General features: G+C 39.9%; 2 protein-coding genes across 3 annotated transcripts; both read right to left on the bottom strand.

Annotated features, from left to right (window-relative positions):
- Nucleotides 1–1210: 1210 nt before the first annotated feature.
- Nucleotides 1211–2908, bottom strand: LOC310953795 (dickkopf-related protein 1-like). Its single transcript, XM_083922995.1, has 4 exons — nucleotides 2570–2908; nucleotides 2301–2445; nucleotides 1967–2101; nucleotides 1211–1850 (listed from the first exon to the last, which is right to left on the bottom strand). The coding sequence occupies exons 1-4, from the start codon at nucleotides 2783–2785 to the stop codon at nucleotides 1585–1587; spliced, it is 762 nt and encodes a 253-aa protein (XP_083779121.1). The 5' UTR covers nucleotides 2786–2908; the 3' UTR covers nucleotides 1211–1584.
- Nucleotides 2909–7813: 4905 nt separating this feature from the next.
- On the bottom strand, nucleotides 7814–85249 carry LOC310953793 (cGMP-dependent protein kinase 1; the record flags this gene model as incomplete). 2 transcript variants are annotated; one of them, XM_083922993.1, is made up of 18 exons in its annotated part: nucleotides 7814–8199; nucleotides 8333–8399; nucleotides 8514–8576; nucleotides 8676–8798; nucleotides 8954–9117; nucleotides 9486–9627; nucleotides 9786–9875; nucleotides 10685–10824; nucleotides 10935–11031; nucleotides 15076–15150; nucleotides 17435–17500; nucleotides 24819–24913; nucleotides 26817–26894; nucleotides 31041–31104; nucleotides 34528–34633; nucleotides 56125–56238; nucleotides 75675–75841; nucleotides 84993–85249. In XM_083922993.1, the coding sequence occupies 18 exons, from the start codon at nucleotides 85247–85249 to the stop codon at nucleotides 8101–8103; spliced, it is 2007 nt and encodes a 668-aa protein (XP_083779119.1). In that variant the 3' UTR covers nucleotides 7814–8100. The 2 variants fall into 2 exon arrangements, with proteins under 2 accessions (XP_083779119.1, XP_083779118.1); XM_083922992.1 differs by lacking the exon at nucleotides 84993–85249 and adding an exon at nucleotides 80942–81385.
- Nucleotides 85250–102596: the final 17347 nt, after the last annotated feature.

The following is a 102596-nucleotide window of genomic DNA, read 5'->3' on the forward strand; positions in this document are numbered from 1 at the left end:
ATCAGATCAGTCATTGTATTCCTCTAAAATGAAGTACAGGTATAATGGGAAATACTCAAGTGAAGTAGAAGAATACTTAAGCACTTGAGTAAATGACATAAGTTACTTTATAACACTGTTCCACAATGACACTTAAAGTTAACCTCACCTTTACTTCCTCTGACAGATGTCTAAATGCCATATGGAAGTAAACAGATGAGGAGCTTATCTGGCTCGGTCAAATATCAAGAGTGTCTTATGCTCCTTTTGATCTGACATGAGAATCAAGCATAAAGTATAGTAATTTCCTTGCCATCTTCTAATCTAAACAAGTCTAATTACAGGCACCAAGGTGTATTTGGGAGAACTCATCGCCTACACATCCATTGCACAACAGCCAGGAACTGGCCTGTGCTGTTGAATTGGACAGGTTGCATCACAAAAACTGCAGTGCACCTCATTTCATGTGTAGATTGAGTAAGATGAAGTAATTAGAGGCTTTAGTTTGGATAGCTATCTATCTGCTCTGCTGCACATGAAGGCAGGGAAGTTATAATTAGAAACTAGCCAGCAACACCAAAGGGTTAGGTGGCAAACACTCGCCAGGACACACATGCTTTGTTATTACCCTTTTGCAGTTATCATTTGATATGGCAGCATCCTGTCCTGTTTTTCGTGGCCGTCGTCTGCTTCCATAGCAGGATGTGGCCTGTTGAGGCTCCAGTAATGACTCATCAAACTTTGTTTGTTGTAAGTATGTTTTCAGTGAGTGTGTGTTTGCACATATTCCAGCAATTGTATTTAATGAGTCTGAGAAGCATAACTGAGCCAAACATCTAAACCATCCATTCAGCCTCAACCAATGATTTGTGAATACTGGGTTATGAGTTAAACACCACCAAGTGATTGTTCAAATAACTCTCGCTTTCCAGAAGGGGATGCTTGTTATTTTTGCAAGAACATTTCCCACTTGTACCAACTGTTAAGTGAATATTTGGACTACATTATTTAGACCCTAACTGCTGCAGGAGAATTTATATTCAAGACATTTCTAGTGAAACCTCACTGGAACAATTTCCCAAAAGACAATTATTTTTGTCAGAAAAACTATTGCCAAAAATGATGAGCAGAAAGAAGAGGTAAGGTTATGTGTTGTTTAATAAAACAAATATATTCATTTTTTTCCCATATATACAATTTTCTTATAAAACAATATATATCACAGATTTACAAGGCATGCAGAACCACATCTTTACAAACCTGGTGTTTACAGAATTCCATAGCTCAATTAAGTGCCACTTTATTATGGTAATATTTACAAAACAGTAATGTACTGCAATACTAGTTTCATAAAAGAGAAACAAAACAGCTCTGCCATTACCAACGACATCAATCGATCTTCCCAAGACTTCTGAAATGTCACTTCCTAACTCCTGACTCCTCATCTGTTGATGGGGAATTCGATCAGTCCGTCTTGCACTGTAGCATCCCTCTGGGTGTATCACTTTTCCAGGAATCATGTCTATCCTTCCGGATGCTGTTTGTGTCAGCAACTTTGGCAGGAAAGAATGTCTTAGGTTTTGGGTATCTATGTGTGTGTGAGAGTCAGCGTCTCTGACAGGTGTGTAGGTTCCGGGCTGCAGTCCTGCTGACACTGTGGTCTCGCTCTCCCTTCTCTGGTCGGCAGGCCAGACCGTCGCCACAGTCGCAGCGCTGGAACAGCTCCAAACCATGGGTGCCTTTCCTGCGGTGGCGCGTACACACCTGGCCCTCTGTCAGCACAGGCTTACAGATGCGAGACCAGAAGTGTCTGGCACAGCACAGACCCTCAGAACAGTCTGCAGATCTCAGGCAAGTATCCCCCTCCTGGCCTGGAGATAGAGAGGAGAGAGAGATGAATATATGTTACACTGGACTTCAGACTTCACTGGAAACAGCTTGTGTAGTAACTTGAACCTAATGGAGATTGATGATTCAAAACACTCACCTTTTGAAGCTTGGGGCTGATTGCTGTGGAGAGTAGGAGGCTTCTTGGCATGATGCTCCATGGTGTTGTTGTGTTTGTGCCAGCTAGTGATGATGGATGCATCTGTGCCATCTATGTCATTTGCCTGGCAAACACCTAGAAAGATAAAAAAGAAATGCATCAAGGGTCTGTATTTACACTAGCACAAATAAGATTCACATCAGTACACATGTAGACAGAAAGAAAGTATGACAATATGACTTCAAGCAAACTATTCCCAGCTATCAGAATATCATCGACAACTTGGCAAATCATAAATGTCAGTATTTGTTTCACACGGGATGCCTCTGCTTACCATTGCTGCAGCGGTTTCCTGCACAACACATGGAGTCCCGTGCGCAACGCTTCCGGCTCTTACGGCAGGGCAGGCAGGCGCCTCGGGCGTCGTTGCAGAATTCATCACCTCCACAGTCTTCATCATCCGTGCAAACACTTGGCTGCTGTAGATTGATAAAAAAACAAACGCAGCGTGCCATTGAAGTATTGAGATAGTACACATAAACACAAACGCAACTTTTGTCGTTGCGCATAGAATTGACTTTTACGCACGGGAAAGTTCATTACCTGCAAGGTGTCAACGGGTAATTTGTGTCCCACGCTACCGGAGGGAGATGTGCGAGGACTCGGACTGACAGTGTCGGCGCCTTTGCCACCCGAAGCACCGGGCAAGTTTTTGATGGCATTGGAGTTCACCAGGACTGTTCCCGTGTAAACGTCCCCAAGGTATCCAAACAGCGTGAGATACACAGCCAAGAAGCGATGCGCTGGCGGTATCTGCATGATTCTCCCGGTAAATTCGGATGTGTTGCACACACACGGAGAAGAAGAAAACAATCCACTGTCTTGCTGAAAAGTGGCTGAGTGACTAAGTCCAAAGTGGCCTTGAATCGTGAATCACAAAGTTTCCAGAGAGTTTCGGCACGATGCTTTCGAAGCCTCCTGCCTCACAGCCCTGGGATGATCTCTTTATACATGTGGACCTGTTTGTCTTCCCGCCCCTCGCTGTGCACAACAAAGGCGTAGGGGTGGAATTTCAAAGAGAGCCCCACTGTACGGAAATGGCCATCCATTCTCCACACACAGGGCTGCGTTCCTCAATGTTTGTGTAATAATGCCCCGAAAAGTCAAAATGCCCATTACATAGTAACGCATACTGGAAATAAAGTTCATCTACAGGATATTAAGTATATAACAGGTAAATTAATGACAGGCTTTTTGTTTGTTTTTTTGTATTTTTAAAACATGAATCTTTTTTGTCAAGGTCCACCAGTGACTTATTCTGCTGTTTTTTACACTGAATTGAGCATTTGTGGGGAAATGTGATACTGATATCACCACATATATCACCACATTGATACAACTCTTAGTTATATGATGGTATCTTGTTCATTAAGAGACAAAAATGTTTTTTTTTATTATAAGATCAGTCGGTTGCATTTGTTTTCCCCAAAACATTGATGTCCACAGTTAACCATTTATTTAAATATTTTTATGTAATGACTTTCAAACTATTATAGGCGATGTAAATCCAAAATACCAAATAATGCAGCATGTTTCATCTGCTAACTGTTCCTTCCCAGTGTTCCTCATCACTCCGTTTTTCATTCTTCAAAAGCTCACGTTACCCTTCTTTATACAAACTGTTTGGTTATTCCAGTTTTCTTTGACATTCAAGTGGCCTAACTGCCCTTTGGCTGTGTGAAGACAGCGATTGAAGTCACTTGCGTCGATTAACTACTTCATTTGATCCTTCTGATTGCGAAGGGGGCAATTATTCTCCAAAGTGCGCTTGATTACACCAGTGGCGGACATCAATGTGTGGGATATGCAGACCATTAAGGGGTGTGAAAAGTTTACCGAATTAATAGACTTCCGTGGCGAGGCCTTTCAGGGTTGACTGGCACTTCGAGATTAAAGGCAACTGTGATCTGTCCTGTCCTCTGACCCTTTGGGCTCCTCCACTGCAAGAAATGACCATACCCAGGAGAAAAGGTGTCCTGAACGATTCAAAATAAGTTTTAAAGGTGTGTGTTTGACTTCATTCTACCAAAAAAACAAGCTGATTTCACAATTTGAAGTCAATTTCTTGCGAATTAGTGCAGTGATTCGATCTGAACTTATTTGAACAAGTGAAACTGAAACGTGTCTGTCGGTTTCCGATTTGCACAGAAACACAGGTGCTGAAGTCTGGGATGGAAACGAGCCCTTTGGTTCCTCCCTGAAGACATTGGCACTTGGACGTCATCTGCTGGTCACGTAATTTATGTATGTGTGTGAGGTGGATGTGCGTGCATGTGCGTGTGTGTGTGAGAGAGAGAGAGAGGGAGAGAGAGAGAGAGAGAGAGAGAGAGAGAGAAATGCGCCATAGACACCTGACAAACACACTGTGGCACTTTGCACGTTTATGTCTTTTGAAGTAGAGCTTTTATCTCCACTTTACTAAATGTCAGTGCTGGTAAGGTGAGCTCCTTTGATGCACTTTGATCCCCTTTGATCTCGCAGAGGTGTCACCCTGTTGTTATGACTGAAGCCATTTCCCTGTCCCCCAAACAGATTTGTTGTTCGAATAACACTGAGACCAGAGAAGCTGAATCATCTGCACTTATCAGTAAGTGGATGACATTAACTCCATAGGACGGATTATTAGATCTCAGGTAACCTTAACCGATTCTCATCGGGCTGTGGAGGCTGGTTTGAGAGGGCTCTGGTTTACCTGGAGCTCCCTCTCGTGGCAACTACAGCAAACTGTCACAATCTTCACAGTACACGCTCTCAATAGTAGCATCCCTATGTTCCAGGGTCCCACGTTTCTGTTGCATGTGTAAACTAGCATTGTAAGGGATTGGTAAGGTAACAAACAAAACAAGAACAACTGCACTACATCATGTGAATATGTACATATGTCTATTTCTATTTCTCCCCTTTTTAAATTGAACTTTATTGCTTATTTTTGCTATTTTTTTATCTATTTTTGCTATTTTTTATCTTATTTTGTCATATTCTGTTGCTGCTGTGACAAAAGAATTTCCCCGTCTGGGGACATTAAAGGTTTTCTGATTCTGATTCTGATCCTGATTCTGATATCTTCACTGTTCAAATTGCAAAATAATGAAGGGGGATATATGTTTGAAATGCAGTTTGACTGGCAAAAATCCATTGAGCCACTGTGTAGATATAAATGTCAAAAGTGGAAAAAAAAAAACTACTGAGGAGTATAACGTCACTGGGCTTTAAACTGTGGATAAAGTCAACATATAGACTCAGGGAAACATAAATTGAACATTTTCCCTATGGGGAAACATTGCTAATAACGTAAACCCATTAGAAAGGTCTCCTAATATGTCACATTAAGAGCAATATCCTCTTAATGCTGGGGAACACAGGACCCAGGGGACATAGAAACCCTCCCCTTTCAATCACTCATTCCATGTTGTTTCAAATAACTAAGAGACAGACACCACTCAAAAGTATTGTTTTTACTCTATAATTTTAAAAATCTTACAGGTGGCACTCTGCATTTTTAATTTACAGCAGAATACATAAACAACATAACACAAGGCAAATATCAGGTGACATTGCAGAAGGCGGTCACTATAAGACTCAAAACCAGTGGTTTGTAAAGTGATGGCATACATAAGGCTTTGTGATAAACATAATCTGCCCTTAATACAGAAAAATACTTATGATATGCCCACAGAAGCTCTCCATCAACAGCGTTCAATGATTTGTACCATTTCAATATAAGTGTGTTCGAGTCTGTTTGGTTTGGGATGAAATATGAGTTGACCAGTTATAAAATGAGAATTTTGGATGGTGATTATGATCAGTGCTATCAAACCATCAAAGATTGTCAACAGGGGCTGAAGAGGAATATTGTTTTCCAATCTGAAAGTTCAAAACTACCAATCATTCTTGCCATCTCTACATGCTCAGATTTCATGACAGTAACGGGTGATTGAAGGTCCCTCTGACTTTATGTCAGGCCAGTTGTGGCTGACTTTAAGACCATTTTAGATCTGTAGAGAAAAGCATCTCATGGCAGCCGTATCAGCTATGATAGATTTTTATCATTTTTACTGTTAATAAATGTTCCTGTGTACGGAAGAGTATCCGGGCAAAGCATAGCAGGTAGAAAATAAGAGGAGATTTTGCATTCTGAAAATAAAGTAAAAATGTTGAGAACAAATTTCTCTGAAGACATGCCTTGACTCGACATTACGACTCAAATTTTCAAAATGCAAAATAAAAAGATCTTCTTCCTCTCAATTTGTCCCTCCTGGTGCTAATAATCTTCCGTACCTGTGAGATAAACCAAAGTGGCTAAGAAGGGAATGTATTTCATATTCAGCCATATTTCTGCCATCAAATGACTAGAAATTCTCGTTCCATGGTGATTAATGTATTTATTATATATAACAAAGGATGAGAAGCAGCCATCTAAGAGGACAGATACGTTTTTGAGGTGTATATGTTCATGCAGCATCTAAGAAGGACTTGTGATTTAAATTTTGTATGCCATTGATTTAAGGCACTTGCATTTCTTCTGATTTTATGCTCGGATTTTTGGATGTAAGAGGTGATGAGCTGGGTGAGAGATCATGGTGCTAATGGTCAAAGTTGTGAGTTTCACACAATATAATCTCCTTTTTTCCCTTTTGTTGTTTGTCTCTAGGAGTTAAGTCAAGGTAGTCTTAAGCTAATATGAATGTGGCCAATTTTGCCTCCAAGGATGAGGATGGTTAGTATAAATGGATGAGCTTAACCTTTTTAAAAATCTTCAGAATACCACTTAGCACAATGTAACATGGTATCAAATGTTATCAAACAAATTGTCACTCAAGTTTACAAATCGACACAAGTCTCTGAAGAAGGAAGTCAAGTACATTACAAATAAACCAAGCACAATAAAATCACTTGACAAAAACAATAACCAGTACTGTCATCTCACCACCGCTTATTATAATTTATCAATAACAGCACCAAAGACATTGAAACCATGTTCACAGTTATGTCAGAACTATACAGGGGCAAACTGAGGGCGAGGCATTTGGGTGATTTCAAAACAAAACTAAGAAGTATGTAGATAGAGAAGTATTCATGTGTGGTTAAAAGCATATTAAAGAACGAAAAAAGAGCGTGACTTCATCTACTGAAGCTTGAAATTAGCTGTAACTGCTGATTTTCTCATTTAATTGTCTTAAGTGCATAATGACACATTGCTTCATGGAAATACTAGCTGACATTTCATGTGTCGGTGTGTGATTCATTACATTTTACGCAGGGCATTTAAGAGTCACATCTCTTTCCACTGAACGCACAGTGTTTGTGCTTTTCATGGTAGGTTAATCTTTTACAAAGGTTACTAAGTAGGTTGTTTTCGCCTGTTTGTGTTCACTTGTGAGAATGTAAACTCAAATACTATGTACTCTACATGCTGTTTGCCATATGGATGTTAAATAAGAAGGAAATCAGTGGCATTCAGGTTTGTCTTGAGCACTTGATACCACTTGCAAACTGTAGTGTGTAGATTGCTGGAAAGTATCAGAGGTTGCAGCAAGCAGCTGCATGTCAAAAACCAGGGAGCAACTGCAGTAATATCTTAAATCCCAAAGTCCTCCAAACATTTCACCAAATATTGCGGAGAAACAAATAAAAAAATCAATGGTCAAAACGGCTGTCTTTTTGAGCAGTCCACATTTTCAACACTCTTATCGTAGAACCAAAACTCAGATAAACTATCGAGAACTCATCCAAATATCTTTCCTTGTTACATGGGAAAACCTGGCTCCATTATCAGCCTCTGTTGTGTTGTGTGTATGTGTGTGTATCCCTGCACTTTCGCTGCCTTTGCCTTTAGAGCCGAGTGTAAGACAAGAAGTGCTACAGCAGTCCCATTATAAATGCTTGATCCAGAGCCACAGTGAAATAAAGGCATATCGGTGACCCAGAGGGTTTGCCATCCATCCATTTATCTTGTTTTCCATATCCCCTTTTTCTTTTTATAGCAGTTTTTTCCTACAACAGGCATGTCCTCTAGATGTTCTCCAAACCAACAAGAGAAGAGTTTCTTTTGGTTTTAAGTTGAGAGGAGGACTTCAAAAATCAACATCCCAGCCGGAGTTGTCGTCAGGGGGCGGGTCCTCGTTGTCCTCTGGGAAGCTGTCAAAGTTACTTGTGTCAACTGCTGATGTGACCTGGTGGAAAGACAGAAGAACGGTTCACAGAAAGACTAAAAAAGCAGACAAGAAATGTATTGTGAGTATGAGATTGACAAGATGAGAGCAACTAGAAAGAAAATTGTAACGCGAATCTGCAGTGTGTACTCACATTAGGGATAATAGGAGGCGTCAATGTCCCCTTCTTCAAGCCCTCCCAGTTAAAGCCCTCAAACCATCTACAGGAAAAACAGTATTAATTCTTAATTTCATAATCATGTTTTACTACACAATTATATGGGGAAGATACATGAATAAATAATAGGATTATATTAATTTAAAGATAGTCTCACTTGTGCTTTTGGATGTCTTTGACACCATTTTTCAAGTTTCCCAGTCGTTCAGAAGGATTATCCCTGCAGCAGAGAGAAAAAAACAATACATATGATGATTCATACAGACCACTTAAGTTTATAACTCAAGTTTAAACTAATGCTGGAAGCACCAACACTCACCTGCATAGCTTTTTAATTAGGTTGGCAGCATTTTTGGTAATTTTCTTTGGAAATTCAATCATGTCGATGCCTCTCAGGATTATGTTGTAGGTTTTCATAGGATCAGGGCCAGAGAATGGAGGGCTACATACCAGAGGCAAATATATTAGTCTTGAGTGAACCATGCAAAGTTTCTAAATAGTATTTATTTTGTTTTTGTTGTGTATGATACCATGTTTCCCATCACAGGGAACACTTAAGATTATTAGTCTTATGGACATGCCCAGGCTTGTGTGTACCTGCCAGTTAAGAGCTCAAACATGAGGATTCCTAGAGACCAGTAGTCGGCTGAGATGTCGTGGCCCTTGTTCAGAATGATCTCTGGTGCTACATATTCTGGCGTCCCACAGAAGGTCCACGTCTTCTTCCCGAACCCAATCTTCTTGGCAAAGCCAAAGTCGACCTGAGAAGAAGAAAGATTTTATTCCGTCAGTCACACAGCTTTCATTTGAGTCTTATGCATGCTAGATAGAAAGGATTGAACAGCTGGGTGCTGCTCTGCCAAAAGCTACAAACTGGTTTCTCTTGAAGGAGAGAAGGGAATGGCGGCACCCCAAAAAACACAGAGCATGACTTAACCACAATTATACTTTAATTATACTTTTATTTACTGCCAATATGAGGCAAGTACTCAAGTTAAATTCGATCCTTCATTGTAGCACCCCAGAGAGATGAGATTTCTCTAGTTTGTCACATTTCTGACTTTTAAAAAGGACATAGAGAATGCAATGCAGAGTTTCTTTGGATGGCAATGCCTTATTGCTCTCTTACCAGTTTGGCATAGCCCCTGTGGTCCAATATAAGGTTTTCTGGTTTGAGGTCTCTGTAGATGATTCCTTTGGAATGCAGGTAGGCGAAGGCCTCCACCACACAAGCTGTGTAAAACCTAGTGGTTGAGTCTTCAAATGACCCTCTGGAAACACAGCAGGACAAAAGATACTTGAAGTTTTAGGGCTATTACTGTAACGCTCTTCATTTTGTGGTACTTACTTTTTGCATCACTAGCAATAACATAAATATTACACCTCTAATACCATTCAGTTATATCTGACCTGGTGAAATAAAGCTTACCGGTCTCGAAGAATGGTCCACAGCTCTCCTCCTAAACACGCCTCCATCAACATGTAGAGGTACTTGCTGTCCTTGAATGTTCTATAGAGTCTGAAAATACACAATGGATGTTGTCTCAGCTTTTAAATGCAAAAAGATATTTGGTGAATATCTACTTAGAGAAGTATGATGAATTCATACTCCAAGGTTAAAAGGAGAGCTGGTTTATATTTTCACACAATGATTGCTGCTGAATTAAAATTTTTATCTGCATGCATGCTTTGGAAAGTAACTATTTAATTAACATTAAAGCAACCCCCAGTTGTGTCGCAGGGAATTTTACAGCAAAATGCCTCAGGTATCTATCACCTAAACACGATCTATGGGCAGAAACAAAGATATTATGTTGATGCCACAAGCCTGTTATCTCATCATGGCTATGGCTCAGGAGGTACAGTAGAGTGGCCATCCACTAATAAAGAAGGTTGGCTTGATTCTTGGCCCCTGCAGTGAATTTAGTATATCTCCTGATGACGGCTTTGCACAATAGCCTCTGCCACCAGTGTGTAAATGGTTGAATACTGGTTGAGTGGTTGTTAAGGCTAGACAGCTCTACATAAACGCAGTCCATTTATAGTGAATCATAAACATAAAAACTCATGTGCTGTCTTATTTTCTTTCAGGGTCAAAAGAAGTTACATCATACACAGAGAAGACAAGAGGAACATCACAAGTAGACACGCAAGCACTCACATTCATTCTGCACTTATGCAAATTGTTTCCATCATATTTGATTTGCATTTGTGAGAAGACAAGAATAAAGTCCTTCTAGTTCTGAGGTTATAAAGTGCTGGTTCTTGTGACATGTATGCATACAGAGTAAATTATATACATTCAGTGGAGCTGTTCAGGATGTGTACCTAACAATGAAGTCTGAGTGGGCCTCCTGCATGATGAGTTTCTCTGAACGAATGTGCTCCTGCTGTCTTGTGTCGACAATGTGCCGCTTCTTCAGGATCTTCATGGCAAAGGTTTTGTTTTCATCACTCTTGAGCTGAACCTGCAGTCAGAAGGAAATAAACTCAAATACAAAGGTCCGCCGGCGCATTAGCCCGCACGCTCTGTTAGACAATTGTGAAGATGTTTATGTCACAGCGCAATGCTCCCTACCAGCTCAACGCGACCAAAGCCACCAACTCCCAGCGTGTCGATGATGTTGAAGTCAGCCAAGTTGAGATTGAAGAAAAACGCATTCTCTGCTTCATACCTGTGTTGCCAGGAAAGGGGGGGAGCAGAATGGGAACAGGATTAGAGATGAGATGAAGGATGAAAGAAGAGATAATCCACTTTCAACAACCTAAGACAAAATATCCGTCTCTCTTTCAGCTCATATGTTTGCAAATCTTAGAGTATTTAACTCATAGTAATCTATCAAGGATGTTATTGAGGATGTGGAGTGTATAAATGTGAAAAGGATGTGTTTAAGTTTAGTCCTCTGGTAAACCACTTTGACCTCTCGTTGAACACATAGTGTCTGTCCACAGCGTGTCCCCTTTCTTTATGGGAAGAAACAAAGACAGGACACCTGTCACACGAGTTCACTACTCAGCTGGCTCTGAAGACATGCCTTGACTCTGTCACAGAACACCCCCAGCATGCCATGGCAGACCTGCACATGCTGGCAGTGGAGATGGTTTCCACGTGTCCATCCCTTATCCCCAGATACCTCGTGTCTTCCCTGGTTATTGTTTGATCCAGATAGAGTTTCATCAGCTCAGTCTCTGGATCAGTGGGCTTAGGACAGATCTGGGCCTGGACAGCCTTTTCCCTTTGGGTCATTCAGAACTAGCTTCACTCTAAAGTTATACGTCCATTTGAGATGTGGCCAGAGGATTTCACACCATCAGATCCACTGGATGCATCAGTTACACTGTGTGCCAGAACAATAAAACCTCTTCTCTAAGCTGCATACCAGCGGGCACAGTGGGGGCATGTGTTGGCAGGTTTCTCAGAAACACAGGTCACTAGGACAGTCACCATGTATTTGTGTATAAATAGGCACTACTATAAGCATGTATGATTCACAGGTAATCCTTTCATCTCCTTCTCCACACCCATCATCTGGAAGCTGGCCCAGAAAACACTCAAAATCCCCAAAATGCTCTCTGCTTAACACAAGTATGGCGGGATGTAACTGAGAGTAGATACATTCCTGGTTGTGGGACTGGATTATTAATAAGGTCATGGTGCCCAACCCATGCACATACATGGACATGCAAGGTCTCGCACATTTCTTCATGATATAAAGGGTTCAGGAATGAGGAGATCATTTTATGTCATGCAGGTCTTTAAAACATGTTTTAAGCAGTTGTATCATTTGGCCAGCAGGTGGAAGCATTGTTTCATTATAAGTATGAAGGTGGAGCAAATTCATGACACCGATGAACAATAACTCCAAGCAGTTTAGAGCTGAACCACAGAATGAAGCTATTATATTAAGTAGGCAATGGAAGCATGATATCAAATAATTTATTCTATTCTGTGCAAAAGATTAACTTTTTTAAGCAAATAAAATAAGACAACCTTGAAGGCAGCTGTTGAAGTATTTAGTTCACTGCAATGAATTGTTATGAATAGTTTTATTACAGAAAAAGCACTTCCCATTGCTCTACACCTCAACCAAGGACATATAGGTTATTTGGGAGTCAATGAATGGTGGGGATATTTTGTAAGTGGCAACTTAAGTACTCATATAGATTTTTTTCTGAGAACAACACTTGTCTGTGTCAATGGTTAAAGCACTAGATTGAATATGAAACCAGTGATTAGACCCATTCGGACTTGAACCATACATCCACCTTAAACAGATGTCTTAACCATGACCTTGAATCACACTGAGAGCTCAGCCTCATACAACACTGTAATGGAACACTAGTTAGTTACATATGTTTGTATTCTGAGGTCCGTTCTTCTTACAGTATATGAAGTTGAAATCCCTTATGACTTATTTCTGTTACATGGCAAATCTGTTACCAGCACTGCAATACAAAGTGTTCCTATTTCAGTCAAGTAGCACCCCAGTGGGTGATAATCTGTATCAGTGAACAGATGACATCATACGCAATGATGCAATCCCTGTGTGTGAGTGTATACGTGTATATGTGAGAGTGTGTGTATGCTATTGTCCTCATTGCCTTTGGTCTAGCCTGACTCAAGGGAGAGAAGAGAAGACTGCATCTCTGAACTTAAAACTTACTCTCTTTAAATGTCACTTTTATTTACCAGTAATTCTTCCTTTTTGAACTCCTACACCTGCTTAACACACATGAGATGTGCCGAGTCATACTGGGTTCATATTTTCTCATCAAGCTTCATCATGCTGGATGGGCTTAGCATTTAGCAATAAATGGTAGATATTGATACTCAATACAGGACATCAGCAAGCTTCATAATAAGATTCGAGACACAAAAAAGCAGAAAATGAAAGCAGCTGTTGATCAGAGGATAGTCTGAAGTACTTATTTTTCATTTGAGCACCAGGAAAAAGATTTTTTTTAATGATTTTTTATGGCGTTTTATGACTTAATAAGACAGATGAAAGGAATTGAAATGTTGCAGCTTAGGGTCAGGGCATTACATATGTTGTAGCATTATGCAGCATTTTTTATTTTATTCTTATCCTAATTGCATACAATCTCAAACAGTGTACAGAGCAGAACATAGCATTTTTATATTTCTTAACTGTATATCATTTTTGTATTTAACTTTCTTTAACTTATTAACTTTCTTGTTTTACTGCACTGTATCACCAAGTCAAATTTCTCTGTACAATGTAAGTTTGGCGAATAAAGGGATTCTGATCTGTAATCCACATGCCACTAGGACTATCCAATAATGGAAGTTTTAAAGACTTCTGCAACTGCAAGATATGCAAATTTATACAACAAACAGAGAGACTCTCACCTCACCTTCCACTAAACAATATACTTAAATCCATGTTTTATGCATGCAGAAATGCAAGTAAAACATTCCAACAGAGACTGATGTATTGGCTCTATTTTGTGTAGCGTGAGGCTCCTCTTGCAGTGACTAGCAGAGATGTAAGTAGTCTTTGAAGAAAAGACCTGTCAACCTCACAGAGAGCAGCTGTAGTTTGCTGTATAGCAAGAGTACTGCCGCATGGTGTTTATCCGTTGTGACCAATTAGAGATAATCGTTTGCATCACCTTGGGATCCTCACTCAGGCTTTCCTCACCAAGATACAAATGTGCTCTGCTGGGCAGGGACACAATAGACACACATAGCACATGGTAGGGAAAGCTAATCAGAGTGGAAACGGCTTTGATGTAACAGATTTTAGGGAGCAGGGGGAGGCTGGCTTTATTTTAAGATTCGATTGATTTAAGATTGAATAGGTTGATAATAAGTTTACAAATGATGGTCATGTTACTCCTTTGCATGGAATCAATCTTAAACTTGCTTCCCTACAGAACTAGAGATGAATTGGGTAGAGCATGCACACTGCAGGTCATCAGTGGTAGTGAGCTATAAGGGGGATCTGGCCAGGGCTCTGTCTTTCCTCAGTGCCTCTGTCCAACACAGTAACTGGTGTTATGTTCTGCTGACTAAATCCCACTGACTTGCAAAAGATGACTGACGCTCTCAGCAGTCAGCTAGAAATCCAAAGCAAGCCCAGTCTGCTTTGTCATCCGCCTTGTTCTCTCCCCGTCTCTCTTCACTCACTCACTCAGTCGGTCCATCTACATCTCTGGGGCGACAAGCTGTTCCTGCTCTCTCACGTTCTGTAATCTGTCATTACTGGGTTCTTGTTTCTCCTCACCTTGACTCGCAACATAGCACCGAGTAAGCAAGGTATCATATTATGCCAATATGTAGCTGCCTGTACCCCAAGATACCGACCTTAATGCCAAGGTGCCTTCTATAGTGCTATTCTCTTGTTTCCATAGCGACGATAAACAGAGTACTTATTAATTCCTCCAGAAATAGAGGCGGAGGTCATAACCTCTGCTCTCTGGCCTGCCACAGGGGTATTGTATGGTTATATAACAGACCTACAGTAAAGGCACAACGCATTAACAGTTGGCCTTAAGCATGTTTCTTTATAACACGTTGTAGTGTGGTGCAGTCACAATATGGCTCAACATTTTAGAGGTTTATTGCATCTGAAAATGAATTAGCACAATTACATGATGAAAACAAAAGACGAATAAAACAACAGAATGCTCAAAGCAAAAAGATATATTTGTATTTAAATTAATTGATGCATTTCAACACTTTATAATTGTCTTACTTGGCTTTGGCATCAGCATCCTCATGGCCTTTACTAGACACATCCTCCAAACCTCCGATCAGGTGCTTGAATGAACTGCAACACAGAGGGTAAATGTTAAAACAGCAAACCTTTCTGAGGCTATTTATTTTGTTGAAGAATCTATGCCAGCCCAAAGCCATACACATATTCTCCATTAACAGTATGTAATGGATGCAGCCAATTTGTATAAGAAGCTGGTGCATTATATGGCGAGGCTGTCATAAAAAAACACTGCCAGTTACTATTAAATATTCATCAGTCTGCTTTTAGAGACAAGCCTCTAAAAAACACTGTAGAACAGATGAGAAGACAGAGCTAATGAAGAGGTGAAAAACAGTGTGATAGCATACGAGGGATGAGCGGGAATATTACAGACAAATTAAATTATATAGTTATATAACAGAAAATATACTGTGCTAAGTGACTAAAAAGTCAGTCTGAGTATTATTATTATTGTCATCATTAGACAAAAAAATCTTTTCTGTTATTTTAGTACTTAAGTCAGTTAAGTTATTTAATTGAAAGAAACAAACATGCTCCTTTCAGGCCATAATGATAAAATTACAGTAGTTAATTAAAGAAGAGATTTAATATCATTAGTATGACAACGGACAGTAGGCGCCATTAATGGGATGTCATCACCCTTAGCAGCAATTAGCAAATTAACCAAAATGCATGCCTCCTCTCCTGTCAACCTCTGTGGTGCTGAAGTAGCAGACAGATTTGTAATTGCAACTTTTTCTCTGAATAACGCCTTTCTGTCCGTTTTTATTAAAGTTATTAGAAAATTCAGATCCAAAAAAGAGTAGTTCAAGGGGCGGTTCACTAGTCGCAGGTGAATGTAAAGGACCGGGTCCATCCCTCCTGTTACAAATCAACAAATCTTCTACGAACTAACGAAGATATGAAAATTAAATGATGTTGTAGAATAATAAGATACACAATATGCTAATTTGCTGAACTAAAATCCTCCAAATTTGCCCTCATGGGGTGATCCAGTACACTACACTCATTTCTCTCTGAAGTATAGCTGCCTATGTAGAAGACTCCAAACATCCTGGAAATAACCAAGAAACTGAGAGGCTCATCCAGCTTTCAGCCAGATGATGTACTACATCTGGTGTTTTCTCCTGACCATAAATGCCTGCAAGCTGGGGCTGTTTCTGAGCTGAGCTTTTCTTGAAATGTTTGGCTGCTTACAGTCTCTATTGCACTGAGTCTGCGACTCCCTTCCATTTGTTTTTATTCCCCATCTCTGTCAAACTGGCTCTACTCCTTTTTCTCCTGCACAGCTCCTGCAATTATCCTTATTTTACCCCTCAAACTACACTGTTTGGTTTTGATGTATCACACATGCATGGGCATACAGAAAAGAAATAAATGCAGGCACAAGGTTTGAACACTAACAACCTGAAATCTGCACCAAAACTGACTTGGCTGAGTTACATACAAAACAAACAAACAGTGAGCTTCTTTTGTGCACTGTGACAGCAATAGCTGCTTGTTTGACAGGAAGAGTGAAAGGCAATGATAATCACCTGTGCTGGATGACTCACTATCCCCTCTGCTAGCTCTGAGGATGGCCCATTTGTGCCTGCCTTGTTCCCTGAGGCTAGAGGGAGGCCCAGGGAAGCTGATACCATCTCCTTCCTACGCCCAATCCATCTGTCTCTCTACTCTAGCCACACGACTTAATGACGTAAATGCTCAGACACTATCCTTAGATAGTGACCGATATAAACTTCTTCTGATTTAAATAATCAAATCTAATAATCATTGTAGAAAAATATCAAACCAAGTCACTGCAATGCAAATCTGAAAATGTGGCTTTGCTCTTTGATAATCTCTGAAGACACAACAGTGAAACCTACGCCCTTCTTAGTCATATTTGCACAAATTAAGCATGAATAAAAATTCTTTACTGAAGTTGAAGGCACATGCCTTCTTGGCATCACATAACCAGCAAATATTTAAATTTAGTTCTTGTGTCTGCCTGGAAAACATTACATGAGACTTAAGGTCTCACATAAAGGCTGAATCAATCAGCGGACTTTAGGTGATGTGATTGTCTTTTATGACTCCCAAACTTTGAGAGCAGATATTCAAACAACTTCTGTTGGGAGCTTAGATATTTTTCTAAGTTTGAAAATTGAAAGTAATGACAATTAAATGTTTGCCATGTCCATCCACTAAGATGTAGAAGTGGGTTCATGCCTCATTAAAGGTGACATGGCTGCTCATGACAGACATACATTCATTCACTGAGCTCTTGTACCCCTTTTATGCTGAAGAAACAAAAGGATCAACAATGTAGAACAGTATCTTTATTGATACTCACTCTCTATCGATGACTAGACAGGTGACTGCCTCTGCTGCAATGACGTTGGCCGTCCTGATATCCTCCCTGGACAAAAAGATTGTACAACAAGATCAGGCACAATAGCAAAAGTGGCACATATGATCCAAGTATTGGATTTGATCACACACACTTTGTTATTTCCGTTATTAAGTCACATTATTATTCATTCATTCTTTACAAGAGCTATGAGGATGGACATAGTCAAAACATAACACCTGTATATATACCTGTGTATACATAAACGGCACTGAAACACAATGAAAACATCAATCTCAACAGGCAACACACATCACTGCATGATTGGCATTACTCTTTATTATAATTGACATCATCTTCCTCTGATGATGACGGTTCTTCAGAGGAGTCGCCCCAACCACATGAGTCTTCTGAGTCTGTATCCCAAGAATCCATCCTTAACTGTGAAAGATTTTTTGTGCCACAATAAGCTCTAACTCTGGACCAGTACACTGCCCAGGGCAGCCCTCCAACAAAAGACTTATCTGTCGTACTTGGATGTAAATCCCGTTATCCACTTTAACACGAACTAAGATTTTACAAAAAGACACGATTTTCTTCGGGGGATGTCCCATATGAAGATTTTGTGCTGAATCTTTTTGAAAATGAAAAAAAGATTATACTCTGGATTCATTTAGTATCCCAATGGTGAGAAAATAAAAAGCTAAACAGACTTTGCTCTAAATTCAAAAAGAGTTGATTCAATTCAATTTTAATGCTGATAGTAGCTGACAACAACTCTCTGTGTCTGATCTGAACCCAGACACACGGCAAACCTATTTCAATGAGCTGAGGTGACAATTCCTTGTGCTAAGTCAACTCCCTCTGCCTCCCCTCTTCCAAACACACCCCTCCTCATGCACAATTACCCACATATACACTCTGCCTCACTCTCTCTGCTGACCCCTTTGAAAAAAGGTCACAGTTGGTGGGTCGACAACACATTTTGAAAGGTGAGGACTACAGAGGAAAGGAGAGTAGAGGAGAGGTAGTGTTTGTCAGGGGCAAACGCTACATTAATAGATTACTATTGAGCTCATGGCTCACACAGTACGGTATTTCATTCACCTCTGATAAGCTCAGATGGCCTGCATCCATGCTTTTAATACAATACTCTGGCAAACAGTGCTCCACCTGTTCTTCTGTTTGCCCACAACAGTGTTTAATACCATAAGCATACTTACGGTATCAAAAACCTCCTTAATGTGTGAAAGAAAAACAAATGTCCCAGTTTGGATGAAGAAACCGCGTTACACCGTGATTGTTACTATTGATTATGTGATAATTCCTTTGGGGAACAAGAGTTGTGATGAGTGACAGTCAGTTGGAATGAGTTCTCACTGGGTAATATTAAACAAGACTGAGGTGGGAAAAGATGAGAAGATATGGATTTGTGTAATTCATGAAGCGAAGCACAAGAGACCCTGTTAACATACTTTAATTTCGTGATTATTCAAATATTCAGATGCTGAGTCACCTTGCTCTGTAAAGGGCTGTTGAAGCACAAATGCTTTTAATGACCCAGCTGTGAATTTGGCAGTGACAGTTCTCATGCTGTAGAGTGACTTTTCAAAAAGCTATCGCCAAGTACTTACAAATTGATCTGCCTGTCGAGTAACTTCAACAAGTTTTTGAATTAATGTCATATACTGCATGTATCCAACGACAAAACTAAATTGCTTCTAGGTAAATATTCATATAAAATGCTGTCATTAGTCAATAATTCAGGAATGCTAATTATTCTCTTCTATTTATTCTAAAAATGTTTGGGTAGGAGCGCTTCCAAGACTCCAATTGAGTTTGTTTGAAGTGCTCTTTGGATAAAGATAGCCTACATGTACACACAGAAATCACAAGAGAACTCCAAAGTCATGTTTCCATCAAACACTTTCAGTATAATTCCTTTAGAACTATACGTAACCCATATGGACATGTACCTTAACACTATCTCTGTTTTGCAGAGAGAGTTATGGACAGCCATGCACGGGGAACCCAGCTGAAAACATTTTTTATACCTCACTGCCCCATCCAGTATTTCCTTTTAACTGATGATGCAGAGGAACAGCTGTACCATGGGCGGACTGCAGTGTTTCCAGCTCCACCTTTTCATCAGTGTGCTGACTACCTCAACCGAGGGATAACGAAAAATTGGTTAGAATAAAACAGTTCTGTTATACTAAAACTTCTGTCCCATTTATCGATATTAGTACAATCAACAACTTTTGAAAATGGAAACACAAAAATAAATAACTGTTCTAATCTGTAATGAACTGAAGCTCGGTGGAAACGTGGCTCGAGGAATTCTCCTTTGAATTTTTTTTTAAATTGTCTTGGTATACTCATGTTAGACTGAAAAACAAACTTGGAATTTTGGAAACTTGGAAGCCAAAAAATAAAACACAACCTTTAGGTTATTAACTGACTTAATAGTAGATATTTAGACAAAAGGCAAGTCATCAGAAACACATCAGTTTGCTTATCACTGATAATTAGCAACAACCATAGTGACACATCTGTTACACAAGTTAATTTGTCTCATAAAAGGAAGTTTACAGTGTTTGTGTCATTTACTAACCATGGTGATACAAAACAACAACACAACCCTTTGGGCACTTTTAATAGTTACATAAGCATGAATCATCCATAAGACCTCAAGGGTTTCATATTAGAGAGCAGCTTGTTACACCTGTCCCCTGCTACTTGACTGTGGCTGAGTAGTGTGCCATTGTGTCGATATCACTGAAGTGATGTGAAACACAATCACTAAACAATATCTATCAGAATGATTAATATGCACGCTGAGTCTGAGTCATTCACTAAACAGAAGATGGCTCTACACTTGTTAATTGCAGCGCAACAGGAAACACATTGGAAAACAGACACACACACACGCACACACACTAAAAGCAGCTGCATGCTGTGTCTGGAATGTCCTTTGGACGTACACAGGAGGCAGCCTGTGGTGTTGATTTCCAGTTGATAGTTGAAATGAACCTGGTAATTGGACAGTGATCTGGTGTCCCAGAGATAGGGTTATGAAAATAACGTGAGGCTGAGCGTGGGGCAGTAGCTATGGGATGTTGTGAGGTAAGTAAAGCCAAGGTCAGGACTGGGGCAAGAACGAGAGGTAGCTGTGGGATACACAACCAATAATTTGTGCTTCAATTTTGTGACTGAGAGGTATTCAGGTGGACCTGGATAGATGTGTCACAGGTTGGTATTAAAGTAACAATTGTGAGTTTGTACCAGAGTTTGTGCAGCTTTTACTGATTAACTACAAATTGTATGTTTTACACATACCTGCAGAGTATGAACACTTTCCAAGGCATACCAGACATACCAGATATGTGTTCTACCCTTGCAGGCAACCACTTGCTTTTAAAAACACTTTTTCCAAATTACACCGTCCAAGATTGGAGTGTAAGCTGCCGAACATTATTTCAGTCAAAATCTATGTTGTTAGAATAACCAAACACACTTTAAAGACATTGCAGAAAGGTTATTCTCCAGTCTCCTTTGTCTAAGCTTCCCACAAACACATAATGACACTAACTGGGAACCAGAGTTTTTCATGAATTGAATTTATTTTATCTTTTGTTTCAGTTTTTGTATTTGTTATTTCACAGTCGGTCGATGACAGATCAGTCGGGCAGAATGGTACATGCTAGTTATTTTTGCAAATTTAGGGCTCTAGCTGCAGCTGGCTCTCAAGTGGGGTTTTAAGCTATCTAGCCCCTCCATTCCCCCTTGGGTTCCAAGACCTAAAATAAATGTTTGGCCTGCAGGAACGTCTGAAGAAACAGTACCCATTCATAACTGAATCAAAAGGCAACATGGGATTCAGTTGACAAAGTACTTCTCAGTTAGTCAAAAACTTCAAATCATTGATAGTTGATTTTCATGCTGTAATGGTATAAATTGAGAGCAGCAGCTGTATAAGATAACAAATGTCTTCAGTGTCAATGGTATGCTTTAGAACAAAGTATACATAAAATGCAGACAGTAGCATACAACAGCAATGTAAACTATACAGATTGGTAGTTAACACCAGATGGCAGAAGTTAGGCTTTCACTCATGGGGGGTGAGCAATTAAAAGATGGAGGGTATGGCTTGGAATTAAGGGAAATGGGTGTTAAAGTCGCATTAAGTCTTCACGAGCACTTGAGTAAGTAAGTATTAATTTCAGTGAGACCATTAATGCTAAGGCCTCTGTTAGGCTAAATGTTAACATAAGCATGCTAACATACTTAAATGACAATATCACCATGCTGATGTTTAATGTTTACCATGTTCATCATTTTTTAGCACATGTATGCTGAGGCTGATGGGAATGGGATTTTGTGTTTTGTCAAGAACCAAAGTAAAATTTGACCTAATGATGGACAGTTAAGGGGTCATAACTACTAAATTATAGCCTGTCCCTTGTAGCAGTGTGCTAATCCCACTGTTCATAGCACAAGTGTCACTGTTTAAACAGTTCAAACTATTGCTATTGTTCTTGATTTGTAGAAAAAAAATGCTACAACCTCCTGTGCAGTTTTGATATCTGCTTAACCTTCAAATTGGACTTGTTGGTTTCATCTTCTTAAACACACCCACACTGACATCAGAGGTCACCAAAACACCCAGTAAGCAAGTCAAGGCAGAAGTGTGTGCTATTGATGGATCTACCCTGAAAGTTAACACTTACCCATGACAGGAACTATGTGACATGAAAAAATGCTGTGGGTCCATATTTTCCTGGAACATCCACCAACTGTACTGAAGTATCATTAAGGACTCACCCTTTAGAGAAAACATGTAATCTGATATTTCTTCCATCGGACTAAAGTACACACATCACACACATCACACACCAGCACTCAACAAAACCATTATGGCTGGCAGGAGAACAGACTTTGATTTGTAAATATGTTGTTCTCGCAGATCAAAGGGAGCGTTGTCAAATGGACAGAGTAGCCTTTGAGCAGAGGGCTATTGAGTTTCATGAACAAGGACACACACAGTTAACTTCTAATTAGAAAGATGGTCAGGCAGAAGAGCCATCTGATCAAAAGCCTAGTTTGAAGATGGCCAGCATCTCAATCATTTACATTTGCGGGACATGGTGCATCATCAAAGGTGGAGTTGAATAGGCTTCTCTAACGCAAGACACAAAACAAAAGGTGTTCATGACAACAGATGATAACATCTGAGCACTTGGTGGGATGTAGAAAAGATGTTTTTCTTGATTAAACAAACATGAAATGCTCTTAAAGATGCTTTGAAGAGCACTATTCTGGTAAACACTACACATGCATTGCTGTAACTATATGGATATATTCAATGACATGTGTGATCATGTATAGATGCAGAGGCTCATATATGCATGTGTGTGCACATACAGAATCATCAGCGTGATACATCAAGATTATTGCGATTTTCCATTAAAGCAGAAATTGCAGGAAATCACTGAATTCCTGGAAAATCCAAATAGTTTGACACAAAAGTAGCACAGCTGCTCAATCCATTATAAATTAGTACTTTGTGTCATGCTCTCATTCATCAAACAGTGCTTTTTTACGTCTCATTAGTGTACAAGGATCGCATTTCTGGAACAACCTACTCCTCCCAGTGCCAGGGGACAGAGCTTCCCGTGCCTCACATATTACATGCATATTAATGCTCTGTCATCCTTTATATCCTATGGTTAACATATGGGGAAAGCCCAACCATCTGTGTGATTCCAGCTGCCATCTGAACATTAAATCTAGCATCTGTGTGATTGATTGAGTTAGTGTGTTCCTTTTGAAAATAAAAATAATGATGTATAGTGTGTTTTGAGAGCACATAAGCAGGAATTATTTTCCATATGATATTGCTTTGGTTCAGTTTAAATTTCTTTGTGTTTTGAAGTGTTTACTTTATGCACTTGAGGTGTGATAGTTCAGGGCCTGAGAGCTAATTTAGGTGGCTTTCCCGTTCAGTGGCCACAAGATGGCGACATCTCCATTTCTTTTCATGTTGCCACTGTTGGCTATGTGCTTGCATGCAGTCAAATGTTAGGTGCATGTGTTTTCTCTACCTGACTCCTAACAGACATAATATTCTTTAGACAATTTTCAATCTCTCCTCTCTCTCTGTTTTAATAATAGATATTGTGCACAGCTGCGCACAGTCATGACAGGACAACAGCAGGTTAAAAATATCACCTCAGGGCACTGAGCTTTGATGCCAGAAGCCATAAAAAACATTTTTATTTCACTGAAGTGTTTTTTCAGTTAAAGTATTTGACTGCTTAGATGACACCAAATGTTTGCAGTCGCCGTCACCCATCGGATCCCTATAATATATACAGCCTGATGCAACCTGCCCTTAGTACATCTTCATAGTTAGAAATTCCTTGCAGTAATATGTTTGTAAATTTGGGACTATTCATGCCTGATCTGTGTATTTCATGTTTATATCTATTGACATAAGCTGCTGGGTTAGTAACAGCCACTTGGCTCAAGTAAAAATGCATTACTACAGCCAAGGACAAGAGTAATATGTCCTTGATATCATGATGCACCAAGACAGGAAGTGAGAAGAAAAGACAAAAGCATCTAAGAGGCATATAGATAATATTGTCTGAATGAAATGGGCCTCCAGCTGAGAGCGCACTTTATGACAGTCAAACACCAAAATCCACTCGAAATAATGATTTCTCCCCTGTATTTTCTATGTGACATAGCAGTGTGCAAAATATAGCACAGGCAGACTGTCACTTGAGGGATCTCCACTGTCAGTTAAACATAAATAACTTTTCTTTTCTTTTGATTTGGGCATAAATGGAGCTTGAAATAGAGAAGCATGTCACCAAAATTGTATGTGTGCTCCTTCAAAGCGCAGGAGGGAAAACAGTTGCATCTTTAAATATCCACGCTGTTTATATTAAATAGCATCAGCTAGGAATATTATTCCATAACCAATCATTTAGAAATCTTTGCTGCTCAAACCTTATCTAAACATATTTCCTTTCAGTTTAGATATAGATATATTTGTGTCACCTAAATGTGCCTGGAACGGCTACAGTAAATTAGGCCTGAAGTATGTGCCTGCCTTTAAGAATTTCCAAACAACACAACAATTATCATGCCTTTCAAGAGGAGTGAGTGTTGGAGAAAAAAATAGGGGCAGATAAGAGCTGAAGGCAGATTGATAGCAAATTAGAAAGGATAGATGCATGTTAAGTACAAGACACAGGATATTAAAGAAAGGTTGCGAGTGAAAATTAGAAAGGAAGTGGGTGACTAGGAAGGAGACAGAAACAGCAGGAGAACAGAAGACTGAAATTGGAAGAGGCAGTGTTATTAGGAACAATCTTACCCTTGCAGTGCTTTCTCTCCAAACCAGTCTCCTTTTCCAAGGCTGCGTAGGTAGACAGGCTCTCCATTGGGCAAGTCTTCCCTGGTCACATTAACCTGGTGAAGGGACGGAAAGGCAGGCGAAGGAGAGATAAAGAGAAGAGTAGTGTGACAGGGAGGAAGATGGGAAAAAAGAAACAAGGGGTGATGAATAACAGTATAAAGATGTGTGGCAAGTAAAGAAAACAACATTTCTTTTAATTCTAAAAGAAAGTGACATGTAGAATCGCTCAAGATGGCAGGTTAATCAAACAGGGAAGAAGAGCTGGTGTGACAGATGTCTTGCAGTCTGCTACAAATAGGTTACTGCCATCTCTGTGAAGATCTGGGAAGCATTGCTGACCACCTCGTTAGCCAGATGACATGTAAGTGATGGCATTGTGCTTCGTCGGTAGATATTACGATTCAAAGAGATAGCACTTGAGTAGATTTTAGAACAAGTGAATGGAAACGGTCATTTTTTGCCTAATGAAGGATCTTGTCTTTATCCATTAGCCAGTTCTGCCCAGGTGGAGCAGCATATCCAACACCATCACATTGTAATGCTGCCAATAACTGAGTGAAAGTGTAATTATTCATGAGATAATTTTATGATTATGTAGGAGCAGAAGAAAAACCAAAGAGAAGAAGTACAGCGACGTAGAGAAGGTAAAAGGTGAAAGCCAGAGGGCAGATTGTGTGTGTGTGTGTGTGTGTGTGTGTGTGTGTGTGTGTGTGTGTGTGTGTGTGTGTGTGTGTGTGTGTGTGTGTGTGTGTGTGTGTGTGTGTGTGTGTGTGTGTGCGTGTGTGCGTGTGTGTGTGCGTGTGTTGTGAGATGCCAAAGTTTGGTGGAATGTCCTCTCGACAAAGTGCACCGTCTGTAGTCTAGATGGAGACAAAGTGAGAAATCTGGAAATAGCTAAGCGGAAAACATTGATAAGGTCAGGAGCATATGTGTGTGTTCATGTGTGCGTGTCCATTTGTTTGTGATGTAGTTGTGCTGACCTTGTTAAGTGGGATGCATCTGCTTGGGGTCAAAGCAAAGTAAAAAAAGACTGGAAACAAAATGTACCTTTATTCCTCACATTGACACTTACATCCTCAGAATATGAACTGTAAGAAAATACTATGGATTTGGCTCACTCACTGGGAATTTGATGGCTATATCTAGTAAGACATGTTCTAATCTTACCATTTGTGACGGTCTGTTCAAGGTCTCATATTATGCTAATTTTCAAGTTCATTCTTGTAATTTTGGTTTCTACTTGAACATGTTTACATGCTTTAACGTTCAAATAGACACATACTGTCAGCCTAAATATATCCCTCCCTGTATTATCCCTCTGTCTGAAACACTCTGTTTTAGCACCTGTCTCTTCAAGCTCCCCCTCCTGAAAAATCCCAGTCTACTTTGATCGGTCAGCGTTTCCAGGTGAATGACTGTAACAGAACTTTGTGACATCATAACCGTACCCAAGTCCTGCGGCTCTTTTAAAGTGACAGTTTTTTGAATACAGGCTTAGTGCATTTATCTGTGGATTGAGCATTTTATACTTTTTACAATACAAATGCAAATGTATATGATGAGGAGGAGGGGTGAAGGAGAAAAATGAACAGCAGAAGGAGCAACAGGAAAAGGATTAAGAAGATGATGGAAAGCAGAGAGAGAATGAGGAGGAAGACTAGCGGCACTAACACATGGTAAAATACAAACACATGAAAGCCCACCAACAGTGTTGATGGTGGACGTGCTCAGTGTGAACGCCAGGGTTGGTAATAGAAAGGTGAAATGAAAGTGACTCTGTTCTCCTTTCTAGATGCTCCAAGAGCATCTGCAAGACATAATGACAGAGGCTGCTTCTCCTTATCTGAAGATGATGGATGACAACCGACTTTCATCTGAAAATACTACCACTTTGCTTCAAGGATAGGTGTCTTTCGCTATGTGTGCCATGATGCCCCACGCAGGAACTGTTCTCACCTTTCCTTTACTGATGATGAAGAAAGTGTCTCCTCTGGCCCCCTGTCTGATGATGTACTCTCCATCTCCATAATGTGTCTGTCAAAAGAGAAGACAAGAGAAGAGAAAGTTTTATTCGGCGCACTTTGATTCTTTTGAGACTTCTCTCATTCACCAAAAAACGTGCTCTTCAGAGGTGGTAAGGCTAACCTGGGAGCAATGAGATAAATTATATTTAGATGATTTTTCTTGTTAATACCACAGACTGGAAAGCTGTCCAGTCCACTGGGTTTCTCTGCCTTCTCACTGTTTGCTTGGATATGCCCTGCAACCTTGAATATGAATGAGCAGGTAAAGAAAATAAGTGAATACATGAATACTACTGCTTGCGATCTGAAGGCAAATCACAACTCCTTTCTAAGGATAAGATGGATATACCCATCCATCAATTCATTTTCTGTACCAAGTAATCCTGTTCAGGGTTGAGGGTGCGCATCCTTTCCCAGCATGCATTGGTTAAGCATAACCTCAGGACTGTTCACAACACTAACACAAGGCCAATACTTATAGATAAAAGACCTTCACACAAACATTGACTCCTTGCTTTGAAAATAACCTTCAGTGATAAGGACATTTGCTCCAAGGATATATTGGAGTAATTAATATTAATATGACATAAAAACATCTTGTGTCTAGTAGAAAACATTATCAATCAAGTTATAACGTGATCTACAGAACCATGGCACAATCAGCACAAGGAGTAACTGGACTGTGCTTCAGTTAGTTTTTTCTATAATGCAAGTTCTGCTGGTATTTTCACATCCTCAGGAAAATGCATAAAATGCTGCCCCAAACTGAAGACTGAAGACAGAGCTCATTATTTCCTGTTAGATCATAAGCAGTTGACATTTGCCAGGTTTCTACTTTCACACCAGTTAAGTAGGAAAGTTACCTTACATATTACCTCACGCTGTGCATCACTCAAAAGCAGAGCTAGGTTGCAGTTTTGAGGTTAAATTAAGGTTTATTTATTCATATAATGTAGCCTTTTTTCTCAACCATGTCCTCAAGGAGAGGAATACTGAAACAAATAGCTCTTTTATCTGATCAAATACCAATTGCAGGCCGAAATCACATGTTACAGTAGAGGGCAAGACATAGGACAGCATGATGGATCTAGACATTATGTGACCCAGCACCATCAACCTATAGGACCTCTGCACATTGAGGTAAAAACGTTTGACTTAAAATAGAAGAAACCTTGGATGGGCAAAGTCAAATGAGACTGTTGGTCAATAGAGGTGAACCATCATTACAAGGGCTTGTGTTTACTGACAAACTCAAACTCACTGAAATATTAAGACTATTTTTTATTTTTTAGTACTTTCTTTACAGGTGCGGTTGATTTTTCGCAGATGGTGGGGGGATATTGCGACTTTTTCCCCGGTGATAAATATTGTCACATTTTAATATCACCTGATCTCGTCACACCCTTGTAACCATATTGATTTAATTTTCTTGACTATTCTGCCTATTAACGCCTATGCTACAAAATAATATGGGCTACTTATTACTTACCATGGTATACTTTTTTATGGCATTGACATTATATAAGTAGGCCTATACTGTCATAGTATAAAACAATGTGCAATGACCCAGCTGCGTATCAGTCAAAGAAATGCACTATGATCATATGCAGCATAGTCTCGCTTTGCCACTCTACTCCAGCACTGGATTATATGCAGTGCTGTATATTTGCAGTGGTGAAGTATTGATCAGTGTAGTAAAATATGGTTATCAAGTTGCTAAACCATGTAAACTAATGTCACCTGTACTGCTGTTATTTAGGCCTATCATTATTCTACAATTAAGTTATTTGGCTGAATATAATAGTTTAAAAATTTTGTTTTAAATACACTTGGCTCGAGAGGCTCTTATGTGTTCATAGCCTCCTGCAACAATGTGAAGTGCCCTCAGAGTAGGAAACATGCCCACGCATGACAATGAAAGCGAATGACTACTGTATGCCCGCCGCCCGATGGGGCTGATTACCTGTTTCCTCCCTACAATTTTAATGGGCAAATATGCTAAGAACTCCCGTATGTGGATTGTCTTCTACAGCATGAATTTGAACGTCTGCCTTTTGAAGAAAAAGGGTTAGGGTTTTGCATATCTGTGCCTAACGTTAGTTGTTGCTTGCCACATTTGTTTCCACCTTAAAGCCCCACTGGTTGTATTGATGAACCTTGTGTTGTACATCAGATTTTCACAAAACGACGGTGATTGATCATATGACTCACTAATGAAAGCATTACCTTTTTGCTGAGTATTACAATATGTGTGTCTGTGGCGACATTCCCTAGCTAACTGTAGATATAAATAAGCCACCATGTTAGTGACGCTGCTGACAGCGGTTGGTCTGCCAAAAACTGCAGTTCTCCCAGTGACCACTAGGGCAGTTTGCACAATAGAGCAATTTCTCATTGATTCCCATGTTAAATAGGCCGTTTTCACAGCATAATTAAACCTATTTAGGGCCTGGTACAAAAAACATTCTAGTCTGTATATCTCCATGACCAGTCTAGTTTTTATTTTATTGGAGGTTAAAGTTTATGAATAATTAGGAGTGCGGCCTCTTGAGTGACAGCTAGCCGCTGGCCCTTACTTTGCCTCAGAAGTATGTCAGCCAGATGGACGTCACACCAATGCCCTTTTTTGGTAAGAGGAAATGAGTCAAATTCTGACAAGATGGCAACTCCCGTAGGCGAGTATGATTGGATCGAGTTGAGAGAACGACCCCGATGGGTATGCTCCGTCCATTTTTTATATGGTCTATGGTCACTAACTGTTATGCTGCGTTCACTTGTAATTGAAAATCGGGAATTTCCAACTTCTGAGTTAGACTTGTGGTAAGGGCAGAAGTGTAATAGGAACATGTGTGTGTGTGTATGGATTTCAGAGGGTAACACATAGGGGAAGGACTGGGAGTAGAGAGGTAAATGTGTTTCAAGAAAGCTTACAAATGAGCAGAAAAAGAAAAAAATAGTCAACACACATAAACCGTCTCTCAATACCAAGTATGCCAAGTTCAGACTGGTGAAATCGAAGCTTTATGAACCAGTGAACCAAACTGAAACAGCTGCTCATGAATGACACACTGCTTTGAAGCATGTCAGACAGTAAGAAGAGTTACATCTGCCGCCTATGTGTCAGAAATGCATCCAAAAGCAATGCCTGAAAAAACGGTTTTGTCACGTAACAAGGCCTCGCTCTCAGTGGTCACGTGATTGTAAAGCAGGGATTGAAACAGTGTCTCGCAACACTCGCAACCAGTGAATCGCAACACACCCTTCATAAGATCGATGCTGAGTCAAGCAAGCAGGCTCAAACATAACATCAAGGCTCGGGAGTCGCAGTATGGTTGTTAATGCAAAATGCATTCTGGGGTACCTGGCTGTCCGAAGTCCACACTAGCAACCTCGATTGCATCCTCGACAAAATGGGCAAGGCAAGTCACATTGAGGCATTTGGTCCATACTTGCTAATATGCGGACTATTAAATTGGAACAGTCTGCGACTGATGACGTTTCACAAGTCCACCAGAACACAAGTACAGACAAGAACGCAGACTGAGAAACATTTCAATTCATTCATTTTTGCATGTCTTAGTCCATTAATGGTAGACTGCATGTTAAAACTGCTGTGCATTTTGCAAAACATACTACTGTTTCCAGTTTTTAATGCGTTGTCTGCCTTCCAGTCAGCCATTGACTTCCATCGGTTTACTACAATAATGAAGCTGAAATTGTTTTGTTCACTCTGAACTCATAAAGTGCTTAAATTAGATCACTACGCTGACATTTAAGAAACATTGGATGTCAGCCTACATCATTAAATTAAATGGATTACAATCTGCATCAGCCGTTTGACCCCCTTGGCTGCTTCTGGAAGAAGTATACTGACTTCCTGAACAAGGTCATGTAATGAACTGCCAGTTATGAAGTGGACTGTTCAACATCATCACACTGAGCACATGCTTAAGAGCAACAGTTACTTTTAAATCCCAACTGCGCACTTTGTAATGTTAACACCCTCCCCCACCACAAATTTCGACCAGACTTCACCCAGTGCATGCTACCTGGATTATGTCTTCATTTCCTTTCTGTAGTGAATGTATGGCAATCTATTAAGATGAGCGAAACAGGCTTGTGGCATCTGCTTTGTGCGTCAGAACAAGGCACTTACCTCCTCAAGGACATCGGCAAGCTTGCTCAGAATATCTTCCTGCAGTCCATGGAATGAGGGAACGCTGCAGGAGAAAGAAAGGAAAGGGCTTATAGATATACACAAAAACTGCCAGAATATGAAAATACACCCTTCTCCTGCCGCTCTCCTCTCTGTCCAAAGCGCCTTCCACCAAACCAGCACGGCATAAGCCTTCAATCAAACAGTGACCTATACAAGTATTCATTCATTTGTCATTCATCCCGATACCATTATTTAGCAGCAATTCTATACAAATTACCCTCTTGTTGTTTTTTGTTTTCTTTGCAAATGTTTTGGCCTGTAAAACCATTTAAGATGACATACTGTGACACGTGGCTCTAACTAGCTACATAAACATTAAGTTGAGTTGGCTGCCACATTGAGCCTTTGGCTATGGTTAGTAAAAGGCTTAACCATTAGCAACATGTTCTAAAGTTTAATGCAGAAGTCTAGTTTTCTAAAAAGCTATAACAGACGTTTTGAAATGATGTTCTTTGTTGTCAGATAAAAACATGAAAAAAGAAGTGTAGAACAGTGTGAATGGAAACTTATTACTGCTTTGAAAGAGTTGAGCAGAATTGAAGCAGATATTTTATCTGAACAACATAGGCAACAACACATAAATACTATTATGCATTTGGCCTGAATACTGTATTACAGTATGTGCAGATAAATATGTCAGCATAAACTGGGCAACATGTCTAGTTACACAGCAAGGAATCAGATCCTGAGGTTGAATACACCAGTATGAGCCTCTAATGTTTGTTCCGTTTGCTTCCCGGCAGCCTCAATGAACGCTATCCGCCTGTCATCAAGCCTACTAAATAAAACTGGCCCAGTGTTTATCAAGGAGAAAAAATAACCTCTGTTGGTGAACAAAGGACTTATCTCCTCACATCATCTCTTTATCTCTCTCTCTCTCTCTCTCTCTCTCTCTCTCTCTCTCTCTCTCTCTCTCTCTCTCTGTTTCTCCATCTCCTTCATCCCCCTCATTTTCCATGCTTTATTACAGTAATCTGAAAAATCTTGTCTTGGCCCCCAACCCAGGCCCCAGCACTGTGTTGATCCTTGAGTGGTTCCTTTTTTCAACAGAGGCACAAGTGAATGAGCGAGTGAGTGAACAGATGACCGTACTCTACATGAAACATATGGAGTTTCAATCCCTTGATCTGTGAAGCTGTTGACACAAAGAAAAAACCTCTGTTTAGTAAATTTCCAATTCAGCACCTTAATTGTGTTACAGGAAATTAATCAATTGTTCAAGGCCAGTGGGGTAGTGCGGTTTTACTAATGTGTTGTTTTTGATCACATTCTAACATAATTACACTCATGGTATTGTGCACCCATGATAAAAGCAACCTTTAAGAATTTCTGTGGTGATCTTGAAAACACCTAGAAAAATCAGCACTTCTTTGATAAAGGGGTGGGATTATGCTTTCCCCTGCCAATTTCCTTCAAATTGTTGCGCAGATGGCCGTTTTTCCCCCCTATGCGCTAGACTTTTATCTAAAGCAAGCCAAATATTACAGAACTACTTTAAACTGGTGGCCTTACTTGCCATGGTTCTTTTACCCTCTGATTCTTGTATGTTTTGAGTCAATTGTTGTGTTTTGGTATGTTCTCTGGGATGACATCTGTCCCCGTTTGTACTTGTAGCCTATGAAACTTTATGTTGCTGCCCATCTTGTCTTGGACTCCCCAGCAAACACGTTATTTTATCTAAGTGGGACCTTCCTGGTTAAATAAAGGACGGAAGTGAATAGAATAATAGCCAACAGGCACCAACCTTCAAAAATATCAATTCACAGCCATATGCATTTTGTAGGCGATGTGAGTCAGTTCATTAGACATTACCCCTGCAGTTACTATTCCTGGAGCAACACGGTTGAGTGATTTCAAATATATGCTAGAAAGAGGTAATTCAAAAAAGGTCTTCACAAGCACACTCACTTCCCGCATGTTATTCCATGTCAGTTTTTCATCTGTGTTCCTCCTACACAACTTGAGAGCAAATATGTAATTTCACAGTAGTTTAACAGTGGGTAGAAATATTTATCTACATTACAATTAACAAATGTTGCTATAAATATTTGATCCACACCTCCTAACCCTAGATACCGTTAATAAACCAATAGAGATAGTCCAAACCCTGCAATACGTTTATTGAATATTAAATCATCTGTTGGACTGTTATATAAGAGCTGCTGAGAGGCAAGAGCTGCCATACAGTACATGCTTATGCACTCAGTAAAGGGATAGCAAGTGTCTTTTTTTTACGTCAAAGCCACTAAAATAGCCTCAGTGTTAGGACATGAAAGTGACATTTATGTGGATTTTTTTTTTTATCTGATTGGAAATATATTTTTGGTACTATATTTCTTCCTTCATGGTGAAAGGGTACTGTAGATACAGCGGCTTTATTGAGACTGACCTGCAAAAGTCATAGACTGTTTTTTATACCTTCCATTTTATAATTACTGCCTACTCTCAGAAGTAAAAGGTGTGACTTCATGGATTGCATCCTGTCTATTACAAACAGAAAATATTGGTATATTTTAACCATGTCTGTGGTCTTTCCCTTTCATTGACTACATAGTTAAATTTCCCAAACACAATCTTTACCTTGAAGGTTGCACATCAGGAAACCCCGCATAGGCATTTACGAAATAGTCAAATTGGTAATTTTGGACGGTGCTGACATAAATCATATTTTTGTATTTAAGGTATGAGGATTTGTTATAAATGAAGAGCTGGTTCCCTGCCTGCCTTGAAACAACTCTTGTCACAGTCAGGGAATCATGATCATGAGGCTTTGTTCAGAAGGAATGATCCAAGGCAGAGTGTGTGCATTTTATTTTTTTAAGAACTTTAAACACGCTCGGAAATGCAGTGGAGTGCATGCACGAGAGGAAGTGAGAAGACAATAGAGCAGTTTCTAATACCATCCCTGAAACAAAGTCACGAGAGAATGGAGTGGCATATGAAATATAGGGAAGATGTGATATTATTTTCATAATTGGCTTGATGAAGACAGGATAGTCGAACAGAGATAGAGGGCGAGAGAGAATTATACTGTAATTGCATCTCATGCATCTTGATCACTGCACACAGCTCTCCCTTTGTCTTTTGATGAGTCTGTCTTTTATCCTATACTCTATGCAGGCCTTTTAAATGATAATATCTTTTGGTGGTAAGGATGTAGGGCTCTTGGATACAGATATTAAAAAAAGATGATACAGGTACTATGTATTTTCCTAATGGGATGAATGACACCATCAGTAACGCACCAGCAACTCATTAACTTGACAAAAATTGGCAAAAACTAAGAATAAGGAATCCTCTGAGGAAAACCACACACATATTCCCCTGAAATTCATTTAGTTAATTCATTCATTGCATTTCAGATCAAAGTCCTATTCAAGACCAATTTGTCTGTCATTGTTGGGCAATTTGCAGGCTTCCTCACCTTTTCAGAAACTCCATATACTCTGTGTGCTTGATGAGACCCGTCCTCATCATGATCGTCTGAAAACACTGTCGGTCGATGGCCCACAGCTTCACATTTGTTAGAGCTGGAAATAAGAACAGACATAAGCAATGTCATGGTGGACAGTTTTTACCCTCAGGCCTTCTGATAAAAAAACTGCACATATTATGTATTATACATGCCCTGCAATGTATATGCTCTATGCATGCAGTGTGGATGTGAGTGAATACCATATTCACTTAAAAGCAGTTGATATTGATACAGGAATGATCATAGTCCAGGGTGGATAAATATGTGGACTTTTTGTTACTTTTTTGTAGGCAGAAATTGGCTCCCATATGTTTTCTATGGCTGCTGATGCAAAGCAAACCGGAAGCATTCTGGACAATTAGTCTATATTCAGCAGTTAGAGTTAATTGGTGTTTATGAAATGCCTTGGATGGATGGATGGCTTCAAATCGTGCTGCAGCTTTTTAATTAGTTTAAGATCAGGAGTCTGACTTGACTATGATCAAGTTTTTTTTATTAGTATCCTTGAGTTACTGATTGCTCTTTGCGTGTTTTGTCAGTGCGACAAAAGTTTTGTTCAGTTTCAAATCACAAACAGCTACCCTTGATATTCTTCTGTACAATTTCCTGAAACATTTTGAAAATTAATTTTTCAACTAATGGTTGCAATCTGCCCAACAAGGCACCAACTCCAAACCATAATACTCTCTACATGTCGAATAGATGAAGATTAAATTGTTTATTTTTCCCCATTTAAATATAGCGTTGTGTATTGTTTGTCCACAGAACATTCTTCCATGGAGCGTCCAGGTCATGTGAGACAAACATTAGACGGACAGCAATACTTTGGATTTGGAGATCGGCCGTTTCCTCTGTAGTATCTTTCCGTGGACTAACTTTTTGGTCTGTGTTTTCGTGTATAATTTGTTGCTACTTCAATATTTTATGAAATGTCACACAGTTACTGTTAAACGACTCTGCAAACTGTCTGTTCCACTGAACTCAAACAAACGATCGCCCGCTCTCTCTCCACTTTGACAATACGTCCCTCGCAAGGTCATGCATGACAAACAAGTACAACCATGCAAGTGCAGCGTTTTCTCCTCCAGCAGAGTGACAAACAAACAATGGCTGCGTTCTCATAGAAACCACACTTGTATGGAAAAATATGTATTTATATAAAAATAACAGCTAAAGTAGCTTGGAAAATGGTGGTATGGGGCACTGAGTTTGATGAATTTGCTATTCAGACCGCAAATGAAACAAGAATTGGTTTGCTAGCACAACCTACGGCCCATCTGCCTCACTTGCCGCTGCTGGGAGACTACTTTGGCCCGCATTAGCCCCAGCGATGGACTTTAATGGCGGCTGTAAAGCCATAAACAGCAAAGTCCGCTGGTCAAGTCAGGTCCAAAATGTCAGTTGGCCAAAATGGCAGTTTTGGACAGTGGGTCAACGAGCGAGTGTGAGAGAAAGAAAAAGAGACAGAAAAGGGGGACGAGCGAGCTATAGAAAAAAAAAGAGAGGTAGCACTGTATTCGAGAACAAAGCAGTGAATCAAGGAAATGAAACGGTATTTTCGCTAGATATGCAGCTGTAGCAAGTATCTCACAATATGCTTTTGAGATGATTGAAATTATATACAGATATGGAAAAATGCCTGAAAAGTTGGAAAAGTCAGAAAAGCAGAAGTACAGAGAGTCGTTGCTGTGGAGGTGATACACCGTTTCGTCCAGTCGCATCGGTGTAAACTGGCCCGTTTCAGAATGTTAGATGTGCATATCAAGTAGTTGCAAGATTCGACCCGTCTTGTCGCAAATCCTTGGTCTGAACTGGGCTTTCGGCTACACGTTTTTGACAGCTCCTTGAATAATGTAGAGTTCTCTTGCAGCAATCCTTACAGATATCCAGTCCTTCAAAGATCAGCACAAAATCTCTTCAATTTTTTTTCCATTTTCATGCTGGTGATTAATGAAGTCCTGGGTCTTTCGAAATTCCTTTTGTTGCCATTTTCACTGTTTTGACCCTCAACAGATCTTTCTCTGAGGTCCTCTGTAGTCACTTTTGATCAAAATATGTTTCACCTCGACAGTTCTCTGTGAAGAGCAGACTATGCTGGAACCAGGCCATATCAGAGCAGTAGACCTCTAACCCACACCTGAATGTCATTATTTCCACACTCTACCTTCCACCTCACTATTATCCCCATTTAGGAAAAGAAATTGAGTCGATGGGGCAGAAACAAAACATGTCAAAATACCATACTTCATCCAACTGAAGCACTGTCTAGGGACGGCCAGAATTCAGTGCTTCTCCTTTTTAATAGCAGTTTACGGCAATTAGTTTAAAATAACTTCAGTGTTTCTCCCAGTATAATTATCTTTTGCAAGAAATGTTCTAATTTTGCTTCATGACTTCAATTGTTATCGAGTAGAGTAGACTGTGAGGAGTAATAAATAGAAGATGGAGAAAATATTCAGTCTGACCCCAAAACAAATCTAGAGATCCCCAAGGAGCCCTGTGCCCACAGGGACTTGTAATAATATTAGAAGGAAGTTCACCAGATAAGCATCACTCTTCTTGGTATTTTGTTCCTGTCTCATCCTCCCAGTGTGACACTTATTCAGAGTTTTAAAGCTAAAATACAGTTTTGTTCATAACAATGTGGCATTATTGATCATGGGAAAATTATTTTCTGCTCGCTGTCCTCAACGGTGAAGTCACAGTGCAGGCTTAGGCTACAGAACAACACTCCTGCAGCTAATGGAGGATCAGTGAGTCTCTTCAGGATGGGCCTGGCCCTGCAGTTTAATGGGCATTCCCTAATTATGTTATTCTGGCCAGTTGTCATGATTCAACTGAATATTTTAGAGTTTTGGAATGTATTTTAGTTAAGGATACTAGCAAATGCAGGCAACTGGAAATACTAGAAATACTATGAATTTAAAATAAGCTCCATGAACACACACACACACACACACACACACACACATACACACACACACACACACACGCACACACACACAAATGCATACTTAATGCACAAACTCATATACTCCAGTATGTATATACACACACGAGTAAGTGAACACATTACACAGACACTTCAATTATGTCTCTGCAGACCAAGAGTTTGGCAGCACTTTAAAATAGGGCCAAACCACAGGAGAAATGCCCTCATTACACAGCTTGACACTGTTTTAAGTTGGAGCGGGAACCCCAAAACACACAGCATGACGTAAAACAGTATACAGACACAGATGTTTGGATACGCTGATATGCAGACATTCTGTACAAGCATGCACAGAAATCAGACACACAGAAATGCACATCAAAGACGCGCAGATACACACACACGCTACTGTAGATATAAACACACATGCTGCTGTGTGTATATACACAAATTAACAGCAAATAACTGACACGCCAAGTAAAAATATGTAAAACTATAGATTGTGAAATGCTTTGAGCTCGGTGGATTGGAACACTGATAACAGAATCCATGCACATAAGTTCCACAATATTTCTCCTCATCCTTTCAAGCTTTCCAAAGGCACTGTTTGATGAAAAAAAAAACATATATCCGGATCTTGTTATGCCTTAAATGATATTTCTGCAGTTGTGATGTGTACAAATTACTCCAAGGTAGAATGAGGGCCCTAACAAACCTTGTATATGGAGAGAAGTCTAGAGAGAAATCATTATAGTGGCCTTCTAATTTGACCCCGAAGCAACAAGAGTGGGAGGTTAGACGTCATTGCCCACTATGCAATGTACTGTTCTGGTGTGTGGGAGTGTGGGGTACTGGGAAATAAGATATGTAGGGAGCCTTCAGTGCACCACAGTAGGTAAACATATTATTTGGAGGCTTGACTAAATTGCAGTGAGACTCAGGGAGCTAGTTATCCTGTAGTGAGGGCGCAGATGAATGTATTAGTGCTCATGGGTTCCCGTCCATTAGCTTCACAGCTTTGTGGATGCACATGACACCTCAGGCAGTACTTGAGAGATGCAAGGCTATTGTTTGGGAAAGGTTTTAAAGAATTTGGCAGTTTTGTTGTGGGAAGATCATTGGGGGTTTTATAGTCAGTGGTGGTCTGTAAATGCATGCAAGGTTATACTGTATTTGTATGGGGTAGACAAAATAGAAACAAACACTTGGGCAATTTAAAGGGATAGTACCGGTCTGGTGGCTTTGACCAGAGCATAGATAACGGCTTCCATCCACTCCGTGTAAACTTATAATGGGCTGTTTGATGGCAAGGTAAAACTGTAAAAATATTCTAACTTTTTTAAATGCGTAAAATAAGTTTAGCTGCTGCCCAAATCCACAGCAGTACATTGCTTATAGCTTCTGTGCCAGTCCTCCTGCTTCTCCACACTATGGGTGCGCTGAACATCATTTATTATAGGTAATACACTAACTACCGATAAGCATCTCATACAAAAAATGGTGAAAAGTTTAAAATACATGCATTACAAACAAAATAAAGGTTTTAGCGGAAGTGTTGGAGAGTGTCGAGCTATTTAATGCACTTCAATTGAAGCCTGCAGCACACATGCCGTCACTCAGACAGTGGAGGTAGTTTGGATACAGGATGTGCTGATTCGAGGAGCAAATGTGATAACATTGCAGCTGAAAGTGGCCTCTTGACGCGCATCACCCTGTGGTACACCGGTGTGTGGGCTTGTACATAGGTAATGGGTGCAGGTGTTATGATGCGTTTAATATTTACTGTGTGTTTTTCTTTACTGTCTACAGCATCTCAAATATCATATTATGACAGTTCCTTCAAACAAAAGCTGCTTCCTTCAAACAGTGGCTACTTTTTATGAAATAAATTAAAATCACTATAACCTCAATACACATCTTGCTGACTACTATTTGGTGTCACCTATTTTCTCTTTGCCTCTAAATTGAAGCTGGAAGCTCCTCTAAATTGAATGTAATCCCACCTCAGAGTAAAGGATGGCTATTCATAGCCATGCTGCCCACAGCCAAGCATGTTATCATTATCATTTGTTCGTGCTCCTGATTTCCTTCCCTCTCTCTGATGCAGAGCAGTATAATCCTCACCCTTCAATTATTTGCAACAATAGATCAATAGTGTTGATTGTGAATTCTGCCAAAACTGGACAACTTTCTCATGAGAGGATCTGTGTTTAAGCCTAAGGAAAAAAAATAAGAGCTGATGTACATATGGATGTCGCCACAAGATAGAGTGCAGGACAAGGCATCACTCATTGATTTGGCTTAGTCATAATTCATTGTAACTGCATTTCACCCGTAGGGCAGAATGCAAATGTTCCATGTGCGTTTGTTCTTGTAATCTCATTGTGAATCATTAAATTATATAAATAACAGATAAACTCAATAACATTTCTTCTCCGTATTCTGGTCAGGACAGTTTACATACAAGGAGCATGGGGGTTTGGAGACCTACTGTGACGGTAATCTGAATTTTTGTTGTGAGTGCCATAAGATTTAGTGGGGGGTTTAAAATGACTCAAAACAGTTTATGCGTGGCTCATGATGATTCAGCTCAAGTATTAAGTGTCTGACATTGGCACTGCAAAAAAATCCACATTCCTTTCCAAAAGCACCACAGGGCTACAGGGTACTTAAATAAAGATTAGACCAGAGTCACGCAGCACAAGTAAATGCATACACTCTAATAAGAGTGATATTTTGTGTTAGTAACATAATAATAACACACTGTAATGCACTGCTCAATGTATCTCACTATGTGGACATTATTTAACAGAAAATAAGTTCTAATATAAGATCCCTTTCTCTCCATGTTAATCTGTCTATAGAGGCAGGGGATATTGCATTTAATAGCTGCCTACTGCTGTGCCTGTAAGTACCTGTTCATGTAGGGGAAAAAAACCTGCCATGATAAGATGATCATGATGATATGTTTTTGACACAATACTGTAGCCCATATTATTCAAAGCAAAGTCGTGATTTCACATTTACAACTTCAAATCAAATCATTGTCACACAACAAAGAAAATGTGTTAGAAAGTCTTGGAAATATTAATTAACATGTGTCTTTGTTTCCACGTTGGTTATTAGGACGTGCTCCACCATGAATCGTCATTTTAGCACCTGTAGATTGTTAACCTGAGGTTACACAGACAGCTCTGAGAAGGAATGGTGTCTCCAAACTAATTAGTGGGAGCACCCGACATAAGAATATTGTTTTCATTTCGGGATTTGAGGGTATTTGAATTGGTTGTCACTTGAAAAGTTTTCTCACTGTCATCTGTGACTTGCCGCCTCCTGCAACTTAATTAACATTTTATGCTAAACTCCCCCCTCTTTCCTTTATTGTAATGTCTAAGAAAATGAGAAAAGCAACCATCCCTCCCCTCACTGACTCTGAGGCACACACACACACACAAACATATATGCACTTAAAATCACATAGTCACGTGAAGTCTACTCCTTCAAGGCCTCCAACGTGTCTTGTTTTGGTAAGCGTTAAGACAGCGATGCTATAAGGGCTGCTGGGTGAAGACCGTAATCTCCTTTCCCCCTAAGTCATTAATAATATCAGCCAAGTCTGATTACATCTGGGGGAGCTCTTTAGAGCGTGAGAAAGCAGGACAGGTCATTTACGCCAGATAGAGTCACAGAGCCTAAAGAAAATTTAAATGCATAAATCTAACACTGAGCACAGAGGGGATCCTCTTGTTACATTTCTTTCGGAAACTTCCTGTCAGAGGCTGATTGAATACTGTAGGGGTATTCCTAAAAGTGTACTTTTAGCTTTCTATGTCTTAGAAAAGATACAAACATAATTTACCACTCATCTCTGTAACACTAACAAACCTCACTCCCAACAGTTAGTCATCAATTAAAGCCGATCTTGTTTGGAAGTTCATCATAAACATGCACACATTTTGAAGACGTGAGTTGAGTTTGGTCGGTTTAAATAAGTATCACATTCATCCAGAAGGGAGAGTGGTCTCTCAAAAGTTAGCTCTGTGATTGCAGATATGCTTACATGGCAGAAGCAAAAAAGTAAACACTGTCTTTTTCCAGCTTAAAGACTATCAACTTGAGCATGCAATATTATTAAAAAGTCAAACTGAGTTGAACCCATCATATTCTCGATAACATCATCTAAAGTCATTCAAGGAGTAGCTTCTCTGGATGGGCTATGCTGTCTGTGTGGACCATCAGTCATGATGGAGGACATTGTCCCAACAACAAGCATCACTTGAATTTGCCATTTCATAAAACTATAGTCACTTAATAGTGGTGCCTACGGAAAATGTTCATCAAAGTCTGTTCTTATCCAGTTGTTCTGAATGATGAATCCTTATTGATCATAATTTTTTATTAGCATTGGTAACGCCCCCTAAACACGATAGAGAGGTAAAGTTAAAAAAATAAAAAGTAGCATTAATGTTCTCATACCTAAGAAAGAAGCAAATATAACAATATTGTGCTGAATCCCATAAATCCATGGGCAGAAACAAAATATGAATAAATTGTGGGTACGAACAAAAATATATCTGCATGCTTGTATGAATTTGTTCATATATCCCTTCTTGTATGTGTCATAAGTCCCTGAGATTTTAATCACAGACAATTAGATACCATTTGCGATTTATTCCTCATCCTGCTCCTGGTGGAAATCTACAAGAAGTAAAAGTGTTGAACAATGGAGCAGAAACAGAAGCAGCTCTTGGTCTAAGCTGCCCTTATGTGTGCAGTGGTTTGATCAGAAGAACCAGCCAAAAGGAAAAAGAGAAGACTTTGCAAAATGTGGACACAACCCTGGTTTGTCTTCCTTTTTCCAAAGACTTGTTTATCGTCTCGGATTGCTGCTTCCTTACTATAATATATTAAACATATTTGATTTTATCGGAAACGTCAAGACAAGAAAAAGACTGACTTACGAAAGATCAGACTAAATTTTATGAAAACTTTCTACCAAACACTGAGTCGTGGGAGCATGATAAAATCAAACATGTTTCTAGAATGGACAGACCTCAACTCAAGCAGAACTCTCATTATCTTATTCTGACCCTGGAAATTTGTCTACAACAGTGAAATTGCTTGAAAAGTATTTTTGGTGTAACAAGTTTGAACAAAGGAGAAAAATGTGCATTAGGTCGAAATATGGAGTAGGGGAAATATGTAAACAGGAAGGCTTTGCTCAATACCACAGCAAAAATTTGAATAAAATGAAGTACTGTACAGCAGTTTTAAGTGCAATTAAAACTTAAAAATACCTGATTAATGGACTTGAGTAGCAGGTTACTGACATATGTCACTGACGGAGTGTATCATGTGTGACGTAGAATGAATAGATCTTAAACTTCTGATGGATGGGAGAAACAGGTAAGTTTTGTCTTTGTTTTATCGTTTTTTGGGCTTTTTATGCCCATTTGTATTGCCCGGGATGTATTTTAGTTATGGGGATAAATGAGTGAAACGGCAAAAGAAAACAGCATAATGTTTTTTTACATTTCAAGTATTTAGAAGTCTAGAAACAGAAACAGTGAAAGATGGGCGTCAAAGGCAGAGAAGAAAAGCGATATTTCTCTTAGAGTAGGTGTTAGCGAATGGTAGACAAGAAAAGACAGAAATGAATAGGAATGATGTGAGTTATAATATAAAATATATAATATACAGTTTAACACAGTGTGTTATATCAAAGAAAAATACACTTTTAATATCTAAAAGGCTTTAATAATCCCAAGCAAAGTTCAGCAGGCTCATGTGTTTTGATCAAAACATTTTTTATCAAAAGGAATTCATCTTTTCTTTTCTTCACAGATTTAATTTCATGGTTTCATGATTGAAGCACTGCTACCTGAGCAGATAGACGTCAATGGTAAGGAAAATTGATTCGATGTAAGGGTAACAAGGAAAACTAGCAGCTATCCACTGCAGCATCTGAACAACAATAATAATATATAAATAAAATATGCTGTTGTCCTCATCATCATATAGAATCAGCTAGAAAGTATTTACCACAGAGGAAATCACTTTGAATAACCTGATACATTTTAATCTGCCTGGCTGTAGAAATCAAATGAAGTATTTGCTATTCATCAGCAAGTAGGTTATTTTTAGGTCCTGGTCCAGGTCTTATCAGGTTTTCAGATGACACATTTCTCTATATGCTAGTTCTGTGGACTACTCAAACTACACACTGAAATCTGGCAAATTCCAATGTGTCAGGCAGCCAATATTGCCACATACTGTCAGATTAATCACGTAAGATCTCAAAGTAATACAGAATGATAATAGTTTCTACATCAAAATTACTAATCCAAGCTGCAGTTTATTTTTAATTATATATTTTAATTACTCTCACTTTGTAAAACATTTCATGCTACATTTCTCTTCTGAGTTAATAGCTAAACATATCTTGCATGAGCAGTGGCAGCTGCCTCGTGTCCACACATGCAGCAGTTGCTGCTGCAGCGCTGCCTTCATTCAATGCCTACATTGAGTTTTGCCTATGATAATGGCCATAAAATGATATAATTTAATACTATAAATGTCATGTACATTTGTTTTATGTAGAAAAAGTAAATATTCTGTCCACAAAAACCAAACAAAGTGTTGAGTCATATATAAATATCATAATTGTATTGCTATATCCTACATATATATAAACAGATAAAAGACACATAAAAACTGTAGTGAAAGTCACCTGAATGTCATCCTTTCTTTAATCTATGAATAAATGATACATTCTCACTCCCATTTTTTGTTATTCGTTAAATGTTTTGTCTAATTGTGCTTAATTTCTGGAGGACCCCTTTTAAAATGAAATCGTACATTTTAAGTTGTTATTCCTAAAAAGAAACAAGACAAAGAATTAACTTGTGTCATTATTGAATTTGCCTTCTGTCAGTCAAAGCTGCTGTTATGCAACCCGTTGAGGCAAAAACATCAAATCTGCACCCAAAGATACCGAGCAAAGCCGTAGTGATAATTCCCCCCACTGCTTTGCCAGAATGTGATAATACATGTTTCTGTGACTGTGTGTGAGGGAGTGACTGCAAGCCGCGTGCCAGTTTAGTTCTTTTTCTTTTACGAGACAGCAATTATTCTGACAAGAGGCCTCTTTACTCGGCAGTCCTACATTGAACTCTGTTTCTGAACTCTGTGGAGAAACTGTTCATTATAGGAGGAAAAGATGTTTAGTCAAACCGACGAGTGGCCCAGATATTACAAATGTCTTTCTCTGTTCAGGGATCTTGTGTGAAAACCAATTCTGCCATGTTTCGTTATATTATAACATCTTACTTATTGCAACTTCAAGTGCATGTGATAGTCTGAGTCCCTAACGTAATCCTTTGCACACTACCTACTGGTCAACACATATGCAGTGTTAATAGTTTCAGTTTAACAGTCTGTTGCTAGTAGCAACCAATACCAGGATAACCCCAGAGAAGCTAAACAACATCCATTGATCGGTTTCTTTTATCCACCTTCTAAATGCACTTGTTGGACCATTATTTTTACTTCATTTCCTATCACTACATGGTAGCTTATAGTTCTTATAGTATAGATACTTTGTTTCTTCCTGCAACCCTGTCTTTCAGAAATTACATTTATATATTTGAGAGATACATAATGCGCCCTGCAATTTGTATCAACATAATAAGGCAACATTCTCGATTAACATATCTGAAAAATATTACATTACATTGTAAGAACAAAATAATGGTTTTGTTTTGTAATTTGTTTTCCCTATCTGTTCTGCAACAATTATCAATGTATGTAATGGTTAAGTTTAGGCACTCAAAGCACTTGGTTAAGGCTAAGGAAAGATTGTAGTTGTTGTCACAGAAAAAGTCAGTTGGCTTGAAGGCCAGGTCTTCAACCTCTATTGGAGGTGGGTTAGCAGCTTAATGTATACTATTGGCTGAATAATTATAGTATATAAATGATAGAAAATGTCACCTCTTATTTTCTATCATACACTTCTCATGGGGCATGAAATTAAGCTTGGTTTTGGGAGGATGGAGGTCAGTAGAAATTGCATTACCTCTCTGTCAGTAACTTTAATCAGGACCTCTTCACTGCCTCAGACCAGCTGTGGCTAGACAAAATTTACTTTATGATACTGACGAAAGCAGGTGGTGTATTACATATTGTGGAAAGGATGCAAGTAGAAGCTGCCAGAGCTAGTTAGTTTGTATTAATATTGCACAAATTTTAAAAAATGATTTCGTGAAAGATCAGTCACAACATTAGCACTAGCATTTTGGCTGCAAATGGCTACATGGTATGCGTCTTAGATCGCTGGACATTACCTACCTGATCCTTGTACTGGAGAAATCAAACTAAATTCCAAGTTCAAATCTGTAGGAAGGATTTTGTTTCACACTCATTCTTAAGGCTTCATTTTATACACTGTGTGAGAAACAGACCGCTTACCATACACACAGTAGATCATCAAGTCCATCAAACAACCAAAGGTGTGAGTCATACATGCTCCACTTACATTGGTGAAGCATTAGCTTTCATGTTCCTCCCAAGGATTATCGTGCAGAGATCTCTATCAGTATCTAAGACACATGTCATTTCAAGTGTCTTGTAGCTAGATCAAATCCAGATGAGATTTCAGGCACTTCCATTTACATTTAGTCACATATATGTGCCACTGTTGGCCAGATCACAAATCTGATTGCAATCCATCTATTGCCGCATATCCATTTGTAAATCCTGAGTCAGCCCTATACAAGATCACAATATCTTTTTTTCCCGGGATGGCAAAGGCCTGATCCACCCTACTCTGCCTCTAATAGGTTTACCCTGATATTCTTACATGTGGGCAAAGAGCTCCGTACACTGGGGGCATGAAAGGAGGGCAGGCACCGTTCTACTATACTATAGGATTTTTTTGAGTAAGTGAACTGAGTGGAACAAGGAGAAATCTGGGCTGTGCACGGAGCGATATCGAGCAGAACGGCTTTGAGTGGAGGAGCGAAGGGAAAAAACAGCTCCATGGGCGAGGAGCAGAAATGTTCAATCACTCGACTCCGTTCACATGCTCTGGTCTATTAGCCTAACTAACAAAAGCATTTACACCTTTTCAATATCTGACTAGTACGCGTCATTGGAGGCGGTTTGAGCAAGCCAATTTTTTTGTGGATGCATTTAAATTTGGCTTCTTCCAGATCAGATCGCTATTCAGTCTGCCTAAGATGCACAAGTGTGCAAGTTAAGTATATATGGGGGATAACAGTCCAGGCAAGTAGCAGCTCCACAAAGTTTCCTGAGCCATGTTCCCTCACTGATCCTATCACATAAGCAACGGTGTGTAAAACAGAACAGTAGAAAGAAACCAAAATAATCTTTCAGTCCAGAGAGCTGTCCTCAGTTAATCTCACATACCCCCAGAGCAAAAGGTATGTTCATATTATTAGCCTGTCCATATTGTCACTTGAGACTGTTAGCATAAAACAAGAAAAGCAATTGTTCAAAGCTGCCCCTGACTGACTGACTGACTGACTGACTGACTGACTATATATTGCTACTGTCTAAGGTTGCCTCTCTGTGGGTGTTTTAACCTTTCAAATATTCCCGAGCCCCAGAAGAGCCTCTAGCTCCGAGCTCACACCTGAGCTCCAACTGAGAATCAGGACAACAACAGCAGCAGGGGCCCTCAGTCCCGATGCACACACACATTCACACACTGGGACAACCTTTTAACACGTGCACTTAAACACATACAAATTCCGTTGCCTTGATCCAACTAAATTAACAATTAACTAACAAAAATACAGGAAATAACAAGTGACTTCAAATAGCTGGGTTTGGGGCTTCCCTGCCACCAACACCATTTTACCACCACAATTCTTGCTGCACTCTGGCAACAGCGTTACCATGGCAGCCATGGAAACGGAGAAGATTTTTTCTCACTCTGTCCCACTGGAATTTTATCTACCAACGCCATTCTTTCTGTCTTCTTCTCTCAGTCCCTGTGTCTAAATTTCCTTCCCTTTTACAATGAAACCATGTATCCTATGGCAATACAGTTCTCATGAACCTCTGCAAACATCCGCAGCAGGTGGTGGAAAGAGAATGATTGTGCCTCAATTTTTTGCAGCAAAATATCTGAACATCATTACGGATGTCAGTCACGACAAACGAGATGCCAATTTGTGAGTGTTGTTTTTTCATTAGTTATTCCTGTTTCACACATATATATATATGTGTGTGTTATCTCTATTGCTCTGTCTTATTTCAGATGTGTAATACCTACATAATCTGTTTTTAATTTTTCTCATATCATATCTTTCCATGCATTTGCATGTGTGTCACTCTTGTTTCCCTGCTTTTAGTTGCACCTCTAATTGCAGTGAGTGGCCTACCATTGGAAAAGACACAGCAGCACAGCAAATTGTGGCTCTTGTTAAGAGTGCATTCACTAGCTTTCCTGAGTCAGAGTCCTTATTTAAAGCTGTTCACTGCCCCGCCCTGCCTAATGATGGTGGCGCTCAGGTCCACACACTCGGTACCTTGGTTCACAACAAAGAGCATAATTCATTGTTTCTTCGCAGTGGTTTTCAACATCCACAGTATACATTATATACGGCTAATACTCGATGCTGCTATGCTATAATTTACACTTACTCTCTGAGGTAATGTGTCTATTTACTGAAGAGTACAATGTGCACCCTCTCCAGCAACTGTGGCTCTTCTGTTAATATGTACATACAATAATGTGTGGAATTGAATATGATTTATTGCCATATGCACATCAATTACAGAGAAGCAGTTTTTGGCAGTGGAAATCTCAGATCGCAGGCTCTTTCCAACAATGCTCATTAAATATTTATAAAATGAAAATGAGGGATGAAATATAACATATAAAAAATAGATGATGTACAGCAATTGCACGATAAATACATAATGTAAACTATGTAAGCGTAAAAGAGATAGATAGATAGATAGATAGATAGATAGATAGATAGATAGATAGATAGATAGATAGATAGATAGATAGATAGATAGATAGATAGATAGATAGATAGATAGATAGATAGATAGATAGATAGATGGATAGGTAGATATTAAACAGCTAGTAAAACACTTAGTAGAATAAATGCATCTAGTCATCAGTCTCGGATAAATACATAAAAACATTACACTGTTTTTCAACCTTATGATTTAATGAAAAAAAATAAGGATGGAGCAACCGTAATACGAATAAGAATAATGACTGGAAGTGTGACTGGAATGTGTCACAAAGTCTCACTTTTTAAAACATTTTTACACGAGAGGCACAACTTGGCGCTAACGTGTTAGGCAGCAGAAACACTTGCATTCAGTGTCACAAATGTCTTTTAGCTTTCTTTTATCTCTATCTTTAAGCACCAGTTAGGCTAGTTGTAGGTGCAGTAAGCTAGAATGAAACTGTCCCCCAGGCAGAAGAGACAATGACGGTCTACTATACCAAAACCCTTTAACAGATGGCTATATTTATGGTTCATTCTGTTGAAAACCCTATCCAGATGTTTAAAGAGAGAAGCATATGCTCAGCTTATGTTCTTATGTTGGGAACAAGAGAGGAGCTAATTGCTACTGGATGTTTTTGTAAACTAATGCCGATGCTTGCAGTATATCAGCAAGATGATGCTGTTTGCTTGAATGCTAAATGTGGTGAAACATTGCTAACAGTTACTTATTAATAGAATGAATGAAAGACAGAGCTAACACTTGATCTGACACAATTCTTATGTTAGCATGCAAAAATAGTATCCTTATGGAGTGTGCATTTCTGTCACTGTTCAATAACATACTGAATTTATAGGAAATTGCCATGTTTAAAGTTCAGAGTGAAATGTCTCTCTGTTTTTTAAAAGCACAGATATAATACATTTTGTTTGGAGGGTGCTTTTACATTCTGCACTCACTTGATTTTAATCATTCTGAAAATAAATTGTTGTAAAATAAAATGCCGTTGTTTTTCTCTGATGGAAGGGCAAATAGCTGGCGCTGCTTGGTATTCTGATCAAGATCTGAAATGAGAGCAGCTCCCAAGAGAGAAAGGAGGCCAAGACTAGTTACTGATGTTGTGGAATCATACTGCCGGGTCAAAAAAAGACAAATGCGTGACAAAAGTGCACAACGAATGTTTTGTAGGAAGTCTGCAGCCAGGACCTCTTGGCATTTATTTGTGATGCGAGTTAAAGAGTAAGAGACTCAGGGGGCACACTGACAGTCTTACAATCAGCATGTTTTAATATTTAAACACAACAGTGTCCCCAGCAAAAGCTTCCATTCTCCACCAGTCATAATGTTTAACTTGGGGCCTGGGTCGAACCTGTAACTTATCTTGTTCTGCCAAAACAAGATTTGCTCTCTGTGGAATGGGTGATTCCTGAGACTAAGCAGGCGCAGTCTACTGAACACACACTCACACATTTATACACACTCACATGCACATTTTCCTCTCTGATTGATTAGAAAGACAACTGTTTGCTCACTCCCCAGCGGAAGGAAGGGTTTTCAAACAGCTGAGCTATCATTCCGTGACAAGACCCATTCTCAGATGTCTCCAGAACAATGCTGCTGCTGTGGCTTCATTTTCTTTCTGTGATACCATGATATGAAGTGCTTTTTTTAGTAACACATGTGTATGTGTATGTGTGTGTGTGTGTGTGTGTGTGTGTGTGTGTGTGTGTGTGTGTGTGTGTGCGTGTGTGTGTCTGTGTGTGTGCGTGTGCATGTGCGTGTGCGTGTGTGTCTATGAAAACTGATGCCAAAGCATTGTCCCTGTGCTAGCTTACAGGTTGTATCTATGAAGCATGCTGCACATGGCAAAAATACAGGCTTGTGCATGTACATACATCAGAAAGTATGCAGGCATGCATGTCTAACATTCAGTAGATGTACTTCAGATGAATTCACGACCATTGCATGGAAAAACAGTAAAGAGCACAAGTAAACAGGCATTAAACATCTAGCAAGAAGGCTGCTATAGAGCTCTTGAGTCGACGGTGGATGCTGCAAAATCCCACATGAGCCCTCATGAACATATAAGCCCTTAATCTTCAATCTCAGATTCAGTCATGGCTTGGATGTCTGCCAACTATATTATTTTAAATTTTTTATCTCAAGTCCACATTCACTAGAACCGAGAGCACATGTAAATGTCAATTAATCATTAGGAAAAAGGAAATGTCAATTTCAGATGAATACCTGACGACAGTATATAATGTACGGACTGGTTGGCATTAATATGCATTGAATACATTTATACATTAGATAAGTGACATACAATACATCAGTGATTCTTTCAAAACCTTTCAAGACCTTTCAAGACATTTCCAGTCTGATGTATCCCTTCATCAGCCCCCAGTCATGTTTAAGAAATGGTGATCCTGGAATGCTTGTTTTTCCCAATACCTGCAAACACGCACCTTTAAACAGCTGAGGCTTTTTTCTTGAATGTGCTTTGGAGTGTGACAGCGAAGGTGTGCCAGTGTAAAAAAATGACTAACCCATATTTGACATCTATAATCATGAAAATAAATACTTATCTACCCTGACTGTGCTATGCAACATTTGCTCCGCTGTGATACGTGTGTGTTTGAGAAAGTGAGTGACGGAGACTGAGAGAGAGTGAGAAATATGTGTTTAAAACGTTGGGGAAAACCCATTTTTTACTTGGTGGGTAGAGCTGAAGAGGATTTCACATGGTATCTCTCAGTATGAATTTAATTATGACATTGTTTTGGTCATATGTTAAAGTATTCATGTACATTGGATATGACCCCGACTGAGAACACAGCTGAAAGTCTGCAATGACGTCTGAGACTGCTTTTTCCTCTGTCATTAAGATGGAACACACAGATAATCAGTCTCACTGATTATGTTAGTAGTGACTGGCAGTGACCTCACTATCTAAGAGAGGACTGCTCTAAAAAAACGTCAGGATTCCTGACACAATGACTGAACAATTTGCTTATTTGTGTGTGTGGCACGATCTGGTGATTTGTTAGAGCCATCATCTTGTTTCCTAATTCTCTAACTCATTTGCTAAAAGGTTTTCAATCCTAAAATCTCATGTTTTTTGTTGTTTTAGAAAGACCTTGAGATGCGGTTGAAAGCTATGGAACAAAAGCTAGATTGTTTTTGTCAATACATTTATATTGGGGGATATTTGATAAATACCACAACCATTTAGAGCACATAGAACAGGCGATGGGCTGGGCAGTGTTTGACCATGTTTATTGCGTAGTGCTGAAATGATCAATTATTACATTTTTTGAACTGATTGACAAAGCAAAGTAATCTGCAACCTTATTGGTAACTGGTCAATGGCATAAGTTATTTCTCTACTACCGTAGAATTACCATCTTGCGATTGTATTCTGGAGGGTGTCCAGTCCAACAGAAAACGCTGTCAAATGCTGACTTAAATAGATTTTTATCCAGTTTTGAACTATATTTTTATGTCACATTCTTTAGATGGTTGGTTGATTTCTTCTGGATTTTTAACTGGATGAAGGACTTTGGTCATCAAAGAGACTAAGCCTGAGAGAAACCACACCAACTTACCAGCCCTTGATCTTCTCAGCTCAGTGTTTGGGCCTGTATCAGTAGATTTCGCCTGAAAGCCTGAGTCAGCTACAGTCACATTATTCTACCCCACCACCAGATCATAAACCTGGCCACAATTTAGGTTTAGTTTTTACTCTGGGCCTAATTGTCAGCTCTCTTACCTGTAAGGGGGCAGTTATATCTGACCACTGGCCCATTATATTTGATGCCCTATTCCCCTGTGGCATGGGTCATTCTTCCCACCCTATCAACCCCTGCACCATCATACGTTTTTCTAACACTTACGCAGCTGCTGCCAGTACCTGCTCCTTACAATCTGCTGAAAGTAGTCTGTCATTTGAAGCCCACAAGGTGCCCCTCTGAATTCATTCTCACACTCCTACTACGGACATCCTGTAAACATAATGCCTCCGTGGCTGTCACTGGCGCAGATGTAAAAAAGAAACAGACAGTACCTACAGGTAGTTACGGCTTCTCCAATGTCAAGATTGTTGTAAATATCTTTGGAATTTTGACTGTTGGTTGTACATAATATTTCATTTACATTACATCTGGGCTGTAGATAATTGTTCCAGACATTTTCACTTTTTTGACATTTGGTATACCAAACAATGAATCAAGAAAATAATTGCCAGTTGCAGAGTTAACCTTTTTGCCATGATTTTGAAGTTTGCAGCTATATGTTTGGATTTCACACTTTAAGGCCCTGGAAAGAGAGAGCAGGTTTTACAGGCTGCAAACGCTGATCAGACAGAGCGTTGCTAGTTGCGTCTTATGTTATTCTTGCACCAAGGCTAGCATCGAATCAACTGTCCTCAGTCGTTATTTTGCTGTGAAGTTAAATAACATTGGGTGCTTTTCTAATCCGAGTCGAACTTGAGGTATTCACAGCCCATGTGTAAAAGCAGGAGGCTAAAACATGAGGGGCTCAAACAGCAACGCAAAAGCAGAGAGCTAAATGCCTTATTCTCATTGAAAACCGTTACAAATAGGAGCAACTGGCTGCTAAAATGACCTCGTCTGATCAGGGCTTAAATGGGCATTTTCAAGAAATAGAAAGAGCCACATCAACAACTGTTGCACATCTTCATGCCTCTCAATGCTGAATTGCATCCTGTTATGCTGTCCAAGTCTTATGTAACATTTTGATGCTTTAAAAGATTATTTTTTTTAGTGGACTGTCTGCAGACAAAAAAATACCAATTTTGTCCTGCTTCCCTTGAGGTTGCTACCTCATTTTGCTGTCACTGCTGTCCTACATTTTTCACCTCTCTTTTGTCTGTCCTCCCCTCTCTTTGACTAGCATTTTCCAGATTGTCATGTGAAATTGATCTGGCATGGATTTGATGGCTAGAGGGTTTATCTTAGGCAACATTTTTCCTCTCAGGCTGCATGTGAAATAAGGCCTCATATGTCAAGACTCGCAGAGTCGAATCCCAAAGGTGTCCATAACTCTACGCTTAAATGTCTGCATCCCGAAATTAAACAGAACATATTGATTGGTGGAATTTGTTTAGGTCACTTTGCAGCCTGGGAATATGCATAGAAATGCAATAATTAATAGAAATGCAGCCAATCCTTGTATTGTTTTGGAGAGCTTGTAATTCTGTCTCATCCCTAAAATACATAAGCTCAGAATTTTGTAATTACACGGATACTCGCACATTTTGCTGCATAAAAATTGTCTTTTGTGACAGTTTAGAAATAAAAACTGTATTACCAAGCCTTCTGTTTGTATATTGTTATTTTAATTTAACAGACCTCAGCTGTAATTTTGAATTTTAGGAGTTTTACTATAAATTATAAATACCGCTCAAAAAAAAGCTGTGGTTTGACAAATGACTTGCATAGAATTGCAAATGAAGTGTGTGATGATAGACAATCTATCACAGGGAACAATGTGTCTGCTTTTATTGTCATTAGAGTCATGTTTCCCCTTTTGTTGTAAGTGCAGATTGATTTGGAAAGCCAGCACAAAATGCTCGCTGTGATGAATTTCCGAAATCAAGCCAGTTTCAAGTCAGTGACTTTCATAATGTTCTGAAATGAATGCACCAAATGTTGCCTGGAAAATAGAGAAAGACACAATGAAAAATTAAAAACTCTGTAGTATGCTTTGAAATTTGATGGCACTAATTTAAAGTAAATGGACCAAAATATGCTGTATCAATCTTACGGTGTTACAAGACTAAAAGCAACTGGACTACAGCAGCTCAAGCTTATTTTACTCTCATTGGAACCAATTGAAATGTTGCACACTGCACCACAACGCACACTGCAAATGCCATTATGTCCTCTACCTAAACATTCTGGTGGAAAAGCCTTGGGTTGATTGGTCTGTGTTCAAATCATAACTGCAGACAATTTCTCTTAATGCATAAATGGCTCCTAAATGGCTCCTAAATGTTTCTGTGAGTGGTTTTTAATTGTTCTCAGTTAATAATAATGTCATTATATTTTAAGTTACCCTTGCAGGTAAAGGACTGAGGGAGGATATGAACATTAGCAGGTACATTCTACCGATGTGTAATTATTCATGCATATGTCTTGGGAGATCATACAATGTAAATTGAAATTACAATGAGGATATATCCTCCTACAAGGTTTCTATGTGCAGATGAAATTAAATATGTTGATTGGAAGCTGAACCCCCATACACTCAACAGGTAGTCAGTTGCATGATTTCCATCGGAGGCCGTCGCCTCCAATAATTTGTGGCGTCTGAGTTCCTTAGTTCATTCTTGTGTAGGGACATGCATTTAAACAATGACAACCACCCTCTGAGATAGTGCCACTGACCCTGTTAGACTGTAAACACACTTCTGCTCATATACACAATTACATCATTTGTTCCATGCAGAGTTTTTATTAACCGTCCATCTCACCAGCAAAGCGCTGACGTACACTTCTAAAGATCTTGGCAGGAAGTACACGCCGGTGGGCTGGTGGCAGGCAAAAGAATATACAAAAGAAAAAGACAGACACTCTGTCGCCTGTGGGAAGGGGAACATTTCATCCCATAAGAGTTGGCTCATCTCCCTGTGGGCACATGTCGCCATAGCAACAGGAGCTGGGAGTATCGGTCAGGTTGGCTGGTCAGTGGCAGGGAATCATGGGACATGAAAGGGGTCAGTAAGGGGAGCCCAACCTCACAGCCACCTCCACAGTCCAACTCAAGCTTCCTCGCCCTCATCTACAGGCCCAAGGGACCCCCCTGCCCTTCATGCATTCATTCATACCTGGGTCACATGTAGACATCAACCAGCTCCCAGTGTGTGGAATTATTTACCAGGTCAATGGTGATTATACTGAATTATGATCGCTCTCGAGTGCTAACTGGAGCAGTCACTCAAACACTGACCTACATTCGTTTATTTCAGTTTGATCTGCACACAAAAAAACACATCTCATCTCACCTTTTTGTCTCTTTATCATTCTATCTAAAAGCACATTTACAGCTATTTTCCATTTCCTGCCTCACATAAACACACATTTTTCATCCTGACACATGCTCTTCTAACACACTAGGTCTTAAATGTGTGCAGTTCAACCATCTGTCCTGTCCCTTCTCAGTCTCCTCTCCTTACCCTATTAGACTGACTATTTAGATCGCCAGTCTAATAGATCACCTACTTGCCCACTGTGCATCCTTCATAGCTGGCACTTTGACACATGAAAGAGTAGACCTTTACATTCAGCCCAAGGGGTGGTCTTGCAAGACACTTAACTGGAGTGTTGTGAAAACAGAGTATTGATGGACGTTTCATCATGACCAAAGAGCAGTGCTATCTGTGCCACAGTGATTGTGTGATCCTCCTCTGTGTCAACGTACGACTGATATCCTCAGGCAGAAAGACCCCTAATCCTCTACGCCAAGGGAACCGATTTCAGTAGATGTGTGTTTGTGTGTGAACAGGTGACATTTATCTGTCACCTGGGGAGCGTGTGGACATTGAGCACAGACTGATGTGAGCACTTTGGATGTTTTTTCAGGTGTCTGTGGAGACTCACTCTTGACCGTGGCAGTCCTGGTGCAGTTGTAGAGAATAGCCAGCTCTCCAAACACCTTCCCTGGCCCCATGGTGCAGAGCTTCAAGCTCTCTTTCGTCACCTCCACCTTCCCGTCTGAAACATGCAAAGAAATACAGGAATGCCATTAATCAGAAGGCTATTTAAATTGCTCATCCTTTTTCCTGCCTGAACCCCAAGTGTGTGAATCCTCTGCTACATTCAATATGTGCAGCAAACAAAGTTTCAGTGATGAAATGGAGTGTATGATAGGTGTCCGGGGGCTTTTGCTTTATTTTTGTGAGCGCCCAGCCATAGTGCTTTTGACTCACTGGGCTGGAAAAAAAAAAAAAGATTATTTTGCAATGTGGAGTTTCCAAGGTGTGCTGGCCTTCCACCAAGCCTGTCTTTGTTCCTGTTAAATAGTGAATGCAGGGATGAGAGCTAAACCCTCACAGATGCAGTATGGTATGACTTAAGGCACTGATTCTAAAAGTGGGGTCTGTAAAAGGTTTTCAGGTTTATTAATTTCAAATAACATGATATAAGTTATCTTTCTTTCTATATATAGATATATTTTTCAACAGGCTTAACCTCATTCCGCCTCTTTTTCTCTAGAGGTGTGAGGGTGGGACAGGAGACCGGGGATATTCAAGGGAAGATTATAGGTCAACAGTAAATACCACATAAAAGTGGTGTACAACCTGAAGATTAACTGAAGATGTGGTTCAGCATCTATCAAGTTGTTCTGATTATGCATTATATTATATTATATTATATTATATTATATTATATTATATTATATTATATTATATTATATTATATTATATTATATTTTTAGTTACCTATTCAAAGGTATAAAGTGTATAAGGGCTTAGAACATTATGATGGAGGTACTGTATATGATGGCCATTCCCTTGCTCTCTAGACCCAGTCATACTGTTTGTTTACAAAAACTTCTGGGTAGAAATGCATGTTTCATATGTCATTAATAATAACTATATATATATATACTATAATTTAAATTATTCCCACCACTATTAGTTGTGTCAAATCTAGCGTTACAAGCAGCGTAACGCTAGATTTGTTTTATCAAAGACGCTAGCAAAACAACAAAGTACATAAAATAAACAGAGCAGAAATGTCAAGAAGGTCAGACCACTATGTTAAACTATATATATTTAAACGTTACAGTTACAAAACGTTACGTTACAAAAATGAGAACAGAAATCAAGATTTTTGCCAACTGAACACATATCTCCGCAATGTAAATGAGCCGGCAGTCTATCCAGAAGTGATTGTTGTTGTAAGAGCGACGTCACAGTGATTCGGCACCATTCGTCTGCACACACTGCCCACACTGCCAGGACATGGAGCTGGTATGAAGCCAGCAAAATCTCTCTCTCTTTAAGATAAGAACTAGAAAATTCAATTCAGTCGGATTCATATAGTGGCTGTTCAGATCTGTTTCCAAAATAAACATATTTTGCATTAAAGAAAACATTACCTCAGCTACCATTTCTGGAATATGAAGAGTAAAATTTCGGAAATAACAAACTTATTTTTTACCATATTACTTCAATATATTCCAATAACAATAGGTTTTGCCGACAAAACCAGATGCTAAAAAAACACTGAAGCTGGAATCATGCTGCCACTGTGACAAGCCTCATCAAGCAAGTACAATTTCCTGGAAACTCAGCATTCCAGCGGGACCATAAGTCTGATTCACAGAGAGCAAAAACCCAAAGAAAACAGTTAAAGTCGGCTCTAGGCTACTGATGAAATATGGCGGGATGATAAGAGCAGGCGAGTCATCCACAGAGGAAACAGTGTGACACGTTATCTTGTTAGAGAGGGCTGTAAACCCCTTTGACAAAAAGCCTCCATAAAACTTGTTACAGGAATTCATTTCTCCACTTTGCTTTTTTTCCACCACTAATTGGAAGTGCACCTTTTTTCATCCTGGTAAACAATACATCATTCATTAACAACCAGCATGAAACTATACACGCAGAGAAAAGTCCGTAACCGGCTTACTTTACTACTGTTTTCACTGTTTGACTTTTACTTTGTCTCTGAACTTCTTGCAACTCTCGTCTTTTTTCCACTTGAATGGAGAAAAAGCAGGGGATCAAAACACTAACTAGGATGTGTTGTCATTCAACTTTTTAACAATGCAGTGCTTGCGCATCTTTTATTATTATCAGCTTAAAAGCTTTCTTAGATTGATTGAAAAACAGATAATAAATCTGTTAAATTTTGTAACTCAAATGCTTCTTTCAGTTCAGTAATAATGACATATAATTACCAAACTGCTCACTTTCAGAAGCTTGTTGAGGTTGAATCTGATAAAAAACAAAAACTATGGTTACTATGCTTTTGATTGGTTTTCAATGCACATAGGAAACAAATATGAAAACATTCCTTGTTGAATGCAATTTCTTGTACTTGTCATTCTATTTTCTACCTCTTCCAAACAAGCTAATGTTATTTGCGTTCATGAGCATTAAATAGAACATTTCCTGTGCACTTCAGGATTTCTCTCAGGATCTCCTGATGCATATTTAAAACATTTCATGAACTGAGTGTAGCGGGAATAACTTTTGTCACGTCAAACTTTGCCAAGTTTATAGAGACTATAATTATTGAGCTCAGTTCGCTGCAAGAACAGACATTAAGAACAGATTGAGCCCAACAAATATTTGCTAGACTTATCAGTGAACTATAAGATGATCTCTCTTTTATTAAAAATGAATAAACATGGTTGTAATGGACAGAGAATGGATAATGAATAGTTTTCTAACAAAATTGCCTTAGGTTGCCTGAGAATAATGATATGGAACCAAGGATTTCTCATTTTTCAGATTCGGCTTCTGAGTCCTTGTGTCTCTTCCTCACATCTCTCTCTCACATCTTAGCTGGGAGGAGCTAAGGCACGAGTGAGGAAAGTGATGAGAAACATTAGAATAATGAAAAGCACCCAATGACAACCCTATGTGTTTGTTGCCTTCGTATAATTAGGTGTAGAAAGGGTTCACGTTTCTCTCAGAGTTGAAGGAGGGGACTGTCTATCATCAATTGTACGTCCTATTTGAAGGGCCTATTGAGCGTTGTCATATTACAATAAGCAAAGCAAAAAATGATGGCTTTGATCTGTCAGAAAAAGAGCAGTGATGTAAAGATAGAAATAGATGCAATAAATATCTGCATGATGCCATACAAATAATAACTGTCCTATTCAGAAGGACACAAGGCGCAGAACTTCATTAAGGGCAGTGAAGGGCAGTCTGCGGTTTAATAACAGCAGTGTGTTGTGGATGGGTTCATGTAAGGACAAAGACAATCACACATCAGGTAGCAGACTATGACCATAGACGCTTGACTATGGACAAAGGTAATAATTTCCTGTGGTTGGTGGCCATGTAATTAATCCCTGAGAGGAGTAAGTAGTTGGAGCCTAGTGCTTGTTTTGGACGACCCTCTGACTGCAGGCTTTAGGGAAATTGCTTGTAAATTAAGTTACCCAGTTATAAACATTTGTACTTTCACTTATTGTCTTTTTAAAGAAAATGCTATTCGGAGGTTCACATGAATCCCTGTATACACGGCAAAACGTGGACCAGCTCATTTCTGTTTTTGTGTCCAATAACTTCTTCTTCATCACAGTATTTTATTACAGTAACTTCACATTCACTTGTAATTCAACACACATATAAGTTATGTTCAAATATTATTCCAATAGAGACACCGCAGAAAAATACATGCCCTCTCATTGGGCCCCAATCTGATATCAAAGTACAGAGCATTTACTGTCTAAACTAAAAATGTGATAAGAGGAAGATTTGAAAAAAAAAAATTGGGGGTTTTCCCCATCAAGGCAACAGAGACAGCATGTCTTCTTCCCCTGAGATGGTGTCGCTGTGGAAATGACTGAACATTTGAATGCAAAAAGAAATGCGCACCATATTGCGGGGCATCAGGACAGACGTCGGAGCCGACTGCCCTCTGGCTCAAGGTCAGATGCAATTCTGGCTGTATTCCAAATGAAAAAAAATCTGCTTTCTTTTGAGTTTACTTTCTCTCACACTGGGGCTGAAGACTTCATAGATGAAAAAGTCAAGTGTGCTTCTACTAACTCTCTGACACAAGTGATTTAAATGATCCTCTATGATCTGAAAGCTATCTGACCAAATTAGAAGTTATTTGTCTTTTAGGCCAAACCTGCTGTCTAAGATTAACACAGCTGGATTAAAGATGAAAGCTTTTTTGTAATGAGTCTACTCATTTATGCTTTTGAAAGCTGCAAGTGAAACAAGACTCTCTATTACCCACAGATAACTTTGGATAGAAGGGTATCTGTTGATTTCCACGTGGAATCTTTCACACTTTAGGCTTTAGGCTGCGTCTATAAATAAGGTTATGTTTTAGGGGTCATGTGCAGGAAATCATTTAATTCCTCCTCTTCTCCATTCATTGATAGTTTATATTTTTCAAGAAACAAAAAATGGATATCAAGAAACAGGATGTGGGGGAGTACATAGTCCCTAGAGGATAACAAATAACGACCACCCCATCTTCATGGGCCTTGTTCTTCCGCCAGTGCTCAGGGGTCCGATTACCCTCTCCCTGTCCATTACAGAGCAAGCAGAACATTATTGCATCCTGCTAACACTGGCAAAATTCTATGCTAAAGTTGGTGCTTAGCTTAAGCTACATCAGGTCAGCAATGATGATTTCAGTGAGAAAAACCATGGGAGAAACAAGACTGACGGCGAAAGCTCTTCACGGTCGAGCGTGGGATCCATTCATCGGGGACTGAAATGGGTTCAGAAAATTCCACAGTTTATGAATCACCATCTGCTCTTTATTTCTTTAAAATATGTGGTTTGAAATATTTCACAAATTGCGGCTCATTCAAAAGTTAAACATAAATCGCCTTTGATTGTGCATCCACTCTGAGCACTTATTTGTGTTTTCACCTTGTCTTTCAAAGAACACAAGACCTCTCAAAAAACACTTTCAGCAGAACAAATATTCATGGCTGCCCAGTCTTGAAAAATGGGACACATGAATCATTGGGCAGACATCAGACGAAAAATAAAATGAATAGATGAATAGAGACACTCTGCTTTACACTCACTGACAAGATATTCAAAGAGCTGACAGGCAAAACAGTTCTGTTTGAAGCTAATGAATGGCGGATTAGCTGAACTGAAATCAAATATAAATGTGGTCATTCCTCCTCATTACTGAACTGTGACCATGGTTCAGTAACGATGAGTAGCTGTTCTGTGTTCAAGCACAATGCATGGATTATTTTTCTTTCCAGTTAGAAAACAAAACAAACCCGAGAGTTTAAGAAAATACGGATGCAAGCTGGAGCCAAGAGCACAAACAAACACAAAAAGAGACTTGATATAGGATCACACTAGCTGCTACACCAAATGGAGCCAGGGGTGTAAAGTGGTGGTGCAATGGCTCCTTTCCTACTTCATATACCTCCTACTTCCTGGGTGCATCGTTGAAATTGGCCTTCATTTTGATCTCAACTATACACCTGTAAAGTTTCGTGTCTGCATCTTGCACGGTTATCGTGGGGTGTGTGTGTGGGGGAGTGTGTGGGGGGGAAAGCAATGCTATAATGGCAACAAATTCTGGCCACAAACGGACAGACATAAACACCTAAAAAGTACTCAAAACCTCGTCTGTGGTAGTTCCTGCTACGATTTAACATGATCACACACACACACACACACACACACACACACACACACACACACACACACACACACAGACCTACAAGGTGAAAACAATTGCGGCATTTTTATCGCAGCTGGTAAAAAAAAGAGTAAGAGCACTGTTATGTTATTAGTCAGAGCGGGTGGCTCAGAATGAGAGAGACTTGTATTAAATTTAAAGTGACCCGTGTCCTGAAAATGACAAACACTGATGGTGTTTCAGAGAATCACTGTTTGTACAACTGCAGGCTGAAAGTGTAAATAGAAGCCGCAGGATGATGCAGGGCTGACTGCCAAAACAGGGATAAAAAGTGTGTTGTCTTTGACTTGTGGAATGCCAATGTTAAGATAGTTTAAGGGTTACCACTGCACCTGTCACCCTGCGATGTTGGTGTTTTGTATTTTTAATGGGCAGCAGCAGGGTGCAACTCTGCCATCACACTACTACTTACAACCTGTACCATACGCTGCTGGCAGCTGCTATCCTCCTACTATTATCTTAATATCAACAAGCTAATGTTGTAGCTTAAAGCTTGGGGATTAATTATAAGCAGTATAACACAGTTGATATAGCAACTGTAGCTAACTAATATCATACTATTGGCCCTGATCAGGGATTCCGAAATGTTGATATTCAATGTATCTGGGGATTGCAGAAACAGACAATGCCAACGTTTTAGATTATAATTTACAATGCCGATGTTTTATTCTGGTGACTGGGTTGGTTTCTCTCATTATTTCCCTCACTCTCGAACGACAAGTGTGAATATATTCAAGAATATGCTCTGAACTGCTTTCATATGTCATGGCTGGAGTGCACTGGAGTTCATTTTCTTTTTTTGTGTGCCACCATTTCTCCTGAATTTTCAAGTCCACACTGCTTTGTTTATATGCAGAGCTCTAAGGGTAAGCTCTTGGTGCAAAATAGCTGACGTCAAACACTCTTATAGGTACGACGTTTTTATAACAAAAGTGACAAAAGGAAAAGGAAAAAGCTGTGAGAAGGCAAGTCAGATGTAAGAAGGCAGTGCTTGAGTGAAACAGAGGGACAGCGGGGGAGGAAGACAAGGAAGGAAACCTGATGCTATAGGTGAGCACTGCTGAACATCATATAATTTAAGATAAGAGCACTTCATGTCTTTTTCAGTTCAACTGAGGCACCCTCACGCAGGGCTCCATGCCATCGGCGCGGTGGGAAATTGCACTGCACAAGGGGTTTGTGAGATTTTAAGACACAAAAAGTAAGTCGTCGACGGGATACAGAGGACAGCTGGTTTCATCGTTTTTACATCATTTTTCCTTAGAGACAGGGATTCAGCGAGAACACATTGCAGTTCCACATATCTACTTTTAGACCCTTTAAGCCTCCCACTGAAGGTTACTTTGTAATGTGAGGTGAGACATGACAGTTAAATTTCCTCATCTACCTTTCCCTCTCATATCTCTGTTATGATTAAAACTTTATAATAGTCTAATGCAACTCTCTTAATCATAACACTCATAGTATGGCTTTTGTGTTGACAAGCTGATTGATAGCTGGAGCAGGGGGGCAATGAAAATCATCATTTTGTATTCCCAGACCCAATCACAGCGTTGTAATTAGCTGTTAGCATCCACGCAATGTGAACAAACTGCAGCTTTTCTTTTATGCAGAACAGACTTAATTAGACAACGTCAACAGCAGAATACAGATTAATATGGCATAGTATGAAGTACCACTATAATGGGCCTCTCATGTCTGCAGCCTGCTAATTTCAGTAGTCTGTGGCTTCACTGCAGACGTGGGAAGGCATTCACAGGGGATTGAGTGCCAGTGTTTGGTACACAAATGGTTTTACAAATAAACACAGACACATGCATAAAAGTATAGTAATATGCGACAATTAGAGTCTAGACACACTAGTTGGTCTGTGAGGCTGTACTTTGGCACAGCTTTGAACTAATGGTGCTTTCCATTAACCTCGGAAGTGGGAATGACTTTACAATCAAGTTAATTGTGTTCCGGGTACAAAGTCAGAAAAATCACGAATAAATTATTTATTTATTTATTTATGGTGTGTCTATTTACACCTGAGTGAAAATAGCCTATGCCATGCGATCTGGCTATCTACTCCTGACCCCTCATCTACCACCTCACAGAGGGACAAAGTGTGGTACTGAGGTAGTGAACTGTGGGCGAGTGGCTTAAGCATTGGACTTTCATTCAGGAGACCATGATTTGAATCTAGCCTGGGACAACACCTACAAATAGCACATGCCAGGTTAGCTGTTTTTAGCTATATATCTAATGATACCTAATTGCAATGTATCTGTGGTTTGTAGAAATGTATAATGCCAACATGCTGGAATGAGGGTACCACATTTGGTCGATCAAACAGTGGCTAAGAGATTTCATTCTGAAGCAAGGTGGTGAACAACAGACCACCGTTTGCCATCCATAGAGCCATGTTGTGAGCTAAAAAAAAGTATTTCTAACTTAACTCTAAACACTCCTTGTTTTCCCCTGATTACTTAAAGATTACATGCTGCCAGATGGGCTGAGAACTGTTTATCCTCCTTGACTCATGTAATCATTTCAGAATCCCTTTGATATGTCAAAAAAGGTTCATCATCCAGCTTAAAAACAGACAGTTTTTTTTTTAGCTTTGGGAAAGTTGAGATAATAATGATACAGCATCGATATGCAAAATTACACCACAACTCAAAATACACACATACACACACAACGTCAGATAAGAAGAGAGATTTGTACGTTGTAAAACATATATAAAAATGTGAGAATGCCCATGCTGGGGTGGAGAATATTGGGCAGAGGCAATCTAAGTTTAAAGAGATCAAAGAGATTAATTTTAACACAGGAGACTCAATAAAAAGTCTGCAGTGAGAGAAGAGTAATTTAAAAGAAACCCTTATCTCTGAGTTTTCTTTAAACCTTGACTCCGGTGACATTGATTGATGAAACTGGCCTTTTTGAGCTCACTGTATTCAGGCTTTCATAACAAAAGCCATGAGCATTGACCAGCCTTCAAGACTTGATATTGCCACACTGTCCTCAGAGCGTACAACATTTTCTTTATTGTTGCAGCTATTTCATGTGCGCATACAGTGTACAGTATGTATGTCTGATGTGCACGGGGCCAGTCCAGGGGTGAAGGGGGGGAATTGTCCGTCACTGACGCAGAGCAGATTACCCGTGCCCTATCTTGTATCCTCAGTGTGAACCTCACAGCTCATTCTGTCACAAAAGGACTCTCTGCATCACACCATGTCTATGGCCACCTCCCCACACACACACACACACACACACACACACACACACACACACACACACACAAACATACTCAGTGCAGTACAGTTAATACCTATCTAAGTCAAAGCAAAGAATGGAGTTTCAAACATCACATTTGCATAATATTCGCTTCAATTGATGCTTGTGAGCTCTTTTTTTCCGTCCGCCTTTCCTTCTTCTTTCTTTTCCTCCACGCTTATATCCCACTCACACACACACACACAAACATACACTTTTACACACAGTGCTCTCATCGTGTTTCCAGATGAGGAACTCTCAAAAGCATCGTTAACCACAAAGGAGGGATGAAGGCTCAGGGATCATTCACAAATCACTCATTAATTCTTCCTCTGAGTTGTATTCTTCGGCCTCTGTGGAGTGAAAATGGGGATCAATTCTCATTCTAGACTTGGGGGGGTAAAAATGAAGGCCATCTTATTCTAATTGTAGAAGTGGAAAAGACAGAAAAGAAAAGGTGCGAGTAGGAAAGAGGTGGAGGATATAAATATAAAAGCAGAATGAAAATTAGATAAGATGGACAGGTGGGCGAGAAAAAACAAAGGATATGGAAGTTGTGAAAAAGAAGATGTAATAAGCAACTGGAAAAAGATGGTGACAAGAGGACAGATTGGGGTCAAAGTCGATAAATGTGAGGAGGAGTGATGGAGGGAGACTCTGCATGTCTGGTTTGGTATCTGACCATTTTTGAATTGATGACTTGAACCAGTGTGTGTGAAAGGGAGAGAATGAAAGAGAGAGAAAGTGACAAAAGGAACAATGTAAAGGCAGAGCAGAAAGGGCAAATGAGAAACGACACTTGCCAGAGAGAGACTCTTTTCACTTGGTTTTCAGGGCAGATGGGGCAATTCCACGTGTAGGTGAGATTATTAGTCTGCAACACATGCATGCAAGCTATTTGCACATAAATGGCACATTGGCTAAAGTTTTATTCTTCTTGATAGAGGTATTCTACATCATTACTGCATGTTGAGCAAACACAGATGGATGTTTACCCGCCTACACCCGAGTGTAGTGTGTAGAACATTCTATTTCCTGCTGCTTGTCTCGTGTTTTCTGCTCTTCTCACTGCATTTCATAAATAAACTTGTCCACCAAGGCCATGCTCTATCTCACAATGTTAACAAAAGTAAAATTCTAATTCATATCTGCTCCAAGATTTAATTGGTTCTTCTTTGGCCCATGCTTCACCGTCCACCTTTCAATCAAGTGATATTAAAATCTGGGCAGTAGTCTTTAGATAATCCTTCTGACAAACAAACTAAACCGAAAACATTTACCTCCTTGGCGAAGGTGATAAAAATCCATTTGTGATGCAGCACCAATCCATATAGGCTTTTCATCTGGTCAAGGCTTTAAATTAGAAATCAAATTGCAAATATGTTAATATGTTTTCTGCGGGCTCTTTCACAGTAATCACATTTTTTCATGCCTGATGCATCAACAGTTAAGTCAGTCAAGTGAATAAAAATAATTTCACATGCACCTGCTGTAGGTATATGCATTTTTAAAGGTGTCATTGATTGAAAATCATCTATGCAAAAGTAAAGAAACCGTAGCTAAACAGAGGTGGAGGTCTGAGACACAACTTATCTCCAATTTACAGTGCTGCCCGTTCATCCCTTCCCAGTAAATTCAACAATCTAGCCTCAAAGACAACTGTTCACAAATGGCCTCATATGACTCCAACAACTGTCTTTAAGATCCAATAGAGCACTAACTTCGACTAACTAAGTCGAAACCAACTTTCCACCAACGACTGTCAGTCCAACGACGGTCGTTGGCACTTGGAGCACAAAGGGTTCCGGTGACATCATCATCCTTGTGAGAGATTAAATAGCTGGATCTCCACACCAGATAGTTGGACCAGTCCCAGCCTGGTCAGATGTGTACATGAACTAGTGAAGCCTCTTGGATGAGAGGTGAAACATCTTCCTAGACAAAGAACCAAGTCAAGTTGCTTTTGACTGACATTGCTTTGGGGATAACGATGACCTGGACAAATGAGATTGAATTCATATATATCATTGACATCTCAGGCAGCAGCAACATAGAAAAATGCCAGTACCACATGTATTTTTATTTAATAATGTGCTACGTTGTCAGTGTAGTTTCACTGCACTTGCTTGTAGTTCGTCATAAAGGGGGCGACCACGTTTGTGGTGACATATACAGGGCTACCACCTCATCCTGACAGCTACTTTTGACATGTGTGTGAGAGATAAATACAGAGTGTTTAACGGTGCACTCACACTGTCCTTCCGCACCGGGCCAAAACAGGTTTTACGGGTAAAGCCTAGCTCGTTTAACCAGTGAGAGTGCAACCGCTCCGCGCCTAGCTGTGGCCAGCTGGCCGTCCACGGGCCGTTTGAGAGAGGTGGGCTTTTGTAAAGCGTGTTTGCACATGAGCGTGCGCACGTGTACGAGCACGAGCACGACGCCTACGGCGGCTCTCGCGTAATTATATGTGTGGCTGTTCGGACATAGAAAAAAAAAAAAGACGGACCATGCACGGACATTTAACAACAAGAACAATGGTGGCGAAAGGTTCACGTTGGCGTGATGCGGAGGTGGAGTGTTTACTGCAGATTTGGACGGATGAAAATATTAAAAAACAGTAAGACGCACAAAAACTCAGAGGTCTATGGAAAGATTTGTAAACAAAGCGACGCATTGCGATGACGTCAATCAGTACGCGTGAAGAGTTACGGCGTGATGACGTATGGACAGGCAAGAAGCATTAGCGCATGGCCCAGGCAGTGTGAGTACAAACGGGATGGCCAGCGGGGGGGGGGGGGGGGGGGGGTTCAGGGTACCCTAAATACTGGGGCGCGGTACAGGCGGACAGTGTGAGTGCGCACTAAATGTCATTCCAATTACAAACCCCTCACCTTTTCCCCAGATGACACCTTAATAAACCTCCACCGACAGCCTCATTAAAGCTATCATGAGAGCAGATAGCCTTGAAGAGTGTCAGCTATGTGTGACTCAATAGCATGGTCTTAATAGTATTGCATTCCATGTTAGTATGAATAAATAAACACACAATAAGTGGATATTAAATTTGATTTTAGTCCCAAGTAGTTGAAATTGGATTCCCCTGAGACGCATTTTTAGCAGGCAGTGTAAGTCTGAGCCTCAATAGTGGGTTAAGGTTCATTATTACGCCACAATTGGCTGCTGTACAGTGCTGTCAAGATACAATAGGCAGCAGTTGTTGTAGTAAATGTTGGCTACATGCCGTATTCTCTGGGGCCAATCAAGCCAAAATCTCTCTACAATTTATTTTCCATAGCTGCATTAGTTAAGTTGCCAGGCAACAATGTGCTGCAGTGGGTTTGTGCACTCATGTTTCTGTAACTGAATGCATCCTCTATTTTCACATCAGCTTATTAATGTGAAAATATATCATAATAATCAGGTGTTTATTAACACCAGTAGCTGTAGTAGCCTTAGAGGTAATACTACCAATAATACTGGATATTGATTTGATTTGATTTGCTCATGTCACACCTACCTATGACACTGAGTCACACTCAGGTGCCCCTGTTGATTACATCTCTAAATTCTGCTCATGAGAGAGGAGCCCATCTTCTGTTTTTCTGCCTTATTGGCCAGTGAGCATTAGAGTGAGCATCTCTCTGAAGACTGCAGCCTATAGCTCAGTGAGAGGTCATTTTATCTCTTCCTTGTCAGCTTGATGCTCAGTCAGCTGGTAAACTGGTTGGTCTTTCAGCTGGTGGCCATTAAGTTAAGATGATTGTTTGGTTGAAGAATGAATATATTTTATATTAAGTCTGAGGATTGTCTAATGACTATAAAAAACAAATAAAATATTGAATTTGAACATAGTATGGATGTGTTGTGAACCGTAGGTTTCTGAAGAGGAAAACATGGGTGGCCCCAGCCATCAATTCAGTTCAATTCAATGTTATTTATATATTGTCAAATTATAACAAAAGCGATCTCAAAACACTTTACAATATAGAGAAGGTCAAGACCCCACTATATTCATGATTTACAGAGGACCAACAATTCCCATCTTTGTTAGCCATCGTCACCTCATGCTGCCTATCTACCTGCAAAAAATACAAAAAGAGTTGAGCTGAATAGCTGCAGTCTATTTTAGCCACTTGGGAAAGCACTCACCTGTCACCATCCATGCCCCCAGCCAATGTGCAGAAATTTAAGCCTTATATGAGCTGTACTCGAAATGCTGGGATTGACTCCACATGGCTCTCACTTCAATATGTGAAATATTATATATGTTTTTCATGGCCACATGCACTAACATACACGTGCAGCCAGACCAATCCCAACAGATGACAGAGAAACTAGATTAAAACTCTCAGAGGGAGACTTCATTCTCTGCTCAGGACACCATTACTACACTAAATTTACATAGAAACGAGTTGTAGCTGCTGTATTATTGTTCTGAATATCAAGTACTGTGCCTTTAAATTTAAATGGGAGAGTTATTTAAGAGTTTAGACCCTATACAGTTGTCAGGAACAGGGAAATAAGCACTAGAGACCAAAACCTTTTTTGGTCCAGGCTGTAAACATGTTTATTTCTGCTGTAAAGCTGGGCATTTTAACATGGGGCCCTTTGGGGATTGACTTGCTTATGGAGCCAGCCTATAGTGGCCATTTAAGCAACTGCATCTGTTTATGGCTCTTTCACTTTGACTTCATTTTTCAGCCCCAGCAGTTGTTGCTTTATGTTGAGACAATGTGAAGATCTGTTTTCATGTCAGGTTTTAATAACTCAGCGATCAGGTACAAGTTGACTAGAGGTGGTAAGGTGCTAGTGGAAACTTAAGATGATTATCACAGGATAAAATATGCCATGAAATGAAATATAAACAGACACCTGTGCCTCTAATTTCACACTGTTGTTCATGTTTGATTAGAAATGCATGCAAACAGATCAGTGTCGATGCTTACACACCCAATCATGTCAACCAAGAGTCTTGAGCGCCATATCAGGGAGTCAAAAACGTCAAATACTCACTCCTTTTACAGAGAGAAACTAGTATTGAGTCACGGTGGGTAAACATTGTTATTCATTGTTATTCAGAGGTATATCTCTGTAAAAGCATCTGGGGAAAAAATGACTGGCAGGAGTGGTTCAGCATCAACCTCAATACAGCATGTCTTATTCAGACATTAAAAGATGGCATTTAAGACATCCATCTCACTTAAACTTGAAGTTTTCTTGAAGAAATCTGTCAAAATATCATATGTTCCTTACATTACAACGGGTCAAATAAAATAATTGGGACTCCATCCAATTTGTGTCGAGAACGTGTCAACTCTTAGGCGTATTCTCAAATTCCCCAAACACCTCCACCTGAATAAAATGCTCTACAGTGCATCAATGGTTGCATTGAATATTGTAACCTGTCAAAGAACCTGTCAATGTACTGTGAACACTTGAGGTTTGGAGCTGACTCCTCTAACATTACCACTTTTTCTCCTCTCTTTTCACTCTGCCCTCCCTGTACACAGAGAGCTCATTCTCCTTAAAAGATAACGACTTTAAAATAGAGATAGAGAGTCGAAACCACATGTGCCTGCATTGCCCTTGCTATACCTTTTTTATTGAATCCACTTGTTTCTCTAAAAAAGACAAAAGCAAAGAACGAATCTTAAATGAAAATTCAGAATGTTCATATATAAATGAAAAGTACAGAAACCAACAGGTAATGCAACAGAAACAGTCGGGAGCTGCATAGTACATTCTGTTAACACAATAAAGCTGTCAAACAGAAGAAACCCGTTCAGTTCGGCATTCTTCTCCAAACTGTCTTAAGTGCAGACACACAAGTACGCCCCGTATGTAAGCATCTAAAGGTTTACTTACATCTAAGCATAACTAGAGCTGGAGCAGTTTATTTTAGCCATTTTATTAAGTAAAAATGCCCCAGAACCTCTAGTTCTACCTTTTCAAATGGGGATATTTGTTGGTTTCTTAGTTTTCTATGAATGTATATGTTTCAAACCAATTTTAAAAAAAACGTGTGATGGCAGTTAACTATTTTCTGCATTTTATAGAACCAATTATCGATCTATTAAATGAGGAAAGAATAGGCAGATCAATAAATAAAAACACACATGCAGCCCTAAAGATAGATATTTAAGCTAACATGTAGATGTAAATATAAACTTTCTAAATGTGTCCCAGTTTATTGTTGCAGGAAGCTAACAAGGACCCAGGCTGTTGCCTAGGAAGTGATTGTTTTCATCAAAATAAAGGTTCTGTTATTATTTCTAATTTATGTATTTTTTAGTACTTTATAAAAAAAATGCAGGAAAGTAGGTTTTAATCTTCCAAGTTTAATAAAGTTTATATGTACTCACAAAGCAACTCCTTTTAGAAGGATTTAAAATGTTCTTAATGCTTCGAGCACCAGACACCAGGTCTGTCACTTCTCATAACTCAAATCTTAAATTAAACTCCAAGCATGAACTTATTCTGGTAAACAACACACAACTATTTACTGCGTTGTTATTGCAAAATAGACTAAACCAATCAGGCCCTTTATAGGTTTGCATTTTGGCCTAAGCCCAGCATACAATGTGTTTATGCTATCCTGACTAATCATAAAATCTCTATTATGAAAGGGGCTCTGTTACACCTTTAACAAGCTTAGTCATAACATTGTAAACACTCTGTCTCCTAGTGCAACATGTTCATGAAAGGTAGAACCAGAGCTCCTTATTAGAATACACTTTCATTAGATTAAGTTAAATAATGACTATGAAGGAACTGAATGGGGTTTCACCACCAAGGAAATACTTGATAGTAATTGAATGTGATTATATTAGTTATTATCATCATTAACCACCTGTTCGGGTCTTTACAGACGACACATCCGATCAAAAGCCTCTCCTATCGCCATGGAAACGTGAGCTTTTGTCTCAGTATTTTAAACAGAATCATCAGTTACAGCCCAGTAAGCGACCAAAATACAACAAATGTGTAATAAGGCATCTATGCCAGACTCATCGTGGCTGTGAGCCAGCGCCAGCATCCATTCTCTTTCTGCAGCTCCTGTTTTGTCTGATCTTTTATTATCAGGTGCATCTGCAATAAAAGATGCAGCTGTGATATTCTCTGAAATATCAGTTTCCCATTAGTGGAAAATGCATATTTTAAAAAATGTAATGATGTCACAATGAATATTACATTTTTTGTACTTTCCTTATATGGTTACATAATGCATGATAAACGCTGTCAGCCTCAAAACGTTAATGGTTAGCCTGACAAGTCTCAAATAACAATACTGCCCGAGCAGTGAACACTTAATTTGCAAGGAAAATGATGTACAGTGATGAGCAGACGTAGCTGTGTGTTTGATATGGCATGGAGCACTCACATCCTGTCAGCGTGCATTAAAATGTCAAAGACCATGATGGGCTTCCACAGACTTTGACACAAAGTCGTCAAACCTTAGGCTAATGCTCTTAACATTTGTTTTTATGCAAATCAGGTCGAGGCCAGGGACAGTTCAACTTCAGTAGAACTGCAGGCAAGGGACACCAGAGAGAAAGAGAGAGAGAGAGAAAAGGGAGACAAACAGAACATTAAATAGAACAGAGTTAAGGGCAGCACGAGAGAGCTGGTATTGTTCATTGAAGATAAATATGTTAAGCCTACCCTGAGGATTTGAAAATAGGAAATAATTAACCAAACATTTGATATTAGTGGCACACAACCACTCTTGAATTGAAGCCCTGTTTTCAATTATGCTACAGGTCTTTCCTCTGTTTCAGAGAGGAAATCACAAAGCCCCTCAACAATTATTTCTTTTACAGATTTGTATCTTTTGTTTCTGTCTTTTTGTTGAGCTCAAGAGGAACCTATTCATCATGTCAGTGTGACACACTGGTACAATCGACTTCTTACAGCCTTCATTAAAGGGAGAATTGTCTCAATACCTACTGTATAGAATGGGTGACCGGCGTTAAAAGATCATAGATTTTTAGACCACAGGCTTATCATCTGGAGGTTTGTGTCCTCGTTTTCATCAACAACTCTCCTAACAGAACACAGTGGAGCAATAATCAAGGATGTGGTTCTTTTTTCTTTCAATGGTTGTCTGAGAATTAACCACACACTCCCCTGATTCTGTTACAGTACCCAGTACTTCCCCAAATTCCAAAATGTCCTAAGGCGACTGTTGTACAGGCCATAGTGTTCTTTTGCACATAATTTGCATAATGCCAGTTACATGTTAAACTCTTTACATACCTGACTTCTCTTTGCAGATAAAAATGATAAGTGAGGTCATTTTTGTAACAGGGATCCTTACGGAAGTAAAAGTACCAAACCACAATGTACCAGTACAGAGGTATTACTTATATACCTACTTATATCTGCAGAAATATGGCCCCTATGACTAATATAGGATAGAAGCATCCGCATGCTGACATTTACAATGTTAACATGTTTAATGCTTACCATGTTCACCATCTAACATTTAGTGTGTTGGCATGCTATTTGCTAATAAGCATGAAACACAAGGCAGGTGCCTCCGGGCTCTAATTTGCAAATACGCATTAGTCCGGAAACTCTCTGTTCGTTTTCAATTTCCAGGGGGTGTTATCAACTGGCGCAGACCAAAATGCCTCTGGACATAATAAGATAGACCCACAACCAATCAAGCAAACAAAACATGAACTACTACAGTGGCGCTTAGCAACACATGCAAGTTGTGAACGGCGCTTGGTCCGTTTCTGAAAATCTTTGAGGCAGGAAATAGGCAATGAAGTTAATTGCCAAGTTTGACAGTTTGATCTGAGTTTTGTGTTCTGTTGCGTTACCCTGGACGGACCTGCAGACTTGACTGGCAACCAATTGGAGCAGCGAAACATGTGTCTTTTCAAATGTGGACCTGTGTCCTCTGTTATTCTGGTCGGCTGGAATTGTGTCTGAATGTGTAAGGGGCCAGACTAACCTGCCAAAGCAAAAAAAAAACATGAGCTCTGCAGATTCATATAGCTCCCAGGCTACTGGGCACCATGAATGTTCACATTTCTATTTCAGCCCAGACCAAAGAAGTGGACCGACCTGCATTGCCATCCCTAGCCACAGCGCTAACGTGGTTACAAAGTACAATATTTTATTGATATAGAAATACATGTATACCTTTGTTATGTTGTACTTTCTATAATTACACTTATATAGTCTACTCTAAGATGGCAGCATTCGTTTCAGTCATAGTCAAAACAGAGTAAAAGATCTCTGCCGGTCTATTGATCAATATGACTGAGTCATTTCCATACAATAAGCTTTATAGTCACAGTTCTTAGACGCACCATAAAAGGATTTTGAATTCAGACCCAGTGACTCACTAAAGACCGGATGAAGACAGAAAGCAGCCATAACACTTCTACTGGAGCCCTTTCAGATGTGATAGATCCTACCTGCCTCTGCTTGAAGAGAGCCAAGCGCAGAGTATGATTTTATAGAATTGTAGATTTGTGGAAGAATTAAACTGAAAATATCTATCTTAGTTACGAATAAATGCTTTCTCGTTGTTTTGGTTCTCACAGATCAATTCTTAATGATGTATGTTCATTGGGGCACCCAGTCTTTCCAACCCAATAATCAAAGTAAGGTGGTCAGCATACAATAGGAAATCAATATCAGCATTCTTCCTCATAATAAATTTAACCTTTAAATGCCACTGTCTAAATATACCAACCAACGCAATTAAAGCTTCCCCCCAGTTTCTTCACCCTCTTTTTTTCTCGTTGTTTTTCTGTATTGTTCAGGCTTTGAGGAAAATGTTTCCACCAACATTTTACAGTTGTAAAGTTACACTGCCCATGCAATTTTATGCGAGAGCCAAGTAAAAGTCATAAAGGTTGTAGAGAGGCAAGCATTAATAATAATTTGTTCGTTGTTTTAATCTGTATTATGACTGTGGACGTCCAAGTTCACCTCTGTATAATGATCAGTTATAATGTGCAGGTACTGACCATTTCCCTGCGGTCATATCTATTGCTAGGGATGATGAGTGGCTGAACGTTTTATTCGAGTATCGGTTGTGACAAATCATGTGGAAAAAATGTCCTTTCACAAATCCTGTCAGGGCTAACGTGGATGTTGTGCTGCTGTTCCTGTCATCAGAGCTCTCAAACACTGTATCATCCACGCTCATATAAAAAACCCTGAAAGAATACCACTCAAAAAGAATGAAAGAGAAAAAACTCAGTGGACACACAGTATCACACATACTGAAATAGATGAGGCATGAGTGAATCACATGGCATCACAGAGTGTAGTTTTGAATTTGAGTTCATCACTGCAGAAACCCATCAATAATGCCCTTTTATGTCTTTATGTCATTGTGCTCTTAAAGCTCACCAGACACAGCACTTAAATCGGTTCAGAAAGTAATTATATACATCATGGGAGAGTAATCTATTGTTCTACTTGTGGTTTTCATTTCATTGTAGGTTAGACATTTCACCTCTGTGCATGTGTGCTTTTACCTTCCATGACGTAGACCAGTGAGCCCACATCACCTTCCTTAATGATACAACTGTCCTTTCCATACTCCACAGGGTACATGCAGTCCACGATCTCTTGGATCTGTGACAGCTCCAGGTTCTTCATGAAGTCATTGTCCAAGATGGCCTCCTTGATCAGATCCTTGGACCTGGAGACAAGGTGAAACAAAGTGAGACCATCACTGTGCAAACACAAATTCAGACATTCGTCCCCACTGGGAAAAAAAAACAGCCGTGTATAGATTGTGCAAGCAGTTTATAACAACCCATATTAGAGTTTGTTGTAAGGCGGTATCCTCTAGTTCCTACAAATAAGGAAGTTTGTAAGAGCCCCAAAGTCCGCCCCCAAAGTCCACGTAGGGAGGAAGGTCGAGGTGGTGAAAGGGGTCAAACAAAGGACTTTCAAACTTTCAAATTCAAACTTCACAGGAGCTTTTTTAAAAATACATTCTCATTTCAAAGACGTCAAAGTGAACCCTTTTTGTTCCCTCAAATGCTGGAACAAGTCAATAAATAGCTAAATCAATGGAAGCGAGTCTGAAATAGACCTTCCGACTGTGCAGCCATTAGGGCATTCCACAGGTAAGTATTTTTTGCAATGACTATGCAAGGAAGGAAGAAAATGTAATTAACTGTAAAGCTAATGTGCAGTCGTCAAGGTACAGCTCAGTGCGCAGAGCACTTTGCCAGGCAGGCTAAAAGGAAACATTATGTCAAATTATCATGTGGATCGAGGAGTACACATTAGATGCTATTTATGTACCGTCAAAGGAGAGTCATTTGTTGATCAGAGGTTTCCATGGGTTGACAACAGGTGAACATGAGCCAGGTAAGAGTCGAAGAAGGGTCAAGAGATGGGAGAGAAATGTGAGGCCTATCTGATTCTAAACAGTGAGTTAAGATCACTCCCTCATTGTCGCATGTCATTATCAGAGTTGCTCAGCTAAGTGTTGCAGGGCTGGTTATGACAATGTCAGCTTGATGAACGAGGTTAATAATATTTATCAGGGTTAATCCAACAAAGAGTCCCCTCCTGAGAAGATCAACTTTTGTAGCACTCTATCTCCTGCTGGTAGGACTCAAAGGCACTGGTGAACAGCTTCTTGCCTTTCTGTGCTCTGTGCCCTTTTCAGAAACAGATTTCTGGGTGCATTGTTGATGCAGAGGAGCTTAAAAGCTAAAAGGGCAAATAACCTGGAAGGCATTTATGAAGCAGTGCTCCCACAACACACAGGTTTCTCTGCTCTCCTGACAGCCTGCAGCCAAGTCCAACACAAACAACACAGCCACGCAAACTTCAAGCTCTCAAACTTCAGTGCCTGTCATGATACAATATCAGCAGCGCCCAGGGTTTTTCCTTTTTTATTTATATACAGAGATTTTTGTGCATGCATGTTTTTTGAAACAGCGACTACAAACCCCTCTGTGCACATCCATCTGTAATAAAATGTTTTATAGTCAGTGTCTTACGCCTCCTCAAGGGCTTATATTGAACTTTTAAGGTCACAGTGCTTCCCTGTTAAATATAGAGACATGTGCGAGATGTACTGAAGTGCAGCTATTATATCTGGCACATAAAATACAGAATTTAAAATCAATTTTCAACCTTGTCCAGCATCTACAGATCATTTTTACATCATCAACTAAGTGTTTGTTTTTGGCGTGACTCACAAAATAGCATCCTTAAAAATGCTTAAGATAAGATGTGGGGGGATCCAAATTATCATAATGTGTTTTTGCATTCAGCAGTCTGATGAATATTCAATTAGGCTTTCAAGGCCGGTGGATTCCCAAATAGCTCTGCTTTTAATCTATCAGCAGTGAAACTTGTGGATAAAAAGTAAAGAACTAAATTACTAAAGACCAACATTAGCTAGTTATTACAATCTATTTGGAAAACAGATTTCTTACTTACGTTATTTAGACAAAGTACAAACACTTGATTGATAAATTAATCAGTGACGGGTCTGAAATCTGAGTGTATTGAATTTTCACCACAGTACAAGGTTTCCTTCCTGTGGGAGCATGATTATCCCAGACTTCCCGGTCATTTGTGGACATGCTTTTTTTTAGCATTGACTGGGGAGAACTCCTTCTTCGTTAGACAATGTACATATATGAGAAAGATGAAAGAGTGGGGTAACAATCATCCAGAGTCCCGGGATTTTCATTTATTTGAACAAGTATGATCCAAAGGATCCTTGTTAGATATTTTTTTTATTCAGCCTCTGAGTGCCAGAACAAGTTACTCCTGGGAATTGAGAAGTGAAGACTGAGGTGTTGCACCTATTTTTAAATTCCCGTCCTGCAATCTATGTTCTTCCCAGACCTCCTCCCTTTTTCAGAAGAGACCGCACATGATTTAGTTTTAATGTTGACAGCTCTAATTAGGCTTTAGGGAGCATAATAAAGGTGTGAAGTGCCACACTGGACTGATGATCCCTACAATACTTACTGAGTTAATGATGCTTTAAAACTGGCTTAGTTCTATGCATTTTATGCTAGCAGAACTCTGCATATAATATGACGAGGAACAAATTAAACAAAGTTCACCTCCTGTCCTCTTTTTCTGTTACTTGACTCCCAGGAGATTTATGGCCTTCTCAACCCTGATCTGGACCCCCCCGACTTGAGCCTCTGATAGCAATGTTGAGCAACGTTTTCTAAGCAGACCCTTATAAAAACATCTGCCTTCCTCTCCTTTGTGAGGATGATATATTGGTCGTCATCCACTAGTGAAGTTTGGGGCTGAGCAAACTCGGCCTTCCTTAAAAGGAGAAAATATGCTCTTTTAGGAGGAAAAAAGAAGAGGGGTGGCAGAAAAGTGGGAGAGGCTAACAGAAATAAAAGGCATACAGCGGGAGAAGGATGGATAGCATATGTGTAAGGAACGCTCTATGGGTCTGTGAAGAAGATAAAGTGGGCGAGAATGAAAGGAAAATCCAAACATTTAGCCAAATCCAACAGGCATTATCTCCACACGCCAATAACCAAAACAATATGAAAACGTAATGGAGCTGTTTTTATCCCATGAGGGCACTTGTACGTTTTATTAAAAAGAAAACATCTCTAATCTCAGTTGAGCAACAGCAAAAGTTATGAGTCTCTCAAAAACAAAATAGCTTCAAATTAATTGCTCTTGAACTTTTGCGTGTTGCTCAAGCGCAGATGTCCAAACAAACTAAATAATGATAATGAGCTGAACTAATAAGAGGGCAGTGCTCAAACACGCTCATGTCGTTTGCATTCAACAGTCCACTGCTTTCCAATCATCATTTTTGTTGTCTATGCTTAATAAAAGAGATAACCTGAGCAAAATGTCATTCTGTGTTCAAAGGTGGCAAATAATCAGCAGAACATTTAGAGGCAGAATGAGTAGGCTTTGTCTGGGGCAGTTTGGAAACACGACATTTAAAGTTGCATTCAAAGCCAACCCCATTCACTGTCATTTTGGAACAAGCTTTGTCTGCTTGGTGTTTCACCTCACTAAATTTGCATTTAGGGAGGGATTTTTGCCACAAACACATACAGATTGGTGCAAGGTAAATAGAAGTGCTTTCATTAGTGGGTCATATGACCAATCACTATTGTTTTAACTCACTCTTCGATTGATAGTAACTTAAAAGATAATCTACGAAGTTCAAACAACTTGTTGGTAAGAAGCATTTTCGGTTCCAACATGACATATTCATTCAGTTTCCCTGTGGGGATTATCATCGCAAATCATGCAATCATTCAAAACAGCTGTCACCAGTCATTTCTTTTTTGTGTGACAATGCTGTCAAAACTCAAACTACCCTTTTCCCATTGTAATTGACACATCAGTGCTCCGTATTGAAGCTCTTCAATCACCCAGACGTCAAACTCTTCATTGAGAAAAAGCCTGATAATAACAAACTTCCCATCAAGGTCTCACGCAAAGCCTCTTTGGGAAATATCATAATGGTAATAGACATATGGAGCCAAGGTTAACTATGGTAATGAAATGGTCATTCTATTGTGTTTGCCTCATCTGGCATACCACACCAGTGTTCAGGGTCCCACTCGTGTGTTTACAACAGCGAGACAAAGACAACAGAAACACCACACAAGTGCACTCAGTGTGCTTTTTTGTCAACGCACAGAGCTGACAGGTATAACAAAGACTAATGGCCTTTTCTTGCTCGGATAAATAATCCCCCTCACTTCTGAACCTTCTTTGATGAAATCCTTGGAGCTTTTTTTGCGTGTCGAGACAATAATCACATTCATATTTGACACATCTGATCGCTCTGCCAAGTCTGAAAACACCAAAATGAGGATGGAAATATTTCATATTTAAAAGTAGATAATCAACCAATACATTTTATTGGAACACATCATGCCAATTTTAAGGGATTTGACTATTCAGACATGCATTCGAAAGCTGGACTTAGTTTTGAAAATGTATTCGTTATGTCTTATGCAGAATGAAGATTCTTCCCATCCATGGGGGGCAACTGCATTGATTCATAATATAACATCTACCTTCAAGTTCAACTGACAGCTGGATTATTTCACACAACAGCAAGCTACTTTAGTGCCTGTTTCAGTTTGAGACCTAATGTTGCAGAACAAGCTGAGCAGGAGCAGGAGAGAGATGTTTGGTTGAGAGTTGAGAGAGACAGAGAGAGAGAGAGTGAGAGAGACAGAGAGAGACAGAGAAATCATAAGGTAAATATGCGCAGAGAGCCTGTTAAGACTGCCTGTGACAGAATCACAGCTTCAATAAAATAAGCACTCATACATTACACAGAGCTGCCAACAGAAGCTCTCTAAACCTAAATTCCCATCACTGGATGACATTTAATTTCTATCTCATTTTGGGCTGTGATCAGGCTTATTGATATAAAGCATTTTATCACTGGGCTGCTGATAATCTTATTGATGATAACTGTCTCTAAAGTCACTTTCCTGACATTTGTTATCTCATATTTCACAAATATGTGTGTGTGTGTGTGTGTGTGTGTGTGTGTGTGTGTGTGTGTGTGTGTGTGTGTGTGTGTGTGTGTGTGTGTGTGTGTGTGTGTGTGTGCGTGTGTGTGTGTGTCCACCTCATCCATAATGTGCTACAGGTGCCGTACCAGCTGCGCCACACAGCATTGCGCACAGGAATCAGGGGTGACAGAGGCTGAATGAGCTCACACTGGAGCGGTACAGCCAATGCAAAAATATATAGTTTTTATCGTTATTAAAGGTGAATATTATGCGTTTATAATTTCGACACCTACTGTGGGCTTTTGGGGTAGAAAGGTAGGGTGACATGGCTAAGATCCTGGATGTCGAAGGCAGTGGGTTCCGCCGAAATCGCCTGCCTCTTGGTCCGCTGCTGCTCGTGCAGTTCACTCTGCTTGTGGACCTGCTGGGTTGCCGGCTTGATAACGGAGCGGTATTTGTCCAGCTCGGTCTGTAGTCTCTGTATAAGCTCGTCCTTCTGGTCGAGCTCCAGTTCCAGCTCGTCGATGAGCGCGTCCCTCTGGCGCAGCTCCTCAATCTTCTCCTGGAGCGCGTACTGGAGGTCGCGCAAGGTGCCCATTTCAGTTGGCGACGAGCGACTTCCCAATAAGTTTATCGAAAGGTGTGCCGTCTAGTCTGTATCCCCTCTCCTCTACCACGCTGCTCATAAACTTTATCCTGCATGAACAGCTTCAGAGAAGGCAGCCCCCTTCTCTCCTGAGGGGGGAATCCTCGCTACTGTCCGTTACAAGCGGCTGGTTTTGTGAGCGAAGGTATGTTCGGTGGTTGCCACGATTACCAAGGTGAGCCTGTAGAGCGTCTCAACCACTATCAAGCAAAGTTTGCTCTCTCTCTCTCTCTCTCTCTCTCCCTCTCTCTCTCTATATATATATATATATCTATCTATCTCTCTCTCTCTCTCTCGCTCCCTCTCTCTCTCTCTCTCTCGCTCCCCCCCCCCCTCTCTCTCTCTCTCTCTCTCGCTCTCTCTCTCTCTCTCTCTCTCCCTCTCTCTCTCTCTCTCTCTCTCGGCGGAGGACCGTCCTTCCCGAGTGCGTCAGGCTGCGACCCGGAGAGAGCGCACGGCGAGGAGGGCGCCTACAGGAATCTTTGGCACAGTGCAGTCTGCCACTCCAGAAAGAGCCGCACTCGTCTCACAAGAATAATGGACCCAGTGAGAAAGCCACTGCTCGGGGAACCATGTCCTCATACCTCAGCAGATCGCCCCGAGGCTGCAGAGTTACACTGGAGCCTTAATGGACCTTGAAGGTGATGGAAACTTAATGAACCACAGTGGACATAAACAACGCGTTTATTCGGGGAATGGCTGCTTGTATTGTGTCAAGCTATTGTGTAGTGTGTCTACATGGACAGAAGTGTTTTTAGACAGACTCTACAGAGGAGCAGGGCTGTCAGAAAACAGCATCAGATATGAAAATGTCAGAGATGCTCACGACTCTCCACGGCAGCTCCTCATTCCTCATTTAATCGTGTGTTGTGTGTGTGTTGACTCTGAGCGCTGCTGGTGTCTCCGCATTCTTCCAATTAGTTATCTGAAGCTCAGCGAACAGCATTTGGCCTCATGCGCTTTGAACAGATTCAGAGGATAATAAACTGCCTAGGCCAATGTGATAGGACGAGCAGCTACAACAGCAGTTACTGTACTGAGAGGGTGGGGAGTCACCAGCTGACAGTAAGGACAAAAGGCAGTGAGGAGGTTTATTTGGCCAATAATAGATCGCAGCTGCCCTCTTGTGGGGAGATAAAGCATCACTTCAGGCAAAAAAGCTCTACAGGTAGACTCTACAATAATGTTTTATTAGTATATTATTAGTGGTATATTAGTGGACGACTGAAATGTTGTACCGTGTAATGCACAATTACTTTTATCATTGCAGATTATATATTTATCCTGTTCACATCATCCATTCTTAAAGAGTTCCGAGTAACACTCACTGTGGACGTGCACAGACCATAGTCGTAGCTTTGTGCATGGCGTTCACATGAGCGGACAGTGTCAAGTTTCCATTTATCTTCTGCACCAATCATAAGTCTCAGTACATTATAACTCAAGCGCTCAAAGACGTATACATGTAAGCTTTCTGAGAGACTTAGTTATTATATATATTTGTTTTCTAGTGCTCCTCTCTGAAAGTTCTAACAAAGCCAAGGTGTAAGTAAGTAAGTAAGTAAGTGAAATAAGTAGTCTGTACTATGTGTAATGAACTATTATGCCTATCATTGCAAATACTGACTTGTACTTTAGTTCTGTGTACAATAAGTGAAAACAAACACACGTCATCAGCTCAGCAAATAATGCTAGGTTTCAGACATCACAGAAAATCAAAACGTAAATGTAATCTTTCTCAGAGGAACACCTGTTCAACAAACAATGATGATAACTGCCTTTAAGTCATTAATATAATAGCTTTATATATTTTCCCCACAATCTGTTTGTGTTCTTGTAAAGCCAAGGCAGCTTTTCTCCTCAAGCCAATTAAAAACAGTCACAAAAAACACATTTTCTTATTTCTGTTAGGGCACAGGGCACAAAGCCTGCAGTAGCAGCAGCTAACTTTCCTTCATATCAGGAAACTGCAGGTGTCTGGATACATCAGGCTTTCTCCAGTCCAGTGTTGCATCCCTACATCTTATCCCATCATCAAAAGGCCCACCCACTGTCCTTCAGAGCACCTCTGCGCTTTAAATTTCACCTCTCTAACCATCCAGCTCAGCCCTTTTCCTATGCAGATCAATAGAAACAGGATCTGTTGCTCCATGCTGCGGTAATCCGATGAGCAGGGCGGGATACTGGCTGGTGCCACGTCCTGACTCTAATGGGGTCATACCGTCTCTGACCCCACGGCGGCCCAGCGGGCATGGTGGATCAGGTGGACCCCCTCCTCCAGGTTCCGGTGGCACCCAAAGCAAACACGTCATCTCAGTGGTGCTTTTTTACAAATGCAAACAGGTTTACTTCCGTTTCACTGCACGGAGTGTACGGCCTTGTGCAATTAGCCTAGTTGTCAACGAATGCCCATCTATTGTGCCTCATCAGCTGAGTATATGCATGATTTGACCATTTTTAGAATGAACCCTATAGTCCTATAGAAAGGCTGTGAATGGATTATTAGTATTCCTTATTATAGTTGTGTCTTGAATGAATCTTGTTAGTCGTCATTTCTCAATGAACCTAGATCATTCATGACCTTTCACTTCATTCTTAAGTATCTGCATTTCATTTTTCTTGCCCCAGAACTCTTTCTGTGGACATTTTACATCTGTTTGAAGCATACTGATCAGAGGTTAATGAGTGAAAACATGCACCTGCTCTGTCCGCAGTTTATTAATGCCACTGAAGACTGGAAATTGTCTAGCCGTCTTAATACAATTAACCCAATTGTCTAGTGCACTGAGTTGCAGTGTTTGTGTGCGTGTGTGCGCGTGTGCGTGTGCGTGCGTGTGTGTGTGTGTGTGTGTGTGTGTGTGTGTGTGTGTGTGTGTGTGTGTGTGTGTGTGTGTGCGTGCGTGCGTGCGTGCGTGTGTGTGTGTGTGTGTGTGAGAGAGAGAGAGGCAAGTACTGGGATGAAGAGAAATTAAAAGTTGGAGACACAGCAAAGTGATACTAACTGATTACTGTTCATGCCCAGGCCTCATTTGAAACTCTCAGAATCAGGACAAATCATACAGTGAAGCTAAAACGAGCACCTAAAGGTGATGAAGGAAGCATATGGTCAAACAAAGCGTTCTCTAATGGAGTATTAAATATCCTCAGACATGCACTTCGGGTCCTCAGCGTCCAGATACTAAAAGCCAATAATGCATCGCACTTCCTCTTGTCTGTGTCCCGTGGGACTGCCATGATGGATCTGATCAATTAGGAGCTCTTTCTGAAGCTCACCCTGGAGCTGCGTCATCGGCCCCCAAGAATGAAAGTGCTCGTCCATTCATGGCAAAAGTCTCCATCTCCCATTTAGAAAAAAAAGAAAGAACAGGTAGAAAACAGACAGAGAGAAAAGATGTGTTGAGACACTGAAGTGCCACGAGGACCTGTGTGTGTGTGTGTGTGTGTGTATTTGTGTGTGTTTGTGTGTGTATAGTTACTATAACAACACTTTTTTGTTAATTTCTGTTCTGAGAGAGAAACATAGAGAGAGAGAGAGAGTTGTTCTTCCTGTGACGGATTCACATCATCAACATGATGGCAAACATGTTCTGGCAGTGAAAACAGAAAAACACACAGAACGATTGTAAAGATGGGACACAGTTCTGGTACATGGGCGTAATGGAGCGATAAAGTAGCAATGCCTGTTCAAACAGTCTTACCAGTCGGACTTGGCATATTTCCGAAACGCCTGCCTTGACAGGTCCTGGTGCGTCTGAGGCTCCGCGGAGATGCCCTGCGCCCTGCGGGTCCTCGGTCCAATAAGTTCAGCGCTGGGCAAAACAGATTGATATTTGTGTAATTTTCTCTTCAGTTCTTGAATCTCATCTTCCCTGTCCGCCAGACGCCTCTCCAAGTCCCGTATCCGTTCCTCCTTTAGCAGCAGGATCTTGGCAAAGTCGTCCTCCAGGTCACTCATGTTGAAAATCTGCGTTAAACTTTGCCGCGATTCTCCGCGAAAAAACGATTAACTCCCAGGAGTACTCGCGCAGGTTGTGAAAACGCACACAAATCCCCCCTCTATACGCGCAGGGTGATGTTGGTCCAAATATCCCCTTCACTGTCCACTTGTTTATAAGAAAAGCGGTGTTGAAAGCCGGGGAGCGGACGGCTGATAGAGCAGCGTTTCGCCACAGTCCACCAAGCCTCCGGGGAGCAGCTGATGATCCCTCATTGAGAAGCCAATTACAGCAGCTCTTCCTCTCCGAGGACGCAGGCAGGCCGTCAAACTGGGCACTAAGGAGCGGAGACAACTCCTGTAGTTCACCGCCTCTCACGCTACAAACACATCACAGAGGAAGTCCAGTGCTGCTGCTGCTGCTGCTGCTGCTGCTGTCACATATTTGTTTACCATCTATCTGCACAAACCCGAGCCCCCTTTGAGCGCAGTGTTAAACACCCACATCACTTCCCCGACCTATTGCAAAAAAATCAATTGTCCCGCACCCGCACTCCATTGTACTGGACTATAGCTTGTTTGCAACGTCTGCAATGGTCAAGTTGTATAGGCTATATGGTGTAAACACATCAGTGAAGTGGAGGCAAATAGCTCTCTATCTCTCTCTATAGATTCAGATAGATAGATAGATAGATAGATAGATAGATAGATAGATAGATAGATAGATAGATAGATAGATAGATAGATAGATAGATAGATAGATAGATAGATAGATAGATAGATATGGATAAAGCTAGAGCTTCAGTATAAATGTGGACATTAATTCGTTCTATGTGCATGTTTATGTCTGAAGGATAAAGACAATTTTAAAATAAAGAAAGAGTTGGATTATGAAACATCACTGGCCCATTTGATAAATACAAATGTCTTAATCTCTTTAAGATTGTATTACTGTATTGTTTGTGCTCTTCGTGCTACTTTGAGCTGCATTTTATGTTATGAAAGGTGTCATAGAAATAAAGTTTATTGTGACATCAAGGTTGTAATTTTGACTTGCACAGCAAAATGGAAGATTGAAATGATTTCCCCCTGGGATTATAAAAGTAGTTCTGATTCTGATTCTGATTCTGATTCATCACTGCAGAAGATTAAAAAAAAAGTTGCCATTATTGTGTGCATCCCACATAAAGTAAAGTCAATGACCCAACAGATTTGTGATTAGAGTAATCAGTAATTACTCTGGCAATAGCACTTTCATCCTCAGTTTGCTGTGCGACTGAGGAGAGTTCAGGAATAGATCATCACTTCTCCCGCTGTAATATTAATCTCCAAACACAGCCAGCCATTTTTCATTCTGCTGCCTAAATCTGTTTCAACTCAATGAATTCATTGAGAGGGGGAAAGGGAGCTCACAGGCTCTATGGGGATGTTTCATTTAGATTCTGAGCTAAAAATAGAGTGAACAGATCTTCCTTTTGCTGGTGTAGTTCAACATATCTCACCGTTGCATTCTTATTATTCTAACCACTTGTTATTGGGTTAGAGAAGAATGTTTGTTGCAAAGAAAACGTGGCTGTATTGGTCTGTTTGGAGAGTTTTAATACACATTTCATCTTTTCCCCTTTTAAACCTGTGGCTCTTCCAAATGCACCCTCATCTCCCATGTTTACTGTGGAGAGTTATCAGTTGTGGATTGGTTCTCATCAAGAAACACATATGAGCCACTTCGTCACTGCTGTTTCCCTCTGCGAGTGTGTCACGTGTCTCACAGTGAGCAGCAAAGTGAACACAATCAGCACTCAAAGACAAGGTGAGGACCCGGGTCGTGCTGTTATCAATGTGGAAAACAGTGATCCATTAATTATGTATGCAGTGGACACTGTGCCCATTATGATGGTGGTAAATTAAGTGTCACCTTCTGTGACCCTATCAACATCCACAGAGAATATGGTTGCACAGAAAAAGCACTAGGGACATTCGAGAAAAGGGTGTTCATGCATTTGGAAAAAAAAGATGCAGAATATCATCAATATGAAATGATCTTTGATCGCATGTTATTGCCTCAATCAATACCCCGCTATCAGCGCTTGTACCTATACACACTCATTACATTGTTGGTCTAAAAGGTGTACGTGTGTTGCCCCCACACTTGACTATTCCCGTGTTTACACAGGGTGAGTAATGCTGCACTACCAGTTTCAGCTTGTGTTGTCTGAGCACTTCATGGGTCATGTCCCTTGGATGTTGTGGGTTAGGTAATGGACACCAAGTTAACCTTGCGGCACCCAGAGATAGATGCTCTGCGAAAGTGCACGTTCATGGGCACTGGTGAGTTTACAATTGTTGGGTCTGACCATGCTGTAATAAAGGCTTCATGTGTCTTTGCACTGCGACTCCGGGCAGAGAAAAGCCGGTGCCCTCTCTTTCGCCTCAGGGACAGATCAGCTTACGGAAGAGAAGAGGGCAGACATTAGTCACTGTTTTCCTGTAATACACTCACACACACACACACACACACACACACACACACACACACACACACACACACACACACACACACACACACACACACACACACACACACACACACACATACACACACACACAGATGAAATAGAGAGAGAGGTACCTTGGGTATACCCAGACATATGCTTGCACATAATTATCACCCACGCACACACTTGCATGCAAAGATTTATGTAACCATTCACAAACTAGAATCCCTGCAGACACACACACATGATCGTGCCAGTATGGAAACCTTAGCGGGGATTACTGTAAGTGCAACGGTAGGAGAAGTATGCTTCTGCTGTCTCTGGAGAATCTTCCCCCTCGAGCCCCTGATGTCTTTGATACTACATCTGACTGTGCTCGGTGTCTCTGCTGGCGTCCCAGTGAGGCACAACCAGCTGGCCGCATGCCTGGGCCTGCCATCCCAGGCGAGGTGATATGAGCGCTGGGAGAGAAGGTGAAAGAAGGAGAGAGAGAGAGACATCCTGGGACGAGGACAGGAGAAACACTTTAGTCGGGGCAATCTATTTTGGAGGCTCTCTCTCTCCAGTCCCATAAAACGGTTCCAGCAAATCCTGCACTTTAGCAGCAATATCATACGCCGACTTCACATCACATCGATGTAGTCTCACATTGTAACATGATATCATATCCAGAGCTGCGGATTGATCACTCGGCTCACACTGGAGATGAATAGAACCAGAGCTCAGGAAATTGACTTAGCAAACGCAATGATGATACTTCCTTCCTGCCTTCCTCTATTAGTATTATCAAAATCAGATAGGTGAGGATATTTCACAATATACAGTACTAACAATAATGTTTCATGAATGATATATCTTTAAAGATTCTCAATCAAAGGCAACTGGACTTAGTGAATCATGCTCCTAGTGACAAACCACCCGATTTTGCATTTCCTCTCAGCTCTACGGAGCGTTTTAGTGTCTCTTAACACAGTGTTTTGGTTTTAGGCTATGTTCACATTACAAGGTTCAATGCCCAATTCAGATTAATTTTTTTTCCCAGATTTGACCTTTCTGCTCAGATTTTTCACATTCATGTTGGAAGGTACCCATATCTGACATCAGCGTGTCTACCGTTTGAACAGATCTCTGCCCTGAGACATCTCCCACGCAACACAGCCTGCTGTTCGACTCATTTGCTGTAACTAGTGTAGCATTAAAGCACGGTGGAATGAGCTAAGTAGCTAGCTAGGTCTCACAGCAGTCGCATGGCCAGTGGTCTGATGTGCATCGGATTATGAAAGTGTCCCATATACAATTGAAAAAGTCTGGGTCACATTTGCTTGTAATATGAATGTAGCCTTAGAGAATGATGTAAATAGAATGAATATTGGAATTACGTTCATCAGGTGGACACGTTTGAAAGCAAGAACCAGAGAATGTTTGACATTGATGAATTAAACAAATAATCTATCAAAATTGTCTGTTGGTCCATTTTCTCTCAGTCTTCTAATCAATTAATCTACTTCAGCACTATGCTGCTTGAACGGGAATTTCTCTAATGAGAAAAACGTGCACCGTGTCCAAAGATGAACCTGCAGGGAGTGTGAGAATAAGCCCTGGTTCTGATGTTACGGAGAGAAGAAATGTGTCTGTGAGGCGAACAGGAGGTCAGGGGTCACTGGGTGGAATGTTGCATTCCTGTCATCTTCCAGGTGTGCTGGGTGAGTAACATTGTTAATGACCTCAGCCATATGTACGGTTGCCAAAGCTCAAAGCACAGAAATAAAAAACAGGAGAATTGAGAACATGTATAGTATTATGTATAAATAAATGCTCTGCAAAATACAGGATACACAAACAAACACAGGACCTCAAGTAGTTGCTGAAATTGAATGATTGAAGTTTATTTTTGTTTAAATATTCGGATTGCATGATTCAGATTAGTTATGTGACCTCCGCAAACAAAATGGTTCTTTGGTATGAACGAAGGGAACCGAGTCATACTTGAGAGCCATTCTTTGTATCATTGTGCACAAATTACACCACCTGTCCTAGCACGGGTAAATACTAAACCCCACCCCTTAAAAAAAGTATTTAAAAAAGAACGATGAGCTGCTCTTTTGAAAGACCCTTGGAAAGGAACACAAGAGTCGTTATTCCCATCACTAATTCAGATCTTATTACAGATCTATTCTAGCATTTTCTGACCTAGCCTCTAGATTAAGATAAACTGACAAAATACACACAATTTGTTAAAGTGAAATTCCAGCGTAAAATCATCCCAGGGTCTTTTTCGGAAAATGCTGTCATCAAATAAGCCATCGAGACATTTTTTTGTGTATGAACTATTAACAGAGATATCCCAAATAGTTGCTAACAGTCGCTAACAGCTAACACTGATTAGCTCGGGGCAGCAAAGTGAAGGCATTAAAACGTCTTTTTTAACCACCAACACTGCTCAAAATAACACCAAACCTCTGCAGTAGCATGATAAGAGTACTCTTACATAAATAAAACCAATAACCAAAACCAATAATGTAGTTATTGAACCCAGAGTTTACTAAATAAGTGTTTTGAAAGACTTACCTAACTTACTGGCCCCGGCACCAGCTTCTCGTAGTAAAGTCCATTCAAGTCGATTACCAAATGCAATCCAAAAGGAAGACCCTGGGATGATTTTACGCCTGAATTTCACTTTAAGTGTAATAGAGCTATGCTTTATCTTTTGTTCAGTTTTGCAGTGTTTCTCTATTTGCTTGAAAAGGTGATACCTATCTACTACTGCTACTATTTGTAGCATATTTCATTATTCTGCATATGTCTTGTCAAATTAAAGATGTGTTCCTTCTTTTTTCTGTGTTTTGTCTATTTGCGTGTGTTTGTCTTAGTTGCGTGTGTTGAGCTCTCAGGGCCACCGTACTCCAATGGGGTCTTCAACCTTGTGTCAGAGGGACTTTGCCATAGAGTTATATCTTTTGTTCACAAAATGTCAACTAAAACAGGGAAATTAATTATAATTTCTTGCACACAACAGGTATTTTATTCATATGCTCTTTGTTTTGGTGATTTTAAATAATGTGACATCAGCAAATGGAAGTTAGTTTGGCTTTGTTTTCACACTCTGTCCACTGTTTTCTATAGTCCTGATAAGTAAATGGCTCTGAACTTGTCTGTCTGATTCCACCGAATCCACTCCAGATCGCTCCTAAATCAGCTCGTCTTTCTTGAGAAAATGGACGGTGTGCCACTCTGTGCTCACTTGCTCGAAACAGGGTTATTTTTAACGGGATTATTTTTTGCTCCTCCAACAATTCCTGGGTGTAACCGAGGTGTCTCTTTTCACGCCTGTCCCAAGCTGTCTGACACTTTACCATCAGAGCAGTTGTTATCTTCTCATTACAGAGAAATGGAGTATTTCCTGCATGTTTGTATTTTAACCACACTGAGGCAGGCGATGGTTGTGTACATGTGAGGAGTTGACCTCAGGTGTTAATAAAGCAATAAGTTGAGTTCAGAATCAGTCTTTATTTAACCCTTGACAGACAAAATTGTGTCTAATTTGGGGTGTAAATATTAATATTTATTCATTTTATTCAGGGCATCTTGGTCATCAGAGCTTGTTTACATTGTTCTCATTCTGCTCCAGGATTAAAATCTCTGCACATTATTGATACTCATAGAGTAATGGATAAAGCCCTGGATGTGTGCCCTTGGATGAAAAGAGGCATGCTTTGTAAGCTGTAGAGAACTTCTCATCTCATCAGGCTTAGAGACAACAAATAGCTTTCTTTTCTCCCCAGCTGGTCCTGCACTGAAGCAACAAACTAATATAGCAGTAGAGGTGGGATGTAATTGATGGTTTTGTGTGAAACGAAATGACCCCATTGACAACTTTAGCTCATCTCAAATCTCTCAGCCTCACACGTACATGAATGCTGTTTCACTCTCTCCGTCTCTGCCTCTCTTCTTTGTGTTTGTGTTAGCGAAAGCATGTGTTTGAAAAGGTCGTCACCTGCGAAACATTTGGGATGAATAACCGTCTGAGAGGATGGGCTGCTTCGGCTGTTTCTTGGCGCTTGAAACATGTGTTACAAAGCATGGTCTTTTGGCTCCAGAGAGGCTTTTTGCATAACAAGCTATAAACACACCTGAGTGATGAGTCACATCACTGGAGAGCTGGGATCTACTAGCATGCCATTATCAGGCTGTTAGCAAGGAATGCGTTTAATGGACGCTAGTTTGAGAGAGAGCGTTCCTCCCCCGGTGTAAACCATACCAACCACCATATGGAGGATCTATTCCCCTACGAGGGTCAGGAGATGATTCCGGATAAGCTTTCCCATATGATGAGTTGATTCTACTGGTAAAAGTTTCAGATTTAGAAGGTTTCCTATTTGATAGAGCACATTTTGATCTGTGATATCGTGTTGTTAGTTTAGCTTATAAACACATAGCCTCAAAATAGTCTGATAACAAATAATTATTCAAGAACATGCTCTACCGATAATACTACTTCTACTGGTTATAAATTGTTAGTCAGTATGATAAATCTAATGTTTTTTGATTGTACATTTGTTTTTTAGAGGTTTTCAACGACAATACAGTCACTAATCAGATAAATACAGAATGATACTGATAATATTAGTAATAATGATTCAACAGAGCCAAATGTAAGCACAATAACATTTGTACACAGTCCAATTTACTGTGGTCACTGGCGGCACTACAGAAAATGTTATGCAGTCAAGGTTGAAGTGTACAAGAAAACAAGTCTTTGTTCGCTGTAATCATAATTTGACACCTTTCCCGTTTGGAAGGGACTCATATTTAATTTAAAAATATGAGTGTTTTTTGTTGTTACCGCCCGAAGGGAATGAGAATTTCAAAACATTCTTCTGCAGGTTAGAAGTTCCTCTTAAAAATGCTTTCTTCAATTTACCCTCAATGTCTGCTATGAAAAGAAAAAGAAGAAAATAGAGAAAAATAGCTCAAAGAAGCCGGGGCAAGGCAAATGCTATACAGAAGCAACAGTTTATGGTTGATCTCAATCATCTTCCCACTCCCAAAATGAATAGTATAGACAGTGAACTGTAATACAATAAAAGCTTTAATATGACAATCATACATAGGGCTTCACAAACCATAAAATGAGAAGAAGAGATGAAAGAATAATGAGCAAACACAATAGAATAAACGAACAGAATAAATGAGATCTTAAAAACAAGAACAAGCGTCTACCCGGGAAATGCAGGTTAAATAATGAATTTCTGTAGTAGTATCAGTCAGAGTTCGGGGCACAGCCCACTTTATAAAGAATGGTCTAAATGGGACAGTTATGATACTAAATGGCCAAAGCCTCAAGCCATTTCTATACTGATTAATAACAATGTCATAGCATCCACGTAGACAGGAATATTGAAATATAGGCTTTAAAAACAGCCCTGAAACAGGGATTGTTTTGTTTGAATACTATGGGTAAATCACATTTGAACACACATAGGTTTAATTGTCCTCCATCAGGCTATATGTATTGAATGAATGAATGAATGAATTAATGAACGAATGAATAGGTGGTGTACTAAGATTTTGACCAATGGCAGTGTCTGAAAGAGAGCATCATACCTCTTCAGTGAGATAAAAGGTTTCGTCTGGTCCTATAGCTCCATGTTGCTCACTTCAAAGCTCTCTCAGCAGTCAGAGTGTATTCTCAGAATATTTATTAACCAACCCCTGACCTAACCTGATTTTAAAAGCAGGCATCTTCTCTTATTACAAGAGGACTGCATCATTAGCTGTTAGTAACTCCCTGTGTTATGGTTGGATTAGCATGTGGAGAAGGCAAGGCTATGTAGCTACAGTGGTGGAAGAGGGATTCGGATCCTGGAGTAAAAGTAGCAATACCATACTTTGAATTGTCTATTAAGTTACTATCTCTCAAAAAGTGAGTTAAAACAATGGTGATTGTTCACACGACCCACAAATCAAAGCACTTGTACTTGCATCTTTTCTGAGTATTCCAATCTGCTTAATGCTTAAATTAAGCAGTGCTCAGAAATTCTTAAAAATGGCCTCAGTGTGCGTCATACTATTATAAATAGAATTTTATATTTGATTATAAGATGTATTTATATGTAAGCAGTTTTTACCATTGTAATCATTTAAGGCAGAGCAAGGAAACCCTAACTCTAATGCTTATATATTGCAACTAATTATTGTCGATTATATATATATATATATATATATATATATATATATATATATATATATCCTACTAGCCACTTTGGCTGGTTGAATTTAATTGTAGTCTTCTGAATTAATAAACTGTTGGCAAAGTGATACAATGACATTACAACTCCCATGAGCAGTGTTGGATGGACAAAAAAAACAGTTGAGTTGAGAAACACAGCTACAACTAGAGAAGTAGATCCAGACGTGATTAGCAACGACAAGTGGAAGCGGGTAGAGAGTGGCTAATGTATGATGCTGTTAGGAAAACAAAGTACTGCACAGATTGTATTTTCTTAAGCATAGGAAGAAGTAAAAGGTTTCGTTTGTGATTTGTAATACAAACTTTTAATTTGAAACTGTGAAAGAGCACAACATTTCAGTAGCTCATCTAATATATGGGGGAAAGAAATGTCATGATCGTCTAATGTTTTGAGATGCACTTGTACGTGATTGCTGCTTACATATCCTGTAAACAGAGTAATTAATAAGGCTTTCAATAGAAAATATTTAAATGTTCTATGTTTTATGAATTGTATGTATTTGAATGACATTAGACTTCAGTGTTTATTGTTGATATAGATAAATGATGTTGTTAATAAACAGTATTCATCTTGCCAGTAGAGTTATCTCGCCAATTAATCTTCTACATCCCTGCATCATTTTTTTTCGATTTGGATAAGAAGCTGCCCTTTATATAGGACATTTTTTTCCCAATATACTATATGCTATTTATTTTTTCTCAGTATACTATATATACAAATTTGTGGCTAGTGAGAATGCTGAGTGGCTAGTAACTTTTGAAAACCACTAGCCACAGTGGCTGGTGATCAAAAAAGTTAGTGTCAAACCCTGTATATATATATATATATATTTATATATATATATATATATATATATATATATATATAGGTTTTATTAAAATACTGATTGTTTTCTCGATGCATCGCAGCTCCAACGGGATTTTGTCCAACTAAAAGTCCTAACTACAAAATTATTCTTTTTACTGTAATTTAAGACAAGGAAATTTAAAATTTTAAAAACAACGATGACATGTTCTCATGAAAAAATTAAATAAAGTAGTTCAGTTATCAGTAATCAGATATCAAAATAGTTGGTGGTTCATTTTCTCTTAATCAACTAATCATTTAAGCTTTCATTTTGTTTTACAACTCACGTATGTCAAATCTTAATCTGTAAAGTTGCATTAACTATAGCTGTCAAATAAATGCAGTGAAGTAAAAAAAAGAAAAAACTTACAATACCCCCCTGTGATTTGTATAGATTTGTATATATAATAGTAGTAAAAGTGCAATGAAATGGAAATAGATATGTTAAGTAAAACAAAACTTAAAATAAATAAATAAAACAATTGACTAAATGTACTGAGTTACTTTTCAGCATTGGTAGCTAGAAGACAGTGGCAGTGGAGAGCCATAGAAGTCTAAAATCACTGCTATTGGACCCCTGAATTCCTCAACACATGCCTATCTCTGCAGGGTTCCCAACCGAGCAAGCTTTGAACAACCTGTGGAAGGATGTAATGTGAAGTCACGGCGGAGACTGGTCCAAGCGTCTGGCGCGAGCTCTGATAACAGTGCCACAGCACGCCTTCACTTCAGCAAGCTCATAAAAGTCTGCACAGCTAAAGATACACACAGGCGGTCAGAGGGACAGCAATAAACCAGTAGGAGACCCCGAGATCCTGACGGGAAAGGGTCCTCCTATGATGTCGCTTAGCTTGCTGCCACGCTGATCCTCAGCCTTTCACTGAACTAAACCCCATAAAGACAGAGTTGTATGGTATGCTCTAAAGCCTATTATGGTGCTTTAATGCTCCAAACAATAACTGGAAGATTTTTTCGTACCTTTAATACACTAATAGTGCTAGCATTAGCTCTGTAGGATAACCCTCTTCTGTCTGCAGGGTTGATAAAGGGCCTCCACATTCCTGACTCAGCTGGACATTCACCAGGCCACCACCTGCAGCATGTCAACAAACTGTACATGGTTAACAAACCCCCACCTCTCTCACTGTGAAAGTCCTGACTGGAAGGTGCTGTAAAAATAGTGTCTGAAAGCACTTACAAAGCCCTGCTAGTGAACGCTGTCTAGTAATAAAATAATAATAGAAACATCTGAGGCAAAGAGGCGAGCGTATTTCAAGTTATAGAACAACACACAAAGCAAAGACCAAAGATTATAGTGTATACACAATAAATATACACCAAAAAGACATATTTGACAGACATCTTTGACATTCACCCACCATGGCTGTGAGCGTTATCAGTGGGAGAAGGAGAGACATGCCATCTTGTCTCAGCTGTCACTTCAGAGCCTGTGGTGGGAAAACGTGAGAAAAAAAAAGCCCACACTCTAAATCACATCTATAAGCTGAGATCCGCACCACCACAGAAATATAACCACGCACAAGAACATCTTTTGTTCTTCTCCATCTCTTTGTCTCGTTATTGTTGTCTTGATCACATTGGTGTGATTCAGTGTGTGGCCATTAAGAGTTTGAGTGTTTCCCTATGTGCTTTGATGTCTGATTTAAGAAACCATCCTTCGGCAAGACGGTGCTGGCTCACTGTGGATTACGTGCAAATGTTATTTCCATATTTGCATAACAAAGACAAGACTGATTGATATTAAGAGTGATTGAGATCTTATCTGCTGCTCCTGATTTGCGCTTCGTTGCAGTTGCCTAGTAGCCAGCGATGCCCTCTTCATTTCCAATCGACATCACATGGCGCCAGCGGAGCTCACCCAGAATAACTGGACGGGCCTCCAGAGGCGACTGCTCACTAATGTAATATGTACTAGCTGAGTGGCCAGCTCTTTCTTGGATATCACGGCAGAGACTTAGTGTGAGAGATATTAACAGAAGCAGAGACATTCTACATAGATGATGCTTGGACGAATCTGCGCCTACATACCAGCGTACAGTATACGCAGACCCCCGGTAAAAATCTGACCATGTTTTCTGGATGAGTGCGTATCACTGCTCAACGCTGTGAAAAAAACTGGTGGGTGACTCAGCCTCAAGGAGCGCTTGAAGATATCTGGCTAAGTCAGGCAAGGCTGCCAGGAAACACTCCTCATCTTCATGTTCCAGGCATGATCACTCTTCATTTGCGCATGCTGCAGTAAATCAGCCGTGCAGGTCTCCATTATGGAAACCCTTTGACCTCGCACATGCCCATCAAGACAAACAGCATCACTCAGTGGACACTCCACTCCATATAGATTTCAGCTGCAGTGTTTCTTGAATTTCTACCTTCTTTTCAAACTGATATATTTATTTAAATGTGATCTCTAGGATTTGTCATACGAACCCTTTTCCCTTTTTCTTTTGTTAAAGCAAAAGGTAATGTTCCCACAGCCCAAAAAAGCCTGATTACTTAACAGAATGGACCTGAGAGGAGCAGGTGCATAAATCAGCTTTTTAAAAAATACAATAAAGATGAGAGTGACTCAACCTGCTTTTATAGGCTCCACTTTTGAGTAGTTACAATCCCTAAATCAAGCAGCTACAGAACATCACAACTGAAGTCTTCTTTACAGAATAAGACATTCACAACAAGGAAATGGTTTGATGGGTTGAGATCTCTTCGAAATTTGTGCTTTCAAGCTCAGCTGGTCTACAGAACAGCATCTCTAGTTCTCCAGTATTTTGCTCAGGGACACTTGTGCTCTCTGGGTATAACAGCCTCATCAATCTATGATCATTATTTTCTCCTAGGTAGACACTTACTGAACTAACATGGCACATGTGTCACATACAGTGTTACATAAGACTTTATACCGTCAGAACTTATTGCTGGCATTTCCCCATCTGAGGACCAAAGCTTTGTTCTTCTTTCCAAATGGCACCCCTAAGGGAAAAGTCACAGAGACATCTTGGATCAAAGGCGGCTCTGGGCTTTTTGAGGCTTTTGGTGTTTGAAGATAATCCATGTGTGGTAGTCAGTCAGACAGTGGGGCTTGATGGGAAGTGTAACAATCATCATCACTTCCAGTCCCCAACCCACTGAGAATAATCAAACACGGACAAAACGGGAGGGGGGGTGTGGGCTTGAATTCAGTCTACGTTGGCTTCTAATTTAAGATTAAGCTTTAAAACACATTCATTCTTCAATTTGGGCTTTCACAGGATATTGTGAATTTGGCTAATGACCAGCAAGATGAAAGCCAATCTTACTTTCCTTAGCCATGTGCTATAGGTACAAGGGCATGCAGCAAAGGGCCATTTCCTGTGTGAGGTCAGGTTACAGGACTTGACCTCAAAGTGGGACAGTACCAGACCACACACTGCTACTGTGGTTGCCATGAGCAACGCAAATACTGTCGGGGTTGTCTTTTCCTGTTGACTCTCCCAACTAAAGACGTCCAGGGTGCCCTGGATTAAAATATCAAGAGATGTTCTGTCGACTAATAGCCAGCAACATCTGCATTACATCACAAAAATGTATTGAAGATCAGGGAATATTCAGTACAATAAAGCGTCTCTAATCTATGTTTTGATGTGTAATGTGAAAGGGGTCACTCTGATTTACTGATTTAAGCGTCTTTGAGCTGGTTGTTTTGCTTTTATTGCCCGCAACTTTACGGTTCTGAACTCACCGCAGTCTCCAGACATAGCAGGCAGCTGTTTTCAACAAGAATGTTCCGATTTACCCCTCAGCACCAAACTACAAAGTTAGCAATTAACTGGTAAACATAGTGGAGAGCCAAATATTTCCATCAGTAGTCGGAGGGAAACAGTACAACAGTAAAACTGGTTTTCACCCAGCTGTTAATCTACTATTTAAATGAAAGCACATATTAGTATAGTCATTGGAATATGATGAGAAAGTAAATCCACATTACTGTGATCAGTTGATGCCAGGGGAACCACAGTTCAGCAGCGATGTGGTCTCTATATAAATGACACTTTGACAACCAGGATGTGACAGTCTAATCAGTCTGCCATCTGCTCACCCACTGTGTCTGCAACATGGCTTGTTTCCAAATTCCCTCAACAAAAATAAACTACTCAGCAGCCATATATCAGAGTGTCTGTTCAAGGATGATGCACTTAAAGTCAGCCTCGCAGGTAAAGTGCTGAGAAAACTGAAGACATCCATATTTGTTCAGTCTGCTGTGCCAGCACTGGTGGCGATGACTTTGGACAGATGGCACAGAAAGGTTCCTGAGTGTCCTTTCAGATGGCGTGAGTTGACTTTTGACTTGTTACATCACACAATATGTCGCTCACTGAGATGATTCCAACTCGGTTAGGAACTCACTCCAATATTAAAGTAATATTATAGAAAGTAGAGGCAGCAACGTCACAAACCATATCCCAACTTAACTGAGACTTCGAGTCCCAGCTTCAGACCTTCTTAGGTAGCAACATGCCCTGGGGGGTGACCTCCACTACTGAAAATCACCAACTTGTCACATTGGCTGTTATGACTGCCAGTTACCGAGTCACCTCACCAGGCGTAGATGGACTGAAACCACAATACAATTTTTTAAGTGGTCAGAGTCTGGAAGGAGTGCTGGAGGTTATTTCATGGCCTCTTCAGATGTGTGTGGAGCCCTGATGGTGAAGGGGGTAGCATTACATCTCAGCAGCACTGATAATTGTGTGTGTGATGGAAGTAACTGTCATCATTACAACTGCCGACATCTTCAGCAGCAGCAGCCACATTCATTCTGGGTCTTGAGTGCTTTGATCATATCAAGACTCTTGAGAGGAAAGTGTATTGTTGTTAGAGTATAGTGTTATTGGAAATAAAATGGATATACAAACTTGTCTTGATGGATTTAAATGCTCATATTTTAGCCTTTTTGCAGTCCTTAGCTGTGCTTGCAGCAAAGTATATATAAATATATATCTCTATAATAACAACGTATCAAAAGATGCTGTGAAAGAGGTCGCGTGTAGGATTGAACCTGCAGAGAATAAGCAAATTATCACCTGACACTGCAGCTCCTCTCAGATTTATAGAGCTTTATAGCAAGTTCAACGCATTGTTTAGCTACCTAGATCATATTCAACCTCAAACCCACAGCTGTTTTCAGTGAAATAGCTCTCAAAACTCACTGTGCACTACCTGCTCAGCACCAAAGGGCAGACAAACACAGTTAAAGACTAGCTGGTGAACACAGTTGAGCATTTAGTGGCTGAAGAGCCGGAAATGTTCCTTTATGAGTAGGAAAAGAAAAAAAACGCAAAAAGACGATGAATATAGGACATTTTCACAACTTGTTCCAAATGTGTGTATGTATCCTGACTGTATGCAGGTGTGTTTGTATGTCCCTGATCGTAAAAAAGTAAAAAAGTAAAAAAGTAAAAAATCTCATAGTATAATATATAGGGTGTAGTACGTAGAAAAATGTCAAGATTTATTAGGTTGAAAAAAGTCATATAGTCATGTAGTCAGTATAGTATGTCCCCAAAAATATGTATTAATGTCCCCCAATGGCATGCAGGTATAGGCAAGGAAAATACCTTGTTGATGGTCAGAAGAAAATGACAGACTGATTCAATCTGACAGAGAGGCAACAGTAACTCAAATGACCACTCGTTATAACTGACGTAAGTAGAAGAGCATCTCTGAACGCACAACACGTTGAACCTTGAAGCAGATGGGCTACAGCAGCAGAGGACCATGCCAGATGCCACTCCTGACAGCTTAGAACAGGAAATTGAGGCTAGAATTAGAAGATTGGGAAAATGTTGCCTGGTCTGATGACTCTGATGACATTCAGAGGTTCCATTGCTGAATCCTTCTTTCTCATAGGCCTACCACCCACTTTCCAAGCAATCCTTTAATAGACAAAGCTACATTTGCACTCCAACAACATTATCTTCACAGACTAAGTATGGTATTATGGTGAAAGACCAGAGCACAGCTCAGAATAGATAGAATTCACTTGTGAACCTATGAATCAGACCGTTGTTTCTCTTGGCTCCACGGCCCTGAGGGAGGGTCGGTTACTCTGCAGCAGCAGAAAGTGTATTGTGATGCAGTCTTGTAACTGTAAAAATAAAGTCTGTATTTTCTCACATTGAGCCGCAGGCAGCAGAAATGTTTTTCTTTAAGAAAATAACTGATTGACAGCGGAGCGTAGAAAATGGCCAGATTGGAAGACAGGCTGCTGCAGTATGGCCACCGCCAGAGCAACATGGTAACACATTATTCATTCAATTCAATTCAATTCAATTTTATTTATAGGGCCAAATCATAACTAAAGTTATCTCAGGACACTTTACAAACTAGGTAAAGACCACACTATGACTTTTTTATGATAAACATAGACCCAACAATTGCCCCGTAGAGTACGGTGGCAACGAAAACCTTCCCTATTACATTCATGTTTTAAAATTTTAGGACTTGAATAATACTAAACCACCCAAGTCAAAGACACAGAGATTTCCCCGCCCAAACTCTAAAACCAGGTGCAAGGTGACAGTAATAAAGAACACAGCCTGTTTTACTGTCCACGTTAACACACCTGTATATTTTAAATATTCTCACCCTCGTTAAGCTGCAAACTTTAGATTACATTCTTGACTATTTATTAAAGTCAGCTGAAACTGGAAGATGTTTAGAGCACAGACTCACTCCCCTCTGCCTCATTTGTGTACAGTAGTAGCGTGTGGGAGTTTGGCTTGGCTGGCCGGCACAATCTTTCCAAGGTGCCAGCAAATTCTCCAGCGGCCAGCACAAGATAAATATGCCCCCTTTTTTTAATGCGAGGAATTATGGGGACCTATTGCTCTTTTAGCACGCAACTGCAGAAAACTTCTCAAACGCCTCTAGCTACAATTTATATGCTCCTGATCTAATTAGCTTTTGTCTGGATCTCTTGTATCACTCGCTGTTATGGCGAGATTCCACAATAATCAGCACTCAGTAATTTGATAATTTGCCAGATAAACTTTTTGACCATGCTACTTTGTCAACAAGAGTATTTTTTTGTATGCTTTTTGTAATTCTTTGACTAACTCTACATTTTGGCTGTCTAAAAGGCCCAGAAAATCTATTTTCTTATCGTGAGTGATGAGATTCCACGTATTCTTTTTTTAACAAAGCTCTTTAGACAGTTGGTTGTTTCACACAAGAGATATATTGTTTCAGATAAGATATACAAGATATTTCCTTGCTCGGGAATCAGTTGGATGCCACATACATCTGTGCACCGATCATGATTTAGCAACATTTAAATCAAAATGTGATGTGGGGTTTTGTTGCTTCTCAAATCTGATCAGAATACACCCACACACTCCCGAGGAAACAGATTTGCTGAGTTTTGAGTGTTGAATTAGTTATAAATAAAACCTAGCAATTCCTTTGTTTAGCAACATATATTCATTTGAAGGAAAATAACCAAAGATGTTAAAGCCACACTTTTTTAGGAATTTTAGGTTCCTACAATAAAGACTGCAACAGTGGCTGCATGACACTAGAAAGTGTAAGTGGTGTGTGTTTATTCAAAAACCTCATGCTCTGCCGACTATAAAACACAGAGGGGATGGGAGGAGAGGTTATAAAGAGACTTGAGTTTCAAACGTGGGTGAGAGATATTTGAAATGTTAAGGCCTAGAATGAGCAAAATTAATGGACATATTTGCATTAGTTTGAGTGCACAAACACAAATTGATTGAAATC

This window comes from Echiichthys vipera (genome assembly GCF_963691815.1).
Source record: "Echiichthys vipera genome assembly, chromosome: 11".
Taxonomy (NCBI): Eukaryota; Metazoa; Chordata; class Actinopteri; order Perciformes; family Trachinidae; genus Echiichthys; species Echiichthys vipera.

Bases quoted from the DNA above. Each gene is read 5' to 3' on its own strand.
- LOC310953795 (XM_083922995.1), bottom strand. From the start codon at position 2,785: ATGCAGATACCGCCAGCGCATCGCTTCTTGGCTGTGTATCTCACGCTG. The intron at 2,446-2,569 runs GTAATGAACTTT...ATCAATCTACAG, and splicing joins TACCCGTTGACACCTTGCAG to CAGCCAAGTGTTTGCACGGA. The intron at 1,851-1,966 runs GTGAGTGTTTTG...CTCTATCTCCAG, and splicing joins TCAGCCCCAAGCTTCAAAAG to GCCAGGAGGGGGATACTTGC.